The following is a 144,179-nucleotide window of genomic DNA, read 5'->3' on the forward strand; positions in this document are numbered from 1 at the left end:
CATGATTTTTACTACTACAATATAAAATAAGTTCCTCATACACAAGATACAAACTTTTGCCAAACCCATCGAAATCCACAAGCTTTGCAGACAGTCTGATGTGTATGTGGTATGGCCTTCTAAGCAGCCAGATGTTGTTTGGCAGTGCGTCTTTAATAGAGAATCCATGGGTACTCATCAAAGCGAGCACTACTGTGTGGGGGAGGGATTTCTGAGATGACTACCAGCCGAATGATCATTGAAACTATTGTTGTTCCACAATCATCCAACGTATATGGGGGTTTTACTTTTGAGTGACAGAAAGCAGAGTTCTTAAAAACAGAGTAAGGAATTGATACATAAAGCATAATGGAAAGTTGTATAACTTTACTACACAAAGTCATGCTTCTTTTCTTAGGCAGCTATCACACTGCGTTCAGCTCTCCGTTCAGTTGTCCCATCGGGGCTTTCGTCCAAACCCTCTGCAAAATGGGTTTCAGACATATGTGCCAACGGGGCCACTGACTATAATGGTGCAGACGCAGTCACCGTGTGCTCTGTAATGCACCATTTTCGGGAGTGTACGATTTCTGGATGTGGACACCTGGACGTAGAAGACTGCATCTGGATGTCTGCCTCCAGAAAGGGTATACTCCCGAAAATGGTGCAAGACAGAGCACACAGTGACTCAGTCTGCGCCATTATAGTCAGTGGCACCATTGGTGCGTGCGTCCGAATTCTGTTTTGTGGGGGGTTTGGCCAGAAGTCCTGATGGGACCACTGAATGGAGAGAGGAACGCAGTTTGAAAGTGGCCTTACATAACACCATATAAAAAAACAGTGCCTTGGAGAAAAACGAGATGTAACTGACCATACAGAAGACTGTCCACCTGACTCTATTAGTAGCCTGCATTGGGAAAACGTACTATAAGGCACTGGCCACGTCTAGGAGGAAAGGTTCAGTGGGGGAAGGTGAATTTTTAGGTCATGACAATTTCTTGTTGCCATGGTGACAGACGTAGTTGCTCTACAATCTATTGCATACTTGCAAGATTAATAGCTAAATAACTTGATGAACTTAATTTAACCATTTAGATCCTGACTTTTTATAGATTTTGATATCGCCACTCTGAATATAAGCTGTAATTTATTCCTAGTTTGTACATATCCAACTATATGTAGACCTATATTAACCCATAATGTACAATTTACTGGTGATGAAAATAACACTAATGAATCTGGATGACATTTGCTAAATAAGTTTAAGTTGCTTCTATAAAATTCAAGACATGTAATAATTTAATTACCAAATGTCATTTACATTACTAAGGATGAGAGCGAAGCGATAAAATGAATAATGTTTGCAAAAGAGATGTGTATCATAACATTTTCTGCCTTAGATCCAGCAAGAAAATAAACTATCTGATCATAGAACTACACAACATTGCCTTTCTTTTTACCGTAAAAAAAACAATGCCATCTGAGAATTATAGCCTGTCCCATCCTTTTGATATTTAAATATCCATGAGATAACCAGGGGCCAACCTTGCATCTTGAGACCATATTCAAAACTCTAAGGGGGCTTAATTAAAGGAAGCTTTGATTCATCTTATGTCCCCTTGGTTTGGGTGTTTTTAATTAGGGAAGTTCAGAAGAATTAATATTTTTCATGGAAATTCTCTTTTCACATTTACATACATTATAAGCAACAAAAAGAGAACAGAGTACAGATACAAGATAAATGATGGCCTGCTTCATCTTAAAGACAACCTGTCACTTTGCCATGGATATGGATTTTAATTTTCCTGGTGTAAATGCCTTTATTTTTCTGAATTTGTTATTGTCTTTCTTTAATCCTGTGCCTCTTTTTTCCAAAGATATGGCCTGATCTGCCTTGCATGTAAAGCTGGTCTTTTCAGCCAAGTGGGTATGTCCCTCAAATTATCTCTGAGACTACTATTGAGGACCACCTACTTTGGCTAAAAATACTATGAAATATACAGTATAAGGATGAGAAGCCAATATACCAGGAAGGAAGAGTTGCAAGAACATAAAAAATAAACCATGCTAAATTCATTGTACCAAATTTGGTAGTTATCCCCAATTGATGAATTGATGGAGGTCAAACTGCTAGGACCTCTACCAATCAGATAACAGGATTGAAATGGTGGTCAAGCATGTGGATCTCTACTTCATTCTTGGGATAGGTGGGGTCTTAACTTGGTATTTACCCTTTAAGCCCACTTTTCTGTTTATGAGGATCACAAAATCACATAGACAATTTGAGAGCGTTCCTAAGTATAGAAGTTATAGATTCCACTACTTGATCAGTGTCATTTTTGTAACCATAACATTAAATTTCAAAACTTAAAATGTCCAAAATAGTGGTTTAAAATTGTAATGTAAAAGCTGGCAAAAATGAAGGACAGGAATGCTAACTGTACTCAGGTAATGAGGGATAATGTACAGCCTAAGGCAAGAAAGCTTTCTCAGGGCTAAAGAGGCCGAGAAAAGGCAGTATTATGCAGTCCTAATGGTTTAGGCAGAATAATGGTAACCAATAATCTAGGTGTGCCCAAGGAAAAATACATTTTAATGATATACTAGTTACATGTAATTATTTGCCATTTAGAAATATATTACGTTATGCAGAGCTAATAGGGATTACCATGCTAAGAGAGGTATTGGTACCCCAGTTTAAATTGGAAGACTTACAGTATATTTTACCAGTAGACATTTGCATATGTGTGGAAGAAGGACCACTGATGTAAGGAAGTAGTACCAGATGCCATATAAAATGATTCTATAACTTGGTATTTAATAAGAAGAGTGGAAAATGTAAGCGTGACGTACAGTACAGACCAAAAGTTTGGACACACCTTCTCATCTCTAGAACAACTATTAAGAGGAGACTTTGTGCAGCAGGCCTCCATGGTAAAATAGCTGTAAGGAAATCACTGCTAAGGACAGGCAACAAGCAGAAGAGACTTGTTTGGGCTAAAGAACACAAGGAATGGACATTAGACCAGTGGAAATCTGTGCTTTGGTCTGATGAGTTCAAATTTGAGATCTTTGGATTCAACCACCATGTCTTTGTAGAAAAGGTGAACGGATGGACTCTACATGCCTTGTTCCCACCGTGAAGAATGGAGGAGGAGGTGTGATGGTGTGGGGGTGCTTTTCTGGTGACACTGTTGGGGATTTATTCAAAATTGAAGGCATACTAAACCAGTAAACCACCACAGAATCTTGCAGCGGCATGCTATTCCATCTGGTTTGCGTTTAGTTGGACCATCATTTATTTTTCAACAGGACAATGACCCCAAACACACCTCCAGGCTGTGTAAGGGCTATTTGACCAAGAAGGAGAGTGATGGGATGCTATGCAAGATGACCTGGCATCCATAATCACCAGACCTGAACCCAATCAAGATGGTTTGGGGTGAGCTGGACCGCAGAGTGAAGGCAAAAGGGCCAACAAGTGCTAAGCATTTCTGGGAACTGCTTCAAGACTGTTGGAAAACAATTTCCAGTGACTACCTCTTGAAGCTCATCAAGAGAATGCCAAGAGTGTGCAAAGCAGTAATCAAAGCAAAAGGTGGCTACGTTGAAGAACCTAGAATAAAAGGCATATTTTCAGTTGTTTCACACTTTTTTAAGAATTTCATTCCACATGTTTTCATTCATAGTTTTGATGTCTTCAATGTGAATCTACAATTTTTAGAGTCATGAAAATAAAGAAAACTCTTTGAATGAGAAAATGTGTCCAAACTTTTGGTCTGTACTGTATGTAAAAGATTAGATACTCACATACTGTAGATTTTAAACCTGTACTCTTAAAGAGTGCCAAACATTTACATTAGTATAATTATGGATATAATCAACTATTGATATGCATCCTATTACAATAGTAAGAGATTTACAAGAAAACTATGAGTATTATCTAGGTAAATGTTCTGTTGTAATCTGTTAATCTGACAACAAACTTAATAATCCATATCAGATAGTAATGTGGAAACTCACATCCAGGTAGGTAAGAAAGCATTATAAGAGGAAGGTGGGAGAAGACAATGCTAAAACTGGCTGCCCATGTCATGACATAATATCCAGGATTAAAATAATTCCTCCTAATGGTTTACAGGAAATGCGGATTATTACTGATTACTCTCACTTGTATGAACAAGTTTGAAAGTGAGAATAAGCATAGGATGTTGAGCATTTACTGTCATATGTTTGCTTTGAAGTCAAAGGTATTCTCCAATTTTGCATGGCTTCCAGCACTTTAGAGAACCCATCATTCTTTTTTCATTAAAGGAGTCGTTCAACCATATTTTTTATTGTCTAGATCGATATTTTATTGAGAAACAATGTTTCTCTCAAATACCTTATGTTTGCAATAGTGCCTGTGAGAGGTGCTATTGCGGATCGCTGTTCCCCGCTCCGTGACCCCCGGCCTCTGTGACCTCGGGGATCCGGTGACGTCACGTCAAGTTCCTGACACCACGGCCGGCCGCAGTCTCCATCAATGATGGGCTGTGGGCGGTGTTTCACTGCTCATTACAGCCCATCAGCTCCCTCCTCCCTCACAGCAAAGCGCTGAAAGCAGAAGACACATTGAGCTGTGACAAGCGGTGAAACACCGCCCACAGCTCAGTGAGTCAGGAAGACTGGGGCCAGCCGCAGTGATGTGATGTGTCCGGAACTTGACTCACCGGATCCCCGAGGTTACGGAGCCCGGGGGTCACGGAGTGGGAAACAGCGGTCCTCAATAGCGCCTCTCACAGGCACTATTGCCAACATAAGGTATTTGAGAGAAACATTGTTTCTCAATATAATATTGATCTAGAAAATAAAAAATATTGGTGAACCACCCTTTTAATTTACAAGACATTACATACCAATATTTTTTGTGTTTTTTGTTTGATTTTGCCTAATTGCGTTCTCTCAAGCATATTTATATTATTCTTTAAGTCAGCTTAGCTGTTTGAGACCTTTTTTTGCTGGATAAGTTGAACACTTTTTTAGAAATCAATTTTTGGGGGGTCATATAGATTATTGTTGCATTTATATGAGTTTGTAAATGTAGAAAAATATATGAAAAATACAACCCTGGTTTAGGTTTTGACACTTTATACAGTTTACTCTTTTCAACACCAACTACCAAAGGAATAAACTGCCAAACCTTCCAGCCCCCACCCAAAAAAAGTAAATTGGACATTGTGACTGTGCCTGGGAGAAAAGCGACTGTATTTATTGGCATTTTGTTATCAAATATTTATGTTATATTAATACTTGTTAGTATACACTAATTTAAAAAACATAAAAACTAAGCAAATTTAATTTTTTAGAATTAGACACATACCATTATACTTAAAATTATATAAATTATTAATCCGCTGTACTTTGCCAATGCTTCTGCAGAATAATTGTTTAAGTGGTTGATCTTTCTAATGCTATTGTGTTACATAAATGTAGTTGCTAAGAATTCAGTCTTATCAATGTTTCAAGAAGTACGTTTTTCACCTGTAGCCCTGTAAGTAGATAGCACCTACTGTTTGGGTTCTCTCTCGTGCTAGTGATCGGCTTAAGAAAATAGATCTACCCCACTTTATAGCACACAATTGTCCCCAACAAAGCGTTATTGTAACTTCTGAAAACAATGTAACTTTGGTAGCTGGAGTTACATTAAAAGCTACTTGAGTCCTTATCTTACAGTTCAGCTAGGCACGAAGGTAATCAATACCCAACTATACTTAATTTACTTTCAAAGGTATGTACCACATTTTGATTTTATCATGTACAGGATTATGTCTCTCATTCTTTTAGGATCTAATGGAAAAGGACGCCGCATACAATCCAAACGACTGTTGTGCAGTTTATAAGCTACCAATGAAATAAGATGTAGTATTTGGTGGTCAAAAAAGTATTTACTTCTGTATTGCATTAAGTATTTAATGTTTGGTTTAATTAGTGATTGCAATAAATGTAAAAATATGTATCAAGCACAATTATTTATGTCTCTTTTGGTATACTCAATGGTTTTAATTACCTTGGCAGCAGCTTCCTGATACTCATTGATAAGTGTCATTTTACTATCCATGTTATATTGTGTCTCCTTTTAGCCCAAAGTTTACAAGGTGTAATATCGAATTGTTTTGAAAATTCTAAATATACAATACAGAATGCCAAATTAAAATCAAACTTCCAATTCTCCTGATAAAAGCTGATTACAGTGCTTTGAAAAAGTATTCATACCCTTTGAACTTTTCCACATTTTTTTCATGTTATATCCACAAACCTCAATGTATTTTACGGCCATTTTAAGTGATATGTCAACACAAAGTAGCAATTATTTGTGAAGTGTAAAGGAAATTATACATGGTTTTCTAAATATTTTAAAAATATAAATCTGAAAATTGTGCCTTTGATTTGTAGTCAGCTCCTCTGAGTCAATACTTTCTACGATGACCTTTCACTGCAATTACTGCTGCCTGTCTTCTGGGGTATGTCTCTACCAGCTTTGCACATTTAGAGGCTGAAATTTTTGTCTATTCTTCTTTGCAAAATAGCTCTAGCTGAATGAGATTGGATGGAGACATCTGTGAACAGACAGCAATTTTGAAGTCTTGCCACAGATTCTCAATGGGATTTACACTGACGTGCAAAAGGGTAACAATATTTTTAACTTTGGACTTTCAGACTCCATACCTCACCATCCACTATAGCATTAAACGTGAGACAACAACATTATTTTATAGACAATCATCTTTGCCATCTCATACATAAATTTAACTTGCAACTATTTAGAATATGATTAGTTATGCAGATTGTCACGTCACTGCTTTGTTAGTGATTTGCTCCTACAAATCTAAATTTAAATTTTTAGCTTTTTGTAAATCCACATTTGGCTTTCAGTACTACCTGAATCCTTTTTGGTATGTTCTGTACAGTTTCAAGCATGTGTTGACCAAAATCTGATCCCAGGTCTCTTCTGCACATTCCCAATGTTGGCACATACTGGTCGACTCACTTAGGTATATATACAGCTTTTTCTTTAACAATACTCCCAAGTTTTCAATTGGGTTGATGTCTGGGGACTTTGGGGGCCAATCCAGCATCTTTACTTAATTGTCATTGAACCACTTCTTCGCAGATCTCGATGTATGCTTTGAGTTGTTGGTCTGCTGAAACACTACTGTATGTCAGCCATTTCATACCCATAGTACTCGAGAGTACAAAGTAACTCATCTTGTAGGATACTCACATATAGCTCAGCATTGAGACGACCATCAGTCCTGGTCAAGTAACACTCTTGCACCCCTCCAATCTATCCTAAACTCTGCAGCCCGCTTAATCCACCTCTCCCCTCGCTACTCCCCAGCCTCGCCACTCTGCCAATCCCTTCACTGGCTTCCCATCGCCCAACGACTCCAGTTCAAAACATTAACCATGACATACAAAGCCATGCACAACCTGTCTCCTCCCTACATCTGTGACCTAGTCTCCCGGTACCTACCTGCACGCAACCTTAGATCCTCACAAGATCTCCTTCTCTGCTCCTCTCTTATCTCCTCTTCCCACAATCGTGTACAAGATTTCTCCCGTGCATCCCCCATACTCTGGAACGCTCTACCTCAGCACATCAGACTCTCCACGACCGTGGAAAGCTTCAAGAGGAACCTCAAGACCCACCTCTTCCAACAAGCCTACAACCTACAATAGCCTTCAGCCCAGTAGACCACTGCGCAACCAGCTCTGTCCTCACCTATTGTACCATCACCCATTCCCTGTAGACTGTGAGCCCTCGCGGGCAGGGTCCTCTCTCCTCCTATACCAGTCTGTCTTGTACTGTTAATGATTGTTGTACGTATACCCTCTTTCACTTGTAAAGCGCCATGGAATAAATGGCGCTATAATAATAAATAATAATAATAAGTATCCAACTCCTTTGGCTGTGAAACAACTCTATATCATCAGGCTTCCTCATCAAACTTCACAGTTCCTTCAATTTTTCAGTCCATTAACACCTTTTTTCCTTGTTTCTTTTAGACCTATTTGCACCCATCTGAGAATAGTCTATTGACTTTCATCTCATTGCTCAAAAATCATCCATTTACAATGTTCTACTGTCCCCATTTTGTCCTTTTTTTACAAACTCGAGCCTATGTTTCTTGTTACGATATTATAGTTGAGGCTTCATCACCTTTTTTCGCGTCACCATTACAGACTTGTGTGTCACATGTTGCTTGCATGGATGTCTGTGATCTCACTATTACGTAGCATATGAGCCTCCTCCACTGCCGTGTTTATTGTGTTAGAACTTATAGATCTTGTGATGAGCTGACTTGTTTACTCCAATATTTTGCCTGGACATCCACCTCTTGGCTTTTGAATGGACGGATGGACTTCTTTTTGTATACTTCCAACTGTCATGGCACTCACATGATGCAATGAGGCAATTTTCTTGGCCAAGAGACTGCTATCAATGGGCTGGATTATGCTGTTTCTTTTTTCTTGGGAAATCTTCTGCATGTCTGCTTCAATTCAAACCAGTGACTTTTTGCTTGGGAATCAACCTAATAACACACTGAGCTATTATGGAATGTGGAAACAGGTTGTCATTTGTAGTATACAGGAAGAAAAAGATTTTTCCACCACGAGGAGCAAAACAGTAACAATACAGTGACATGACAGGAATCTGCATAACTAATCACATGTAAATAGTGGTAAGTTAAATTTATGTATGAGATAGCCAAGATGATATTCTCTAAAATGATGGTAGTCTCACGATCAAAGCTGTAGTGGATGGAGAGATATGGAGCCTGAAAGTTGAAAGTTCAAAACATTGTTACCCTTTTGCTCATCAGCGTAGGTCTGAACTATTACTGGGTCTTTCTAACATATGAATATGTTTTGATCTAAACCATTCCATTGTAGCTTTGGTAGCATGTTTAGGGCTATTGTCCTGCTGGAAGGTGAACCTACTCCCCAGTCTCAAGTCTGTTGCTGCCCCTAACATGTTTTCCTCCATGATTGCCCTGTTCGTGCTGAGAAAAAGCATCACCACAGCATGATGCTCCCATCATCAAGTTTGAAGGTGGGAATTGTTTCACGCTGATATCTAGTATTCGTTTTCTGCCACACATAGCGTTTTGCATTTAGCCCAATAAGTTCTACTTTTCTCTCATCTGACCACACTACTTTCTTCCAGATACTAGCTGTATTCCCCCCATGGCTTTGTAAACTGCAAATGGGACTTCTTATGGCTTGCTTTCAAAAACGGCTTTCTTCTTGCCACTTTTACTTAAAGGCCAGATTTGGGGAGTATATGACTAATAGTTGTGCTATGGACAGATTCTCCCACCTGGGGAGTGGATCTCTGCAGCTCTTCAACAGTGACCATAGACCTCTTGGTTGTATTTCTAAGTAGTGCTTTCCTTGCTTGGGATGTCAGTTTAGGCAGACAGCCATGTCTTAGTAGGTTTGCAGTTGTGCTATACGACTTCAATTTTTGGTTGATGTATTGAACTGTGTTCCATGAGATGTTAACCGTTAGGGCTATTTATTTATAACCACACCCTCCTTTACTGTTCTCTACAACTTTATCCTTGACCTGTCTGGGGTGTTACTTGGTTTTTATGATGCTGTTTGATCCTTAATGTTCTCAAACAAGCCTCTTAGGCCTTCACAGAACAACTGTAGTTAAAATAAGAATTATTTACACACACGTGGACTAAATTTACCAATTTGGTGACTTCTGTAGCCAATTATTCACTCGGGATTTTATTTAGTGGAATTAGACTACAGGGGGCTGAATACAAAAGTATACCACAATTAGCCACCAATTTTCATATTCTTGAAATATTAACAAAAAGTATCATTTCCTTTACACTTCACAAACACGTGTTTCTTTGTTTTGGTGTATCACACAAAATCCCAATAAAATACATGCATGACTGTAAGTGTAGCATGAAAAAATGTAGAGATGCTCACAGTGTATGAATATGTTTTCAAGGCACGATGTATCTTGACAGTTCTCAGAAACTCATGCTTATACTATCAAAGTGTTTTTACTGAAATACCCCAGTTTAGCACCTCTTAATTAAACATGACTATTGAGAAGAATTTATCATGAGGTGAATCTTTTAAGTAATTTTTGCTTGAGTCTACATTTCATTTATTTGTGACAATTATCAGTGTTGCATGATGTTTGATAAAATGGCACATCTTACAGCTTTTTCTCCACTTTTTATGCTGCTGGAGTGAAACATTTTTGTGGCTTTTAAAGAAGTAATAATTCAGAAATCCTTCTTTGACTTATTTGCGTGGCTAACTATGTCCACTTTCCTAGAGTGGCAAAAGCATAGTAAAACCCCCAATTAGGATTAGAAAAAGTATGTAAAAATTAAAGTTTATTGTAACATTACTATTATTTAGGCCGGTTTCAAACGTCCGTGTTTCAGGTGTGTGTGACATCCGTTTTTAACACAGATGCCACACGTGCCTATGTTATTCTCTGGAGTTACACACACGTCCATGCTTTCACATGGCCCCGCCCACACACACAGAGATATGTCTGTTTTTTCTCAGGTGTCACACGGATCGCACACATGTGATCTGTGTGATATCGGTGTGACACGTACTGGAGAAAAGACGTGTTTTTGAAATAAAAAGATTTACTATATTCCTGTATCCAGCGCTACTTTCTTCAGTTCTGCAGTCTCCTGCTTCTGACCCCAGCTAATTATGCTCATAGAATATTCACTGCACCTCGGACCTGGACCTGGACCTGGAAGCAGAAGCATCGCTGGGGACAGCGCCATAGACATCATGGCCAGGGACAGCGTTGGGGACAGGTGAGTATTCAGCAAGCAGTGTGTGTGCAGGGACGTCCAGGGGGTTATCCGAGTTCCTAATGAACTCTGATGAAGCGTGAAGTCACCGTCGTGACACCCGCTGTAGGGCAGGTGTTGCGGGGGTGTCATCAGGAGGTCATCAGAGATCATTGGACACACACTGCTTGCTGGATACTCACCTATCACCGGCAATGCAGTCTCCAGCGCTGTCCCAGGAAATGCTGTCCCCGGCAATGCTGACCCCAGTGACTCTGTCCCCAATGCTGTCCTCACTGATGCTGACCCCAGTGATGCTGTTCTCGGCGATGCTGTCAGCGATGCTGTCCCCGCCGATGCTCCTGTTTACAGGTCTGAGGTGCAGTGAATATTCAATGAGCATAATTAGTGGGGGTTAGAAGCAGGAGACAGCAGAGTCGAAGAACACAGCAATGGATACAGGTGAATATAGAAAATCTTTTTATTTCAAAGATACATGTTTTCTCCAGTACGTGTCACACTGATGTCACACGTATGCAAACTCAGATGTCACACATATGACCATACTCATGTGTGTGGCTTGTACCTGATTAAACACAGACATCTGAAACCGACCTTATAGGGGACACATTTTAAAATTTGTAACAGCTCTCCATACACATGTCTGATTCACCTCTCATAAACTTACAAGTGAGAGCAGTGGTGCGGGCTGTGGGAGAGCACGATACAGCCTTTGTCATGTAAGTCCCTGCCTATGTAGAGCTCTGTAGTCTAGATGATTTATCATCACCAGCTGCATTCTGCATAGGCAGAGACCAAGATGACAAAGCTCTCTTAATCTCGGTCATTGCCCATGAAGAGTACACATGCCCATGACACACTCATCTTCGCTTCTCAGTTTGTTTTACTCATCTAGTCACGGCAAGTGAGTGAACACTCACTGCTCTTTTGCGGCACTTCATGAATTTGGTGTCCAGTTTCCTTCCCTCCTTGCTCTACATCACTGTCTTGAACTTATTATTTTTGTTTTTATAGCTAAAACAAGACATATAGTTGAGCCTAACATCCTGCAAAGTTGGTCTATATACCGATTATAACTCCTGTCACCACTCTGTGTCTGAGGTGCAAGACTAGAAGAGTCCAAGTCATAATAACACGCTGTCCCAAATTGCACTGTATTAGACCGCAAATAAAGATGTAGTTTTACTAGTTATTAGAGCTGGTTTTTAATTACGTGAAAAACACAAACCCCTATTAAAAATAAATCTTTATTTATTCAAAAATATTGTTTTTTACTATCCCTCTAATAGATTGTACTTTCCTTCACTATTAGTGTGTGTGGGTGATTCACCTGGGTAATGTTTAATAATTGAATAAATAAAGATTTATTTTTAATAGGGATTTGTGTTTTCATGTTAGTTTTCATGGCGGGCTTTCTCTCTGGTTCTTTGGATGCAAACAGTTGGCTGGAGGATGCTGAGGAGGTCTTTTCAACAGACGGTGTGCCCTCGGTAGATCTAGGAGGTTCATCTCTTCAGGCTATTTTTAAGGACTTACAGGATGAATATTATGAAAATGTACGGGCTTGGTGGGAAGTAAACACTATAGAGAGTTATATTAAAAATAATATCGCACCCAGAGGTCTATGCATACTCCCCTGCCCCAAGATTAAGAGACCCTGATTTATTGTCACTCTGGGAAAAATAATCCATTGCGTCTTCTATTAGACTTCTGACTATTGTATTGGATAAAGAAAAGAAAAATTGTCTTATTCTACTTTGAGATTCGATAATCTCAGAAAAAAGGCTCTGGAACATAAATCTGAATCAGATTTTGCCAGGAAAGAAGCCACTCTCCAAAACAACGTAGAAAAAGACCAGATTACCCTCAAAAGGGGGAAACAAAAACAGTTTTCAAGGGATCTTGGTGATTTTAGAGATAAGAGGGCCTATAACTTTAATTCAGCCTATACTGCACCTGCATATGCGGACATAGCCAATTCAGATCAGGAAACCTCTGATTCAGAAAGATCGGAACCTAAAGGAAGGAATAGAGGAAGAGGTAGAGGTAACGAAGCCAGACTAGCTTATAGGGGAAGATGGATGAATTGGTGGGGAAATCGCCAACACCCCCCATATACAGGAGGTATGGGAGGCCAAATGGGGAATTATCCAACACCAGGTCCGGTAATATCCTACACCCCAATATCAACAGTCACTGGTTCATCTAAATTTGCGTCTACCTCATCTTCTTCTTTTTTTAGAGAAGGAGGTCCCCAATCGGTACGATTTGAGAAATCAAAGGTTTCAATGGACGAAAGATATTCATCTTTTCGGCCGTAAATTAAAGTGGCAGAAATTTTTCAAAAACAACGATCATGAGAAGTGTGCAGAATTGGGCATTGAATTGGAGGATCTAGGGGCTGTTAATACGTTGACGGAATTGTTGGAAGAAGGTGAATCTGCCAGAGGTCTTGGTCCGTTTACTACATTAAAGAAAAAAAGTCGAAGGCAACCACCAGTCAGTGAACTTAACAGCATAGACATCTTTGTAAAGGTTGTGAAGGAGGAATTGAGTAAGGTCCATTATAGTGAAGGGCCTGATAATTTGTCAGAGGGGGAAAGGATGGCACTTCAAAATTGAGGGAAGAGCAAAATATCATCATTAAGTCTTCGGATAAAGGTGGGAATTTGGTATTCATGGACCAAGAACCTTACAAGGAAATGTGTTTAACCATGCTTAGGGATAACGACACCTATAATATCCTTAAAAAAGATCCAACAAATGGTTTTCGAGAGGAACTATTGGAAAAACTAAATAGGGCTCTAGATAGACAACTCATTTCGAAAAATGAGTATGAGGTCATGGGGCCAGAGAGTCCCATAATTCCCACCTTTCATGCGATTCTTAAAATACACAAAGGCCTAGACCCCCTCAGAGGATGACCTATAATGTCGGTTGTGGGTTCAGTGACCCAAAATGCAAGTGTGTATTTGGACAACATCCTAAGACCTTTTGTCTCAGCACTCCCTTCCTTTATTAGGGATACATCGGATTTACTTATGAAAATTCAGGATGTCTCATTTGATGGCGAATTCTATCTAGCCTCAATTGATGTGGAGTCTATGTACAGCTCCATTCCACACGAGAAGGGTTTAGAGGCTGCACATCATTTCCTCCGTTCAAAAGCTACCTTCTTACAGGACCACAATAATTTCATTTTGGACCTACTTGATTTTGTATTAACTCATAACTACTTTTTATTTGACGGCAAGTACTTCCACCAACTCAGGGGCACAGCAATGGGGAGCTCATGTGCTCTCTCTTATGCGAATTTGTTCCTGTGTTGGTGGGAGGAAACAATCATCTTTAACATTGATACTCCATGGTGGGTTCCCCGGATTTTATATTGGGGAAGATATATTGATGACATCCTGGTCATCTGGGCAGGTACTCCATAGAAGTTCCACCATTTCATTGATTGTATCAATGTTAATGAGGTTAATCTTAGGTTCACTCATGAGATTCATAGGTTAAATCTTTCATTCTTAGATGTTGAAATTCATGCTAGTAGTGCTGGGATATTATCAACTAAGACCTATACAAAAGCCCACTTCTACTAATAGTTTACTTCGTTGGGATAGCTTTCACCCCATACCTCTAAAAAAGGTATACCTAAGGGTCAATACCTTAGAATTAGAAAGAATTGTTCAAGTGACTATGATTTCCTTGGGCAATCGAGGGACCAAAGGAGACGCTTTAGGGAAAGAGGCTATCCCAATCGTGTACTTCTTGGGGCATTTCAACATGCAGCTGGCTGTAAATGGAGTTCTGTATTACAGACGGGTAGTAGACGAGAGGTAGATGGGGGTTCAATAAGAATTATTGGTACCTTCTATAATCAATCAGAAAAAGTATTCCAAATCCTACGTAGACATTGCGGGATCTTAAGGGCAGACCCTGACCTTCTGGATGTTGTACCTCCCTGCCCTATGGTCACTTTTAGACAGGGAGGTTCAATTAGGGATCAATTAGTAAATAGCCATTACAGTCAACCTGCACCCACCGGTACCTGGTTAGATAGAAGACCTTTAGGAACATTTTGGTGCAGAGGCTGTAAATATTGTGACTGGATTGTACAGTGCAAATCAGTTACTAGTGCAAGCACTGGACACCAATATTATATGAGAGATTCTGAAAATTGCAAGAGCAAAGGCTTGGGCTACCTAGCAACATGTGATTGCACCCGTGACTACGTAGGGAAGACTACGAGGGATCTAAGGAGACGAATAGGGGAACATGTTGGTTACATCAGACACCAAAGAGACACCCCTATAGCAAGACATGTATGGGATTTTCACCATGGCAATACAAAATCAGTTCAGTTCTGTGTCTTAGAAGTGATAAGACCTAGTCCAAGAGGAGGAGATTGGAACAGGATTTTACGGAAAGAATGTCAGTGCATCTTCCAGTTGAAATCCCAATCCCTGAATGGCCTTAATGAAAGACTTCATTTCACACCATTTATTGGATGAGATTTTACCTGTGTGGCTCCATTGAGAGTGTTTTGTATTTGATTTTCAATTTGAATAGCTTTGGATATCGACCCGAAAATAAGGGTTCATTATCTCCATACAAATAGCATGGAGGAAATATCATCACCATCGTATGATTTGTCCAGTTTCTTTGGACCTTAATAAGGTATATTGATTATATATCTTAGAGTCACCGGTGATTCCACCTTATGATCTGACCTCCTGATACCACATATAGTCCATTAAGTTACAGATATTGGTCCATGCATGGTGTGGCTATTGGGATTAAAGGGTGATATTATAATGGTTTCCTTAAGTTATGTCTTATCTTTTCTTCATGTTTAAAATATGATGATAGGGATGGATACTTCAATAGGTATAACACTAAATAGGAAGTTTTGATGGTTGTCATGGCGTCTGATACAGGGGCATGCGCAGTTAAGCGTTCGGGTGCTCTAGTGTCTGATTTCACAGTGACATGCGCAGTAGACTCCTGGAGACAGGAGTCTGAATAGAATTCCGGTGTATGGTATTTTTTAATTAGTAACATCAGGGCCGGCTCCAGGTTTTTGTGGGCCCTGGGCGAAAGAGTCTCAGTGGGCCCCATCCACACATAGACATGCACAGATACATACAGGCATATGTACGCATACTTATTTAAAGAGAAGTTCACAAAAACACATAAATAGACATAAATCTAGACACAGTCATATATACTGACATACATAGATACACATCATACATACACACACACACACACATTATTTTTATATATTTATCCTGTATATATATTTCTAATATTGGGAAGCCGGCAACAGCCTCACTCACCTCCCGGCTTGTCTAACAGACATTGCCGCACATAGGGCACACTAACACTGCTGTATATACATCACAAGAGAGGCTGGGGACAAACACATTACTGGGGAAATATATATTACTGAGGAAAGGGGTATACAGCAATGAGGGGCATACAGCTCTAGAGGAGGGCAGTGACTGAGGTGGGGGGGACAAACAGCTGTGAGGTGGGGGGTGACATGCAGCTCTGGGGGTATACAGCTCTGAGGGGGTATACAGCACCTGGGTGGAGGGAACATACAGCTCTGGGGGGTATACAGCACCTGCGTGGAGGGGACATACAACTCTGGGGGGCATACAGCACCTGGGTGGAGGGGACATACAACTCTGGGGGTATAGTAGTTTGCAGCCCCCATATTGTGTTATGAAGCCCCCATTGTCCTCCATATAGTATTATGTAGCCCCCATATGCACTATGCAGCCCCCATATAACATTAAGCAGCCCCCATATAGCACAATGCAGACCTAGATAGCATGTAGTATATAGCCCACTTATAGCACAATGCAGACCCAGATAGCAATAGGCACCCTCATGTAGTATATAGCCCACATATAGCACAATGCAGACACATATAGCATTAGGCACCCTCATGTAGTATACAGCCCCTAAATACCACAGTGCAGAGCCAGATAGCATTAGGCACCCTCATGTAGTATATAGCCCCTATATACCACAGTGCAGAGCCAGATAGCATTAAGCACCCTCATGTAGTGCAGAGCCCCTATATAGTACATTGCAGAGCCAGATAGCATTAGGTACCCTCATGTAGTATACAGCCCCTATATACCACAGTGCAGAGCCAGATAGCATTAGGCACCCTCATATAGTACACAGCACCTATATAGCACAGTGCAGAGCCATATAGCATTAGGTATCCTCATGTAGTACACAGACCTATATAGTACAGTGCAGACCCAGACAGCACAGTGCAGAGCCAGATAGCATTAGGCACCCTCATGTAGCATACAGCTTGTATATAGCACAGCCTGTATATAGCACAGTGCAGAGCCAGATAGCAATAGGCACCCTCATGTAGCATACAGCTTGTATTTAGGCTATATACAAGCTGTATGCTACATGAGGGTGCCTATTGCTATCTGGCTCTGCACTGTGCTATATACAGGCTGTGCTATATAACATAGCACAGCCTGTATACAGCACAGTGCAGAGCCAGATAGCAGTAGGCACCCTCATGTTGAATACAGTGATTAATACTCAGTGGCGTAACTAGAGTTTGATGGGCCCTGGTGCAAAATTTGGACCGGGGCCCCCCTCCACGTACACCGACACTTAGGGTACGGAATAATGACACTGACACTTGGGGTACAGGATAATGACGCTGACACTTGGCTCTTACCCTCAGCACCCAGGTTTCCCATGATCTGAAATCCCTCTATCAGTACCCTGCTTTCCCATGTTCTGATATCCATCTTGTCCTCAGCACCCAGCTTCCCCATGCTCTGCTATACATCTTTCCCTCAGCACCCAGCTTTCCCATATCAGAGCATGGGAAAGCTGGGTGCTGAGAGAAGATGTATAGCAGACCATGGGAAAGCTGGGTGCTGAGAGAAGATGTACAGCAGAGCATGGGAAAGCTGAGTGCTGAGAGATGTACAGCAGAGCATGGGAAAGCTGGGTGCTGAGAGAAGATGTACAGCAGAGCATGGGAAAGCTGGGTGCTGAGAGATGTACAGCAGAGCATGGGAAAGCTGGTTGCTGGGGGAAAGAGCCTTTTTCCCTCAGGACAAAACATTTCCATCCCATACTTGTATCTTTGTCCCCCCTTGTATATTGATCTCCAAATACTATAATGGCCCCCACAAAGCCTTCCGTATAATATAAAGGGTCCCACATAACCCTTGATATAGTAGAATGCACCCCATAGTTCTCCATGTATTACAATGCATTTCCCCAAAGTTCTCCATGTATTATAATTCACCCCATAGTTCTCCATATATTATACTGCACCACATAGTCCTCCATATATTATACTGCACCACATAGGCCTCCAGTTTTATAACGCACACCCATAGTCCATGTATAAGGTAGCCTCCATATTCCTGCATATATTATAATGTAGCCCCCATAGTCCTATATGTATTATAATGTAACGCCATAAATCATCATATTGTATTATGCAGCCCCATACTCCTCCATGTATAATGCACCTCTATATTCCATGTATAAGGTGTCCTTCATTTTGTATTATGCAGCCCCATACTCCTCCATGTATAATGCACCCCTATATTCCATGTATAACGTGTCCTTCATGTTTATTATGTAGTCCCATAGACCTCCATGTATCATGCAGCCAGCACCCCCAGGCCTCCATGTGTAATGCAGCCAGCAAAATAAAAAAACAAGTACCTCTCTTCTCCTTCCGACCCCTGCGACCGCGGTAGTTACTCCCCTGCCCCCATATCTCACACACCCTGCTCCCCATACAGCCTGCACCCCCATATCACACACACTACACCCCCATATCTCACACACCCTGCTCCCCATACAGCCTGCACCCCCCAGATCACACACACTACACCCCCATATGTCACACACCCTGCTCCCCATACAGCCTGCACCCCCATATCACACATACTACACCCCCATATGTCACACACCCTGCTCCCCATACAGCCTGCACCCCCATATCACACACACTACACCCCCATATCTCACACACCCTGCTCCCCATACAGCCTGCACCCCCCAGATCACACACACTACACCCCCATATGTCACACACCCTGCTCCCCATACAGCCTGCACCCCCATATCACACACTACACCCCCATATCTCACACACCCTGCTCCCCATACAACCTGCACCCCCATATCACACACACTACACCCCCACATCTCACACACCCTGCTCACCATACAGCCTGCACCCCCATATCATACACACTACACCCCCATATGTCACACACCCTGCTCCCCATACAGCCTGCACCCCATATCACACACACTACACCCCCATATGTCACACACCCTGCTCCCCATACAGCCTGCACCCCCCAGATCACACACACTACACCCCCATATCTCACACACCCTGCTCCCCATACAGCCTGCACCCCCATATCACACACACTACACCCCCATATGTCACACACCCTGCTCCCCATACAGCCTGCACCCCATATCACACACACTACACCCCCATATGTCACACACCCTGCTCCCCATACAGCCTGCACCCCCCAGATCACACACACTACACCCCCATATCTCACACACCCTGCTCCCCATACAGCCTGCACCCCCATATCACACACACTACACCCCCATATGTTACACACCCTGCTCCCCATACAGCCTGCACCCCCCAGATCACACACACTACACCCCCATATCTCACACACCCTGCTCCCCATACAGCCTGCACCCCCATATCACACACACTACACCCCCATATGTCACACACCCTGCTCCCCATACAGCCTGCACCCCCATATCACACACTACACCCCCATATCTCACACACCCTGCTCCCCATACAGCCTGCACCCCCCAGATCACACACACTACACCCCCATATCTCACACACCCTGCTCCCCATACAGCCTGCACCCCCCAGATCACACACACTACACCCCCATATCTCACACACCCTGCTCCCCATACAGCCTGCACCCCCCAGATCACACACACTACACCCCCATATCTCACACACCCTGCTCCCATACAGCCTGCACCCCCATATCATACACACTACACCCCCATATCTCACACACCCTGCTCCCCATATCTCACACAGCCTGTACCCCAACTTACCCCTCTCAAACATTCTGCACCCCTTCACATCCTTCTGTCACAGTCTGCAGCCCTCATATGCCCCTCACCCTGCAGCCCCGGCCTTTCCCCTCATGTCCCCTCTTTTCTTATTACCAGTCATGTGTCCAAATCTCCTTCAGGATTCAGTATCTTTGCTTTCTGCCAGCATCCTGTGTCTCCTCCCACACAGTCACATGGGCGTGACATCATCGCAGGTACTGCAGGATGGCTTATTCCGTCTTCTGTGCAGGTCAGGAGCTCTCCTGTGGCTCAGAAACGGCTGGTGGCCTCTCCAGCTCAGGGGCCCCTCTACTGACACTGGGCTCCCCTGACTCACAGGCCGGCCCCCTGACGGTCGCATTGTCGGCCACTACACAGCGGCACTACACATAGGGGCCCGGCAGCCGGCTCTGCAGAGCGGCTGCCGGGCCCCTATGTGTACTAGTGCCGCTGTGTAGTGGCCGGCCTGTGAGTCAGGGAAGCCCAGTGTCAGTAGAGGGGCGGCTCACTCGTTCCCCCACTGATCCGGTCTCCTCGGCGCGTCGTCCATTGCTGTCGCTCGCTCTGACCTCTTAGCAGGCGCGCAGTGATGACGTCACCGCGCTCTGCTGCAGAGCTGTCAGAAGAACGCCGACAGTCACAGCGGGGAGAATGATAAGAGAGAGAGCGCGCCGCTCACTCTCTCATCATTGCTCTCAATTGTATCGGCACCTGCAATGCCGATGCAATTGAAAGCGCGATCCTCGACTGGGGCGGTGACAGCGCGGCCACCGGGCCCCCCTGAGTAGCGGTGCGCCACTCCTGCCACCGCGAGTGGGCCCCCCCGGCAGCTCAGGGCCCCGGCATTTGACCGGGTTTGCCGGGTGCTGGCGCCGGCCCTGAGTAACATGGTCTATTTAAGTCCACACTTTCATGGCGGCAGTCACTACCATAGAAGACATCTAAGCATCTGAATTGGTCGTCATTCCCTTTACTCCCTGGACCTCCTGATGATCCGAAAAAAAGGGCGGGGAAACGCGTCAAGGCTATGCAGATTGCACCTACTCAAGGGAAGTGATTTACTTTTATAATTATGGCATCTATGACTGTTTATTGGGACAAAGATGCTGAACTGGCTTTGTACCAGTGTGTTATGTGTGCCTAATGAATGTTATTGTATTAATTTGGTTGGTCTCGGCTAGCATTTAATGCTTGGATCTCTGGCTCCAAAAAATTTTTTGATTGATTATTATTATATACATTGTGGTCAAGTGCCTTGTATTGCATAATCCGGTGTATTGATTCGGCACTTGTGTGGAACCAGGGATTGAGGCGGAATAGATCGATGTATAGTCTCTTGTTTTTTATATAAATACAGGCCGGATAGGTTTGCAATTAGCTGGAAGACCAAGAGCTATCATTATTGTGTTTCTAAAAAAAAATGCAGTTTCATTTTTTCCAATTTTTCTGACCTCTACTGTCAAATATACACAATAAAAAAATATATTTTTTTGAAAAAAGATATATAAAAAAATACACATCAAAAATATCAGAAAATATTATTTTTTACTATCCCTCTAATATATTGTACTTCTCTTCACTATTAGTGTGGGCGGGTGATTCACCTGGGTAATTTTTAATAATTGAATAAATAAAATTTTATTTTTAATAGGGATTTGTGTTTTTCAAGTAAACTTGGATTTTTCACTATCCCAATACTATTGGTGTTTGTTAGCCGGTGTTTTTTAATTACTTCTAAGCTATGTAGCCTAAATTTGGGAGAATAAAAAACCTAACCAATTGTGATCAATAGGGTTCAGTTAACTATTGGAGACTATCTGGGGCTGTCAATGGAACATCTCTCCCAGTTCTTTGCTTGGCCTAATGGCCTTCATGAGAGAAATCTGGTTTAAAGTGAACCATCCAGGGAAGGAGCCATAAGCCAGGGAAGGAGTCTTGCGAGGATAATTTGCATATTCCCAGTGCCTTCTGGGATAAGTGAAGAGTCACCGCGAGCTCAAGGAGAACCGGGTTTTGGCCGTTACAGCCGGAAGGAAGACTTCTGAAAGCCAGGGAAGGAGTCTTGCGGGGATAATTTGCATATTCCCAGTGCCTTCTGGGATAAGTGAAGAGTCACCGCGAGCTCAAGGAGAACCGGGTTTTGGCCGTTACAGCCGGAAGGAAGAATTTTAGCCTGTCTTCTTCATTGTGAGCGTGAGTGAGCACAGTGTGAGCAAAAGTAAGTGTGAGTAGAATTGTTTGTATTTAGTTGTTTAATTACTTAACATTTGTTTAGTGCTATGCCCATTAGAAAATGTGCTCCACTATTGCTAATGCGATCCAGTGTACATCTTGTCTCATGTATGCAGTCCTTGAAAAGCCGTTCGAGGGTGCATACTGTTGTTCGAGATGTGCGCAAGTTGCACGTTTGGAAGCCAAGATACTGGATCTAAATGAGCAGCTGGCAACTCTGAGATGCATTAGCAATATGGAAAGGAGTCTGCTGCTCACTGAGCAGCAGCTTGCTGGGTCAGATGTGGGGGAGGATCGTAGTAGGGAGCGGCAGGACGGTGAGGTAGGTAGCTGGGTGACAGTTAGAAAGGGGGGTAAAGGGAAAAGTGCTAGGAAGGCTAGTCCTGAACTGACACACCCCAATAGGTTTGCAAACTTGGCAGATGAGTGGGATGTCATTACAGGGGTAGCATTGCTGCAGCAAGGCATGACCTCTGAATGCCAGAGGAGTGTCTGCTCCAGTAAGGGGGGGATAGGAGTGCAGGGCAGGCAAGACAGGTACTGGTAGTGGGGGACTCAATTATTAGGGGGACAGATAGGGCAATCTGTCACAAAGACAGGGATCGCCGAAAAGTGTGTTGTCTTCCTGGCGCTCGAGTTCGGCACATCGCTGATCGGGTTGACAGATTACTGGGAGGGGCTGGGGAGGACCCAGCGGTCATTGTACACATTGGCACAAATGACAAAGTTAGAGGTAGGTGGAAGGTCCTTAAAGATGATTTCAGGGAATTAGGTTGTAAGCTTAAAGCATGGACCTCAAAGGTGGTATTTTCGGAAATACTACCTGTGCCACGAGCCACACCAGAGAGACAAAGAGAGATCAGGGAGGTTAACAGGTGGCTCAGGAATTGGTGTAGGAAAGAGGGTTTTGGGTTCCTGGAGAATTGGGCCGACTTTTCAGTTGACTACAGATTCTATGCTAGGGATGGGCTGCATCTTAATGGGGAGGGTGCAGCTCTGCTGGGGCAGAAAATGGCTAGAAGGTTGGAGGAGTGTTTAAACTAGGAATGGGGGGCGAGGGTATTCACTTTATAGAAGGGGAATGTAGTGCAGATAGTGACCAGGGCACAAGTAATGAAATTGGGGGTGGTACGGGGGGAAGGGTTAGGACAGTCAATACAGTAAGCAGGAATATAGGTACAGAGTCATACGTAACGTGCATGTACACTAATGCCCGAAGCCTCACAAATAAGGTGGAGGAATTAGAATTAATATTGTTGGAAGAAAATTATGATATAGTGGGGATATCAGAGACATGGCTGGATGAGAGCTATGACTGGGCTGTTAATTTACAGGGTTATAGCCTATTCAGGAATGACCGTACAAATAAGCGAGGGGGAGGTGTGTGTCTATATGTAAAATCATCCTTAAAATCCATCCTGCGTGACAACATATGTGAGGGTACTGAGAATGTAGAGTCCTTATGGGTGGAGATAAGGGGGGGGGAGAATGAATAATAAAATACTGATAGGGGTGTGTTATAAGACGCCGAATATTATGGAAGAGGTAGAGAATCTCCTCATAAAGCAAATTGATAAAGCAACGAGTCTCGGAGAGGTAATTATTATGGGGGACTTTAACTATCCTGATATAAATTGGGGAACAGAAACTTGCAGTTCCAGCAAAGGAAATAGATTTTTGATAACAATGAAAGATAATTACCTTTCACAAATGGTACAGGACCCCACAAGAGGGGGAGCACTAATAGACCTTGTACTAACCAATAGGCCAGACCGCATATCAAATATACAAGTTGGGGGTTACTTGGGGAATAGTGATCACAAAATAATAAGTTTTCATGTATTCTTTAGTAAGATGTATAGTAGAGGGGCTACAAGGACACTAAACTTCAGGAAAGCAAATTTTAAACGGTTGAGAGATGATCTTAGTGCAATAAACTGGGATGATGTACTAAGTAATAAAAGTACACAAAGCAAATGGGAGACTTTTATGAGCATCCTGAATAGGGCTTGTGCAGAAAATATACCCTATGGGAACAAACATGCTAGAAATAGGAGGAAACCCCTATGGCTAAATAGAGCTGTAAGGGAAGCAATAAAAGAAAAACAGAAAGCCTTAAAAGAATTAAAGAGGGTAGGTAGTGATGAGGCATTATATAATTATAGAAAATTAAATAAAATATGTAAAAAGCAAATTAAGTTAGCTAAGTTTGAGACAGAGAGACTCATTGCGAGAGAAAGTAAAAATAATCCTAAAATATTCTTTAACTACATAAACAGTAAAAAACTGAAAAGCGATAGTGTTGGCCCCCTTAAAAATAGTCTTGGTGAAATGGTGGAAGGGGATGAGGGTAAAGCCAACCTGCTGAATGACTTTTTTTCTACGGTTTTTATACAAGAAAATGCCATGGCAGATGACATGACCAGTGACACCATAAATTCACCCTTGAATATTACCTGCTTAACCCAGCAGGAAGTACGCCGCCGCCTCGAAATCACTAAGGTTGACAAATCTCCGGGCCCGGATGGCATACACCCCAGAGTACTACAGGAATTGAGTTCTGTGATAGATAGACCATTATTTTTAATCTTCTCAGATTCATTAATAACAGGGTCGGTACCGCAGGACTGGCGCATAGCAAATGTGGTGCCAATATTCAAAAAGGGGACAAAAACTGAGCCGGGAAATTATAGGCCGGTAAGTTTAACCTCTACGGTTGGTAAAATCCTTGAGGGTTTCTTGAGAGATGCTATACTGGAGTATCTCAAGAAAAATAACCTTATGACAGAGTATCAACATGAGTTTATGAGGGATCAATCCTGTCAAACTAATTTGATCAGCTTCTATGAAGAGGTAAGTTCAAGCCTGGACCAGGGAAATGCAGTGGATGTTGTGTATATGGACTTTTCAAAAGCTTTTGATACGGTGCCACACAAAAGGTTGGTACATAAAATGAGAATAATGGGGATAGGGGAAAATATGGGTAACTGGGTTAAAAACTGGCTCAGTGATAGGAAACAAAGGGTGGTTATTAATGGTACGTACTCGAACTGGGTCTCAGTTCATAGTGGGGTACCACAGGGGTCAGTATTGGGCCCGCTTCTTTTCAACATATTTATAAATGACCTTGTTGGGGGCATGCGGAGTAGAATTTCAATATTTGCAGATGATACTAAACTCTGCAGGGTAATCAATACAGAGGAGGATAATTTTATATTACAGGGAGATTTATGTAAATTGGAGGATTGGGCTGAGAAGTGGCAATTGAAGTTTAATGTAGATAAATGTAAGGTCATGCACTTGGGTAGAGGAAATAACATTTATGATTATGTACTTAATTGTAGAACACTGGGTAAAACAGACACAGAAAAAGACTTGGGTGTATGGGTGGATGGTAAACTTCACTTTAGTGGACAGTGTCAGGCAACTGCTGCCAGGGCTAATAAAATAATGGGATGTATTAAAAGACGTATAAGTGTTCATGAAAAAAATATAGTTCTACCTCTGTACAAGTCACTAGTGCGACCGCACTTAGAATACTGTGTACAATTCTGGTCACCGATATATAAGAAGGACATAGCTGAACTGGAGAGGGTGCAGAGAAGAGCCACCAAGATTATTAGAGGAATGGGTGGGCTGCAATACCAAGACAGGTTATTAAACTTGGGGTTATTTAGTTTGGAAAAATGAAGGCTTAGGGGGGATCTAATCACAATGTATAAATATATGAGGGGACAGTACAGAGACCTTTCCAAAGATCTTTTTACACCTAGGCCTGCGACTGGAACACGGGGACATCCGCTACGTCTTGAGGAAAGAAGGTTTAATTATAATCACAGACGAGGATTCTTTACTGTACGAGCAGTGAGACTATGGAACTCTCTGCCGCATGATGTTGTAATGAGTGATTCACTACTAACATTTAAGCAGAGCCTGGATGCCTTTCTTGAAAATTTAATATTACCAGTTATGTATATTAGATTTTATAACAGGGTATTGATCCAGGGAACTAGTCTGATTGCCGGATGTGGAGTCAGGAAGGAAATTTTTTCCCCATTGGAACTTTTTGCCACATTGGGTTTTTTTTGCCTTCCTCTGGATCAACATGTTAGGCTACGGGTTGAACTAGATGGACTTAGAGTCTCCCTTCAACCTTAAAAACTATGATGATACTATGATCCGACAGAGTTTTGCTATGTAAAGTAAAGCCAGTACCACACTGGTGCTTGTAAGCTGAATCCAATCAAACCTTTAGTTGAGAGATTTGATGCATGATTGCTGCAAAATGTCTAATCAAAGTTCCAGAAATGTACTCACTGTTTGATTGACATGTGCATTGGGTCGGGTCTTGCATTCTTATTCGGCCCCTTTAGGTTTGCCTGGCCTTTCTCCACCAGATGCCACAATTTCCTTTATGCCTGGTGTGCACACAGTAGCATTGGGAAGTATTTAATCATCTCTTCACTAACATGGTGTCAGAGTCAGCGCCTGCGCATAGCACTATCTTCGGCACCTTGTTTTTGAAGACGGTCTCCTACTGCTTACCACGTGTCCGATGCTGTTGCTGAGGACGACGCATGCACCATCACATCCTTTTTCCTCTTAAAGAACATGGGAGTGCACGTGGTCAGAATAGAAGATGGGCCTGCCCTTAGCAGCAGAAGCAGCTCACTGCTGTCAAAGCAGGTGGGATGCTTGGAATCAAGCCTGGGACGACCATATTTAAGTGGCGAGGTGTGTAATAGGTGAGTGATGCTCCATGATATAACAGTTCTATGTTTTATGTATTTACCATTTACTGTTCAATAGTATAAATATATGTGTTGATATTTAAGTGTTTTAGAGAATAATATGTTCTGTATGTAGCAGAGTTAGGACTATTAATCAGGTTACTAAATGCTGCCATCTAGCGGTTGGGTTAGCCAGCGGTAGAGCAAGTTTCATAAGAGATGTTAGATAAGATAGGGTTAAAGTAGTAAAAGGCAGGAGTGTCAGATAACAATGTATATGGTTAGGAGAGGGAGCTCCAGAGGAAGTCAGTGTCAGGAAGGGGGTTCGACGTGAGAAGACGTGCTCTTGGTTCTAGGTCCAGTCAGGGAACCTCGAGGTAACCATTTGAGGTCCAGAGCCTACAGCTCACCCCTGCAGGCCTAGAGAGTCAACTGCCTAGAGAAGCCATTAGGGCCTAGAAGCGGATAAAGATGTGTGGTATTAGTAGAACGAGGTACAGAACCCATAGTATTGAGGACGAGGTCCAAAGTAGTGAGGCACAGAATGAGAAGTAGTATCCCACAGAGAGTGAAAAGGAATGCCATGTCTGGTCTGTCATAATGGTGTGAACAATGAAAGTAAACAAAAACTGGTTGACCAAGTGAACTCTGGTGTTGCGTGTCTTACTATTAGACGGCATCTAGAACTGTCAGCATGGGTGATGAACACCAGCCCGATGCCCTAAGTGTCATGCACCTCACCCAGAGCTACGTCCACACACAGTCTACTTGGCAAAGGAGAGCGTGCAGCCCGAGGCCTTCCCATTCCTTCACTATTCAAAAAGTGGCAAACAGCAGTTGAATTTATGATCACTAGTGATGGGTGAATAGTAAAATATTCAGGTTCGGATTATTCATCTTGAATATTTCGTACCATTCCTGTATTTGTCACGAATAATGTATCTAATTCAAGTCAATGGGAAACTCTAATAATTTTCCGATGCAACCTCCTAGGATTTCTGGCACGGCTGTAAAAATGCTTAAATTGAATGGGAACAGCATGGGGAAGATGCTTGGATGCATCTCTGAAACACAAGTCACTTCTGGGAATAATGTTGTCAGAGTATTAGGCCACTTTGACATTTGGTCACATGCCTATTTGTGGTAATCAACGCAGGTAAAGTAAACAGCTGTGGGCTGCAGCCTCCTGCTGTATGCTTTATCTTGGTTGATTAAAAATAGAGGCTTCCCAAAGACTTTTTTTTTTAATTATTCAAATAAATAATAATAAAAAACAATGTTGGCTCCTGCCCATTTTTGATATCCATCCAAGATAAAGCAGATAGCTGGGGACTGGTATTCTCAGGCTAGGAAGGTCCATAGTTATTAGGCCCACCACAGCCTAAAAGTAGCAGCCTTCAGCTGCCACACAATTGGTGCATCCATTTACTGAGCCAATTTTGGTGCTTTATCCAACTCATCCCGATTGCCCTGGCCCGGTGGCAATTGGGGTAATATATGGGGTTTATAACAGCTGTGATTTATCAAAATTTACAGCTGACTTCAAGCCCTGGGTGTGTAATGGGCAGGTGTCTATGAACTACCCCCCCATTACCAACCCAACACAAACACAAAAATCCTTTATTTTAAACCATAAAAAAACACTCCCTAGGTCCAATTTAATCCAGACAAAGTCTCGAGATGATCCTGGCTCTGCTACATACAGAAGCCATTGTGAGCAGCAACATTAGAACATGTAAATGCTCACTGTGACTTCCAGGACGCACTGAAAGCAGCATGGGTGCTGCCAGTAGTGACCTCAGGAGAACTCGGTGTCGGACTGTCTGTGTGTCAGCAGCTGGGAACTCCAGGAACCTTAAAGTCTCGTTTAAGGTTTCTAGGCCTCACAGCTGCTGAGAGACCTGGTGTCTGTGAGTTCTGGTAACCTTTCAGATTACGAGAGCTAACAGCCACTGGGTCTCGCAACAGCTGTCAACCCAGTTACTTTAAAGTAGCCTTTAAGGTTTCTGGACTTCCCAGCTGCTGGGACATCTGAAATCCTACTAGAGTTCACAGTCTCCAGATGTCCCAGCAACTGGGAACTCCCGGAAACTTAAAGGCTCCTTGAAGGTTTCTGGACCTCACATCTACCAGACTGTCGGAATGCTGTGCCGCCGTGTCCCGCAATCTGACAGTCCATCAATCCAGTAGTCAGGTCACCAAAGTTTACACTCAGGGGCTCCTCCATTGCTCTCAGTGAACTCCGTTGAATCTGCTACTGGATTGTTGAATTGCAAGACACGGCCGCACAGCAGTCCGGTAATCTGGCAGCGGGTTTAACTGAGTTCACTGAGGGAAGCGGGATATCCCCTGATTGTGAACTCAGAAGACCTGTCTGCCGGATTGCTGTGCCGCCTTGTCCCACAATCTGTAAGTCTGGCAATCCAGCAGCGGGTTCACCAGTAGTCACACTTGGTGCGAACTCTGGTGATCTGACTGACATCACTGCAATTCAGAGATGCGTCTCCCGCTGCCCTCAGTGTGTCCCAGGGACTGTAGTCACCCATCGCGTTTTCGATCACTGCAACTTCTGGATGTAACAAGGCTGGGATTGTCGTGGTAAGTCATGTGGATTACGTCGGACCTGTGGGGGTGTTTTGGGGGTTAATTGGTGAAAGAGGTGAGGGATTTTTATTATTAAAAAAAACTATTTTTGCGTGTTTGGGGGTCTCATAGATACCTCTTCACTAACAAACAAGGGCTTGATGGCAGCTGTCATTTTTGACAAATCACAGCTAACATCAACCCTATATATTACCCCAATTGCTACCTCACCAGGGCCATCGGGATGAGCTGGGTAAAGCACCACAATTTGCGTATCTAATGGATGCACCAATTGTGGGTGGCTTTGGGCTGCTATTTTTTGGCTGGGTAGGGCCCAATATCCATGGACCTTCCCTGCCTGTCCCCAGCTATCTCCTTTACCTGTGCTGGTTATTACAAATAGTCTGGGGACCGCACGTAATTTTCTTTTTTCTTAGCCTGTGCCTGCCAATCACAGTAATGTCATTAGCAAACATGGCTACAGAATTACTATGATTGACAGGCAATCCCTGCATGTTTAGTGGCTGAAAATCTGGGGCCAAACATATGGGGAGGGGACTCGAAAGTAATGAGGCGAAAACCAAAATACTCGACAAGTAACTAATATCCCGAATACCTTAATATTTGTGAGAGATAAGCGGGCTTTACACGCTACAATATATCTTATGATGTGTCGGCGAGGTCACGTCGTAAGTGACGCACATCTGGCATCGTAAGTTATATTGTAACGTGTGACATCTACGTGCGATTGCGATTGAACGTTAAAACGTTCCCGAGATAGCACACATCGCAGTGTGTGACACCCCGGGAACGATGAACAGATCTTACCTGCGTCCCACGGCTCCCGCCAGCAATGCAGAAGGAAGTAGGTGGGCGGGATGTTTACATCCCGCTCATCTCTGCCCCTTCGCTTCTATTGGCCGGCTGCCGCGTGACGTCGATGTGACGCCGAACATCCCTCCCACTCCAGGAAGTGGACGTTCGCCGCCCACATCGAGGTCGTATGGAAGGGTAAGTACGTGTGACAGCAAATAATCGTTTGTGCAACACGTTCAACAAATTGAACGTGCCGCACATACGATGGGGGCAGTTACGATCGCATACGATATCGTATGCTTAATCATAACGTGTAAAGCAGGCTTAACGAATAGGGCCGAATATTTGCGCTTATCACTAATGATCACACAGTTAACATTTGTAGTTGTTCACGCCGGTCCTGATGCTTCTTCATGAATCAGGAGCAACAGATGAGTGACGTGCACTTCTGTGCACATCTTGCAACAAATCCTTCCCTAGTCGCTGCTGGGGTAAGATTTGTGGAGTAACAAATACCCCTGTCCCACCCCATGTCTCCCCACTTTTTTACAGCTTGCGAAAATGGAGAATGAGAAAAGTCACCAAATTTTAGTGCAGCCTCCAGTATGCCAAAATTATGCAACTTTTTAAAGCTTAATAGGCTAGTTTCACACTTGCGTTGAACGGCATCCGTTGCATTGCGTTGTGTAACGGATACAACGGATGTGTTGCATACAGTGGCACAATGGATGCAACGGATGCTGCAAAACAACGGAATCCGTTTTGATTTTTTTTTTTACAGTTTTACCGGCGGCAGACTATTGTGAACGATCAGCTGATCGCTCCCTGCAGCCGGCCGCCGGGTGATCAGCTGAGCGCTGTCACTTGCCGGCAGCCGGATGATCAGCTGATCGCTCCCTGCAGCTGGCCGCCGGGTGATCAGCTGATCGCTCCCTGCAGCCGGCCGCCGGGTGATCAGCTGAGCGCTGTCACTTGCCGGCCACGGGGTGATCAGCTGATCGCTCCCTGCAGCCGGCCGCCGGGTGATCAGCTGATCGCTCCCTGCAGCCGGCCGCCGGGTGATCAGTTGATCGCTCCCTGCAGCCGGCCGCTGGGTGATCAGCTGATCGCTCCCTGCAGCCGGCCGATCAGCTGATCGCTCCCTGCAGCCGGCCGCCGGGTGATCAGCTGAGCACTGTCACTTGCCGGCCTCCGGGTGATCAGCTGATCGCTCCCTGCAGCCGGCCGCTGGGTGATCAGCTGAGCGCTATCACTTGCCGGCCGCGGGGTGATCAGCTGATCGCTCCCTGCAGCCGGCCGCCGGGTGATCAGCTGATCGCTCCCTGCAGCCGGCCGCCGGGTGATCAGCTGATCGCTCCCTGCAGCCGGCCGCCGGGTGATCAGCTGAGCGCTGTCGCTTGCCGGCTGCCGGGTGATCAGCTGATCGCTCCCTGCAGCCGGCCGCCGGGTGATCAGCTGAGCGCTGTCACTTGCCGGCCACGGGGTGATCAGCTGATCGCTCCCTGCAGCCGGCCGCCGGGTGATCAGCTGATCGCTCCCTGCAGCCGGCCGCCGGGTGATCAGCTGATCGCTCCCTGCAGCCGGCCGCGGGGTGATCAGCTGATCGCTCTCTGCAGTCGGCCGCCGGGTGATCAGCTGATCGCTCCCTGCAGCCGGCCGATCAGCTGATCGCTCCCTGCAGCCGGCCGCCGGGTGATTAGCTGAGCACTGTCACTTGCTGGCCTCCGGGTGATCAGCTGATCGCTCCCTGCAGCCGACCGCTGGGTGATCAGCTGAGCGCTGTCACTTGCCGGTCGCGGGGTGATCAGCTGATCGCTCCCTGCAGCCGGCCGCCGGGTGATCAGCTGATCGCTCCCTGCAGCCGGCCGCCGGATGATAAGCTGATCGCTCCCTGCAGCCGGCCGCCGGGTGATCAGCTGAGCGCTGTCACTTGCCGGCCGCCGGGTGATCAGCTAATCGCTCCCTGCAGCCGACTGCCGGGTGATCAGCTGAGCGCTGTCACTTGCCGGCGCCCGAGCATGCCGGTGGGTGGGCGGGCGCTCAGCTGAGCGCTGTCAGTTGCCGGCGGGAGGGCACTCAGCTGAATGTTCGGCCACCGCGAGCCAAAATAAAGTTTGTGATTTAAAAAAAAAAAAAGAGCATGCGCAGTGAAATCCAGAGGATTCCGCTGCTCAAAACAACGTTACATGCTGCGTTCCTCCCGCTGGGCGGAAGCAACGGAGCGTCGCCCAGCGGAAGCAACGCATCTCCTTTTGGTACAATCCGTCAACCATACAAGTCTATGGGAAACAGCGGAATCCGTTAACGGATTCCGCTGTTTTCCAAAAGGGCGGATTGTAACGGAAGGAAAACAACGCAAGTGTGAAAGTACCCTTACACCTGTAGAAAATATTTAAAGGTGAATATACATTTTGCATCTTTGAAACGCTCTATATTGGCTTTACTGATATTTCATTAACTGTTCAAATGTATTGGAAGAAAATACTCCCAAAATGGGAATCCAGTGATATTTAGAAACAACAAAGCAACAATGCTTATTGAATTAAATGTGTGGATTACATGTACAGGTTAGTGGGTGAGACACAGATGATGGATTAGATATGTTGTTTTACCCTGATTCTTGTAGAAGAGGGAGTATTATAGAACTTGCCATTATGTGTTTTTAGTTCTATCCCCTGCACAGAGAGCCACTTGTTAGAATGGCTTTAACTGTCTGCCAAAATTGGACAATCAACAAAGTGACAGAGTGTTTTCTAATATGGATGATTCACTCTTTTCAATAAGTTCAGCAGCTGCAGATTGTGTTACTAATGGTTGGGTTCAACTTTCATTGCACAAATCTGTGGTATGAGGCCTATTCTGCTGAGCTCTTCATTCAGGTCTTAACCTGTGCATCAACAGAATTTCATGAAGATTTTACATTTCCTGGTTTTTCTTTGCAACTTTTTGATTCTTCTGAGCTTGGCTTGATGCTTAAAATTGTTTAGGTTACTAGGGTATGTCAACATGGGAAGAAAATTCTAAGGCTATGTTTTTCTGCAGCGATTTGAACAGCACACGTGCGCTTCAAATCGCTGCAGAAAGAGTCTGTAATGAAAAAAAAAAGCCGATTTCATGCGCTCTGAGTGCAGCCCCTCCCATAGACAGAGCGGGGACTGCATGCAGAGCGCAGGAAAGAAGTGACATGTCACTTCTTAAAACGCACGCTTCGGGCAGCATCCGAAGCGCTGCGCTCAAATACGCCACGTGTGCACGTCTCCTGCATAAACTTCATAGATTATGCTGGGGACGCAGGACGCATGCAGTTACGCTGCAGTGCAGATCGCAGCGTAACTGCATGCAAATACGCAATGTGCGCACATAGCCTAAAAATGCTGAGATTTGTGCACAGAAAATTTGCAGTCAATAAAATGTGAGCTGAATTTCAGTTCTTAGTAAAGTAGCTACACAGTCAACAGAACTGTGCTGTTCAGTGTCATAAACTGTTTACAACTCGCTGCCAGTAGTGCTGGTACCATAATAAATCAATGCAGGGAGTGCTGGGTGTCAGACCACCATTAATCTGGTATTGATGACCTATCCAATTTACTGTATTGAGTGGAAACTAATGATGGGTGAGCGCTAAAATGCTCAGGTGCTCGTTACTCGAATCAAGCAATTTTAATGCTCGCGTGCTAATTTCGAGTAATGAGCATAATGGAAGTCAATGAAAACACAAGCATTTTTCCGGGCGACCCTCCAAGGAGGTCATGGGGAGTCTCCAAAGAGGCCTGGAGAAAGAGAGAGAGAAATACTCTCTGCTGTGGGTAGAACCTGCACTTTCCAGCTTATGACCCACTGCAATATCTCAACATTAATTTGCTGTAATACTCTGGGCTGCTGGAAGACAATTCTCCTTCTACTGTGTAACTCTCAGTCTGGAACCAGCCACAAGATTACCAAACCCCTGAAATACTCTGTGCTGCTGGTTGAACCTGAAATTTCCAGCTTGTGGCCTGCTACAAAATCACAACCTTTATTCGTGAAATACTCTGTGCTGCTAAAAGACAATTCTTCCACTGTGTAACTCTCAGTTTCAGACCAGCCATAAGATTATCATACCCCTAAATACTTTATGTTGTGGGTAGAACCTGCACTTTCCAGCATGTGGCCTACTACAAAATTTGCGACATTTATTTGCTGAAATACTCTAAGCTGCTGGAAGAAAATTCGCCTTCCAATTTGTAACTTTCAGTCTGTGAACAGCCACAAAATTATCATACCCCTGAAATACTCTGTGTTGCAGGTTGAACCTGCACTTTCCAGCTTGTGACCTACCACAAGATCACAACATTTCAATCCTGTAATTCTTTGTGCTGTCAGGGGGCCCTGCATCATTCACAGCGTACCACAACATCTGTGACCTACCACAACATCAGCTTACTGCTTTCCTGAAATATTCTGTGCCTCTGACCTCCTATAAGACTGTGACGTTCCTCTGTTGAATTACTCTGAGCTGCTGTGAGACCCTTCTTCTTCCACTATGAATCTCTCAATCTGTGACTTACCCTAATGTCAGGACACTCCTTTCCTGAAATACGCTAACTCAGGGTTCCCCAACTCCAGTCCTCGAGGGCCGCCAACAGTGCGTGTTTTCAGGATTTCCTTAGCATTGCATGGGTGTTGGAATCATCAACTGTGCAGGTGATTAAATTATCACATGTGCAATACTAAGGAAATCCTGAAAACATGCACTGTTGGCGGCCCTTGAGGACTGGAATTGGGGACCCATGCTCTAACTGCTGCTGGAAATCCATTCTATAGACCCAGCGTAATATCGGCATATAGTTACGACCATGTTATGTTCTCTTTTGGTGGCCACCAGATCTGTCTGTTTAAATAGTTTCAGAATTAGGAGCACCTCCCACCAGATTCATCAATCATGTGATAGTAGGTCACCGCTCCCATTGGTTTAAGCCCACTACAGCCTCTCTTGGTCTATATGAGCAGATGAACTATAATGTCTTCCTATAAGTACCTAAATGACATCCCTCCCCTTCCCCCATCTCCCTTGCACTGTATGACCCTGTTATTAATTTTTGCTTCTAATATGCATGTGACATATTGGACCAAACTATATTTAATCTGCCTACAGCCTATTACCTGTCATTCACTCGGTATTGAGTGAAACGACTATGATAAGTTCTTGGTTAAATAATACCAAGTTTCTTATATACAGCATACCACATAACATTAGTCCGGAACCACACCAGGTTTTACTCAGATATTAAGGGTGGTGCACAATGTGCAAACATGTTTCTTATGACTATCCTAGGTATAGAAATTGAAGTTAATAATAAGTGCCTCGCGATGGAGTAAAAAAATCCCCTTTCATCCATCCTCTTCCCTCACTTCTTTGTAGGAGGGTGTTCATTTTCCTTGTTTATTCTCTCCTTATTTCTCTCCCTCTTGCCCTACCTGTTTGCATCTGGTCCCGATAATGCGGCTGATTTACTGTGGTACTACTTTTATTTACAGGTGTGATGGTTACCATAGACCTATAATACATCAGTGTACCTCCATAGATATTGTTAGCCCATGTGGATGAGCGGTAAAGCACAGGCTTCCCTAGTGCGCCAGCGCTCCATGACATCCTACCGCCATGTTCCTGCTCCCTCCTCTTTCATGCATGGCCATCCTCGTGCTGCACATTCCTTTACTTACCTGGATGGCCGGCCATGTTTAGTGTGGTTCCCTGCACTCCTGCATTGCCATCCTCATGTTGCATGGTCCTCCCCCCCCGTGGCCACCCACATGTCGAGTGGTCCTCTGTGTCCCTTCATTGCCATCCACATGTGTTGCAGTCCCCGACTCGGCCCCCCTGGGGATGGATATCCACATGTGAGTCAGTCTTTGGCTTCTGCCTAGGCTCCATGCATGCTGAACAGGGTTTCCTGGTCCCCAGCATAGGGGACATGAGTGCATATTTCCTGTCCCTTTAAAAGGAAGCATGCACACCTTATAAAGACGTTCCCAGCCTATTGCTGGCAAACACTAGATATTTAAGGCTCCCTCCCCTGATGGGAAGGGCCAAATCAATGCATTAGGATGTGATCCTAGCTCGTGTCCTGGTCCTGTCTGTCTGCTTTGGTCTCCCAGCCTCCAGAAAAAAGTCCTGCATGCAACCAGTTCTGCTCTGTTGTGTCTGCCCTGTTTGTCTCCTTGGACCGTTCCTATCTGTTCCCTGGTACCAGCCTGTATCTTGCACCTGTGTCCATACCTGCCTGAATGTAGCGTACCACGGGGCCTTAGGGTACTCGTCACCGGGCCAGTGGTTCCTTGGGGTAGCTGTGACGGGCCTGACCCGGTTTCGTGACCCCGTCGGCTACATGAAAAACAAACAAGTGTCCAGTACAGATGGGGATGGAAGGAGGGCGACGGGCCCCTGGGAAGCGTGTCACCGGTTGCAGTGGTGACTGGGGTCTCGACCTTCTCTGCTGCCGGCCCTTCCGGCAACTAGTCCTCTCCCAGGGGCACTAGTCCTCTCCCAGGGGCAGTACTGGATGGGGAATGGGGATGCTTTGCAGCGCTACTCATGGTATGTGGCCAGGAATTAGCCGCTTCTGCACAGTCTCTCTCCGGGGCAGGTGTTAGGTGCAGCCGGTATGGTGGGCTCCCCACGGGTGGAGCGGGGAACCCCGGGAGGTTGGTGAGAACGGGGGAGGCAGTCCATGGGAGCACCGGCGGTAGTTACTCACAGAGTCACCAAGTGCGGGTTCCAGTCACTTTATTTACTGGCTCAGGTGGTATCGCCCCTGGGGTGCTGGTCCTCACCATCAGAGACTCCAGTCAATCACGGGCAGGTCAGAGGCCTGGATCCGGTTTGGTAATCTGTGGCCTTTCTCCTCCATGCACAACTCTGTACTTTCCCCTTGTCCTGGCCCGTACAGGCCGTCAGCCTGGGCCTATCATGGGTTGGACCTCTGTCCCATCTCCCAGGCTCCTTCTCTGCTACCGCTCTGCGGCTGCTCGAAATGGGGCTCTGTACTTGTGCTCAGTCCCATGCTCTGGCGATTACTGTCTTTAAGTCCATGATTACAGGTGTCGGGTCCCGTCTCTCTTGATGTTACTGGCCCCGACTTGGCTGTGCTGTGTCTATGGTGTTACATCTAGATAGCTCTGTTCTGCCTCCCCGAGGGCCTGAGAGCAACCCTCAGGGAACTACGCACTGTGCGTCTGCTCTGTCTTGTGTCCAAGCTGTTCTCTCTGACTAAAAGTGAAACTGCTTTGTTTTCTACTCCTAACTGCCCATGTTTCCACCTTTGCGAGTTGCTATGGCAACCACTCTTGTTCTAATTAGTGGAGGCCACCTGGCATCTGCCAGGAACTGTGTGTGTAGAAACATTGTTAACCCTTTCCTAGTGACTGCTTCTCTCTGCTGTATGGTGGTGTGAGGGGTGTAAACTTACCGGACCAACCTCTCCCTGACTGGGAAGGATATAATGATATACCCTGTAGCAACCAGTCTCAGGGGCGCTACATGTATACTGTACCTGTGTCCGTACCCACCTGCACCTGACGTCCTGTCTGCCTCAGGAGTATGATGTCCCATGCCTAGTCATCCATGCCTGATGACATGGACCCTGATGACTGGAGTTCCATACCTGATTTCCTGGACCCTGATTTCCTGTCTCTGCTGCACCTGTGTTCAGTGTCTTTTACATGATGTCCCTTGCCTAGTGACCTGAGCCTGATGACCCGAGCCGGAAGTTCCTTACCTGCCTCTGCCCATCCAGTCATTGCCCATTCATCCTGAGCATCGTGTCCTGCCCTGTTTGTCCTGCTAGTGATGTTTGTTCTACCAGTACCTGTACTTTTGCTGCCCTGCCAGTCTCGTCCTGTCTCTTATGTCCTATGTCCATATTTTGCTGTCCCCCTGCTCTTTGCTCAGCTGCCTCGTGTACTGTGCTTAATCAAGCCCCTCCCACGAAAGGGTAAGCCTGAGTCCCCCCTGTGATCCAGTGGATCAACTCCCACTCTCCGCCTTCACCAGCAGTGAGCGTTTCAAGTGGGATGTATGGCACAATTCCTATAAATTCTCCTGGGAAAAAAATGCATCAAAACTGTATCGCGTTTTGATGCCTTTTTTTGCAAGGACATGCAGATTTGGTGCAGGAATGTAGTGTATAAGCACCAAATCTGCATCTCATGGCAGAAAACTGCAAAAAAATGCGGTTTAGATGCTGTTTTGGTGCCGTTTTTGACGCGAGATCCAAATTTGGTATCCAGGACAAGCAGATTTGGACATACTTTAATGGTAATCTCCTGCTAATTAAACAGTGATTTTATCAAACCTATACTAAGCAGACCTGTAAGTCACACATCACTGGAATCAGGATCTCTGTCTCTATATTATACTACCCTCAGATTAGGTGTCAAAAACCTGGTGACAGAATCCCTTTAAGCTTGACTGACAAGCAGATGCATGCAAGCCTAATATCATCAAACACAATGTCAAGAATCAGATGGAGAGGTGTAAAGCACATCACTACTGGACTCAAGAACAGTGGAAATGGATTCTGTGGAGTGACAAATAAAAGGCCCGTTACACGCTACAATTTATTGTGCGATCGCATTTGCGACGTGACACGCCCAGATCGTATTTACGATTTGCCGGTATCGCTTATAGGTTATTTATTTACTGTCACACGTAACGATCTCAAAATCGGCGCGTCAGCGATCAACGATATATTGTTGGACCCAGGCGGTCGTTTGAATGTTGTTCGATGTTGGCAGCGTGTCAAACGGAGCAATATGTCAGCTGCTTCCCCAAAACAAACAATTTTTAAAAAATGAACGACGTGTCAACAATCCACGATTTTCATCCTATTTGCGATCGTTCAGAGTCGCTCATAGGTGTCACACGCAACGACGTCACAAATGATGCCGGATGTGCGTCACAGAATCCGTGACCCCGATGACTTATGTCCCGATAAATCGATGCGTGTAACGGGCCCTTAACTCTTCTCTATCTGACAATCTGATTTATGACACTGAGTTTGGCGAATGCCAGAACATTACCAGGTTAACTGTAAAGTTTGTGCGAGAATTGATAATGCTATGAGACAGTTTTTTAGGCAATGGTCTTAGTCCCTTAGTTCTGGTAAAGGAAAATCTTAAAGGTAACCTGTCACCCGCTGTTTAGTGTTTGAATAAAGACTAGCACCTTCAGCAGTACCTGTGCAGCATTACATAAAGGTGCATATTATCCGATGACTACCCCTGTTATACCCCCTAAAAACCTTTTGAAATTCTCCCTATCACTATGCAAATCTGGACCCTCTAGTCTGATGGGCATCCTTGGTGTGGTGTTTATCCCTCCAATATGCTGCATATCGACGTCCTCTTGCTTTGATGACATGGATGACGCCTCTTGCACAATCTACATTGCTGGGCGAGATCTAGTGACTGGACAGAGGCATTGTTGGCTCACACATGCACACTTTACTCTCCCTATAGCAGGCAAGGCCTAATACATAAAAGTGCGTATGCGCAAACCGGCAGTAGCTCTGTGCAGGTGCCAGATTTCACCCAATGATGTAGAAGACACATGTGCACTTATGTTTTAGGCTCTGCCCACAGTAGAAATCACCTCAAACAATATCTGTTGCGGGCGGAGGAGGGGACGCTGCGCTCTCCCACTGCTCGGGTCCGGCTGCTGCTGCTGCTGCGGCCTGCTGCTGCTCGGTGGCTCGAGCGATGGGCCGGATCCCGGGGACTCGAGCGGCGCTCCTCGCCCGTGAGTGAAAGGGGTTTGGTGGTTGGGATAGTTTATTGTCCGTGACGCCACCCACGGTTGTGGTGATTGTGTGGACACCACCGCTGCTCTGTCTGGGGATCCCGGGAGTGGTGGTATGGAGCAGCCAGTTGTTGATTTGCCCCTCCGTGGGTAGGGGGTTTGGTGGTCCCGGGGCCCAGTGATGGGGTTGGGATGGTGGACAGGCGGGTTATGGGGCCTGTGGAGGTGCAGGGACGCAGGGGCAGCGCTGTGCCGCACGGCACGGAGGTACTCACTCAGCCAAAGGATGATGACAAAGTTCTCGGTAAACAAGTGGCTGGTTGGACGGGTCCCTCGGACGGCTACGGTGCAGTTAGCGGTGACGGTCTCTTCCCTGCACCTATGTATAGTCCTTTGGTAGCGATGGATTCCCACCGGTAACCCGCTCCCCGACCTGGATAGGAGCCGGAGGAGCCCCTTTCTTGCCCGCAGGCGCTGGCCCTGGGAAACTGGTGCCTTGGCGGTGGCGGTGTCTCCCCTTAACGGTCGGACTGTTGCCTTCAATCGGGATTTTGCTGCTGGGAGACCCGAAGGTCCCCTTCACTGACGGATTTGGCAAATTCGGCGACTCCTAGCCTTGCCGGGATCCGAAAGGCCCCTGCCACTGGTGCTGACTAATCTTTGTATACCGCTCCGGTACCACCGGGCCACCACCCGTCCACGGTCCTTTCGGCAACCTCCGATCAGCCTCTCCTGCAGACGGTCACCGCCGTCTGTCAACCTTGCTGTCTCAGTCCGGGGCACACACCCGGACCAACTTCAGGCTTCTTGCTGTCACTTTTCTCTTTCTCCTTCTTCCTTTTCTCACTACAACTCCACTGTTTACTCCTCACACTTTCAACTCTAAAACTCATCTACAACTGTTTACTCCTCACTCAAGCTCTGCCTGAGCTAAACTGCCTGGTTTTCCTGCCTCCAGGGCTGTGAACTCCTTGGTGGGCGGAGCCAATCGCCTGGCCCACCCCCTGGTGTGGACATCAGCCCCTGGAGGAAGGCAACAAGGATTTGTGTTCTGACCTTGGTGTTCCTGCAGGGAATGTGGGGTGCATGTGGTGTTTTGACCTGTGACCCCTGGCTTGCCCAGGGCGTCACATATCCACAAAACAAATACACTAAATGGCATATAACTCAAAGAGATATGCAAACAAAAAGACATGGAAGAGTAAATTATGCCAAAAATAAAATATATTTATTTTTTAATTTTAAAAAATTACATACATAACAACACTATTAAAAATCAAAATTGCTGACAAAAAACAAGGATGCCAATAAGTATATTGTTAGGGCCAGGTGGACGGGCAGACCCAGGAGGTGGATCCACTGGGCCGAACTCCTTGATGATGGTAAGGGGTCCGGTAGCTGGAGCACTATAGGCAGCAGAACAGTCCGTGCACAAGAGTATAACGGAGAAGTCCCTGGGACCACGGAGTCACTGATGGTAGTCCGGGTGACGGAGCTCAGGTTCGGAAGCCGAGAAGATGTCAGGCGGGGTCCGGAACCTTTGGAGCGAGATGACGGGTCACCGCAGGGATCCGAGATGGTACGGACTGTCAGGATGGCAGATAGGCAGCGTTCGGGGTTCGGGATTCGGCAGGACCGGATGGCGAGGCAGGCTCGGCTCTAGAAGAGAGAGAGGTGAGTATCTCACAGGAACACAAGGAGACCTGACTCCTAGCTTGAGAAACACGAAGATCAGGCCCCACCCACTTGGACATTAAACCACTTTATACCCTGTACCTGTGTGCATCATTTCCTGTTAATGGACGCTGGCCCTTTAAGAAAGGGTCAATGACCGCGCGCGCGCCCTAATGCGCATGCGCGCGGCCCGAGTGCCAGAAGCCAGAGCAGGAAGCTGAGAGGAGGAAGCAGCAGAGCCGGGCTGGGGCTGAGAAGCCGACGGGCGCCGGGAGCGGAGACCAGGACGCCGGGGACGCGCCGGCAATGGATGCTGGAGAGCGGGGAGCGGCGGTGACCGGACCGAGGAACCGGGAAGCGAGGCAGGGGAGCCGGGGAGCGTGACAGGTGAGCCGGGGAGCAGCGCAGGGGACCCGGGGAGCGTGACAGTACCCCCCCCCCCCCACGCCCCCTCCCCGCAACCGGGACAGGAAGGCACGGATCAGCGGAGTACCCACATTTTCCCGGGGCTCCCAGGACCTATCCTCAGGACCATACCCTGCCCAGTCCACCAGGAAGAACTGTCGACCCCGTACGGTTTTCATGGCCACGATATCTCTTACCGCATAGACGTCGTCATCGGCAATAGGAGGAAGAGCCGAACTGGCAGCAGCGGAGAAGGGACCAAGGACAACCGGCTTGAGCAGGGAGACATGGAATGAGTTGGGTATCCTCATCGTGGCCGGGAGCTGTAGCTTGTAGGAGACCTCATTGATCTTGTTGAGGACTTTAAACGGCCCGATGTAGCGAGGACCCAGCTTGTAGGATGGTATCTTCAATCGGACGTACTTGGAAGCAAGCCAGACTAGATCTCCAGGAGAGAAACACGGAGGGTCCAGACGTCTCTTGTCGGCGTGTCTCTTCATCCGCAGGGAAGCACGCGCAAGGGACGCCTTGACAGAGTCCCAAATGGTTGCAAAGTCACGGGCTACAGTATCAGCAGCAGGGACATCCGAAGAAGGGGATACAGGCAATGGGACGGAGGGCTGAAGTCCGTAAACGACATGGAAGGGAGAGCTGGAGGACGACTCACTGATGTGGTGGTTAAGGGAGAATTCAGCCCAAGGAAGAAGCGTGGACCAGTCGTCGTGATGGGCGTTGACGTAGTGACGTAAGAAGGAGGTCAAGATTTGATTGACCCTTTCCACTTGGCCATTAGACTGAGGATGGTAGGCAGAAGAAAAGTCCAGAGTCACTCCCAGATGTTTGCAGAGAGCCCTCCAGAAGCGGGAGGTGAACTGAGTTCCTCTGTCGGATACGATGTGTGATGGAAAGCCATGCAAGCGGAAGATGTGATGTATATAGGCGTCCGCGAGTTCCTGAGCAGAGGGCAGTCCAGCCATAGGGACGAAATGAGCCATTTTAGAGAACCGATCCACCACGACCCATATGACTGTGTGTCCGGAGGACAATGGCAAGTCCGTAATAAAGTCCATCGCTATGTGTTGCCACGGAACTGAGGGTATCAGCAGAGGCAGAAGACGGCCATATGGCAGGTGTTTGGGCGTCTTGTTCCTGGCACAAGAGGAGCAGGCAGAGACAAAAGCAGCGACGTCCGTGCGAAGGGATGGCCACCAGTAATGACGTACAATCGCACCCCATGTTCTCTTCTGACCAGCATGACCGGCTGTTTTCGAGGCATGTCCCCAGTGTAACACTTTTTGCCTGTCAGTCTCAGAGACATAGGTCTTCCCGGGCGGTATCTGGGCCAGGGTGACAGGGGCCACCGGAATGATTTTGCTAGGACAGATGATGGGTTGGGTAGTCTCCTCCTCCTGCTCCATGGGCATGAAAGACCTGGACAAGGCATCAGCGCGTACGTTCTTGTCCGCGGGTCGGAAATGGAGCTGGAAATCAAACCTGGCCAAGAATAAGGACCACCTGGCTTGCCGTGGGTTCAGTCGCTGAGCGGACCGCAGGTATTCCAGATTCTTGTGGTCCGTGTAAATAATCACGGGGTACACTGCTCCTTCCAGAAGGTAGCGCCATTCCTCCAGAGCCAGTTTGACTGCCAATAACTCTCGGTCACCGATGGTGTAGTTGCGTTCAGGCGCTGAGAAGCTCTTGGAGAAGAATCCGCAAGTCACCATCTTCCCGGAGGAGGACTTCTGCATGAGCACTGCTCCGGCTCCCGAGGAGGAGGCATCCACCTCCAAGGTGAACTGGCGGTTTAACTCCGGACGGTGGAGCACAGGAGAGGAGGCAAATGCCCGCTTCAGAGAGCCAAACGCGGCGTCGGCCGCAGGTGACCAGTCCTTTGGATTAGCCTCCTTCTTGGTCAAGGCGGAGAGAGGAGCAGTCAGAGCAGAGAAGTGAGGGATGAACTGGCGGTAGTAGTTGGCGAACCCCAGGAAGCGTTGGATTGCCTTCAGTCCAGAAGGAGGAGGCCAGTTGAGAATGGAGGAGACCTTCTTTGGATCCATCTGTAGTCCGGTATCGGAGATGATGTAACCCAGAAAGGGGAGAGAAGACTGCTCAAAGACACACTTCTCGTACTTGGCGTACAGACGATTCTCTCTCAGTCTTTGTAGAACCAGCTGCACGTTCTCTCTGTGGGTCTGGAGGTCCGGAGAGAAGACAAGGATATCATCCAGATACACCACCACACAGACGTAGAGAAGGTCCCGGAAAACGTCGTTCACCAATTCTTGAAAGACTGCTGGTGCGTTACACAGGCCGAAGGGCATCACGCAGTATTCATAGTGTCCATCGCGAGTATTGAACGCGGTCTTCCACTCGTCCCCAGAGCGGATGCGGACTAGGTTGTAGGCACCCCATAGATCCAACTTGGTGAACACACGAGCTCCTCTAAGCCGGTCAAACAATTCGGGGATGAGCGGCAGAGGGTACTTGTTTTTCACGGTGATTTGGTTCAATCCCCGGTAGTCTATACATGGGCGTAAGTCGCCTTCTTTCTTCTTCACGAAGAAGAAGCCTGCTCCAGCAGGAGAGGAGGATCTCCGAATGAATCCCCTTGCCAGGCTCTCTGTGATGTAAGTAGACATGGCCCTTGTTTCGGCTGGAGACAATGGATATATCCGTCCTCGAGGTGGTGTTGTTCCCGGGAGCAGGTCGATGGCACAATCGTAAGGACGATGTGGCGGAAGAACCTCAGATTCCTTCTTATCAAAGACATCCGCGAAGGACCAATAGGCCGAGGGCAGTCCCGGTAGGTTCTCTGGAACCGGAGGTCGTCGGATGGGTTGTATGGTCTTCAGACATTTATCATGGCACGAAGAGCCCCATCGGGTGATTTCACCAGTGCTCCAGCTGACTGATGGTTCGTGTGTCCGTAACCAGGGAAGTCCCAGCAAGATTTGATGGGACATGTGTGGGAGGACGTAGAGAGCGATGTTCTCGGTGTGCAGGGCACCGATACGCAGTTCGACCGGCCTGGTGATCCAGGAGATGGTGTCAGAGAGGGGTCTCCCATCCACAGAGGCAATCACCAGGGGCTTGTCGAGTGGAGTAACCGGCACCTGGTACTTGTCCACCGTGGCCTGCTGGATGAAATTGCCTGCGGCCCCAGAATCGAGGTACGCCTCAGCCGTGAACCGCGTCTCTCCCGTTGTCACTTGCACAGTCCACGTAACCGGGTCTGAGAGAGTCCCAGCACCTAGGGTGGCCTCTCCTACCAACCCTAGGCTTTGGAGTTTCCCGGCCTCTCTGGACAGGAGCGTAGCAGGTGTGTGCCCTCTCCGCAGTAAAAGCAGAGGCCCTTGGCGAGCCGCTCGGCTCGACGTTGTTCAGACTGCCGCACTCGGTCGATCTGCATGGGCTCGTGGACGGGGACCCCAGATGCCGATGACTGAAGTACGGAGGGCTTCTGCGGAGGAGAGGAATGCCGTACCGGACGTCTCTCACGGGACACTTCCTTGGATCGCTCCTGAAAGCGAATGTCCACTCGAGTCGCTAGGGCAATCAGGGCATCCAGGGTGGACGGTACGTCACGACCCGCCAGCTCATCTTTAATTCGCCCCGAGAGTCCTTCCCAGAAGGCGGCGGTTAGGGCCTCGTTGTTCCACCCGAGTTCTGAAGCCAAGGTGCGAAACCGGATTGCGTATTGACCCACCGTCAGAGTCCCCTGACGTAACCGGAGAAGAGATGAGGCAGACGCGGAGGCGCGTCCGGGCTCGTCAAAGGTGCCACGGAATGCCTGCAGGAACTCCTGGATGTTCGTGGTCACAGGATCCCCCTTCTCGCACAAGGGGTTCATCCACGCCAGTGCCTCACCCTCTAGATGGGACATGATGAAGGCGACCTTGGCTTGGTCGGAGGCAAACAAATGCAGCAGCTGCGTGAAATGGAGGGAGCATTGGTTTAAGAATCACCTGCAGGTCTTGGGGTCTCCGGCGTACCGGGGTGGTGAGGCCAAACGAAGTCTGGAAGCATCCGAAGAAGTCGCCACGGGAGCTGGAGCCGTGGATTGACTAGTGGAAGCCCGGGATGCTAAAGACGTAACTGCCGCTTGTAGCGTGTTCAGGCGGGCGTCCACAGAAGACATGAATTGCAGCATGCGGGTCTGAGTCTCATGCTGGCGTTGGAGTTCCTCCTGTACGTCTGCTTGTGCTTCAGCGGGATCCATGGCCTGATCTTACTGTTAGGGCCAGGTGGACGGGCAGACCCAGGAGGTGGATCCACTGGGCCGAACTCCTTGATGATGGTAAGGGGTCCGGTAGCTGGAGCACTATAGGCAGCAGAACAGTCTGTGCACAAGAGTATAACGGAGAAGTCCCTGGGACCACGGAGTCACTGATGGTAGTCCGGGTGACGGAGCTCAGGTTCGGAAGCCGAGAAGATGTCAGGCGGGGTCCGGAACCTTTGGAGCGAGATGACGGGTCACCGCAGGGATCCGAGATGGTACGGACTGTCAGGATGGCAGATAGGCAGCGTTCGGGGTTCGGGATTCGGCAGGACCGGATGGCGAGGCAGGCTCGGCTCTAGAAGAGAGAGAGGTGAGTATCTCACAGGAACACAAGGAGACCTGACTCCTAGCTTGAGAAACACGAAGATCAGGCCCCGCCCACTTGGACATTAAACCCCTTTATACCCTGTACCTGTGTGCATCATTTCCTGTTAATGGACACTGGCCCTTTAAGAAAGGGTCAATGACCGCGCGCGCGCCCTAATGCGCATGCGCGCGGCCCGAGTGCCAGAAGCCAGAGCAGGAAGCTGAGAGGAGGAAGCAGCAGAGCCGGGCTGGGGCTGAGAAGCCGACGGGCGCCGGGAGCGGGGACCAGGACGCCGGGGACGCGCCGGCAATGGATGCTGGAGAGCGGGGAGCGGCGGTGACCGGACCGAGGAACCGGGAAGCGAGGCAGGGGAGCCGGGGAGCGTGACAGGTGAGCCGGGGAGCAGCGCAGGGGACCCGGGGAGCGTGACATATCTAGATAAAGATCAACAAATCCAATGTAAATAAAAAAGCTCACTACCAGGCTTGGTGCCTAACAAATAAAGTGAATGAGGTGCTTTTATGATCCACAGAGTGGCTTTCTATGACCAGTTAATCACTTCACATCATTTTCAATGGGCCATAGTAGTATATATAATTAACAGAACATCAGTATAATATGTGTAGGTCCCATACCATAAGGTGTACAGTGCTGCTGGAAATAATAAAGATTTTTGTACTTGTATAATGTATCCCCTTATTTAAGGTGTCCTTGCCACCCCACTTTACCTACTAAGGCAGGTCCTAAAACACAAGTACGCATGTGCAAGCTGGCAATGTCTTTGTGTAGGTGCTACATTTCGCCTGATGATGTGGAAGACGAATACGCACTTATGTCTTAGGCTCTGCCCGCAGTAGGCCAGAGTAAACTGCGCATGCGCAAGCTGGCGATGTGTCTATGCAGACTCAAGATTTCGCCTGGCTTTGTGGATGATGTGTGGCGCCCCTGACCTGGTCAGGTGCCACTGAGTACAGCACCCATGCTGCGTCAGTACAATACAGGTAATCCCAGAGGCTGACTAGGGTGTGGGCACATGGAACACTTAGTAACCAGAACACACGCACAGCTAGAGGGGACCCCTGAGCAGACTCAGGGAGGGGGCGTGGCCCTCGCCTTCCAGCTAGTGGTGGGTGGTGTCACTGGGTACAGGGAGTTGTGCAGAGGCAGCCGAAGGAGAAGGAGGTGTAGAGCCGCGTTTGGAGGGGAGAGCAGAGGAGCAGGGCCCTGTCAGACACTGCACCAGTCAGTGGCTGCTGGCGGGGGAGAACGGCTACCCAGCCGTAGGCAGTAGCATGAGGTGGCAGAGTAAGGGGACCGCCGGTGGACCAAGCCCGCACGGGGTTACAGGTCCCCAGAGCAGGGGCCCATTCAGTTGGCCTGCCAAACCTGCTGGTGAGGGCACTTTATGTGCCTCACCAACCTACACAGAATCCGTAGCAACGAGGGGGCCCATAAGGGACAGAAGGCAAGCAGCCAGAATTACTTGGTCCACGCTGCCCGCAAACGGGCCAGAAAGGGGAGAACGGCAGTTGCGACTTCCCTGGGTGATTCCAGCAATACTACAAGTAGGAGTCACCCCAAACAAGAAGGGCAAGGAAGGCGAGTCAGCAGTCACCCCTACATCAGCCGAATGGATACTTGGTTCATCCTGGTTCATCATAGTATCGCCCGGGTTAACTCACCCCTGCCATCTGAATGTGAGTAAAAACCCTGAAAGACTTTGCTGCTTGTGTGTGAGTTCTCCTGCAACATGTGGTACTACACACTTAAACTGGGCTCTCGGGCCAGCCTCACTCTCGCGAGGCTACAAAATCTGACTGCATCTAACATCAGCCCCAGGCATTCCCTAAACTGCAGTGGCGGTCACCCCTGATCGCAAATACTGAGAGTGGCTTCACGATCCCCATTGAAGTTAATCTGACCTACCTGTGGCCAGAAGATTCCCTGCACTGTGGCGTCCCCGAACAGGACCAGCGCTCCTGGGGCGGCACAGATGCAGGAGGTGTCATCCACATCAATGAAAGAAAAAGGACAATGATCAGCAGCGGAGAGGAGGGATAGACGCCAGACCAAGGATGCCCATCGGACCGAATTGTCCCTATTACATACAGAGTGGGAGAATATCAAAATGTTTTTCGGAGGTATACAGGGTGAGTCAGGGGATAACATACACTTTTATGGAGTGCAGCAGAGGCACTTCTGCAGATGCTCATCTTTGATCAGACATGAAAAAACTGATGATAGGTTTACTTTAAGGGCGGCCTCACACAGTATGATCTATCGTGCTCGCACGAGCGATCGTACCCTCCCCCGTCGTTTGTGCGTCACGGGCAATTAGTTGTCCCTGGCGCACAAAGTCGTTAACCCCCTGTTACACGCACTTACCTCCCGGACGACGTCACTGTGGGTGGCGAACATCCTCTTCCTGAAGGGGGAGGGATGTTCGGCATCACAGCGACATCACACAGCGGCCGGCCAATAGAAGCGGAGGGGCGGAGATGAGCGGGACGTAACATCCCGCCCACCTCCTTCCTTCCACATTGCCGGCGGGATGCAGGTAAGCTGTGTTCGTTGTTCCCGGGGTGTCACACAGAGCGATGTGTGCTGCCTCTGGAACGATGAGCAACCGGAGCACAGAAGGAGGACTGACATTTTGAAAATGAATGACGTGTCAACGAGTAAGGATAAGGTGAGTATTTTTGCTCGTTCACAGTCGTTCGTAGCTTTCACATGCTACGATATGTCTAATGATGCCGGAAGTGCGTCACGGAATCCGTGACCCTGACGACATATCGCCCGATATATCGTAGCGTGTGACGCTGCCCTAACACTTCAGCATACCAAGACATTTTTGGCAATTGCAGTTACAATTGAAGTAGCAATCAGCTTACTGCCCAGTACACTACAATTCTACTCTGTGGGTAATATCATAGCCAAAGTTTAAGCTGGCAATGATTTTTTTCCATAAATTTTCAAACTGGTGTGGCGCCCTGGACAAGCCAGGGGCCACAGAGCACAACACCAACACACCCCACACTCCCGGCAGGCACACCGAAGTCTGACACAAAACCCTTGTTGCCTTCCTCCAGGGGCTGATGATCACACCAGGGGGTGGGCCAGGCGGTTGGTCCCGCCCACCGAGAAGTTCACAGTCCTGGAGGCGGGAGGAACAGACAGATTAGTTTTTGGAGGTGAAAGTGAGAGGAAGGAAAAGTGTAGGAGTGGAGCAACTAACTGACAGCGTCCGGGTGTGTGGCCCGGGCGGTACAGCAAGGTTGGCAGACGGTGGTGACCGTCTGCAGGAGTGGCCTATCAGAGTTACTGTAAGGATCGTGGACGGGCGGTGGCCCGGCGGTACCGGACCGGTACACAAAGAGAAGCCAGCACCATCTGGCAGGGGCTTTCGGACCCCGACAAGGCTAGGAGTCGCCGTGAAATTTGCTGAATCCGTTAGTGAAGGGGACCTCCTGGGTTTCCAAACAGTCAAGTCCCGACAGAAGGCAACAGTCCAACCAACAGAGGGAGACACCGCCACCGCCAAGGCAACCGTTTCTCAGGGCCAGAGCCTGCGGGCAAAAAGGGGCTCCTGCAGCCCACATCCAAGCTGGGGAGCGGGTTACCGGTGGGAACCCATCGGAACCATCAACCGTACATAGGTGCAGGGAAAGGCAGTCACCATCAACCTGCCGGGAGAAACAACACCGCAGCCGTCTGTGGGACCCGTCCATCCAGCCGAGTGTTTTACCGAGAACTGTGTCTTCATCATTGGGCTGAGTGAGTACCACCGTGCCGTGCGGCACAGCGCTGCCCCTGCGACCCTGCACCTCACCAGGCCCCGTAACCCGCCTGCCATCCATCCCTACCCCATCACCGGGCCCCGGGACAACCAACCCCCTACCCACGGAGGGGAGAACTAACAACAAAGCTGCTCCCTGTCACCGCTCCCGAGATCCCCGTCCAGAGCAGCGGTGGTGTCACCATTATCACCACAACCGTGGGTGGCGTCACGGACAATAAATCCCCACAACCAACCCCCTTTTCACTCACGGGCGAGGAACGCCGCTTGAGTCCCCGGGATCCGGCCCACCGCTCGAGCCACCACCGAGCAGCAGCAGCCGCAGCACCGGCGTCCGGACCCGAGCAGTGGGAGAGCGCAGCGTCCCCTCCTCCGCCCGCGACAACTTGGCGTCACGAACAGGATCCTACCATTCTATCAACTGGTGGAAGTGCGCCTTGTGTGACCGCCGGAGGTGTCCGGCCGGAAAATTTGAAAAGCCGCCATCTTGGGCGCGAAGAATTCCCGCTCGAGCGTCTCCTCGAGTAGTGGAGGCGCGAAGGCCAAAACCCCACCCCGATAGAGGAGGAGCCGGAAAGAGACTAAGGGGGACGAAATGGCGGCTGGTCGCATGTGAGCACGGCTATAAGAGCAGGGACGCCAGGACCCTGCGGCCATCTTGTTCCTGGGAGAGGCCGCCAGCAAGATGTACATGCCGTCCCGAAGCACCGTAGCCCCCGCGCCTGGAACAGCGGCGTGGGTGGAGATCCGGACCGCGCAGCTCTATCAGAGGCTGCAGGTCAAGATGCAGCTCCTCTTGGAAGAGTGGGAGACCGACATGACGGAGGTCATAGCGACCGTGCGGAGACGCGAGGAGGAAGTTGTGGAAGGGAGGGTGAGTGACCCACGCCCCGATACCCCTAGTGGGTCGGTCATCGTGGCTGCGGGACCCGGTCTAAACCCCCTCGCCCTGCTGCCTCCCTCGCCACCCGTCCCGGCTGCCGTGACCCCGCCACGAGGCCCGCTACCCCCGCAACCGGTAGCGATACCCAGCATGTCCGCCCAGGTGGACCGACCTGTAGCCGGAGCCCGTAGCCGACCGGAGGTGCTACCGTGGAAAGCCCCGAAGCCTGAACCGGAGGCACCCTCTGAGAGATTCCCCGAGCCGGAGCCGATAGACCGCTCCGTGAAAAAGGCCCAGCAGAGGAAAGCCCCTGTGCCCATCCCCCACACCTCGGCTGAGGTTGCGCCGGGTTGTCGCTGCAAGGCGGCGTCCAAGGCCAAGTCACCGCGGGACCTTCTGCCCAGATCACCATCAGTGGGCAGTATCCAAAAGGTCTCGCGGGGCCCGACCCGTGTGCCGGAGCTCGCAGCAGCACCGTACTGGGATAGGGAGCCGGTACCATTGGGCCCAGAAATCGAAGAAAGGGAAAGGAAGAAGGCGGAGTTGGTGGCCCGTACGACCCAGGAGAAAGAGAGCCTCCGTCAGGCAACCTTCCGTGTCCGGGGCCCGCTGTATGAAGGGCAGGTGAGGCGGTTTGATGTCCGCCGGGGCTATGGTTTCATCTATGAACCGGGCCTGGAGGCCAAAGTCTTTATAGCCCGGCGGGATGTTAATGCCCACCTGCCAGAAGAGCACCCAGGCCGCAACTTGATGCCAGGGGACCTGGTGCAATGCACCCGGCACTGCGGGGAGAGGGGGTGGTTTGCGTTAGACGCCAAGCTGAGGGGCAGCATTGAGGCCCGAGTGTGTACCGTGCCCCCTCCCCCAGCCGATGCAGAGGACTCAGAGTAAGGGCAGCGGAATGCCGTTGTCACCGTCCCTGTTGGGACCACCACAGTTTGAAAGTTTGAAAATGATAAGTAAATGACACCGTGAAGATTCACCTGATTCAACCTTGATTAGAAACCGGTCGTTGCCGGCATCGTTGTCCCCGTGGGGACCGTTTGAAAAGTTTTTGCATAAGGAACTCCTTATGGACAAGCCCGAGAACTTGCAGGGCAACCACAAACTTAGTGGCATGTAAATAATGTTGTTTCATGGCTTCTACCGTTACCGCCTACGGAGAGGCAGATTGGAGGAAGGGCCCGCAGTGGAGCAGGCTGGGGCCCAGCCACCACCGGAACCGGTGGCGATCCTCTGGGGGTTTCAGGGGTTCCCCATGGACGTGGGTCCCCTGAAAAGGAAAGAGCCCGCTCGGGCAACTTGTCCTGGACTGGGGTCAAGGGGTGCTGCCTGTTTGCTTAGGGGCAGCATCAGGGCCAGGTTGCTTGGGTGGGAGAGAGCGGAAGCCGTAACTGTTTGCAACCGTTTAAGTAAGAGTACCTCCCGATGTGGGAAGATATTATTTTAATTGTAACCTGTTTGACCGTTTTTCATATTTTCCAGTTCGTGAAAAATAAAACCGGTGATGGACGGTCTGTATTTAACTAAGGGGGAATGTGGCGCCCTGGACAAGCCAGGGGCCACAGAGCACAACACCCACACACCCCACACTCCCGGCAGGCACACTGAAGTCAGACACAAAACCCTTGTTGCCTTCCTCCAGGGGCTGATGATCACACCAGGGGGTGGGCCAGGTGGTTGGTCCCGCCCACCGAGGAGTTCACAGTCCTGGAGGCGGGAGGAACAGACAGATTAGTTTTTGGAGGTGAAAGTGAGAGGAAGGAAAAGTGTAGGAGTGGAGCAACTAACTGACAGCGTCCGGGTGTGTGGCCCGGGCGGTACAGCAAGGTTGGCAGACGGTGGTGACCGTCTGCAGGAGTGGCCTATCAGAGTTACCGTAAGGACCGTGGACGGGCGGTGGCCCAGCGGTACCGGACCAGTACACAAAGAGAAGCCAGCACCATCTGGCAGGGGCTTTCGGACCCCGGCAAGGCTAGGAGTCGCCGTGAAATTTGCCGAATCCGTTAGTGAAGGGGACCTCCTGGGTTTCCAAACAGTCAAGTCCCGACAGAAGGCAACAGTCCAACCAACAGAGGGAGACACCGCCACCGCCAAGGCAACCGTTTCTCAGGGCCAGAGCCTGCGGGCAAAAAGGGGCTCCTCCAGCCCACATCCAAGCTGGGGAGCGGGTTACCGGTGGGAACCCATCGGAACCATCAACCGTACACAGGTGCAGGGAAAGGCAGTCACTATCAACCTGCCGGGAGAAACAACACCGCAGCCGTCTGTGGGACCCGTCCATCCAGCCGAGTGTTTTACCGAGAACTGTGTCTTCATCATTGGGCTGAGTGAGTACCACCGTGCCGTGCGGCACAGCGCTGCCCCTGCGACCCTGCACCTCACCAGGCCTCGTAACCCGCCTGCCATCCATCCCTACCCCATCACCGGGCCCCGGGACAACCAACCCCCTACCCACGGAGGGGAGAACTAACAACAAAGCTGCTCCCTGTCACCGCTCCTGGGATCCCCGTCCAGAGCAGCGGTGGTGTCACCATTATCACCACAACCGTGGGTGGCGTCACGGACAATAAATCCCCACAACCAACCCCCTTTTCACTCACGGGCGAGGAACGCCGCTCGAGTCCCCGGGATCCGGCCCACCGCTCGAGCCACCATTGAGCAGTGGCAGCCGCAGCACCGGCGGCCGGACCCGAGCAGTGCGAGAGCGCAGCGTCCCCTCCTCCGCCCGCGACACTGGAATTTATCAGAAACGCGTTGACTGAATAAGTAAGTGTGTTCTGTTGCTACCATTTATACATTCCTTATGTACTGTTCTTGTGTGAGAGGACTGGTGAGTCAGCTGCAGTGTTATGTGAGAAGGCTGATGATCCTGATGAGCCAGGAGTAATCTTCGCAGCCAGCCACCAGGGGGAGGTCTGTGCGGCCAGGAAGAGGAAGGAGAGGAGGGACTCAGAGAGAAGAGACTCGAGAGAGGTGGCTGCCTGTGCTTGCAGACCTGGAGTGAGAGAGAGGGGTCGTTGACTGCTGTACGAGCAGAGTCCACTCAGCTGCTTGTGAGTGGATATAAACGGCTGTTAGAGAGAGACAACGGCTGCAGAAGAGAACCTGGAGGAGATTTTCATCTGAGGCCTTGCTATCAGACTGTAACTTCAGCCCTGAGAAGACCTGACCCTGGTGATTGTCGGTGCCATACAGCACTGTTGCAGAGCTGGACACGAAACAGATATCCCTTTGCTCGAAGACTCAATGGAGATAAATACGCTTAACAGTGAGACCTGAGCTCAGGCCTGGCCTATACCTTTTTTGTTTTTGTGGACAAGTGTCCACACTGACTCAATAGTGGTCCTGGCGCCAGACCAGGTCTAATATATACTGTACTACTCAGCAGCCATTGCTGCAGTACTGTTTGTGTACCTCTGCTAGCAAGTGGTTAACCCCAGGGTACTTTCAGGTGTTGCTTATATGTGTGGGGGAAGGGTGGGGAAATAGAGTTTCTGCTAAGATTGTTAATTGGTGTGCTGGTCCAGAAACAGATCTGTCATACACACAGTGATTTTGTTATGGAGGGGACGATTGAAATAAAAAATAAAAAACAATATATCAATCGTTGCCCCACCGTCCGCCGAGCAGGTGTTAAAGGCACTAAGGACAGAAGAACGGATTACAGCAACTCAGGAGACCAAAAACAGAAACGAAGTAGATGTTGTAAAGCAGGGGTGGGGAACCTTTTTGCTGCCGGGGGCCATTTGGAAATTTCTGCCAACCTTCGGGGGCCGCACAAAATTATCAATGTGAAAATGAACCAACTATATTTGGTCAAACAGTTAATTAACTCACCCCTATTGTGGTGGCCGGAGCTGCTTGTCTTTTGTGTGGCTGTGATGTTCGGCGATACTTACGTTGCTTCTCTCTTTTCCAGGTTTGTCACGGTCTGGAGCGCAGGCAACTCTTTGTGATAATAAGATTGGTAGACTATATACATCACATAACAGACACAGGGACTGGTGTATATAAATCAAAGGAGACACATACATCACTGAAGGGGCTGTTGGCATATACATCACATAGGAGACGCTGGGACTGCTGTATATACATCACAAGAGACACCTACATTACAGAAGACACTGGGGGCACATACATCACACGAGGGGCTGGGACATGTATATGCTCCCAGCCCCCTCCTGTGATGTATATGCTTTCAGCCTCTCCTTTGATGTATATGTGCCCAGCCCCTCCTGTGAGGTGTATGCGCACAGCCTCTCCTGTGAGGTATATGCCCCCAGCCCCTCCTGTGAGGTATATGCCCCCAGCCCCTCCTGTCATATGTACAGCCCCAGCATCTCCAATGTGATGTATATACCCCAGTGTGTGACGTATATATCACAGGAGGGGTTGGGGCATACACATCACAGGAGACGCTGGGGCATATCCATGACAGGAGGGGCTGGGAGCATATACATAACACGAGATGCTGGGGAACACACATTATTAGGTCACAGGGAGGCATATGCATTGCTGTGGGGCACAGACAGCACTGGGGGGGCACACACATCACTAGGGCGACACAGAGAGCACTATGGGAGGCACGGACATCACTAAGGGGGGCACACAGACAGAACTAAGGGGGGGCACACAGACATCACTAAGGGGGGGGCACACAGACATCACTAAGGAGGGGGAACACAGACATCACTAGGAGGAGACTGGGGGGCACAGACAGCACTTGCAAAGCACAGACTTTACTAGGGGGTACACTGCACTTGGGGTGGTAAGGAGCACTGGAGAGAACTGAACAGTGGGGGTGATCCACATCGCTGGGGAGTCTGCACACAGCACTGCAGGGGGCACGCTGCACCGGAGAAGGGGCAGAGAGTGGGCGGCACACAGCACATGGAGCTGCACTCTGCACCGGAGAAGAGGCAGAGAGCGGGCGGCACACAGCGCCGGGGAGCGGTAGCACATAGCACATGGAGCTGCACGCTGCACCAGAGAAGGGGCAGAGAGCGGGCGGCACACAGCACCGGGGAGCGGCAGCACACAGCACGTGGAGCTGCACGCTGCACTGGAGAAGGGGCAGAGAGCGGGTGGCACACAGCGCCGGGGAGCGGCAGCACACAGCACGTGGAAGCACTCTGCACCGGAGAAGGGGCAGAGAGTGGGCGGCACACAGCGCTGGGGAGCGGCAGCACACAGCACTGATTGAGGCATGCTGCACGGGAGATGGGGTGGAGAGCGGGCGGCACAATGCAGGAAACGGTGAAGCTGCTGTGGGACGGAAGCGCAGAGCGCTAAACCCGCCCACAAAGTCAGTCCTGAGCACGCTGGCACCTGCCAGGGAAAGAGCTCATTGGTGCGGGCAAGCAGCGCATGTGAAGCCTTAAAGGGCCGGCGCCCGGTAAGACCACGGCATTGGCAGAGCACTGCCACCCCCGGGAATCTGCCCGGGGGCCGCATAAAAGGCCATGGCGGGCCGCATGCGGCCCGCGGGCTGGAGGTTCCCCACCCCTGTTGTAAAGGCACACTGCTACGTGTAGCGTGTCCCTGTTAAACTCACAGGTGCACAAGTAATGGTCACATGTGTAAGGACACGTCTAAACCAAAGGAAAACGCAACAGAGAACGGTCACGTGTGTAGGAACACGTCGAAACCGAAAGGTAACCCAGTTAGCGTCACTGGGAAACCTGGAACGTAACCACTGAGCTGGTCATGTGCATACAGGGGCATGTCAGACCGTGAAGGCTACCCAGTTAGCGTCACTGGCAACCTGGAACATAAACAGTGAGCCGGTCACGTGCGTTCAGGGGCACGTCAGACCTTGAAGGTCACCCAGTTAGCGTCACTGGGTACCCAGAGCTGGCACACACATACACACAAGTCTGCCTCTGCAGACAGGGCGTGTGCGTAGGGGGCACATCTTGTCCGGAAGGATCCTAATCCCTCACCGTGCCGAGACACAGTTTGTACCCAGTTACGAGTACCTGGTACCGGCGCCTGCCCTAAATTCAGAATCACACTGCACATATACACGGGTCTGTGACAAGCACTGCAGACTTACAATGGTGCTGGAACCCACTCACTCTGACAGCCGGGAATACAGCCTTTGCTGTCAGCATGCATAATGACACTCGCGCGCCGATGGGCGGGCATACAGACCTTTTATAGCCACCACCCTAGCCCAGACCACATGGCATGTGGTGATGGCGTTGGCTGCAGCCATACAGGGGCTGCCACATCATTTCTGAAGTCATGATGACCAATCAGCGGTTGCCACTTCATCACTGATGTCACTGATGACCAATCAGTAGCCGCCTTGTCATCAATGACAGCACACACATGCTCAGTGTGGCTGCATGAGCACTTAGGCTCAGGATGGTACAAAACTCTAGCCACCTGATACCTCAAGCGACAGCCAGGTGGTGCTGCAGAGTTAACCGACCCCAATGTGGGAGTCAATGACGGGACTAGGCCTGTTCGAGGCACAACCGTAACAGATTTACACCTTGTAGTGTTTCCAGAAGTTCCTGGTTAGATAAACTGTTCCTGTTGGTTCCTGTTCTATTGGAGTCAGTCCTTAGCCCAACACGCTGATCCCGGTTCAGTAACAGGGTGCCTGTACATTTCTTTGTGTTTATATTTGCTTTACATCCCCGTTACTTTTTATCGGGGTGTAAAAAGTTTGAGTTTAAAACTAGCCTGGTCTCGTTCCTCGCTCGTGACCCGCTGTATCCTGGGTGTAACCTCTCGGTTTCCACACTTGTATGGAGTTACTGAAGCTTCGATGATTTTATAAGCATTGTATAAATGGATTTATGGACTTTTATGGAAGAAAAACAAGTGCTAAATTTTGGATAATTGTATGCTTCCAATTTTGTGGAAAAAGTTTGGGGAATCCAATTTCTGTTCCCCTATGTACAAAGCAATGCATGTTTGGGTGAGTTTGGCGTACAAATACCTGAAATGGCAGCACAAAGTCCTGAACTCAACCCAATTCAACACTTTTGGAATGGAACAGTATGGAGAATGCGAACCAAATCTTCTAATCCAACATCAGTGTCTGATCTCACAAATGTTCTTACGGATCACGAGAGAAAAATATCCACAGGAACCCTCCAAAGTTTTGTAGAAAACCTTCCTAGAGGAGTAAAAGCTCTTATAGCTGCAAAGTGGGGGTCATCTCTATGTTAGTGTGTGACGCCCTGGCCTATCAGGTCGTCACAGGGTATTGTGCAATCTGCCCTTCCGCACAGTATCCACCCTCCTTGGTCACGGATCCTGGTCCTTTGGTGTTGCTAACAGATTAGCCAATCAAAATCCTAGGAACACTTCCCATTTTAACCTACTAGACACACCATTGGGGGGCCTGAAGGGAATAGGGCCGCCCACTTGGGGGGTTGGTGAGGGGAAAGTAAGGAAAGTGACAGTCGAGTTGAGCAGTGGAGAGTGAAAGGAGAGGAGGTGAAGTGACTCTCTGAGAGGGAGAGGTCACGGAGCAGAGCTCCTGTGTACTAGGTGGCAGACGTTGGTCTGGGCCTGGTAGGAGCTGGAACCCCGGTCGCAGGGGACAGTGTCAAGGGGCACAGACTGCCGAGGAGGGCGGCCGGAGGCCTTGAGCTATCACCGGGCAGGGGCCAGGGCACGATGGGGTACGTGGACCCCAAGCCGGAAAGTAGTTTCACGCATTCCGGTAATTTACCCGATGGCGGAGAAGACTTCAAGTGTCATCCCCAACCCGCTCCAAAATCGGGGTACTAGCGCACCGATGGGATTGGAGTTTCCCACTACAGTTCAAAGAAATCCTACGCGTGAACCCTGAGAGCAAGCTCACTCCGCTAGCCATATGGGTGAGCGGGACCCGAAGAGTTTAATACCCACGGGTCCAACAGAGACCAAAGGTGCCAAAGACAGGGCCACAGGCTAACAGCAACACCAAGGGCACGGACCCAAGCGTGCTCCTTACAAGCTGCAGTGGTGCTCAGAATTCTGGTTTACAAGCTGTCGGTGTTGTTATTCCGGGACTGAGTGAGTACATTGAAAACCCCTGTTCCTATCCCCAACGGCACCAAAACCCAATCCAGCATCAACGGGCCCCGGGACACAAACCCCCTGCCCACGGAGGGGTTAAACATTAGGCTGCCACACGATCGTCACCGTGCTCCCCAATGGCAGCGGTGGTCCCTCACATTACCACGCACCGTGGGTGGCGTCACAAACTTTAAAAAAAAAAACCCTGTACATATTCCCCCCTTTTAAATCGAGTGGCCGAGCGACCCCCGCGTCCGGAGACCCCTCGAACCACCGCGGATCCGGATCCGAGCAGCAGATCCTGCTGGCACGGGGGCGGCACAAGTGCCTATGGATTTATATTGGAATGTCATAAAAGCTCCTGTAGGTATAATGTACGCCCAATACTTTTGTCTATACAACATATGTGCACTGTAGTTTGTACAATTCTGCATTTGGTTCTACTGTCGGATACACATTAATCTACAGTTAGACCCAGAAATATTTGGACAGTGACACAATTTTCGCGAGTTGGGCTCTGCATGCCACCACATTGGATTTGAAATGAAATCTCTACAACAGAATTCAAGTGCAGATTGTAACGTTTAATTTGAAGGTTTGAACAAAAATATCTGATAGAAATTGTAGGAATTGTACACATTTCTTTACAAACACTCCACATTTTAGGAGGTCAAAAGTAATTGGACAAATAAACCAAACCCAAACAAAATATTTTTATTTTCAATATTTTGTTGCGAATCCTTTGGGGGCAATCACTGCCTTAAGTCTGGAACCCATGGACATCACCAAACGCTGGGTTTCCTCCTTCTTAATGCTTTGCCAGGCCTTTACAGCCGCAGCCTTCAGGTCTTGCTTGTTTGTGGGTCTTTCCGTCTTAAGTCTGGATTTGAGCAAGTGAAATGCATGCTCAATTGGGTTAAGATCTGGTGATTGACTTGGCCATTGCAGAATGTTCCACTTTTTTGCACTCATGAACTCCTGGGTAGCTTTGGCTGTATGCTTGGAGTCATTGTCCATCTGTACTATGAAGCGCCGTCCGATCAACTTTGCGGCATTTGGCTGAATCTGGGCTGAAAGTATATCCCGGTACACTTCAGAATTCATCCGGCTACTCTTGTCTGCTGTTATGTCATCAATAAACACAAGTGACCCAGTGCCATCGAAAGCCATGCATGCCCATGCCATCACGTTGCCTCCACCATGTTTTACAGAGGATGTGGTGTGCCTTGGATCATGTGCCGTTCCCTTTCTTCTCCAAACTTTTTTCTTCCCATCATTCTGGTACAGGTTGATCTTTGTCTCATCTGTCCATAGAATACTTTTCCAGAACTGAGCTGGCTTCATGAGGTGTTTTTCAGCAAATTTTACTCTGGCCTGTCTATTTTTGGAATTGATGAATGGTTTGCATCTAGATGTGAACCCTTTGTATTTACTTTCATGGAGTCTTCTCTTTACTGTTGACTTAGAGACAGATACACCTACTTCACTGAGAGTGTTCTGGACTTCAGTTGATGTTGTGAATGGGTTCTTCTTCACCAAAGAAAGTATGCGGCGATCATCCACCACTGTTGTCATCCGTGGACGCCCAGGCCTTTTTGAGTTCCCAAGCTCACCAGTCAATTCCTTTTTTCTCAGAATGTACCCGACTGTTAATTTTGCTACTCCAAGCATGTCTGCTATCTCTCTGATGGATTTTTTCTTTTTTTTCAGCCTCGGGATGTTCTGCTTCACCTCAATTGAGAGTTCCTTAGACCACATGTTGTCTGGTCACAGCAACAGCTTCCAAATGCAAAACCACACACCTGTAATCAACGCCAGACCTTTTAACTACTTCATTGATTACAGGTTAACGAGGGAGACGCCTTCAGAGTTAATTGCAGCCCTTAGAGTCCCTTGTCCAATTACTTTTGGTCCCTTGAAAAAGAGGAGGCTATGCATTACAGAGCTATGATTCCTAAACCCTTTCTCCGATTTGGATGTGAAAACTTTCATATTGCAGCTGGGAGTGTGCACTTTCAGCCCATATTATATATATAATTGTATTTCTGAACATGTTTTTGTAAACAGCTAAAATAACAAAACTTGTGTCACTGTCCAAATATTTCTGGACCTAACTGTATATGCATAGATCATGTATAGTAACACTAATCTTTAGTTATATAGTGCCACCATATTCTGTAGAGCAGGCACCCCCAACCTGTGGCTCAGGAGCCACATATGGCTTGCGAAACAATGATGTAATGCTGCCACCAGGGGGAGCCAGAGCTCTGCAGCAGACAACACTACACAGAGCAATGAGAACCAGGAAGGAAATGCACAGCGTTCTCATGCACTGCCTAATCAGCACAGCTGAGAAGCAGAGCTGCAGAGCATGCAAGGAATAGTCAGACAGGCTGGGTCAAACACCGTACGGGCAGAGGCAGGACCGGAGGGACGAGCAAAAGCGGAGTCAAAGTCAAGCCAAGGTCAGTACCGGAGGAAGCAACAGAGTGGGGAATAGGAAGGGGGACACAGGACAGGAGGGATGACCAGGGGACAGAACACAGACAAGGGCACGGGGCACAGGAACAGACAGATCAGGATATCACTCACAGGACCAGCAATCACAGGCAAAGCAGAGCTAAGCTTATAGCCGGCGCTGGTTCACTGGAAGGGTCAGCTTTTAAGGCATCCAGGGGCCGGAAGTGAGGCCTGAGAGAAGGCTCCACCCCCTAGCCATGTGGATAGGGAGGCGAATCATGACTAATGATGTGTAGTTTGCGGCTATCTGCCATCTTGGTGTATTAGCACCAGGTTCACCAAACAACTATGAAGAGCAGGTCTCCAGATGGTAACTTTTGTAAGTAGCACCACACAGGAGATCTGAATGCACCTATTCTGGCCTTGCGGTTGGAAAGAGAGATAAATTAAAGGGAACTTGTCACCAGGTTTTTCCCCTATAAGCTGCAGCCAGCACCAGTCAGCCCTTATATACAGTATTTATATAAGTACCCAGGCCACTCTGTATAACATAAAAAAGACCTTTATTATACTGACCTGAGGGTGTTCCAGCCAGATGGGCATAAATGGTCTCGGGTCCGGTGCCTCTTCTATCCTTTGCAGTTACCATCCTCCTTCCCAGCTCCATGTGGGTGACGCATCCTATATTATCCACACAGAGGCCACCATTGCGCTCCCACGCAAGCGCACTTTGATCTGCCCTGCTTAGGGCCTAGCAAAGTATTGTAGTGACGGGCATGAGCAGGCAGTCTTTGACTTTTCCCCGCGCCTGCGCATTATAGTACTTTGCTCTGTCCTCAGCAGAGCAGAAAAAAGTGCAGGAGAGCAATGGAGGCCTTTGCGAGAATGACATAGGACATATCATCCACAAGAAGCTATGAACGAGGACGGCGATGGAAGGAAGAGAGGAGGCACAGGACCAAGACCAGGGACGCCCATCAGACCCAACTCTCCTGCAGGTGGGTTTACAAAATATGTTTTTTACGTTATACAGAACGGCCTGGGCACTTATAGCATTTTAGAATCCTATATATACTATAAGAGCTTACTGGTGGTGTGCGCAGCTTATAGGGGAAAATACTGGTGACAGGTTCCCTCTAAGTAAGCGCTTGAGCTGGACATATGATAATACTGCCAGATATAGGAATTGCTTGAAGCTGGAAACAATAGCGTAGTGAGAGTGCAAAAATACTGAATAGGGGTAGATGGGGACCCTCAGTTGTAAGTATACTACCTCTGTGAGATGTCTATGGTAAGGCTTTGACTGTCATTACACTGATAATGGGGTTCTTGGTGTCACTGCTGTGAGGGCGGCAAGAGCTGAATGTTACTACTCAGGTAGTCATGTGAAAACAACAATGGCACTATTATATGGGCTCTATGAAGAACATTAATTATAATACTAATAGATATATTCAACATGTAATAAGATTACAGATTTTGGTTGTACAAACAATAGAAGAAGAATAATGGGAGGGCTTCTTTAATGTTCCAGCACATACGCCATACAGTATCATACTGTGTAACTTGTTCATATATTTCCTGCAATTACTTCCCAAACCTTTATAGCCCATTGTCACATTGCCAGTGCTATGAAGCATGTATCTGCCAGCAGGAGGAGCACTTATGTATGGTCTCCAGGAATTGCTGTGACTCCGGTAATATTCTGCACGACCGTTATTGGCACATTAACTGACATTGCTTTCCGTAGAGACTATGGTGGCTAAGCAGAGGATCCGAGTGGCTAATGAGAAACACAGCAAAAACATCACACAAAGAGGAAACGTGGCCAAGACCCTGGTGAGGAAAGACATGGGGGCTGACGTCATGAGGCATGATGTGGGGGCACGGTGTGTGTGTGTGGAGGCGACCGCCTTTGTGTGCATTGTTTAAATATACAATAAATCTCGGCACTGACTTTGCTTTCTTTTCTTCTTCATCGAAGTAACTTGATATATAAGTTTAGGACGCGTTGCCGACTGTCCACATACCTTTATCCAGAAAATAAAGTATGCCCCTTCAATATGGCACATGAAGTGATGTAGTTACATAATTATAGTAATCTGTAGTTATCTTACTTGTGAAGAAGGACATGAAAGTCCAAGTCCAAAATCATTCAAAACCAGGATTAGGAGATTAAGCCGTGTGGTCATCACACAAACTGAATAATGATAAAGATATAAAGTGATGACTGAGAAACATGTCTGTGGCCATTGTTGGGCGAATATCTCATGAGAGTGTATGCCCGACAGTTCTATGTTTGACTTTTTTGTTTTAATGGGTCCCTATGGTGGAGAAACTTTTATTTATATAAAATATATACTCCTGTGGGGTGCATGAACTCATAAGATATGCGCCCAACAGTGGCCACTAGACTAGACTAGACATCCGTCCACCATCTGGGATTCATGGCAGAAAAAAAATGTCTGCTGCACTTTCCTATACAGCTGAATAAACAGTATGCAGACGCATAATGGCCAGTGGTGCAAAAAATACACTTCTGGCCTCTGTCTGGTGAATGGAAGCCTACGGGAATATTAAAGTATAAGCTGGGAGCTTTTCCCAGAGTATATTTTCAGCTAAGTGCAGAAATGCAATGTGCTAAAGGCTTTATACACTGGGGTTTACCACAAATATTGTTACGTATTATTACTAAGCTCATCTACGTGGAGCGCTGTGAAATCCCCCCTTAGAGTTATGTGCATTGTGTCTGCAGCTCACAGTATAGGGGCAGTGGGAGCGACGTCACCAGATCCACTGCTCATGGATGGATGCTGCTTTGTGATGCTGTCTGCAGAGCCGTCATCAGATGGCAGCCAGCTGTTCACTGAACCTGTTTTCATGCAATTTATTGTCTTGGGACTACTAGATCCACATTAGCCAGAGTCTCAGTTCCCCAAATTCCCCAAATTAGCCTATATTGGTTTTTACAGATGTAATAGGTAGATGTATCCTACACCTCATGGGTGCCTTGTCATTGGCAACTGTGAAAAAACACAGTATCTATTAGAATCTGTAGCTACGGCTTTTCTGCATGTTGTGCGCAGTATCATTAATATTAGTGTATAACATATGGGTTATGCATGGCCTACCTTATGACTTATTACAAAAAAAAAAATGTCCTTGTTACCATAGCAACCGATCAGCTTTAGGCTTCTTTTACATGTGTCTATTTTAGCATCCATATTACAGTCTCCATACACATATCCTTAAGTCCAGTTCTGTCTAACTGTGGGAGGTCCAGGCACTGCAATTGTCCTAAAGGGGTTGTCCACCTAAGGCCTCGGTTCCACTTGCACATAGCTTCCATTAAAAGAGTATCGGAAACGATAGGTTAATGACCCTCTGCTGCAAGCATCAGCCGAGGGTCATGCGAATGTGATCCGATCTTGCGATCGGGTCACAGCTGTGGAGAAGAGGGAGGGAGCACTTTCTCCCCATCTCTTCCCTGGCCTGTCCCTGCGTACAACGCACTGCAGTCAGATGACATGCGAGTGCAGTGCAATGTTTCACACACACCCATAGACTTGTATGGGTGCATGTGAGATGAGAATCGCTTCCAAATGCAGCTTGCTGCGATTCATATTGGCCTAAGAAATCAATTGCAGATGGACACTGCCCCATTGTTTTGTACTAGAGTGAGAGCAATCCGATGTTTTATCAAATTGCACTCGTCCGTGCAAAACGCAAGTGGAACTGAGACCTAACAAAGAGGTTCTTTGGTGGCTTTAAAGGGAAGGTGTTGTCCAAAAAATAATTTCAATAAATGAAAAAATGTTAAGTATTAATGTTTTAATGTTTTATTTAAATATTATTATTTGTTTTTAATTGAGCAAAATATAAAAATGTTTTAAAAGTTTGATATTTTCCACTATTAAACACTAGGGGAAATAGGTGCTGTAATTCTACTGAAATCCCACTGTAGAATTAGCTCACATTACAGCTGCAGTAAAAGTGGGCAGAATCTGCTCTCCTGTGTGTGATGCCACAGCTTCCCCTCCCAATCTGGGTGTTTCCATAAGTATAAGGGAAAATGAAATGTAGGGACACAGTGCGGAGCCATTTTGTTGGTGACCACAAATGTCTAAAGAGTCACGAAGGACAGCAGGCAGTATCACACAGGATAGGATTAGATACACGGCTCAGCAGACAGTATCACACAGGATAGGATTAATACACAGCTCAGCAGACAGTATCACATAGGACAGGATAGATACACAGCTCTGCAGACAGTATCACACAGGATAGGATTAGATACACAGCTCAGCAGTCAGTAGCACACAGGAGAGGATTAGATACACAACTCAGCATGCAGTATCACACAGTTTTGGAGCACAGTGCGGAGCCATTTTGCTGGTGACCACAAATGTCTGAAGTGTCACGAAGGACAGCTGCATAGTGCTCCCCACATAGCGCTCTGCATGCCCCGGTCAAGCAATGCTCTGCCACATGCACGGCCACCTGCAATCTTCTGTCACATGCACGCCCGCAATACTCTGCCACACGCACACACATAATGCTCTGCCACACGCACGCACACACAATGCTCTGCCACATGCCCGCCCACAATGCTCTGCATGCACGCACGCAATGCTCTGCATGCACACCCCCCCGCAATGTTCTGCATGCATGCACGCCTGCATGCAATGCTCTGCATGCATGCACGCCTGCATACAATGCTCTGCATGCACGTCCGCCCGCACACAATGCTCTGTATGCATGCATGCCCGCATTCAATGATCTGCAATGCATGCACACTCGCACGCAATGCTCTGCATGCATGCATGCCCTCAGTGGCTGCAGCAAGGAGAGTGAGGAGAGAGTAGCAGCTGCGGCGCCGGGGTTGTCATTGGAGACGGTAGCAGCGGCGACAGGGGGGAAAGTACAGCAAACAGTATTCGCTGTGAGCTGCACAAATATGGCGATGATCTCGTCCCTCTGCTGTGATCTGGACAGCCCAGGGGGCACGTCCATGCCACAGCATGGAGCTGTCCTGTATTAAGCATAGAGTCGGAGCCCGACCATCAGAGTGAATGCACAGGGAGCTGCCATAAAGGAGATGAGTAACTCATGTTACACACAGCAAATCCATGATGGCAGCCCTCAGTGCTTCAGTAAAACTAGAATTAAATAAAAACTAAATAAACAGTGAGTTTAATTTTGTATTAAAAATGCTTGATTTCATAATCACTATTTTTAATACAAAAGTTAAAAACGCGGCACCTTCCCTTTAAAAACAGTGAACTGCATTTCTCTGCAAAGCAGTACTAAGCCTACTTCACACCTCCATGATTTTGGACCGTGTGGTGTCTGTTTGACACCTACCGGGCTGGGGGGACTTGTTTACACACATACTTATTAAAGTCAATAACGATCTTTATGTGGCGCTCCTGAGTAGAGATGAGCGAACCGGTCGCGGTTCGGCTCGAGGTCGGTTCGCCGAACGGACGTCCCGTTCGAGTTCGGCTCGTCGAACGTTTGACGAACCGAACTCGAACTGCATAGGAAACAATGGCAGGCAATCACAAACACATAAAAACGCCTAGAAAACACCCTCAAAGGTGTCCAAAAGGTGACAAACAACTCACAACACAACACAAACACATGGGAAAGTGACAAGGACATATACTCATGCGAAAACAAAAGAGCTGGACAAGGAAAGAGAGGAGGACACACAGATATATGAGTATATGCAAGGAAACATCGATGCCATTACTGTGCAACTTGAGCCCTGCTCATTTTAGGCTTCCAATCTGGATAAATTGCCTGAGCTTGCCACGTACGCCTTGGGGATCTTGTCGTGTCCTGCAGCCAGCGTTCTCTCAGAACCTGTCTTCAGTTCTGCTGGGGGTCTGCTGGCAGATAAGCACACGTGTCTGTCCACTGACGACAATGTGGACATGGCTCTCAGAGGACTTTTCTTCCCCTGGGTCAGCCAGGGGAGGCGAAAGGCACGCGTATTTTTGAGAGTGCTTCATGCAAAGCATCATTTTCATCTTGAAAATTGGGTCAACTGATGCCAGTCAAGTGGGGTGTGTGTGGCCCAATTAGTGGAAACGAGGGAGACTGTGGTTGGAGTCCCCTCGCTGTGTTTCTAAAAGAACCAAGATGAACAAGTCATGGCTCTCAGAGGACTTTTCTTCCCCTGGGTCAGCCAGGGGACGGGAAAGGCACGTGTATTTTTGAGAGTGCTTCATGCAAAGCATCTTTTTCTTTTTCAAAAGGGGGGTCAACTGATGCCAGTCAAGTGGGGTGTGTGTGGCCCAATTAGTGGCAACGAGGAAGACTGTGCTTGGAGTCCCCTCGCTGTGTTTCTAAAAGAACCAAGATGAACAAGTCATGGCTCTCAGAGGACTTTTCTTCCCCTGGGTCAGCCAGGGGACGGGAAAGGCACGCATATTTTTGAGAGTGCTTCATGCAAAGCATCTTTTTCTTTTTCAAAAGGGGGTCAACTGATGCCAGTCAAGTGGGGTGTGTGTGGCCCAATTAGTGGCAACGAGGGAGACTGTGGTTGGAGTCCCCTCGCTGTGTTTTACATGATTTTCGAAGGGCATGACATGCCTAAGAGGTTGAGTTTCATCATCTGCAACTTGTTGGCAACAGAAAGGCTGCCTTTACACCCTTTTGAGACCGAGGATTTTTGAGACCTTATGCCCATTGCAGTGCCCCAAGAGCCGATGGCCAGTCGTCACTCCTTCTCCAAGAAAGGCGTGCCCGCGCTACCACAGTAGGTCGCACACAACCTCACCGATTCCTTGAGAAACTGTGTGTGACAGGGTGCATTTCAACACAGATACTTGGACCAGTAAGCATGGACAGGGGAGTTACATGTTGCTGACTGGGCACTGGGTAACTATGGTGAGAGATGGAGAAGGGTTTGCTGTACAAGTCATGCCGTCCCCACGACTTGTGTGTCAATCCTTCCTCTGTATGTACAAGTTCCTCCACTGCTTCTGCCTCCTCAACCTCGTGTGGGTCCTCCACCTCGGCCCAAACCCTGTGTGGTCAGGCCACCCTTCCTTGTAACTGCGCCCAAGGAATCCCACACACCTCCTTACTATGCTGGCAGCAGAGCTCAAGGCCATCAGGCGGTCAAATGTTTACTTTGAAATGTAGGGGAAATGTGAGACACCCTATCCCGATGCCCTATCCCTGCCTACCTCTGGCCTAAAGCCGCAATGGGTTCAACACATGGAGGTGTGCTCTTTCGGAGCATAATAGAAGACTGCGCACCTCCTTGTTGTCTCCAGCCCCTTTTATAACCTGGGTCCGCCCCAAACCAGGGTGGACCACAATGCACCTCCTGGAGACAAAAGCAGAGTGATACGTCATGAGTGGCATAACTAGCGTCCTATTTGGAACCGCAACTTCAATGATGACCTCATGGCTGTCATGACCCAAACACCTCACCAGTCATCGTCTGACCATCAATAATGAGGTGACAAGTCATAGGAGTGGGCCTCTGCAAGCCATTTGGGAGTGGCCTGGCCACATCGTCAGGACACCTGATGCCCTGTGGTCTAAATGGGCCCCCACATCAGGGGCAGGGCCAAAGAGTTCATTACCGGACCTAGTTTCTGATGCAGTAAGTGCCTGACCATGGTCAGTTGCATGAAATACAGTCTCTGAAAAAAGACTATCAGCTTTAGCATGGTGTCTAGGCACAACACAGGACTTAGACCCGGCACGGAGTGCAAGTACCTGTGCAAAGAGGCTTTTCGCACTAAGTGTGGGAGCATGCGCTGTAGCCCGAAATGAAGACTTAGCCTCAGGAATGGCACAGTCAGGCTGAGCATACTCACTAGGCGAAACACTGGAGTTAGGCTGCGGCTGGGGTAAATCGGCACACGCATGCGCACTAGCTGCCTCTCCACACTTAGACGTGGAGGAGAAAGCAGCCAGCTGGACAACCTGAGGCACAGGCCTAAATGGCAGCTGATGCCTGGGCGCAACTGAAACCGCAGCAGGCTGCTTGCGTTTAAGGCGTCACCGTTTTGTAACAACAAATACCATCCAAAAGAACAGGAGTACTTCTTCCCATGGATAATCTGATATGATCCCTTTTTTCATGGACACGACCATCGCTAACAAATGTAGATAAGGCCAAAACAGCAGCTGCTTCAATGGATCTGACGTGCTCCATAAAGTGGCCTCTCCTCCACCCCAATTTCAAGATCCCAAATACTCCATTCCTCTGTGGTGTCAATCCAATCGCACTTGCTTCCTAACAGCTCTCAAGTTTCCACCAGCCCTGCTGAGTATGGGGTGACAGAGATGGTTGAGTTTGCATAGCTGTTCAGTCGCACTATAGCCTGGGAATCAGAGGTCTGCTCCAAAGCTGCAATGAGTACAGACAAGGAAGTTATTATTATTTTTATTATTATTGATTTATAGAGCACCATTGATTCCATGGTGCTGTACATGAGAAGGGGGTTACATACAGAATACATATACAAGTAACTATAAACAGACTGGTACAGAGGGAAGAGGGCCCTGCCCTTGCGGGATTACATTCTAAAGGATTTTTGGGAGGAGACAGTAGGAGTGGTTTAGGTTGAGCGTCAAGTACGTATGGTGGTGGTGTCATTGAAGGTTATAGTCATTTCTGAACAGATGAGTTTTCAGATTCAGTTTGAAGCTTGCGGGTGTAGCAGATAATCTGACGTGTTGAGGTAGCGAGTTCCATGAGACAGGGGAAATGATCTGCGCAGATGGCCAGAAGCTTTGTGAGTGGGATCCAGGCCCCGATGAAGAAGGTGCTGAGCCTAATCTACACCCTCATTTCCAAAAAGTAAATCCTCCTGGTGGAGCCAATGGGGAACATGATGAGGAGCACAGATACCTGATTGGAAGGACAACTTTACTATTCGGTCAGGGCAGGAAGAGGTTGTCTCGCAGGACTCAGGACGAGGGGAATGAAAACACACAGGGTTATTGATGAGGTTGGAGACCACACTTACTGTCAAACCAAAGTCAGCCAGTCGATGAGGTCAGCAGAGGAGGTGGAGGAGGATGCTACTGACGACGAGGTTACGTTGCGTCTTCCTGGCCAGAGACAAAGCACTGGAAGCACGTCAACAACTGAATCCTGGACCACAACTTTGACTCTGAGCAGAAGTCGTGTTGGCTATGCAGGTCGCATGGGCTGTAAGCCTTTCCTAGCCTGTGAATTTTTGGAGATCGCAAAGGATCACCCAAGTCATGGAATCTGTAAGATTTGTCAACAATCTGTAAGTAGAAGGCAAAAACTCACACTTTTGAGTACTTCCTCCATGAAGTATCACATGGATATGAATTGACAGCGTGAAGGTGTATTGCTCAGCTTTAGCAACTGTCAACGCAATATGCTTATTTGCCGTTCATTGCATGCATTGTTGCAGACTACACACAAGGGGCTGCTGTTTTTTTGGATCTGCCTTTGGTCACTATAGCAATATAAAATTGCTCTTCGGGTGTGGACTTGGAGATGCTGTCTATGAACAGAAGGAAAAGCTAAAGGTGTGTGTTACAGCAAGGAGCCACCGCGGAAACAGTTCGTTCAATTGTGACGGGAGTTGTGTTGTACTTTGATGATGAGCACTGTAACGTCAGTAAGCAGCATCCTGTGCCACAGACCAACATTCTTACGGTGCTGTCTATACTGTTTACCGTGAGAGGAGCGTAAAGTCTGTATTTCTGGCAACTGGACATCACAGTACCCGGGTACGGTAGGCTGTGCCCAGACAATAATGCGGGCACGCAACACTTTGTTTTATTAGCAAAACACATATCTGTTCTGGGTAGGCCGACTATATAGACAATAAGACTTACTGCCTCTGCACTGTCAAATTGTCACGTACAGTTTAAATCATAGAGGGACAGCAACACATGTTTGCATTGACTGTTGCTTTTCAAGATTTCCATGACTGTGTTGCAGAGCTGTGTGGTTTGCATTCACACTATTATCATCTGCATTATCTGTGAGGCTTCAGCTAACAAGGGTATTCAGGGGGGGTAATGTGTTTTGTCTATGTTTAGGTAGATAACTTGGAAGCTCTTGTGATGCGCCACTGGTAAGTCGTGTTCGCACACACACACACACACACACACACACACACACGCACAAACACACAATTACTGCTACACAGAGGGATTAGCAGGTAGTAGGCAACAGAATAGATTGTTCAATTATTTAAATTGTATGCATGGTTCTTATTGTTTGTTTTGGTAAAGTTAAACAATCATTTATCAACTCAAAAGACTACTACTAACTCCAGCAGGATACAGCTAAACCCCCACTAGGTGGAGGCAACACAGGTGCAGGTGGAGCCTTTCACACTCACTTCCAAATATGGAGGAGGTGATGGCTGGATGGTAAAACTGCACACTGGTAACTTGCATAGAGCACTGTTCACACTAGCAGACGCACAGTCACAAACCCGCAGCCTATTAGGTGACGCCCATACTATTAGATCAGGCGGGCTGCCAAGCCGTACCCCCACTGCGCGCTACATAGGGACAGAAACTCTGATAGCAAGGCCTAACAGAAAGGGGCCTGGCTGTATCCTGTACAAAAAAGTTTTTGAGTTTTTTTGTTAGCGTTATGGCCATAAGACGTAAGCCTACAACCCTCGTCACGGGAACCTCATGCTTGTAGGTCCCTACACTATATATAATATAAAAAAGCAAAAAAGAAAATATCATTACTTACAGCAAGATGGAATTGCAGCTGTATATTGCTCAGGCCAAAAGACTACTACTAACTCCAGCAGGATACAGCTAAACCCCCACTAGGTGGAGGCAACACAGGTGCAGGTGGAGCCTTTCACACTCACTTCCAAATATGGAGGAGGTGATGGCTGGATGGTAAAACTGCACACTGGTAACTTGCATAGAGCACTGTTCACACTAGCAGACGCACAGTCACAAACCCGCAGCCTATTAGGTGACGCCCATACTATTAGATCAGGCGGGCTGCCAAGCCGTACCCCCACTGCGCGCTACATAGGGACAGAAACTCTGATAGCAAGGCCTAACAGAAAGGGGCCTGGCTGTATCCTGTACAAAAAAGTTTTTGAGGTTTTTTGTTAGCGTTATGGCCATAAGACGTAAGCCTACAACCCTCGTCACGGGAACCTCATGCTTGTAGGTCCCTACACTATATATAATATAAAAAAGCAAAAAAGAAAATATCATTACTTACAGCAAGATGGAATTGCAGCTGTATATTGCTCAGGCCAAAAGACTACTACTAACTCCAGCAGGATACAGCTAAACCCCCACTAGGTGGAGGCAACACAGGTGCAGGTGGAGCCTTTCACACTCACTTCCAAATATGGAGGAGGTGATGGCTGGATGGTAAAACTGCACACTGGTAACTTGCATAGAGCACTGTTCACACTAGCAGACGCACAGTCACAAACCCGCAGCCTATTAGGTGACGCCCATACTATTAGATCAGGCGGGCTGCCAAGCCGTACCCCCACTGCGCGCTACATAGGGACAGAAACTCTGATAGCAAGGCCTAACAGAAAGGGGCCTGGCTGTATCCTGTACAAAAAAGTTTTTGAGGTTTTTTTGTTAGCGTTATGGCCATAAGACGTAAGCCTACAACCCTCGTCACGGGAACCTCATGCTTGTAGGTCCCTACACTATATATAATATAAAAAAGCAAAAAAGAAAATATCATTACTTACAGCAAGATGGAATTGCAGCTGTATATTGCTCAGGCCAAAAGACTACTACTAACTCCAGCAGGATACAGCTAAACTAAACCCCCACTAGGTGGAGGCAACACAGGTGCAGGTGGAGCCTTTCACACTCACTTCCAAATATGGAGGAGGGGATGGCTGGATGGTAAAACTGCACACTGGTAACTTGCATAGAGCACTGTTCACACTAGCAGACGCACAGTCACAAACCCGCAGCCTATTAGGTGACGCCCATACTATTAGATCAGGCGGGCTGCCAAGCCGTACCCCCACTGCGCGCTACATAGGGACAGAAACTCTGATAGCAAGGCCTAACAGAAAGGGGCCTGTCTGTATCCTGTACAAAAAAGTTTTTGAGGTTTTTTGTTAGCGTTATGGCCATAAGACGTAAGCCTACAACCCTCGTCACGGGAACCTCATGCTTGTAGGTCCCTACACTATATATAATATAAAAAAGCAAAAAAGAAAATATCATTACTTACAGCAAGATGGAATTGCAGCTGTATATTGCTCAGGCCAAAAGACTACTACTAACTCCAGCAGGATACAGCTAAACCCCCACTAGGTGGAGGCAACACAGGTGCAGGTGGAGCCTTTCACACTCACTTCCAAATATGGAGGAGGTGATGGCTGGATGGTAAAACTGCACACTGGTAACTTGCATAGAGCACTGTTCACACTAGCAGACGCACAGTCACAAACCCGCAGCCTATTAGGTGACGCCCATACTATTAGATCAGGCGGGCTGCCAAGCCGTACCCCCACTGCGCGCTACATAGGGACAGAAACTCTGATAGCAAGGCCTAACAGAAAGGGGCCTGGCTGTATCCTGTACAAAAAAGTTTTTGAGGTTTTTTGTTAGCGTTATGGCCATAAGACGTAAGCCTACAACCCTCGTCACGGGAACCTCATGCTTGTAGGTCCCTACACTATATATAATATAAAAAAGCAAAAAAGAAAATATCATTACTTACAGCAAGATGGAATTGCAGCTGTATATTGCTCAGGCCAAAAGACTACTACTAACTCCAGCAGGATACAGCTAAACCCCCACTAGGTGGAGGCAACACAGGTGCAGGTGGAGCCTTTCACACTCACTTCCAAATATGGAGGAGGTGATGGCTGGATGGTAAAACTGCACACTGGTAACTTGCATAGAGCACTGTTCACACTAGCAGACGCACAGTCACAAAAAAGTTTTTGAGGTTTTTTGTTAGCGTTATGGCCATAAGACGTAAGCCTACAACCCTCGTCACGGGAACCTCATGCTTGTAGGTCCCTACACTATATATAATATAAAAAAGCAAAAAAGAAAATATCATTACTTACAGCAAGATGGAATTGCAGCTGTATATTGCTCAGGCCAAAAGACTACTACTAACTCCAGCAGGATACAGCTAAACCCCCACTAGGTGGAGGCAACACAGGTGCAGGTGGAGCCTTTCACACTCACTTCCAAATATGGAGGAGGTGATGGCTGGATGGTAAAACTGCACACTGGTAACTTGCATAGAGCACTGTTCACACTAGCAGACGCACAGTCACAAACCCGCAGCCTATTAGGTGACGCCCATACTATTAGATCAGGCGGGCTGCCAAGCCGTACCCCCACTGCGCGCTACATAGGGACAGAAACTCTGATAGCAAGGCCTAACAGAAAGGGGCCTGGCTGTATCCTGTACAAAAAAGTTTTTGAGGTTTTTTGTTAGCGTTATGGCCATAAGACGTAAGCCTACAACCCTCGTCACGGGAACCTCATGCTTGTAGGTCCCTACACTATATATAATATAAAAAAGCAAAAAAGAAAATATCATTACTTACAGCAAGATGGAATTGCAGCTGTATATTGCTCAGGCCAAAAGACTACTACTAACTCCAGCAGGATACAGCTAAACCCCCACTAGGTGGAGGCAACACAGGTGCAGGTGGAGCCTTTCACACTCACTTCCAAATATGGAGGAGGTGATGGCTGGATGGTAAAACTGCACACTGGTAACTTGCATAGAGCACTGTTCACACTAGCAGACGCACAGTCACAAACCCGCAGCCTATTAGGTGATGCCCATACTATTAGATCAGGCGGGCTGCCAAGCCGTACCCCCACTGCGCGCTACATAGGGACAGAAACTCTGATAGCAAGGCCTAACAGAAAGGGGCCTGGCTGTATCCTGTACAAAAATGTTTTTGAGGTTTTTTGTTAGCGTTATGGCCATAAGACGTAAGCCTACAACCCTCGTCACGGGAACCTCATGCTTGTAGGTCCCTACACTATATATAATATAAAAAAGCAAAAAAGAAAATATCATTACTTACAGCAAGATGGAATTGCAGCTGTATATTGCTCAGGCCAAAAGACTACTACTAACTCCAGCAGGATACAGCTAAACCCCCACTAGGTGGAGGCAACACAGGTGCAGGTGGAGCCTTTCACACTCACTTCCAAATATGGAGGAGGTGATGGCTGGATGGTAAAACTGCACACTGGTAACTTGCATAGAGCACTGTTCACACTAGCAGACGCACAGTCACAAACCCGCAGCCTATTAGGTGACGCCCATACTATTAGATCAGGCGGGCTGCCAAGCCGTACCCCCACTGCGCGCTACATAGGGACAGAAACTCTGATAGCAAGGCCTAACAGAAAGGGGCCTGGCTGTATCCTGTACAAAAAAGTTTTTGAGGTTTTTTGTTAGCGTTATGGCCATAAGACGTAAGCCTACAACCCTCGTCACGGGAACCTCATGCTTGTAGGTTTTTGAGGTTTTTTTGTACAGGATACAGCCAGGCCCCTTTCTGTTAGGCCTTGCTATCAGAGTTTCTGTCCCTATGTAGCGCGCAGTGGGGGTACGGCTTGGCAGCCCGCCTGATCTAATAGTATGGGCGTCACCTAATAGGCTGCGGGTTTGTGACTGTGCGTCTGCTAGTGTGAACAGTGCTCTATGCAAGTTACCAGTGTGCAGTTTTACCATCCAGCCATCACCTCCTCCATATTTGGAAGTGAGTGTGAAAGGCTCCACCTGCACCTGTGTTGCCTCCACCTAGTGGGGGTTTAGCTGTATCCTGCTGGAGTTAGTAGTAGTCTTTTGGCCTGAGCAATATACAGCTGCAATTCCATCTTGCTGTAAGTAATGATATTTTCTTTTTTGCTTTTTTATATTATATATAGTGTAGGGACCTACAAGCATGAGGTTCCCGTGACGAGGGTTGTAGGCTTACGTCTTATGGCCATAACGCTAACAAAAAACCTCAAAAACTTTTTTGTACAGGATACAGCCAGGCCCCTTTCTGTTAGGCCTTGCTATCAGAGTTTCTGTCCCTATGTAGCGCGCAGTGGGGGTACGGCTTGGCAGCCCGCCTGATCTAATAGTATGGGCGTCACCTAATAGGCTGCGGGTTTGTGACTGTGCGTCTGCTAGTGTGAACAGTGCTCTATGCAAGTTACCAGTGTGCAGTTTTACCATCCAGCCATCACCTCCTCCATATTTGGAAGTGAGTGTGAAAGGCTCCACCTGCACCTGTGTTGCCTCCACCTAGTGGGGGTTTAGCTGTATCCTGCTGGAGTTAGTAGTAGTCTTTTGGCCTGAGCAATATACAGCTGCAATTCCATCTTGCTGTAAGTAATGATATTTTCTTTTTTGCTTTTTTATATTATATATAGTGTAGGGACCTACAAGCATGAGGTTCCCGTGACGAGGGTTGTAGGCTTACGTCTTATGGCCATAACGCTAACAAAAAACCTCAAAAACTTTTTTGTACAGGATACAGCCAGGCCCCTTTCTGTTAGGCCTTGCTATCAGAGTTTCTGTCCCTATGTAGCGCGCAGTGGGGGTACGGCTTGGCAGCCCGCCTGATCTAATAGTATGGGCGTCACCTAATAGGCTGCGGGTTTGTGACTGTGCGTCTGCTAGTGTGAACAGTGCTCTATGCAAGTTACCAGTGTGCAGTTTTACCATCCAGCCATCACCTCCTCCATATTTGGAAGTGAGTGTGAAAGGCTCCACCTGCACCTGTGTTGCCTCCACCTAGTGGGGGTTTAGCTGTATCCTGCTGGAGTTAGTAGTAGTCTTTTGGCCTGAGCAATATACAGCTGCAATTCCATCTTGCTGTAAGTAATGATATTTTCTTTTTTGCTTTTTTAAATAATTTATCAACCCAACTGCCTAGAGTCCTTTTCCTGTTGCCTGATTTTGCTGCATACTGGGGAGCCCACCCTGTACACGACTTAAAATGAAGCATAAGTCGCAATGTGAATTTCACTGTGCTACAATACGGACTAGCGTGCCTGTGCAACCACCGCCTGCCACATCAAGTGCATCTGCGTGCTCTTCATCCTCTGTGACTGTGGGGACAGCAGTCACACATGGTTTTTAACACTGAACTTCCACTCCTTTACCCGCAACAAGGAGTGTGATTGGCAGGTCATCACTTGTTTTGGAAGTGGAAACAGAAGGTATTGTTGAGCTGTCAGACATCGAGAGAACCATCATTGGATGCAGGCTACATTATATCCACGCCTGCACCTTCGTCACAGATTGGCTGGACTACCTGCAGTTAATAATTGCATTCCAGAAATGGAAAGGAGTGTAGAATGCACATGTGTTGTACCTTGCTTGGCAGCAAAGGAACACTAACTTAGTATTCCAGACAATTTTAGGATGGCAGAAAAAGAGTCAGCTCTTTGGGCAAATTAAATAGCGTGGCAAAAGTGGACAGATGGGTACAGTGGCCGTGTTCTGTGGGTACCAGGACAGTAAAAGAAGCCTCACTTTCTATCCCTCCTAATGATGAAATGCAGCAAGGAATTCCCTGAGTTTGCTATAAAATTAGCATAGCAAAATGTGCATGAGGGTAGAATGCAGAGGTGCTTGAGATTGCTTGGCACAAGTGGCACAATAAAGGAGTCCTACAGCCATTTTTTGTATGCCACTAAGTTGCAGTATTTTTTGCTATCATTATAGCTTATTAAAAACAGAGCAGGAGGGTGTCATGCAGAGGTGCTAGAAATAGCTTGGCACCAGTGGGACAATAATGAAATACAACAGCCAGTTCTTGTATGCCACTAAATGGCAGCATTTTTTTTGCTATTATTATAGCTTATTAAAAACAGAGCAGGAGGGTGTCATGCAGAGGTGCTGCACATAGCTTGGCACCAGTGGGGCACTAATGGAGTACAACAGCCACTTCTTGTATGCCACTAAGTTTACTCAATTTTTGGTATTATAATGTATTAGTAACAATGAGTTTGAGTGTGCAATGCAGGCAGACGTGCTGCAAATATCTGTGCACTACTGGGACTATACAGAAGTCCAACAGCCACGTTTAGGATGCCACTAGGTTCACTGAGTGTTTGCTAGTATAATGGCTTAGTAACAATGAGTTTGAGTGTGCAATGCAGGCAGACGTGCTGCAAATATCTTTGCACTAGTGGGACGATACAGAAGTCCAACAGCCACGTTTAGGATGCCACTAGGTTCACTGAGTGTTTGCTAGTATAATGGCTTAGTAACAATGAGCTTGAGTGTGCAATGCAGGCAGACGTGCTGCAAATATCTGTGCACTACTGGGACGATACAGAAGTCCAACAGCCACGTTTAGGATGCCACTAGGTTCACTGAGTGTTTGCTAGTATAATGGCTTAGTAACAATGAGTTTGAGTGTGCAATGCAGGCAGACGTGCTGCAAATATCTTTGCACTAGTGGGACGATACAGAAGTCCAACAGCCACGTTTAAGATGCCACTAGGTTAACTGAGTGTTTGCTAGTATAATGGCTTAGTAACAATGAGTTTGAGTGTGCAATGCAGGCAGACGTGCTGCAAATATCTTTGCACTAGTGGGACGATACAGAAGTCCAACAGCCACGTTTAGGATGCCACTAGGTTCACTGAGTGTTTGCTAGTATAATGGCTTAGTAACAATGAGTTTGAGTGTGCAATGCAGGCAGACGTGCTGCAAATATCTGTGCACTACTGGGACGATACAGAAGTCCAATAGCCACGTTTAGGATGACACTAGGTACACTCAGTGTTTGCTAGTATAATGGCTTAGTTATAATGAGTTGGAGTGTGCAGAGAACAGGAGGGTACAGTGCCAGGATTGTGGGGCTCTGGGTAGAGGAATGGAAGCCTGCCTTTCTATTCCCTCCTAATGGGGAAATGCAGCGAGGAAATCCCTGACCTTAGCTACACAGACGCTGTCTCTGTTTTCAGGACCTGTCACCTATGGCTCTGACCCTGCCGGTACGAGCCCTTAAAATGACTGATAGAAAGTCCTCTCCCTAAGCTGTCCAGCGCTGTGTATGGAGCGCATACAGCTGTATCGGCGATAGGACTCAGGACGGAGCTGCGCCAGTGATGTCTGACACCAAGGACGCAGAAGGCAGATAATGGCGTGCTGGAGGAAAATGTCCGTTTTTATAATGCAGGGACATGTGACATGGACATCCTATCACACATGCCCTTGCTTCTCTGGCTAAAAGTCCACTTAGCTGTGTGTGTGTCTGGGATTGGCTGACATGCTGGCCCTCCCCACTACACGCGCGCGCTTAGGGAAGGAAGACAAGGAAAAAAAAAAAAAAGGCGATCGCCAGTATACAAACAGCAGTGATCTGAAGGCGCTGTTCCCGCACACTATACACTGAAATTTCATAATAGTGTGAGTCACAGAGTGACTTACACTATTACAGCGGAAAGCCAGCTAGGAATTAGCTGTTTTGTTGCTGCTAGAACCGTTCTCGAACGTTTCTAGAACTATCGAGCTTTTGCAAAAAGCTCGAGTTCAAGTTCGATCTAGAACAGGCCCCAAAATCACTCGAGCCTAGAACTGGAGAACCTTGAACCGCGAACCGCGCTCAACTCTACTCCTGAGGCCTCAGTCGCCACAGGGTACTGCACCTCACTTAAGGTGCGGTACTTAACCTGGATCCAGAGGAGGTCAGTACCGGTTTCACACACACAAAACTCATACATACAACCAGGTTGCCTTTCCCATTGGGGACCGGGCTAGGGTCGGGTGTTGTGAATACATTTGAATTAGATTCCAGTTTGGGGCTCTCTCTTGTGGTCAGTGCTGGTAGTGCAGTTGACTTGCTGAATGGGAACCAGCCAGCTGAGGAGGATTTGCAATCAAGTCATTCGGATTGGGCCTATATAACTGAGAGTTTCCTCCTGTTCTGTGCTGGTGCTCAATGTATCTCCTGTGTGCTAAGGACATTCTGAAACCAGCCTTTTTCTCTGTGTCTACCAGAACTCCTCTCAGATGAGGTGGTCTTTGTACCTCTGCTTATGGTTTCCACTTTCTTGTTATTTTGCCTGTGTGGAGTTCTTGGCGGAGTTGAATCATTCCCTGCTGGGAATGTCTGTGTACCTTGCTCCATGTTCTGCTATGTATTGTGTTTTGTCATGCTTGTTACAAAATTCAGTCCCTCCTCTATATCAGTGTTTTTCTTGGATCCCAGTAACACCAGAGTACTGATATAGTGGGGGAGAGCCTGTGTAGGCTCAGTATTTTTCACTATCAGGCGTGCTGGTATTTACTTTGGTCTTTATGGCTGCAGTCAGTGCTCTTTCCTATCCTTTCCTATGCAGATAGTTTAGGCCTCATCTTTGCTCAATCTGTTCTCTAGCTACATTTTGTGTTTTCTTATATGACTGTAGTCTTTACTGTGGGGGGCTATCTACATCTTTGGGGACTACTCAGAGGCAAATTAGCTTTTCTAATATTTCTCTCATAATAGTCGGGTTTTAAGGAAGTCACCAAACATGGGGGCAGCCACCCACTAGTGACAGGAACCTGGGGGAGTAGTAGCCACCAGGGGGCGATAGGAGCAACATAACAGTTAGGTGTTTTCCAGCAGGAGAGGAAGAGAGCAGACGGGTTTCCCAGTGGCTCTGGTGGGACACAGGAGTGAATAAGGTCACCGAGGGGAGAGCCTAATTGCTCCCTAAGGGCCGGAGTAGCTCAGGGTGCAGAACCCTAGCGTGAAACAGACTTCAAGTTGGATCACCAGAATCTGCAGGACGGAGGGATTGTATATCTCTCTGGCCACCACAGTTCCTGGAGCACAGTGCTAGACAGGGTCCGGATCCGAGATCTAGGTCAGGCCTCACCGCAGACTCACGGCACCTGCATAAAGGGCGAAAGTAAACACTTTTTAAGAACCAGGGTCCCCAAGTAGCTTCAGGCCATGGGGATCCATATCTAAAGGCACAAAGAGGAAGGGCCCACCGTACCGGGTCCAACCTCCAATGCATCCGGGATCGACCGGGGCCCAGCACGGCAGAGATCGGTACTCCGGGAGTTGGCAACCAGGTTATCTAAAGAACTGTAAGTAAAATACCTGGAACCGCAGAGACTGTGTCTGCCTCTCCTTGCCGTCGCTCCGCGCTTTGGCGCCAATGACCACTACTCCCCTCATCATCCTCCCCGGGGCCCGCTTCACCTGTGGGGAGCAAAACCATCTTGGCTGCTATAACCATCCACCCCGGAGGATAGCGACACAGCAGTGGCTAATTCCCTGGCCGCGTACCACAGGTGGTGTCACAAGACAATCCTCCTCACCCTCAACCACTACTACCCCCATCCTCCAACATCCTCCCTTTTATTGTACGCCTCTCGGACCTGGAGCCAGGGAATGGGACTCAGACCGGAGAGCTGGAAGGCGCCCTCCCGGAGATAACCTGGGGGGGTGTCAGGCAGTCCTTGAGTTCCCCTCCACCGTGCCAAGCATAGGGAGGGACAACCTGTGGACTGTATGTCAGGCCACCATTGCCCAGCTGGCTGCCCAGGACCAGCAGCGCCAGACCTGGATAGCGGAAGCAGAGGCCCATAACCTGGCGGCTAGACAGCGGCTCCGGAAGGCCAACCCATCAGCCTGGGGACCGCTACAGATGGCCATCGTCACCTGATTTGACTTGGAGCGGGGGTGGAGCTTCATCTTGGAGGAGGGACTGGCCAAGGAGGTCTTCGTGTCCCGCCAAGATGTGGAGTCCCGCCTCCGTAAGGGTCATCCTGGATGGAATTTGTACTCGGGAGACAGAGTGACATACACCCGGCATAAGGTAGAGCGGGGTTGGTATGCCTTGGACGTGGGACTGTGTCGCCTGGAGGCGGCAGCTGCAGCACCAGAACCCACTCCAGAGGTACGTCCTGATCCAGTTCCTGCTTCCCGCCAAGCATTTTGTCCACCGGGAAAGCAGGACAAATGCACCCAAAATCTTTGAGTCTCTTCAGCTCTCCCCCCCCAAAAAAAATACTTCTTGCAGACGGGATTTTTTTTTTTTACAATTTTTACTGACTTTCCAAGACTTTCTGGATGGTTGGCAAATGTGTCACCCATCATTCAGAAAAGAAGAACATATTATAGTGATGTCAACATTTTAGTAGATTGGAAAACCTCTGTAAGCCTTAGCTACATAGAAGCTTTGCAAACAGGGGTTCCAATTATATCTATAAACCCTTAAAACATCATTTTATTATTAAATTTAAAAACATCCAAAATACACACTATAGAACCTAAAGTGCACAGGTGGAGAAGGGAGGAGGGTAAAGGATAAAGAAACCCCTAAATATAAACCTCCCTCCTGTCCACTACCTCACGCAGGGGTTGGCACCCTAAAAGCACGATATGGCGCCCCCACTCAACGCCTAACCTCTTCCTGGGCTGGTGGGAAGAAACCGTTGTATTTACTGATGAGGACCATTGGTGGCAGACACATATTATTTTATGGACTAGATTTATTGACGACGTTTTTGTTTTGTGGTCAGGTACGAGTGCTCTGTTTGAAAAATTTGTAGAACAGCTTAACATCAATGATTTGGGGCTCCATTTCACATTTGAGATTAATGCTAATGAATTGCCATTTCTGGACGTTAATATACTGAAGGAGCGGGATGGTGGTCTTTCCACTCGAACTTATCGCAAACCTACTGCAACAAATAATCTACTTCGATGGGATAGCCACCATCCGACTCCCTTAAAGATGGGTATCCCGAAGGGCCAATATTTGCGCCTGAGGAGGAATTGCTCCACCATGACAAACTTTAGGACACAGGCTAGGGACATGACCCGACGCTTCCTGGATAGAGGCTACCCTGGCAAGATTCTACATACAGCCCGTGATTTTGCAGAGAAACAGGACAGAGCAGCACTCCTGCATAGATGTGGCAATAGGGATAAATGCAATGAGGATATCACAAGATTAATTGGCACCTTTGATTGCCAGAATGAGCGGGTGCTAGGAGTCCTGAGAAAACACTGGGATGTACTCACGCTGGATCCAGATTTGAGGGGGATGATATCCCAGAAACCGAGTGTTACATTGTAGAAATCTGCTGAATTTTGGGGTGCCAGTTAATCGTAATTAACAAGAACTACTGGATCTTTAAAAGGGCATTTATTACAAATAGGGAATTTACAATGACATACATATGGGAAACCTAACTAAGGGAAAAGGGTACAATGAAAGGGGAAAGGTAATGGGAGTGGGTGGTGGAAGATGGGAAGTGGATAGACTGACTAGCTTGGTAGGATACCTTTATATCAGACACACAATCACACATGGCCCATACAGTGCCCATCCCTGTAACACCTCCACATATTAGTAACATCCAATCAGGTCACAGTCTTTTGAGTTGTCCAGGAACGTGCATATGGCTGTTGATGTCAATGCTCTCCTGAAGGTGGCTCTCCGAGGTCAATTTGTTAAAGGATTAAGAGGAGTCTTGACAAACCTGTGGATCCTGTGGATAGTGTCCTGGTATGTAGCAAAGGTCTTTCATATCACAAAGCCTGAGGACAGATTTACACTCCATTCAGGTTGGAGACCTGATGTCCATCTCCAGTACAATGGCTTGTATTCCACTTGAACAAGGGATTGTTTACCAATATCCATTTTAATAGGCTCTAAACAGGACATTCAATTCATGAACACCACAGGTGTTGTGTATCTTCCAAGAGGCTAAAGGCACCATGTTCAATTCACGTGAAGATGCAACCTTTATCATGTTGATAGGACAAAGGTCAATTCATCACAGAACACACAATGGCCTTCTTGCCTCTTCAATGGCCATGAAACTCTTCACTGTACATGGCCGATTCTTTTGATGTACAGTCCTGGTAATATTGGTAGCTGATAGATACAATATGGAGTCCAGTAATTCGTTATGATACATACATTGTCCATGTTGGCTTCCAACATACGCCCCTTTGTGTCTGAATGACACACACACTTACTGCCAGGGCATGACAAAATAGCGTTCCACTATAGAATTATCGTCCACTTATTCCATATAGGTAACTGCATCAAGACATCATCACTGCAAGGTATCTAACAAGGACAAGGCATAGCAATTGCTGGAGTCACAACATTCATTCTCATTCACACATATCGAGATGCATTTATATCTCATTAATTATGTAAATTACACCTGAATTATGTGAATAGCATATACAAGACATAGCATATACATGACTGCAAGTATACAACAGGTATCTATATAAAACAATAATACAAGATTATATTATATTATTATATGTATATAGCAATATATGTCAACATTTCTACCAGTACAATGTGCATCCATTTAACATACAAATTTAAAAATCTATATATTTTAAACTAAATTGGCACTGAGAGGTAGTCTTAAGCCCTCCAAGTTAATGATATAGAAGGAATGACAATCATGATGTTTACTTGTCATACTTTAAAACAATTCCCTTAGCTTTTGAGTAGATTTATCACCTTGCATATTGTTGGTGATTTTCTCACATTTACATTGTACCACCGTACAAGGTATTAGTTGGTAAAAGCGTGTCTAGTGTCCCATTAAAAGCACCTTTTTGTTGCTTATTAGAATGTGCTGTACATAGATCACACTGGCTGATGGAATTAGTAGATTATTATGATAACTTAGGCACTCTGTGTTATCAATGCTTCCATCTTGCATATATATATGATTGGTTTACATTCGAACACATTGTCTTTTATTAGCTTTCAGATATAAATTAATTCATGTCACAAGATCGCAAGAAATCTTCCTTAAAGATTATTAATCCAACTGCCTTCAAATCATAGCTCATCCAGGATGCAAATTTGATAAATTAACTTTTGCGCCATCACAGATCCTGGAAATAAAGAACAAGAGCAGTATCAGATTCTTAGCAGTTGTCAACTACATATCGAGTTTATTTTACAAGAGAAAAAAAAAATTAACCTGAGCACTTTTTACTTGCAAGTATGTGCAGTTAGCAAAAATCTAACTTGAAAGAATTTTTTTTAAAAAATAATTAACCTCCATAGACATATACTAAACGCCCCTTTGGTACTAACGATTGTACCAAATAAAGATAAAGGCGGAAAACAAAAAAAAAAAATGAGGTAAGAAAAATATTAAATAATAAAAAAAAAAATATGTATGTATATAAAAAAAAATTACTATTCTCGAGTAGCAAAAATATTAAGAACAAAATAAAACCGTGACACAATGCACTGCACAGGACAACATAAAACAGACAAACATAGAACAATTAGAGTTAACTCAACTTTATCTGTCTCATGATGAATATATGTGAATAAAGGGGTTCAGGTGGTTCTGCAGATTTACACAGAAACCATAGCTTTGCATTGGTTGGCACTATCATATAATTTATATATCCAACTTCAGGTCCTGATTTAAAATGGTTACCTGTGAAACAAGATAAAGAACATACATACAATACAAACTACCGACTATTAGCTTAATACAGTACCCCATCATCACAATGGGATGATTACTTGTTTAATTGTTTGCAAACAATTAATTAAATGTTTAATTTTGAGCTCATTGTCTAAACCACGTGGACTTTAAAAACATATTGGTCATATGAATTTACATCTATATATATAATTGCCTTATTCTGTCTGTCTGTCTGTCTGTCTGTCTGTCTATCTGTCTGTCTATCTGTCTGTCTGTCATGCTCCGAAATTGTGTCCTTACGGTGACACAAAGCTGATTGGCCGCTGGGCTCGCCATGGCCCCGCCCCCCCACACAGATTGGCCTCTCGCCCCGGCTCTCTGCAGGCCCCGCCCCCCTCACGCAATGCACGCTCGCTCTGGCCTAACTGACACGGGGCTCCGATTCCCAGGTGAGTACACACACACATCAGATCACACTCACCTCACACATCACATCCACACATCACATCCACACATCACATCCACACATCACATCCACACATCACATCCACACATCACATCCACACATCACAACATGCTGGGATATCGCTTGCTTCTACACCGGCTCCGTCAGGATCCCGGCAGCGCCACACATAACCTTGCGATGCTGGGATCTTAACGGAGGCCGTGAAAGCTGGTAACCATTATACACATCGGGTAACTAAGGTCCCTTAGTTACCCGATGTGTATCATAGTTACCAGTGTACACCGGCTCATACTCACTCTCACACACACACATCACATCGCATCCACACATCAAGGTCCTGCAGCTGCGGAACATACATAACATAACAGCACACACACATAACAGCACACACACACACAAATCAGATCACACTCACACATACCTCACACATCACATCGCATCCAAATACTCACAACATCCTGGGATATCGCTTGCTTCTCGGCGGCGATATTGTGCTGTGAGCTTCCAGGACCTGACGGAGGATCACATGGCCAGAAGCATGTGATATCCCCGGATGTTGTGAGTATCAGCGCGTATGTGCAATATCGTCAGTGTCTGTGTGTGTGAGTGTATGCGATCGGGTGTGTGTGAGTGTATGCGATCGGTTGTGTGTGTGTGAGTGTATGCGATCGGTTGTGTGTGTGAGTGTATGCGATCGGTTGTGTGTGTGAGTGGATGCGATCGGTTGTGTGTGTGAGTGGATGCGATCGGTTGTGTGGGTGAGTGGATGCGATCGGTTGTGTGGGTGAGTGGATGCGATCGGGTGTGGGTGAGTGTCGGCAGAGGAGCACGGCGTGCTGGAGGAGGCTGGGAGCAGAGAGGCTGATCTTGGGGAAGGCTGGGAGGGGGAGGCTGATGCTGAGGGAGGCTGGAAGGAGAGAGGCTGAGCAAACGTGCTCCATCCGCCATACTGCGCACTCCCCATCGTGCTGCATCCCCCATGCTGCGCACTCCCAAACGTGCTCCATCCGCCATGCTGCGCACTCCCCATCGTGCTCTATCCGCCATGCTGCACACTCCCAAACGTGCTCCATCCGCCATGCTGCGCACTCCCAAACGTGCTCCATCCGCCATACTGCGCACTCCCCATCGTGCTCTATCCGCCATGCTGCACACTCCCAAACGTGCTCCATCCCCCATGCTGCGCACTCCCAAACGTGCTCCATCCGCCATGCTGCGCACTCCCCATCGTGCTCTATCCGCCATGCTGCACACTCCCAAAAGTGCTCCATCCGCCATGCTGCGCACTCCCAAACGTGCTCCATCCGCCATGCTGCGCACCCCCCATCATGCTCCATCCGCCATGCTGCGCACTCCCAAACGTGCTCCATCCGCCATGCTGCGCACTCCCAAACGTGCTCCCTCCGCCATGCTGCGCACTCCCAAACGTGGTCCATCCGCCATGCTGCGCACTCCAAAACGTGGTCCATCCGCCATGCTGCGCACTCCCAAACGTGGTCCATCCGCCATGCTGCGCACTCCCAAACGTGGTCCATCCGCCATGCTGCGCACTCCCAAACGTGCTCCATCCGCCAAACTGCGCACTCCCAAACGTGCTCCATCCGCCATACTGCGCACTCCCCATCGTGCACCATCCGGCATGCTGCGCACTCCCAAGCGGATGGAGCATGATGGGGGGTGCGCAGCATGGCGGATGGAGCACGTTTGGGAGTGCGCAGCATGGCGGATGGAGCACGTTTGGGAGTGCACAGCATGACGGATGGAGCACGTTTGGGAGTGCGCAGCATGACGGATGGAGCACGTTTGGGAGTGCGCAGCATGCCGGATGGTGCACGATGGGGAGTGCGCAGTATGGCGGATGGAGCACGTTTGGGAGTGCGCAGTATGGCGGATGGAGCACGTTTGGGAGTGCGCAGCATGGCGGATGGAGCACGTTTGGGAGTGCGCAGCATGGCGGATGGAGCACGTTTGGGAGTGCGCAGCATGGCGGATGGAGCACGTTTGGGAGTGCGCAGCATGGCGGATGGAGCACGTTTGGGAGTGCGCAGCATGGCGGATGGAGCACGTTTGGGAGTGCGCAGCATGGGGGATGGAGCACGTTTGGGAGTGCGCAGCATGCCGGATGGAGCACGTTTGGGAGTGCGCAGCATGGCGGATGGACCACGTTTGGGAGTGCGCAGCATGGCGGATGGAGCACGTTTGGGAGTGCGCAGCATGGGGGATGCAGCACGATGGAGGGTGCGCAGCATGGGGGATGGAGCACGATGGGAGGTGCACACCTCCCCCCAACACACACACACACGCGCACTGCACAACACACACACACTAGGAATCACAAACAACGCCCTACACAGACACCCACACACACAGACAACGCTGCACACACAAATATACGCACATACTGCACAACACACACATTGCTCAAAACATACCTCCCCCCAAAACACACCACACACACACAAACCGCACAACACACACACACACAACGCTACAGACACACAGCGCTCCACAAACAACGCAACACACGCAACACACATACAACACCGCTCTCACCCCCCGCGACACTCAGAACATGTACAGCGCCCTACACAAACACTTGCTAACTACACACAACAACATCTATATATATATATATAACAAAAATCATACATGAACTACACAATACGTAAATTCTAGAATACCCGATGCGTAGAATCGGGCCACCTTCTAGTAAAGTAATAATTGTAGAAAGAAATAATCAGATTCATCCATGGATACTGTGTTGTAAAAGACCTGTTGAACAAAACACATTGGTTATTCTCCTTGCTCTGATATTAGGTGACAATTGGTCTCCAGTCTAAAAATAAACACAAAACATAATTAGATCAAGTCCAAATCAAATAGAAGACATACCTTTTATCCTATCCATATGTTAATAGGGTCACAACTAACTTGACAGCCTAAAAAAACCTCACTGTTTACCCAACCGTATTGGTACATTCTGCTGTGTTAGTTAACAAGAGCGGTAGAGCAATTTGTGACCAGCTCCAGAATAGACAGAATAATTGACTTTCCAATAGATTGAACACAGGGACATTGGCATCTTCCTTTTGTGGTCTACAATATGGTGTCTCCTGCTGTTTTCCAGTCTCTCCTTTCTCAGGCTTTGGGCTCTGCATTGTCTGCGGCTTTGGTGCAGTGGTATCAGTGTGGGCTTTTATCTCACATATCTTTTCATATATCTCTGTAAATTGCATATTGTTGGTGGCTAGTTCCTCCTCAGCCTCAACACTATCAATCTCCTGGAGCAATGAATGGCTCTTTGGCTCTGGGTATATGTCAGGTGTATTACAATAATGTTTAATGTGTCCTGGACTGGCACATTTATAACAATATCTAACATATCCTCTTCTCTTAGGTCTATACATAGCAGATACATTTTCTGATGTTTCATACTGCTCGTTTGACTCATTACACCAGTCCCTGAGTATATTTACAAAGTTTTCAAAGGAGTTGGTATTCCTTAGAGTTACTCTTGTGGTGTAATCTACATTACAACGATTTGCCATTGAATACAGAAAACTAGCATCATCCTGAGACATATCTAGACAATTGTAAACAGTTCTGTATAGAGCCAGATAATTATTACAGAAGAGTGTAGGATCATCATATCGCCTGAATCTGGAAATTGCTAAGGTCTTTTCACCCCTAGTATCTCTTCCATCTATGATACGTTGCAATTCCTTCCTTCTTAGCTCTGCACCTGTACAGTTATCACCCATTTGTTCAGATCTTAGCTGTGCTGCCAGTGGTCCTGGGAGCCAAGCTTGGAGCAGAGACCAAGCATTTTTATTGTTCAAACTATATTGCTGGACCACAGCCTCAAATCTATTAGATAGAATGACTGGAGAAATATCTGAGTCAAACTTACCAAGAAGTTGACACAGGTGAAGCTTTTCAGAAATAGTGAGCAATGGATTGCAATCAACCAATGGAGATCTATATCTGACATCTCTTGTATCTTCATTAGAAAGAGTACACACATTGACTGTCTCAAGACTGCATATCTTTGATTTAAGAGACTGAATATATTGCTCTTTGTTATGCAATTGACATTTAGCTTCATCCAGTTGCCTTTCCAAAGTTGCAATTAACTTCTCCATTTGATTAATTTTCAGTTCTAAAGAGCACACCTGAGTTGCTTGTGAAGTGGAGCTCAGTCTACACTCCTTCAATTGTTCCTCCAACTTCCTATTTCTCACAGCTAATTTACTTACATCTGATTGTAAACCATGTATTTCACTGGTAGTATTATCAGAAATTTCTACAACAGAATCACTAATTTTGTCTATATCCTCTTTCATTTGTAGCCTTTGCTTCCACCAATTTGCTTCTTTCAAATCAGCCAATTCCTTTATCTTAATCAACACAGAAATTTCATTGCTTAACTTTTCCTTTTTCAATTTCCTACTGAGCACTTTATTATTTAAATTATTATTATAGCTCTTACATTGTGCTATCAAGTCCTTATATTGGACTTCTAAAGATTTATCTGCACTGACATGGTACACGGCAGAGGCATACTTCTTCACATATTTTTCCACAAACTCCATTTTCAGCAACAAACTGTAAACACTCACAAAACAAAAATTTCTAACTGAAAGAGTTTAACACCAGACCTTACTATGCAAACTTTCAAAAGGTATTAACTGTTTGAAACAATACTTTCTCACTTTCAGTCTGATTTTAACATAAACCACTTTTCCAACTACAAATGATATTTAACTTTACTAAATGCATTCAGAATCATTCTGCTAACACAACATTATACATAGCCTGATCTGCAACAACACCAGAATCATTAGGAGCAACATACAACATAGATTACAAGGAAAGTCTTTACTCACCAGTATTTCCGTTTCTACCAAGATCCAGACTCCTCGGTTCTTTGATCTCCACACTTTTCCAATGTGGATTAAAGCAGATTAATTTCTTGTGGATTCTCTGTGGAATTTAATCACGGTCCCATCTGGGGTGCCAAATGTAGAAATCTGCTGAGTTTTGGGGTGCCAGTTAATCGTAATTAACAAGAACTACTGGATCTTTAAAAGGGCATTTATTACAAATAGGGAATTTACAATGACATACATATGGGAAACCTAACTAAGGGAAAAGGGTACAATGAAAGGGGAAAGGTAATGGGAGTGGGTGGTGGAAGATGGGAAGTGGATAGACTGACTAGCTTGGTAGGATACCTTTATATCAGACACACAATCACACATGGCCCATACAGTGCCCATCCCTGTAACACCTCCACATATTAGTAACATCCAATCAGGTCACAGTCTTTTGAGTTGTCCAGGAACGTGCATATGGCTGTTGATGTCAATGCTCTCCTGAAGGTGGCTCTCCGAGGTCAATTTGTTAAAGGATTAAGAGGAGTCTTGACAAACCTGTGGATCCTGTGGATAGTGTCCTGGTATGTAGCAAAGGTCTTTCATATCACAAAGCCTGAGGACAGATTTACACTCCATTCAGGTTGGAGACCTGATGTCCATCTCCAGTACAATGGCTTGTATTCCACTTGAACAAGGGATTGTTTACCAATATCCATTTTAATAGGCTCTAAACAGGACATTCAATTCATGAACACCACAGGTGTTGTGTATCTTCCAAGAGGCTAAAGGCACCATGTTCAATTCACGTGAAGATGCAACCTTTATCATGTTGATAGGACAAAGGTCAGTTCATCACAGAACACACAATGGCCTTCTTGCCTCTTCAATGGCCATGAAACTCTTCACTGTACATGGCCGATTCTTTTGATGTACAGTCCTGGTAATATTGGTAGCTGATAGATACAATATGGAGTCCAGTAATTCGTTATGATACATACATTGTCCATGTTGGCTTCCAACATACATATAGGAGAGGTAGATCGATCAGGGATAGATTGGTTCACAGTTGGTATACAAGACCACAACCTGTGGGCACTTGGCTCAATAGAGGTCTCTGTGGTTTTTTCAGATGCGGTGACTGTATATACTGTGGCTCCATGAAACCCTCAAAGTCTGTGATCAGTGCCAAAAATGGCAAAGAATTTTTTCTGAGGAGTTTCTGTAACTGTAAGACCACAGGGGTGATATATGTGGCCACCTGTTCATGCCCCCTAGACTACGTAGGAAAGACTAAGAGGGAACTACGTAGGAGAGTTGGGGAACACCTGGGTGATGTCCGCAACCAGCGTGATACGCCGCTAGGGAGACACATGAATGGACATCATGGAGGGATATCCATCAGTTATCCTTCCGTGTACTAGAGGTGGTAAAAAAGAACCCTAGGGGGGGTGATCATGACAGGATCCTCCTGAGAAAGGAGTGTGAGTGGATCTTCAGGATGGAGTCGGTACACCCTGGGGGGCTTAATGAGCAATTATCGTATGTTTCTTTTCTTTAAGCCCAGGAATGCTACTTTGTTGGTTTGTGATGGTCATACTGGTCTGTATCCCGCAACTGGGAGGTAAATACTTTGTATTAAATTACATTTTTGTGCATTTTTGACATTCATATGTGATGTCTGGCACGGCGGGCCCTCCCCTTCCCTTCCCCCCCCCCCTTGTTTTTCCCACTCCCGACCAATAATTTTCCCTTGTGTTTCATTAAGGGTATTTTTTGTTTTATTTGTCCGCATGATTAAATGGCATTTTTTTCAACATAAGAACATTAGTGCCTCATGTTTGAGACTTTAATCAGTAAATAATTAAACTATAATGAAATATTGGAATAATTGATGAAGGGACAGACACTATCTATGTATACATCTGTATACTTTGTTTATCTATTGTCCTTGTATGGTCGTCTATATGGATGAGGGATGACTGATGCCCATGGTTTATATTCAGCAGTGGTTTGGAGGAGAGAAGGGGGGTTCCCAGCCCCTATTGCACCGGTTATTAACATGGTGGTGCGTTCCAGACTGGAAGGCAAACACCGGTCACATGATCGCGGATGTTACCGCATCACTTCCGGTTTGATGCTGGGTATCGTAGCGTCACTTCTGGTCACGTGATGCGGTCCCGGTCATGTGATGCGGTTCACCCTGGAACGCAAACGGCCTCCACATGTCTGAATTGGCCGGAGGGAGGATTACATTAGTCACCACGAGGCGTGTGAGTAACGCCTATGTGGCACCAAATATTGATAAACATGCCGATGGATGTATCATGGACATTTAGGTATATTATCCATATCTATGGGGCGTAGATGGGGGGGTGGGGCTGGGAGGGGGTGGGCCCAGAGGTGCCTGGTTCAGTTTAAAATGGAGCTGCTGGCATCAGGCCCCTTTTCTCATCTACTCATCTTTACATCTGTCTGTCACATTGAATATCAGGCCTCCTGATGACCCTGGAGGGAGAAACGCGTTGAGGCAACCAAAGGCGACAATTGGATCATGTATCAGTGATGAGTATACCCCTTTCTTAGTCCCCTGCATCTTTGATTAAGCCCATGCACTTTCTGGTTTAAAATGCTGCTGTAAATTTATTATTGCATCTTAGTATAAGTGCCTTCTTATCGTTATTTATCACTATGCACTTTAGGTCCACAGCACAGGCACTTTATATTTGTATGCATATTGTCTGATAGGGTGCAATAGGGACTCTTTAGGGGCAGCCTTCGTGGTGTGGGGGCGCCATATGTTATCGTGTTTTCAGGGTGCCGACCCCCGCTTGAGGTAGGGAGTGGTTAGGAGACAGTTATTAAGGTCCCCTCCACATTTTCTGGCGCATCCTCGCCTAACCTCTAAGGCAAATTGATTTACATGATCCTCTTTTTATACCTCATTGGCTATCCGCACTTATGCACTTTATGAGTTTCTGAGCACCTTTCATACCTGCCGCTAGGGTGAATTAGGGCAGGCTAAGGATAGCCGGCGGTGAGTGGGGGCACCATATCGTGCTTTTAGGGTGCCAACCCCCGCGTGAGGTAGTGGACAGGAGGGAGGTTTATATTTAGGGGTTTCTTTATCCTTTACCCTCCTCCCTTCTCCACCTGTGCACTTTAGGTTCTATAGTGTGTATTTTGGATGTTTTTAAATTTAATAATAAAATGATGTTTTAAGGGTTTATAGATATAATTGTTACTTCAATTTCCCCAAACAGGGGTTCCAGCATCATACAGATTCCGGGATTACTGGACTTCCAGCTGTACTAGCTGCATCTCTCATCATCACATGTACATTTCTGGTAGCCATGATAATCATGGAGTTACAAGTTAATAATTTAACCTTCTAGAATCATTTTGTAAATGAAAGGTGAACTCTGGTTATTACAGGAAACAGGAAGCCACTTTGGGCTTGAGGCAGGTTTGGTTTCTAGACCTCGGCATCCTTGGTCTAGTGTTTGGTTAGTTTCTACATGATGTTGCTTTGTGTATTTTTACGTTTTATGTAATAGGAAACTGATGTATAGCATAAAATGTATGGTGTTTATAAATGTATTATTAAAAAGAACTTGTCATGTGAAAAACTGCTACTAACCTGCAAATATGGCCTATCTGCAGGTTAATTGCGTTCTGAAGCCGTGAGGCCGATGCACTGGAAGCCAGCCTTGTTTTTGTTTTGTTTTTTCCAGGATGACATGTTTGTTAATGCAATTATTTGGGGGTACATACTGCATAATTTATTAACAAACTTTGAGAACCTCTCTATATATAAGTTTTACCCTATTTAAGTGTTCGTTTTATTCTGTAAGTCAGTACAAGTCTGATGACACAAATTGTTTTTAGTTTTTTTTGCTTTATTAGTTTTGTACAATTAATACAAGATGAAAAAAATCATTTTGTTGTGTCACCATATTCTGAAAGCCGTACGTTTCACAATTTTCAATCAGTGCAGCTGTATGAGGACGTATTTTATGTGCAACAAACCAGCTTTCATTTATATCGCTTTGTGGCTTTGTGGTACATGTGAATTTGTGATCGCGATTACACTTTTTGGGAGGCAAAATGAACAAAAAAAAAACTGCAATTCTTGTATTTTAATATGTGAGTTAATATGATCGTGACAGCACCAACATATATATATGTAAAGTTTTTTTTATGCTATCAAATTTTTGCACAAAAATTTACTTTTCGGCTATGTGCACACAATGCGTTTTTTGATGCTTTCTTTTTTCTTCAAAAGTCGGCACCAAAATCTGTCAAGGTCTATGAGATTTCTGAAGTGTTGTGCCCAAGTTGCTTTTTTTTCCTTGCAGATATGGTGCAGATTTTGTTGCAGAAATAATGTGTAGCATGTCAACTATTGGGGTGTTTTTCCTGCATTTTGTTTTAGCTCTTCCGCCCATTGATTTAATTAAAAAAACACATGGCAAAAAAATGCTCTAAAAAATGCTCTTACAACACGTGTTTTTTGGTGTGTTTTTCTGCCAAAATCTGCAGATTAATTAATGCAGAAATTTCTGCACCAAATCTGCAACATGTGCACATACCCTTAAAAACAAATAATTAATTATCTATTGTCACTATATTCTGATACCTATATTTTCTTTTCTGTAGATGGAGAAGTATACTGGCTTATTTTTTGTTGCACAATTTTACAATTCTCACTGATACGATTTTTGTGAATATACCATTTTTTTATCACTTTTTAATTGATCGTAGTATAAAATGATGAGCTGATGTCATGTAGTTCTCAATAGTTTAAGCTATTTCTGCCTTCACTATTATTGGCAGCTTTCCTTTTATACACAGTGTAAGCGATATGTTCTCAATCAGTGGTGCAGGCAGAGTTTCACAGAGCTCAACATTGAGAGTACTAGCAGAGCTGCAGCAGATAAAACAGTGATAATATCAAAACTGCAGCAGTAAGCGACACACCACAAAAATCAGTTCCTCTCTATTTCATTCTTTTTTCACTTTTCTAAGTTTGGGAAGCTTAAACTTGATGGTAGATTCCCTTTAACCATATAGTTTATTTCCTGCCTTCCCCTGCAAAAGGGGAGCTGGCCTTAGGCTTATTGGATGAAACAGGAGCTGTAGATTTGGGGACATTACTCAGCTACTTTAGTGGAAGAGGACCCTGTAGAGTGTTGGATGTTAAGTTCCTCATGGGAGTGAATGCCATGAAGAATAGAGGTGTTTGAGATTTCTTGCTCCAAATTATGCTAACAATTTACTGTTGCAGTTAATGGATGTCTATTACAATGTGCATACATTGGGATCCAGCTGTAACTCAGAGATAAGGAAATGTCTGATATGAGAAATAATGATTGGTACAAGCCCCAGTCTTATGATTGGTAGAGTCTCAGTCTTTAAAGGGGATGTCCGGTGTAAAAGTCAAAGTCTACAGCGACCCAACGTGACTGCAGAATAATGCACACAGTCATGATTTCATGCGTTGGGGTGGTCATGTGACCACATGATTGTGATTTGCATACTTGCAGATTTGTGCCAATTAGTTTCACTTGGCTTCATTCAATAGAAGAGAATTGAGTGGAGCGCAGGAATCCAGTCGGCAAAAGTATGCAAATAAAATACATATGGTCGCATGACCAACCACCTGCAAAGGGAATACAGGGGAATTATGACAGTGTGCGCATCACATGCTATCACTATTAGAAAGCCTGTGGTCATATAAAATGATTGCAGACTTTGATTTTTAGTCTGGACAACCCTTTTAAAAGAAATATGTCACCAGGTTTTGGCTACCCTATTTGAGAGTAGCACACTGTAGCGGCAGACACCCTCATTCCAGCTATGTGTTACTTACTGAGCTGCTTGATATCATTTTGATACAATCACTGTTTTTTTGACAGATATCTAGTAGTTCTCAGAATGTTCAATTCTGTATAACCCCACGCACACAACTGATTTGCAGCTATCTGCCCACGTCCAGTGTACACCAAAATCTCTCAATTAGTGATAAGAACGGGGTTATACAGCGCTCATGAATATGCTGGACTACCTGGCAGCAGGTTTACTGGTCCCCTCTTTGTAATCGCCTGCTGATAAAACTGTGATTTTATGAAAACCACACTACACAGCCCAGTTAGTGAAACAACGCTGGAATCAGGATCTCTGCCCCTACGTAATGCTGCTCTCAGATTAGGTACCAAAATCCTAGTGACAGATTCCCTTTAAGCTCCTACCAATGCTATCTTCTCATACCATAAAATTAATGTGAACCATTAGCTAATCTGTGACATGGTTTTGAGACACAGTATGCAACAGCTGCTTTGTAAGGCAATGAGTATAAATGATTAATCAAGTTGTAATAAAACTGAATTAAGGTTGTCCTCAAAAGTTTACATACCCCAGCAGATTTTTTTGCTTTATTGGCCTTTTTTTCAGAGAATATGAATGATAACACAAAATCTTTTTTCTTCTCATGGTTAATGGTTCGGCATTTATTGTCAAACTACTTTGTTTTCTTTTTTAAATCATAATGACATAAAAACATCTAAATGACCCTGATCAAAAGTTCACATACCCCAGTTCTTAATACAGATGATTATGATTTGATTTTTACATATCCCCTGAGTTTTCATTTGTTAATCACAGTTTGAACACTGCTGACTGGCATTATCAATTCCTTGGATATCTTTTTGTATCCCTTTCATGTTTTATACATGTAAACTATCTTTTTCCGTAGATCTGTTGACAATTCTTTAGCTTTACCCATGACTCACAATCTAGAAACATCAGTGGCTGGATGAAAGATGCAAGAGTCTATCTTGATCCCAGAAACTCACATAGCTTTTATGGACACACACTGATTACAAGCATACAGGTCACAGGTGAGGATGATACCTATATTAGCCATTCAAACCCATTTGTGTCAATTTCTGTACATGTTATCAGGCTTCACCCCACCACTATTCATGACTGGAAAAAAAAGATTTTGTGTTATATTATTCATATTCTCTGAAAAAAGGCCAAGAAAGCAAAAAAATTGCTAGGGTATGTAAACTTTTGAGCACAACTGTATATCATTTCAAGTAGCTAAAACTTTGCTGATGCAGTAACTGCACATGGAGCACAGAGGAGCCAATAGTGCTGTAGACAATGCAGCTATGATGTTCTCCTAAATGCAAATGGATATTAGTTTATCACAAAAAAAAATATTTAAAACTGAGAGTCCTCAGTGGTTGATTTTGTGTTATATCATGCTGGTGAAGAGACCTGCATAGTCGCTAAAACTTGCTATTAATTATCATCTTTTCACGTAGCCACTAAAAGGTATCAACCACTGAGGACTCTCGATTTTGATTATTTTTCTATCTACTGGCTAACACGGTACAAAAATATAAATTATTCCTATTGGTTTATTGTCATTTACACTACTTGATTTCTTACCTGCTTCTTAGGGTTACTTTTTTATTGCTACATCTGTGAACAGTGGTTGCTAATATTTTACGTTCTTCAATTATTGGGTTACTTACTTTTAGAAAGGATGTGCACTTTGGATTCAAGGGAAATATACTGTATATTTCTTATCCTTCATATCTTTGTGGACATGATAGATGCATAAAATTAATATTGCACGGATGAAAAGCACACAAAAAATAAGCACAAAAAGGAACTTCTTTGAATGTTTTTTTCATTTTTCTTCTGAGAAGTGAAGTTTAGCAAAGTTTAAGGTGATGCACCCTTTATCTATTAGGAATAGAATATGTATAAGATATCCCTCTTAAATGGAAAAAAGAAATATCCACTTGCACCAGTATATGAAAGGATCACTAGGCTGTTTAGAGATCCAGAGAGATGAGGAAATCAGGAATTGATATCTAGTGATCAAAAGAGCAGTGGATGTAGAGGGAAGTGGTGTGACATTCATAGTCTACCTCCCACAGACCAAATGGCTGGCGAAATCTTATCTTCAATATTAAAAAGGAAAAAAAAGAAAAGTATTAGCTATATTTAACATATGTCAGCATGCATGCGTCGCTATTCTAATATCCTCACTATATCGAACAAGGGCAATGCTCAGTAAATGAGTTCTATTGTATGGTCAGAAAAAGTGCAAAGTACTCCAGGACACATCCAATACAATCTATTACTGCTTTACTATGGAGAACATAAGCAAAAACAATTATGCAGTTAATTGTGCCAAAATGTGAAAGTTTTCTTATGCCTTTGTAAAGTAATAATTGAAAATACTTGCTCCGCCTTCTTTGAAGAAAGTAAAAATCAAACTTAAAGGGAATCTGTCACCATTTTGCCCTTTTTAAACTGTTAATATGGGTATATAGGTTCTAGAATGCTGAAAAAAAAAACATACCTTTATGTCTCTTATCAAATGCCTTGAAATATCATCTTTATTCACTTTATGTAAATGAGCTCTTCCAGGCTATGGGGCGTATGCTGCCTTTTATATAACTCCGTCTCCAGAGATTATTTTAAATAAAAGGGGCGTTACCAGTGTGAGACAAGTAACTGACACAGAACAGGAGAAATTAAATTTGTCTTCTTTCAAACACATTTTAGCAGCTCCCTGAGCTCTGCTTCATTGCAACAATTTTGCAACACTGTCTGCTTGTGAGATGGAGGCTGAAGCTGAGAGGAAACTGCAGAAGTGTTAGTTATAATCACATACAACTCTGTAATGAGAGTAGAGAGCGGCCATCACACATCGCACTGTTAACGCCCCTTTTATTCAAAGTAAACACTGGAGTTATTTTCCAGACAGCATCCGCCCCATAGCCTGGAAGAGCTAATTTACATAAAGTGATAAAAGATAATTTATGCACAACAAGGCATCCGATATGAGACATACAGGTATGATTTTTTTTTCAGCATTGTATATCCTGTATGCCCATGTTAACAGTTTAAAAAGGTTAAAGTGGTGACATATTCCCTTTACAATCTAGTACATAAGACAACCAAATAGATACACTATTGTTTGGCCAGCTTATCTCTGAATGTGCGAAAGTTAAAAACAACAAGCTCTTGGGAATTTCTTTTATTTTTTAGTAAAGCAAAGGCATGAAGTTGTGCCTTTGGGATCAACCATGTAACACGTGTGAATGAAAGACGCAAGCACAGTGTGTTGGGATCTCCCATAACTAGTTATTACTTTAAGCTCAGCTGTATCTCACTCATGAAGTCTGTCTCTGGAACCTCATTATTATTGCATGAAACCTCTGAACCTCTTCAGAATTAACTCCCTTGTGGACTTTGTAAGACAGCATGCACGCAGATACTTGCATAGAAGCACATAGAGGCTGTATGGCTCCCTAATATAACGCGTGCAAGGAAGCTGAGCTTCAAATTATAAGTAGTTAAAGGTAAGGTGTCGTCAAAAAAAAAATTCAATAACTGAAAAAATGTAAAGTAATAATGTTTTAATGTTTTGTTTAAATATTATTATTTGCTTTTAATTGAGCAAAATATAAAAAAAAAAATTAAAAAGTTTGATATTTTCCACTGTTAAACACTAGGGGGAGCAGCCTCTGAAATCCTACAGAAATCCCACTGTAGAAAAAGCTCACATTACAGCTGCAGTAAAGTGGGTGGAGTCTGCTCTCCTGTGTGTGATGTCACAGACCCCCTTCTATTCTGAGTGTTTCCAACAGATAACAGAGAATGACATGTAGGGACATAGTGCAGAGCCATTTTGTTGGTGACCAGAAATGTCTAAAGCGTCACCAAGGACAGCAGGAGTATCACACAAGATAGGATTAGATACACAGCTCAGCAGACAGTATCACACAGGATAAAATTAGATACACAGCCCTGCAGACAGTATCATACAGGAGAGGATTAGATACACGGCCCTGCAGACAGTATCACACAGGATATGATTAGATACATGGCTCAGCAGACAATATCACACAGGCTAGGATTAGATACACGGCTCAGCAGACAGTATCATACAGGATAGTATTAGATACACAGCCGTGCAGACAGTATCACACAGGATAGGATTAGATACACAGCTGTGCAGACAGTATCACACAGGATAGGATTAGATACACGGCTCAGCAGACAGTATCACACAGGAGGATTAGATACACAGCCCTGCAGACAGTATCACACAGGATAGGATTAGATACACGGCTCAGCAGACAGTATCTCACAGGAGGATTAGATACACAGCCCTGCAGACAGTACCACACAGGATAGGATTAGATACATGGCTCAGCAGACAGTATCACACAGGATATGATTAGATACACGGCTCAGCAGACAATATCACACAGGATAGGATTAGATACACGGCTCAGCAGACAGTATCATACAGGATAGGATTAGATACACAGCTGTGCAGACAGTATCACACAGGATAGGATTAGATACACGGCTCAGCAGACAGTATCACACAGGAGGATTAGATACACAGCCCTGCAGACAGTATCACATAGGATAGGATTAGATACACGGCTCAGGAGACAGTATCACACAGGATAGGATTAGATACACGGCTCAGCAGACAGTATCACACAAGAGGATTAGATACACAGCCCTGCAGACAGTACCACACAGGATAGGATTAGATACATAGCTCAGCAGACAGTATCACACAGGATAGGATTAGATACACGGCTCAGCAGACAGTATCACACAGAAGAGGATTAGATGCACAGCCGTGCAGACAGTATCACACAGGATAGGATTAGATACACAGCCCTGCAGACAGTATCACACAGGATAGGATTAGATACACGGCTCAGCAGTTTCACACAGAAGGATTAGATACACAGCCCTGCAGACAGTATCACACAGGATAGGATTTTGGAGACGGTAGTAGCGGTGGTATTCACATGCAGTGGTACTCACATGCAGTGGCGCACACACACACACACCCACACACACACAGCAGCGGCGGCGGGCAGAGCGGGGGCTGGGTAGAGCGGAGGGAGGGGGTGTCATTAGAGACGGTAACGGCAGGGGGGAGGGGCGGTGGCGGTAGCAGTAGCGGGGGCTGAGTAGAGCGGAGGGAGGGGGTGTCATTGGAGACGGTAACAGTGGGGGAGGGGCGGTTTTAGCAGTAGCGAGGGCAGAACGGGGGCTTGGGAGAGCGGAGGGAGTGGGTGTCATCGGAGACGGTAACGGGGGGAGGGGAGGTGGTCCGGTTGTGAGCTCCACAATGATGGCGCTGATCTCCTCCCTCTGCTGTGATCTGGCCAGCCCAGGGGGCGCGTCCAGGTCACAGCAGACGCCCACTGTAACGCTACTGATGGGGTCGGATCCCGACCACTGTTCTCTATGCACAGGGGCTGCCATAAAGGAGTAACTGTCGGTACACACACAGCAAATCTATGGCAGCTCCCAGTGCCTCCAGTAAAATTAGAATTAAATAAAAACTAAATAAGCAGCGATTTTCATTTTGTATTAAAAATACTTGATTTCATAATCACTATTTTTAATACAAAAATAAAAAACCCCGATACCTTACCTTTAAGGGATACCCTTTGACACTGTTTGTTTCGGTATTAGTATTTGCATGTCTACATGATTGTCCCTGAAGAATAGCTTTATGCTTGTGCTTTAGTTAAAAGAAAATGCAGGATTATTTTTCTGATTCAGATTTGTATGGAATCCAACAGAATAATCTGTCAGTATGTTTCCACGTGAAAATGGGAGCATGCAGAAGTAAAGAAAATGCTCCATGAAAATTGGAGCTCCTGCTTGATTAGTGCTTGATTAGAGTCATGTGCATACAGGTTGTATGATAGATTTGGCAGCATTTGGGACTTATACAACTTCATTATTGGGCTACATGTGGCAGTGTAAATAAGCTGTATTCCTGACTATATTTTAGCAGGCAAGTCAGGTAGGCCCCATTCAGACAGCAGAGCAGTACAGCCACCAAGTGTTGCCTTATAGGCCCTGTCATGTGCTATGTGTACAGAGCAATATTTGGTACATATGGTGTCCGCCTAAGAAAACTTGACAGAAAACACATTTTCTATCCAGCTTACTAACTGTCATGAATTGGCCTATGGCCTAGATATACTTTAATGAAGTCTGCAACCAATAACAGCAAGAATAATGTAGTAAAATGCTGCCTTGTCCAATAACACAGGTCTGCAAAAAAAATTTTTTCGAGACCTGTTTTGGTTATTCCACATAATTTTTATGTTTTTGAGTGCGCTGAATCCAAAAATGACATCACGTTTTCTGACAATTTAAGTAGCTATGTTAAATAAGACGATACCTCAAAATAAATGAAAATAGACTCATAAAATTAATTTTTTATTACAAATGTTTCATGAAAATCATTTTTTTAACTGCAATGAGCTCACTAACACACACTAAAATCGATTCTTCTTCCCTGTGAGGCTTCTCGTGGTACATTTACGCTTGTGAGTAGCTTCTGTAATGTCTCTGTGAAGCGTCCAACAGTAGTCTGGCATCATTTTAATGCTCCATGTTCCCTGGTATCTTCTTTCCATCTTTTTAATGTCCTGGTGGAATCGTTCACCTTGCTCTTCACTCACAGCTCCCAAATTTTCAGAAAAGTTGTCGAGGTGGGAATGGAGGAAATGCACTTTCAAACTCATCAGGCAACCTAAAGCTTGAAATGCTTTCAGCATTTGTCCGACGATTTGTTTGTAGTCAGGGTCTTTGTTATTGCCTAAAAATTTTTCTACAACCTCTTTAAATGCAATCCACCCTTCTTTTTGAGGATGTGTCGTGGTATTGATAAACTCTTGATCAGCTATAAGCCTAATGATTAATCAAAATATTCCATATTAAATCACCTTTTTCAAAGGTATTTTTTTGATTAATAAGCCTTCTAATGTCTGGTCCGACGAACACACCTTCCTTCAATTTTGCCTCCGAGAGGCCTGGAAACTTGGCGACCAAGTATTTGAAGCATCCTCCATCTTTTGGAAGTGATTTTACAAATTGCTTCATCAATCCCAATTTGATATGGAGAGGTGGTAGAAGAACTTTATGGGGAGGAACCAAAGTTTCTCGGAGGACATTTTTTTCACCAACTGTGAGCACCCTCGGCTGCCAATTCTTCTTGGTCCAGTGATTTTTGTCAGTCTCGACTGTCCCATAGACACAGGAAACAAGGGTATTTGGCATACCCAGTTTGTTGCCCGAGCAGCATGCACAAAACTTTCAAATCCCCGCACACTTGCCAACCGTGGTCTTCATATTTAAGTTTACGAAGAACCAATTCCAAGTTCTTGTAGGTTTCCTTGAGGTGTACGGAATGACATACAGGGATGGAAGCATAAAAACCGCTGTTGTGGAGTAAAACTTCTTTGAGACTTCTTTTTGAAGAATCTATAAAAAGACGCCATTGTGCTGAATCATATTGGATTTTTAATTGACCCATCAAACCTTCGACATCGATACAATAAACCAACTTATCTTCCTGGGCAAAGTAAGGAACGAACTCGTCTTCATAATGTCTGAACCATGAAAAAGACACTTCTGGCAATAATAAATTCTTGCTTTTGAGCCCTGAGCCGAGTAACTCAGTGGCATCTTTGGGAAGATTTAAGTCTCTTACCAAATCATTCATCTCCTCCTGGGAAAACAATTTTGGTCTTGTGTCATCTTCAAAGTCAGAACTTGATTCATCTGGTTCAGGTATGACTCCACCTTCATCGGACATAGTTATCTCTTCCAAGGTAGCAGGGGCCTTGGGTACTGGTATATCTGTGCCATGGGGGATGGGACAAATTGCTGAGTGAATTTTGGGGTATGAAATGGAATGCTTCCATTTTGAATTATACCCTTTCACATCGCATGAACAAAAGTACCAATCGTCACTATGGTTCTTTTACTCTCGCCATACTATAGGAATCCCATAACGGAAAGCTTTTTTCTTACCCTTGAACCAATTTCGGAGGTCCTCAACACACCATTTGCACACTTTATGAGGCGCCCAAGCTTTATCTTGATCTCCAAGCTTTAGTCCGAAATATGTGAAGTATACTTTTTTCACAAAGTCTGTAATATTCAGCTATTGCTTCAACACTGTATATTCACCACAAATGTAACAGAAACTGTCAAGCGAATTAATACACTTTCACTGAGCCATAATGCTAATTTTGGGAAACACGGTTGAATATGAAGAGGTAACATGAACTGATATTAAAAAGTGTGAACAGGCGAGAACAAAGTTAAAACAATTGAAACAACCCCCAGGCATGTCAGAGCCCGCTCATTCAGCTTGCAAAATGTTGATGCTGGTTTCATTAGCTCACTCTGAAAGTTCTTTTCTTTGAAAGTTATATTTTTTTGGCATTATATATCTTCAATGCATTGATGTGAATTAATTAATAGTAATTTTGACTTTCAAAACCCTAAAAAAAATTATGAAAAATTTACTAAATTTGAAGAGAATTTTACATTTTGTAGCAAATCCTGACGTCCAGGATTGTTTTCAATATTTTTTTCATTTTCAGCACACATGGAAATTAGATGAAAATAATCAAACAGCTTTTTAGTCGCATACCTGTGTAATCAATATCACCAGAATAGATCACCAGAACTATGATCAGTAAATAAAATCATCACTGATCTACCATCAGTACATGAATACAACACTGGAACCATCATCAGTACATGAAAGCACAACCCGAACAACCATAAATAAAGAATCAGTTTCATGGTTCGGTTTAGGAATTCGATCTGGTGACCTGTTGTTGCATGGTTTGTTCCTCTGTCTGCTGGGCTATTGCCTTGTCTTCCCTGTCCAAATGCGAATAGTTCCTAATGTCTTTGTTCTCCCTTCGTTGTTTATTCCTGTCCATGTGTTTCTCATTTTCCAATTTTAGTCTGCCCTATTACATTCTGGGTTGGTTATATATGTTCACCTTTCCCAGCACTTCATTGTTGTCTATAGCTGTAGACGGACTTGGTTTTAGGGGCTCCAGTCCTTCAGCTTAGGCATTTACCTTTGGGTAAACACCAGTTCAGTTTCTGCTGTGAGTCCGTTTGTTTTCTTTTCCAGAACCTATTCCTTTCACTTTATAGGAATATGTTTTAGTTTTTTTCACTCTGGATTTTTGTACCTTTCTGCACATCACCCACTCCCCTTGTAAGTAGTGTGTGGCAAGAGGTACAAAAAAACCCTTTATGGTCTTTTAGGGAGTCAGGTCTGGGGTGGTGTTTTTAGTTGTGTGGCTAGGGTCTTTCTAGTCTGTACAGGGATCAGTTGGGTGTGGGTGCGTTGTCTCCCTGTAATTGGTCCTCTACCTTTCTTTTACCCTTGTGTGAGAGTGTTTATGTTCATAATAATCAGAATTATCATCATCATTATATGAATACAGCACCAGAACCACCATCAGTACATGAATACAGCACCAGGACTGTCATCAGTATAGGAACACAGCACGAGAACCACCATCAATACATGAATACAGCTCAAAGCTCAGCAGAGTAATTAATTGCAATGTCAGGTCAGTCCCCATCATTAGATGCAGTCAGTATCATAACTAAATATTTACATACATAAACCTTATATGAGATGTATTATTTAAATGGAGCTTTATTATAGTGTCCCCTGAATAAAAATATATAGTTTATTTTAATAAAAACTGCCCCACACTATCCCTTGTTCACCAATTTATTGCCAAAAATGTTCTCATGAAGCTCCTCCATCATAGTCCATGATTACCAAATGCAGCTCCAGCGACAGTGACTATCAGTTAAGTACAGCTATTAACAAGCACTGGGTACTGATGACAACTCTCATCAGTGTCGTTGAGTGTCACTGAGTAGCTGGTATTTTTAGGATGGAAAGGGCCAAATAACAATGACCAGATTTGGAACAATTAGACATCAACCTGATGGTATTACATGATGGAGTAGGATTAACCCAAGCTACATTCCGAGAAGACCTAAGGATTAATCTCAAAGATGTTTGGAACAACCTCCCTAATAATTTTTTTTAAACTGCGTGCCAGTATAACTCGAAGAGTTGATGCCTTGATGTTGTTTTGAAGACAAGCTGTGGGCACACAATGTAATGTGGATTTATAGTTCTCTTTTATTCATTCATGTGCATTAAGTTAATTGATCATAAACTATTAACTATGCTATTTTTGAAATCATTCCTATTTTGAAACATTTTTACCTGCCTAAAATTGTATAACTACCACACATCCACACTTATGAACTACAACTGCCATACCATCCACACTTATGAACTATAACCTGCCACATTGTCTGCCCTTACAAATTATAATTGAAACAAACATCTATCCTTATGAATTTTAATATTTACATTGTTCATGCTTATGATCCATAACTGCTACAGCAACTCCTTTATGAACTTGAACTGCCACATAGTCCACCTTTATTAACAATATTTGCTACCCCATCTGCCATTACAAACAATATCTGCAACACTTACCACCCTTATAAACTGTAACCACCATACTGTCTGCTTTATGAAGCATGATGCCATGTCTCCCCTTATAAGCTATAACTGCCACACCATCTGTCCTATATGAACTATGCTACAATGTTTTCCTTTAAGAACTATAAGTGCTTCACTGTCCAGCCTTATAAACATAAACCACCACAATGTCCCCTTCAAGAATTATAACCATTATTACACTGTCCACACAAGATATGACTTATAGCTGCCACACAATTTCCCTTATGGACTATAACCACCACACTAGCTGCCCCCTCTGAATGTCACATTTCTTCTTATAAGTATAACCACCACACTACTCCACCTCATGGACAATAACCACCATGCCATGCACTCCTATCAACCATACATGACACAACGTCTTCTCCTTATGATTAGTAACCATCACACTCTCCACCATTATGATCTAAATATAACAATTACTGCAACATACCCCCTTATGAACTATAAATGTCACAAAATTCCCCCTTATGAACTATAACCATTGCACTGTCCCTTTTAAATTAAGATGCCACTTCATCTTCCTTCATAAGCTAAGGCCAATACACTGTCCCCCTCCACGCTATTCCTGCCTTATGAACTATGATGACCTCCAGTGTCTCCACTTCATGTTATGTCTATTTTTCCTCTCCTCCCTCAGCCCCTGCAGTTATGAAACGCTGATATCTTCAATTATCTTAATGAGACAAACAATTGATATAACAAAAAAAAATACAGCTGCATTCTGGAATAATGTAATATGTAAACATTGAATATAGGAAATTAGAATTGCATTACTGCTAGTGATGAGCGGACTCACATATAACTGAGATCGGCTGATCTCGGTGATCTGGTTTCTTAAATCCAGTTCTGGATTCTGGTCCCCAAATAAGTCTATGGGGACCATAACCTGGAAATTAAAAATGATGATAGAAGGGATAGGGGGATGGGAGCAAGCGCGCTGTACACTGATCCCATCCCAGGCTATGCATTCACTTCTGGTGCCACTCATTAGGCTCATTGAATATGCACTGCTTTCCCCGCCCACCGATGCCTGTGATTGGTTGCAGTCAGACATGCCCCTACCCTGAGTGACAGCATGTCTGAAGCTTACAATCACAGATGCTATGTGCATCTATCATGGTATAAAAATAAATAAAACACTTGCCATAGGCTCCCCCTATATTATGATACCAGCACAGATAAAGCCCACGGCTACAGGCTGCAGCCCTCAGGCAGACGCTTATCTTGGCTGTGTATCAAAATCGGAGGAACCGCATTTTTAAATGATTTAAATAAATAATTTTAAGAAAATGTCATGCAGTCCCTCCCAATTTGATACCCAGCCAAGATAAAGCCAGACAGCTGGGGGTTGGTATTCTCAGGTTGGGGAGACCCAGCCTAAAAACAGCAGCCTGCAGCCGCCCTGGATTGTTGCATCCATTAGATGCGACAAGATCGGCACTTTACCTGGCTCTTCTTGACTGTCCTGGTGCGGTGGCAATCGTGGTAATATAAGAGGTTAATGTCAACCCACAGCTGCCACTAAGTTAGTAAGCATCTATGAGACCCTCCCATCACTAATCTGTAAGTGAAAGTAAATAAACACACCAAAAAAAATACTTTATTTAGAATAAAAAACAAAAAAACACCCTCTTTCACCACTTTAAAAACACCCCTTCAGGTGCGACGTAATCCTCACGAAGTCTCACAAAATTTAGGTCTGCTACAGCTAAAATTACAGCGCGCAGCCAAAGAACAATGACCGCGCGCCGTGACTGCAGAGGAAGAGACTGATCCATGATCAGCGGTGATGTCACCCAGCTATTTGCGGTCACAGGTGGAGGATGTGATGTGACTGCAAATCACCTGAGTGAAGTTACCATTAATCACACGGCTCATTCTCTGCCTGACGCTCACAGAGGGAGGTCAGTTTTCTATGGCCGCACGATATGAGTTCAGCTGTATAGAGCCAGGATTGTTGTGGAACCTCTTGTGGATTATGAAGGACCTGCAGGGGTGTTTTGGAGATTAATAAATTGATGAAAGAGGGTGTTTTTTTGTCTTTTATTCCAAATAAAGGATTTTTTTCTGTTTGTGTTTATTTACTTTCACTAACAGATTAGTGATGGGGGTATCTCATAGACATCTGCCATTACTAATCTAGGACTTAGTGACAGCTGTGGGCTGCTACTAATCCCTTATATTACCCTGATTTCCACTACATCAGGGCAATCGGGAAGAGCTGGGTAAAGCACTGGGCTTGTCGTATCTAATGGCTACTATTATTAGGCTGGGTTTCCCCATCCTGAGAATACCGGCCCCCAGCCCACACACCGTTTTTTACAATTATTTATTTAAATTTAAAAAAAACACACGTGGTTCCTCTTATTTTGATACACAGCCAAGATAAGTGCACGGCTGTGGGTTGTGATTGGTTGCAGTCAGACGCTGTCACACAGGCTGTGGGCGTGTATGACAGCAACCAGTCACAGAAGCCAGGATGGCTGGTGGGTTGGTAAAGCAGGGAAAGAAGTGCATATGGAAGAACAATAATGAGCATCCGAGGAAGTGAAGCAGAGGCAGCGGGAGCAGTGTATAGCCATGCCGGAGCCTCGGTAAGTATGAAGCACTTGCTTAATTCTTTTCTTTATTTTTCCTTTTTTTTTGTTTCATTTCCTCAGTGCTGGATCCGGATCAATACCCGAAATCCCAGGCCTGGGTCCAGCACCCGGGTACCTTTGAAACCGCGCGGAGCCAGACTTTTACAGTCCGGGTCTGCCCATCACTAATTACTACTGTAGAAGCTATGTAAAAAAATGAATTACTTAGCACACAAATTGCACAATTCATGAGAGCACAGGAGCCATTGACAAGGAATACCGCTTTTCTGGGACCCTAACCTTATATGCCTCGATTCGGGCTAAAAGCCTATAATTTGAAGGGCAGACAGGATCAAGCTCTAATTAAAAATGTCCTAAACTGTTGGGCTGGATCCTGCCTTTAAAATTGTAGGCTTTCAGGCTGGATAGAGGCATATAAGCTTAGGGTCCCAACAATGATATTGGTCAATGGATTGGCCAATTTGTGCTCTAAGTACGACAGTTTTTATAGAAGTAATGCATTTCCAAGTGCAGCTGCATTTTTTTTGGTTATTTTGACTAGTTGTCTCGGCTTGTACCTGTTCACACTTGTCTTATTCTTGGAGGTGTTGGTCTGTTTTTTGATATTTATAGTATACTTCCTTCTGAACGAACACTTCACTTATCAGTCTAGGACATTTTTAATTAGAGCTGGATTCTGCCTGCCCTCAAAAATGTAGGCTTTCAGCCCCGGTAGAGGCATGTAAGGTTCAGGTCCCAACAAAGGGATACACCTCGTCTCTGGCTGTTGGGCTCTCATTAATTGGCCAATTTGTATGCTACAGTTAGGTCCAGAAATATTTGGACAGTGACACAATTTTCGCGAGTTGGGCTCTGCATGCCACCACATTGGATTTGAAATGAAACCTCTACAACAGAATTCAAGTGCAGATTGTAATGTTTAATTTGAATGTTTGAACAAAAATATCTGATAGAAATTGTAGGAATTGTACACATTTCTTTACAAACACTCCACATTTTAAGAGGTCAAAAGTAATTGGACAAATAAACCAAACCCAAACAAAATATTTTTATTTTCAATATTTTGTTGCGAATCCTTTGGAGGCAATCACTGCCTTAAGTCTGGAACCCATGGACATCACCAAACGCTGGGTTTCCTCCTTCTTAATGCTTTGCCAGGCTTTTACAGCCGCAGCCTTCAGGTCTTGCTTGTTTGTGGGTCTTTCCGTCTTAAGTCTGGATTTGAGCAAGTGAAATGCATGCTCAATTGGGTTAAGATCTGGTGATTGACTTGGCCATTGCAGAATGTTCCACTTTTTTGCACTCATGAACTCCTGGGTAGCTTTGGCTGTATGCTTGGGGTCATTGTCCATCTGTACTATGAAGCGCCGTCCGATCAACTTTGCGGCATTTGGCTGAATCTGGGGTGAAAGTATATCCCGGTACACTTCAGAATTAATCCAGCTACCCTTGTCTGCTGTTATGTCATCAATAAACACAAGTGACCCAGTGCCATTGAAAGCCATGCATGCCCATGCCATCACGTTGCCTCCACCATGTTTTACAGAGGATGTGGTGTGCCTTGGATCATGTGCCGTTCCCTTTCTTCTCGAAACTTTTTTCTTCCCATCATTCTGGTACAGGTTGATCTTTGTCTCATCTGTCCATAGAATACTTTTCCAGAACTGAGCTGGCTTCATGAGGTGTTTTTCAGCAAATTTAACTCTGGCCTGTCTATTTTTGGAATTGATGAATGGTTTGCATCTAGATGTGAACCCTTTATATTTACTTTCATGGAGTCTTCTCTTTACTGTTGACTTAGAGACAGATACACCTACTTCACTGAGAGTGTTCTGGACTTCAGTTGATGTTGTGAACGGGTTCTTCTTCACCAAAGAAAGTATGCGGCGATCATCCACCACTGTTGTCATCCGTGGACGCCCAGGCCTTTTTGAGTTCCCAAGCTCACCAGTCAATTCCTTTTTTCTCAGAATGTACCCGACTGTTGATTTTGCTACTCCAAGCATGTCTGCTATCTCTCTGATGGATTTTTTCTTTTTTTTCAGCCTCAGGATGTTCTGCTTCACCTCAATTGAGAGTTCCTTAGACCGCATGTTGTCTGGTCACAGCAACAGCTTCCAAATGCAAAACCACACACCTGTAATCAACCCCAGACCTTTTAACTACTTCATTGATTACAGGTTAATGAGGGAGACGCCTTCAGAGTTAATTGCAGCCCTTAGAGTCCCTTGTCCAATTACTTTTGGTCCCTTGAAAAAGAGGAGGCTATGCATTACAGAGCTATGATTCCTAAACCCTTTCTCCGATTTGGATGTGAAAACTCTCATATTGCAGCTGGGAGTGTGCACTTTCAGCCCATATTATATATATAATTGTATTTCTGAACATGTTTTTGTAAACAGCTAAAATAACAAAACTTGTGTCACTGTCCAAATATTTCTGGACCTAACTGTATGTACCTCATTTTTTATCATACTTTCTTTAGCAGTAATACAATTCCAATTTATATTCAATGTTTTCGTATTATAGCATTTGAGAGTGCAGCTGCATTTTTTTGTTATATTGACTAGTTGTCTCAGCTTGCATATATTCACAGCTTTAATATTCTTGGAGATGCTGATCAGTTTTATTTTATATTTGTACAAACATAATTGAATCCAGGAAGCATTGGAGCAGGTTAAAATCCTGCATTCTTCCAGTTGCAGAACCAGCTGTCAATTTAACAAACGGCTTGAGTGAACCAGTTGAATCCCATTCCTGAGTATAAGTCCTTAACCATTTTCAAAATACATTTGTGTACAAGAACTATTAGCCTGTGTTTCATTTAACTAACTATACAAACAAGTCATGAGATGAGCAAATTCCACAGAGAGAACACCTGTGGCAATCCACGTACAACACTGAGATCCTGAAACATGAAACATTAAACCTGGCTAGGTTATTTAAGGACTGCAGTTAAGAAACATAGATTAAAAGGTGCCCAAATTCATTAGTCTTCGGTTGGTTGATCCCGCTCAGTCCTTTTGTTCTCTGGAAAGATCAGCTTACTCATCTTTTCCCATTGACAACATATATACATGTTGAGCAAAACCAAGTAGGAAAGTGTATGGGGAGGTTGGGAAGAATAGCTGCTGACAAATAGATGTTGAAATTTTATTGTCAACTAAAGGGAGCTGTAATGGCATACTGTTTATTATTACCCATCTTTCTCAAAGATGACCATACATGTTTGTCTAAAGTAGATCTAAATGGAATATTTAATTCAAAACGATCATTGATTGAGTGAAATTCAACAATGATCAACCATTTTGGGGAACTAATGCCAGACTGCCATAGACTGCAAAAATGTCAGCTGTTTATAAAATTGTCATTCTACAGTCAATAGTCAATAAAAGATTTTTCTGGAAACATTTCTGGAAAGTTCCTTTATCTGGTGTTGAACACATTTAAGCTAATTTTAAACATTTTGTAATGACTAACTTAAGGCCGCTTTACACGCTATGATTTATTTGACGATATGTTGTCAGGGTCACGGTTTTCGTGATGCACTTCCGTCATCATTAGCGACGTCGTTGCGTGTGACACCTACTACGTGCGACTCCGAACGATCGCAAATAGGGTGAAAATCGTTGATCATTCACACGTCGTTCAGTTTCAAAATATTGTTCGTCATTTGGAACGCAGCAGACATATTGCTACGTTTGACACCCTGCCAACGACGAACAACATCCACACGACCACCTTGTTCAAACAATATATTGCTGAACGATGTAGCGTCGTTTGTGAGATGTGTACGTGTGACCGCTACGAAACGACCTATGAGTGATCTTGGCAAATCGTAACAACGATATGGGCGTGTCACATCGCTAACAAGATTGCTAGCGATATCGTTGTGTGTAAAGCAGCCTTTAGACTAAAATATCTATGGCTGTATCAACATTATCAAGCAATTGTCCTTCCAATGGTTGCTTAAAGATCAACCATCTTTTTTGTCTATCTATTTATGTGTATGGCAACTTTAATCATCAAAATTCTGTATTGTTTAAATCAGTTTTTTGTGCTACCCTTAATGACAAATGACGTGCAATGCACGTCATAAATTATATCTCTGCCTTTGATGTGATCTTGCAATCTGAACCCACATCTTTCCATGCAGATGAAGATTGAATCATTCAGCCTTCATCTACCTCTAACAGCTGCGGGTGGAGTCCAATCTATCAAAATCCAATCTAAAAGTCCAATCTATCAAAATATAAAACAAAGTATGCAATTTATAAACAGTGTGACGAGAAAAAAAATCAAAATGACAGAATTAAAGTTTTTCAGCAGCTGCAACAACAGAAAAGAATGTAATAATAGGTGAATAAATAACACGTATACTGTAAAATAATATAACAAAAACATTAAATCGGGGAGCAAAAATCAAGACCTCACACAACTCCATATCCCCAAAATTGAAAATGTTATGGACCTTGGAAAGTCATAAAACAAGCAAGATTTTTTTATTTTTTTTTTCAAAATTTCCAAATATTTTTTCACTACTTAAATAAAAAAAACTGTATATGTGAGGGTGAGGAATATGTAATATCCATACATGCCAGTCCACCTGCCAATCATACATATTTCCACACATCCTGACCTGCATCTAGAGGTCACCCTTTTCAGGTTGAAATCCAATACCTCCATTCTGGACAAAATGATAAGGAGTGAAAGTTACTTATAGTGAGGAAGAAGCCCAGAAGCCCCTGGTGACAAAAGTAATTCAGTTAGGGAAGTGGGTAGGTGATTGTCAGTTCCAGAGAAGCTTCAAAGGGGACCTGCAGACAGACAGGCGCCCAGGTAAAAAATATAAAATTGGGGTGTGCATAACTTCCACAAATATGGCAGGCATATTTCTGGTCTCAGGACAGAAGGACGCACGTCACACATATTTTACCTTAATTGAGGGATGTGCATAACACATCATAATTAATAACTAGCTTCTGGAACACAATAAATACATCATGTTTCCTAGCTATGGATAACTAAAGTCATAATAGAAAAAACATGATGGTAATATCTTAGACGTGGGACGCTCAGAGGTGGAGATGTGAGGAAAGCTGCCATTTCATAATTCTCTGGAACCTGAAGGCACATCCCATGTCCAGCTCTATCATAGGTCACCAGGTGGGCTGTATGTGGGAGGTACATGTATTATTAAAAACCAAAACGGACATTTTGGAGGCATTGTTCTCAGGGACGTCATGTCCAGCAAAATTGTGGGGAGTACCAAGGATACTATTGGCTCCACAGCACATCCCATGTACAGAGCCAGCACAAGGCCTCGTCACAAGGAAAGGGTAACTAATTTATATGTACATCTGCTTACACACCTATATTTTACTTTTATCTGCATTTCTGATCATTAATTATCTCTGGAAATTTCTCATGTATATATTGTTTTATTTAGAGTGCCTTGAAATATATAATTTAATCCTGGGTTGCTCTTTTATCTCGAGCCATGAATCCCATGACCATGTGCTCGGTTTAATATTACATGCTACCTGGGCTGGTTTCTGGCCCGATATAATCCTCCTAACGGACCTGGCTTATATCTAACATATCTAACGAGGAACTGGTGGCAAACTACTGGGTTGGTAGAGCCCTGTTTCACTGGGGCTAGTGGAAAGAGTGTGTCAGCCTGTCAGGGTTGTGAGTAAGTGGGGTGGCGCGCCGGAGGTTGAGTGGCCACTCTGTCTCCCACCCCATGCCTCCATGTACCCACGTGGACAGGGGGTGTCAGTGTAACATTGCGCCAAGATGACTTTACGTACCCCTTGGGGTGCGGAACGTCACTTTTTGGTGGAAGTGATGAGGCCGTATTGCGTGGCTCTTACATATTAGAGACGTCAGGGCAGGGCTGCAAGGTGCAGTTTTGTCACAGATTGGTGGCAGCGGTTGGATGTCTGCATGACACCCCTGGCTGTCACAGTATGGTATCTACATAATTGTACTGACACGGGAAATCATACTGTTAGGTCAGTTTTATGGTACAATGAGTATTCTAAATAAAAAACCCAAAAAACAATTGCAGAATTTCACTTTTTTTTGCTATTTCACCACACTTGGAATTTTTTACCTGCTTCACATTACATCATGTGATAAAATAGATTGTTTTATTCAAACATCCAATTCATCCCAAAAAACAAGCCCTCACACCACTATATGGACAGAAAAATAAAAACGTTATGGCTCTTGGAATAAGGGGAAGGAAAAGCAAAAATAATCGTCCGATCCTTAAGGAGATCTTATTGTGTAAAAATCTCTGGCAATGTATTTTTTTTTTTACATGTCACAATCTATACTAAAAATAATAGAAACAAATTTTGCAATTTTCACACTAGCCATTGGGGAAATTTTAGACTTAAGCGGGCTTTACACGCTACAATTTATCTAACGATGTCTCGGCGGGGTCACGTCGTAAGTGACGCACATCCGGCATCGTTAGTGACGTAGCTGCATGTGACACCTATGTGCGATTCGGATTGAACGAAAAACCGTTGATTGCATACACGTCGTTCAAAAGCTAAAAATTGAACGCCCGATTGTTCAATGTTCCCGAGGCAGCACACATCGCAGTGTGTGACACCTCGGGAACGATGAACACATCTTACCTGCGTCCCGCCGGCAATGCGGAAGGAAGGAGGTGGGCGGGATGTTTATGTCCCGCTCCTCTCCGCCCCTCCGCTTCTATTGGCCTGCCGCTGTTTGACGTCGCTGTGACGCCGAACGTCCCTCCCCCTTCAGGAAGTGGATGTTCACCGCCCACAGCGAGGTCGTATGGAAGGTAAGTACGTGTGACGGCTTTTAATTGTTTGTGCGACACGGGCAACAAATTGAACGTGCCGCACATACGATGGGGGCGTGTCACATCGCATACGAGATCGCATGTCTAATTGTAAGGTGTAAAGCAGCCTTTAATCATTCTATTGTGTCAGGAAACAACACATGTACATAGTCACAATCCTGACCGAATCTTTTGTATTGAAGTGTAAAGGGAGCTTTACACGCAGTGACATTGCTAGCGATGACGCTCGTGAAAGCATCCGCCCCCGTCGTTTGTGAGTCACGGGCTAATCACTGTCTGTGGTGCACAATATCGCTGGGAGCCGTCACACGTACTTACCTGCCTAGCGATGTCACCGTGACGCCGCACAAACCGCCCCCTTAGAAAAGAGGCTGTTTGCTGGCCGGCAAACAGCCTCTTTTCTAAGGGTGAAATATAAAAACTGCTTTTAAGAGAAAAGGGTTAAATGCTGCGCTAAAAACCACAGATCCAGGATGTATGGTGAATTCCTTTTTCTTTATTTTCACAGGTCAACGTGTTTCAAAGACATCTCCGTCTTCTTCATCAGGACAAACATAAAAGGAACGGCATCCTTTTATGTTTGTCCTGATGAAGAAGACTGAGATGTCTTTGAAACACGTTGACCTGTGAAAATAAAGAAAAAGGAATTCACCATACATCCTGGATCTGTGGTTTTTAGCGCAGCATTTAACCCGTTTTCTCTTAAAACCAGTTTTTATATTTCACCGCTTGCATCGGGGCTGCTGCTTACCACCTTTCTATTCCTAATTTACCTTTAAGGAGTTGTGCCTGTCACAACTACAACAGGTGAGCACCTGTCCCATTCCCTGCGTTAACCCTATATCGGGTAAAACCCTATGTGCGCTTCTTTTCCACATTTTCTCAGCTATCTATTTTAAGGGGGCGATTTGTGCGGTGTCACATCGACATCACACGGCAGGCGTCCAATTGAAGTGGAGGGGCGGAGAGCAGCCGCAGAAAGTCATGCCCACCTCGTTGCCGGAGGATGCATGTACGGTGTTGATCGTCGTTCCTGGGGTGTCACACGTAGCGATGTGTGCTGCCTCAGGAACGATGAACAACCTGCGTCCTGCACGAGCAATGACATTTGGGAAATGGACGACGTGTCAACAATCAACGATTTGGTGAGTATTTTACATCGTTAGTGGTCGTTTGTACGTGTCACACACAATGATGTCGCTGGGGTACGGTTGCGTGTAACGGGGCCTTTAAACCTTGTGCTCTCCTATTGTGATTGATGGGTCCTATGTTATCAGCTGTTTATAGAAGTGCTATCTGTCATTGTAATCCTGCGTCTGATAATAAGTAGCCATGGCCCAGTGGAGAGTGTGAAAATTACAAAATTATTAATTTACTATTTTGATAAAGTAAAGATCATAATATGAAAACCATTGCCCAATTAAAGTAATAATACATTTTTAGGACCACTTTTTAGAAGTGGAAAACGCCTTAAAAAAAGGTCAATAATTTCACACAAAAGACCAATTACCATTAATGGTCTACTTACTCTTGTATATTACTGTTAGAGAAGCTATTCATTACACACATAATAGTAGTTTTTTTATTCACAACTTGTAGAATTTGAGTGTAAAAATTGTATTTCTCCGAAAAATAAAAAGCATACATTCTTTTTTTCCAAATTATAGAGACCACAAGAAGAGAAATATCCTGTAGGACCTTGGCTACTGGCATTGTTTGTGTTTGTTGTCTGTGGATCAGGTATGAACTTAAAGGAAATACAGACTTAAGAACATTAAATTAGTATGAGCTGTCAGTGACTTTTCCCTTTCCTAAAATTATTGTATTTTTGAGTGCATATGTCTAATGAGAATAAGATGTAGATTTGCCATATGGAACATTGGATGTTTCCTACCTGTAGGCTGCATTTGTTACCATATACTAGTGACGACTGAATCTTCTGAAATTTGAATTCACTAGGTTTGTCGAGTTTGCTTGGAAAATTTGCCAAGTAGAAAATCTATGTGCCTTGAATTGAAAGTACTCCAAAGCCTCCAGTTGCTCAGAAAAAAACAAGACGTTCTAAGGTCCCCTAAGGCTGTATCCAGCCTTTATTTATTTAACACAGACAGACTTAAGGGCACTTTACACTATCGCTATCGATATCACTAGCGAGCGTACCCGCCCCCGTCGGTTGTGCGTCACGGGCAAATCGCTGCCCGTGGTGCACAACATCGCTTACACCCATCACCCGGACTTACTTTCCCTGTGACATCGCTGTGGCTGGCGAACCACCTCCTTTCTAAGGGGGTGGTTCGTGCGGCGTCACAGCGACATTACACGGCAGCCGTCCAATAGAAGCGGAGGGGCAGAGATGAGCGGGCGGAATATCCCGCCCACCTCCATTCCTTCCTCATTGCCGATGGACGCAGGTAAGGTGAGGTTCCTCATTCCTGTGGTGTCACACATAGCGATGTGTGATGCCGCAGGAATGACGAACAACCAGCGGCATGCACCACCAACGATATTATGAAAAGGAGCGACGTGTCAACGATCAACGATTTTTGACGTTTTTGCGATCGTTGATCGTCACTCCTAGGTGTCACACGCTGTGATGTTGCTAACGACGCCGGATGTGCGTCACTAACGACGTGACCCCGACGATATATCGTTAGCGATGTCGCAGCGTGTAAAGCACCCTTTAGGCTTTATTCACATACCTGTGTGACACATCCTAGTGCTGTCAGCTATTTCTTTGACAGCACACTGACCCATAGAGCTTCACTGTGCAATTCAGACATCAGTTTTAAAAATCGATTTATGTCTCCAGTCCACGAGATTCAGAGCTTGTGCTATTCTCGTCTGTTTTGCAGATCTGACTTGATCATTAAATTCTATACTGATCCATGCAAAATGGATGACATACTAAAGACATGGTTTGTACTTCAGAGTTCCATCTGAGATTCATCCATTTTTAACGGATACATTTTTAAGAGTCAGTAGATAAGAAAAAACTACAGACATTGTTCTTGCATCAGTGAAAAAAAATGAGAAAAAACCTGGAAGAAACCAGGATGGATTTAGGATGACACAATAGAAAAAAAAAATTGGTACTTTGTCCAACTCTGACGGTTACATGCACACATGTGTAAATGTAGCCTGTGATGTCAGTGAGTGATATTATATATATATATATATATATATATATATGTATATAAAATTTATATTTATATAGAAAAGCACAATTGATACTTCCCCTCCCCCCACCTGCAAAGAAAAGAAAACAAAAAAGCTAGGTAAACTAAAAGGAAGAGAAAACAAAGGCAACAGGTTGCAACCACTATTATCGGTGTGGTGTTTGTGGATGTGAAATTACACTATTAAAACAACTGCTCAGTTATTTATTTTCTTTCAGCAATATTGGTGGCCTGCTTCTGCATACGTATAAAAAAAGTGTAATGGAATTGCAGCAGCACTGATCAAGCAAGCAGCAGCAGACAGCTTATGTGTGCTTTTCTTCCCCTACCACACAGACTTCATCTGCTCCATGGGGTTCCAATGGTAGAAATGTTAAATGACCCCTCTCTGGGACTTCTAGTGTTAAACTGATAGGACTTGATTTGGAAAGGCACACACCTGTCTATACAAGACCTCACAATGCATATCAGGCCAAATGAGAATCATGAAGTCAAAGGAACTTCCCAAGGAGCTGAGAGAGAGAATTGTGGCAAAACACTGATCTGGCCACGGTTACAAAAGAATTTCTGCAGTACTCAAGCTTGTAAGAGCACAATGGCCTCCATAATCCTTAAATGGAAGACGTTTGGAACCACCAGAACTCTTCCTGGACCTGCCCATCCAGCCAAACTTAGCAATCATGGGAGAAGAGCCTTGGTAAGAGAGGTAAAGAAGAACCCCAATATCACTGTGGCTGAGCTCTAGAGATGCAGTAGGGAGATGGGAAGAAGTTCCATAATGTCAACTATCACTGCAGCCCTCCACCAGTCAGGCCTGTACAACAGAATGGCCCAATGGAAGCCTCTCCTTAGTGCAAGACATATGAAAGCCCGCAAAGAGTTTGCAAAAAAACACATGAAGGACTCCCAGACTATGATAAATAGGATTCTCTGGTCTGATGAGACGAAGATAGAACTTTTTGGTGATAATTCTAAGTGGTATGTGGGGAGAAAACCAGGCACTGCTCATCACCACCAAATACAATCCCAATAGTGAAACATGGTGGTGGCAGCATCATGCTATGGGTTTGTTTTTTTCCAGCTGCAGGGACAGGATGACTGGTTGCAATTGAAGAAAAGATGAATGTGGTCAAGTACAGAGATATCCTGGAAGAAAACCTCTTCCAGAGTGCCTTGGACTTCAGACTTGGCTGAAGGTTCACCTTCCAACAACACAATGACCATAAGCACACAGCTAAAATAACAAAGAAGTGGCTTCAGCACAACTCTGTGACCATTCTTGACTGGCCCAGTCAGAGCCCTGATCTAAACCCAATTGAGCATCTCTGGAGAGATCTGAAAATGGCTGTCCACCAACGTTCACCATCCAACCTGACGGAACTGGAGAGGATCTGCAAGGAAGAATGGCAGAGGATTCCCAAATCTAGGTGTGAAAAACTTATTGCATCATTCCCAAGAAGACTCATGGCTGTACTAGCTCAAAAAGGTGCTTCTACTCAATACTGAGCAAAGGGTCTGAATAATGACCATGTGATATTTCAGTTTTTCTTGTTTAATACATTTGCAAAAATTTCTACATTTCTGTTTTTTTTTCTGTCAAGATGGGGTGCAGAGTGTACATTAATGAGAGAAAAAAAATGAACTTTTTTGAATTTTAGCAAATGGCTGCAATGAAACAAAGAGTCAAAAGTTTAAAGGGGTCTGAATACTTTCCATACCCACTGCATATCCAATGTGGTAATTCCAGAGATTGACTAAGAGCTAGACGTTCGAAACGCGTCCTCTGTTTTGGACTTGTTTGTGACCTATATGGACTTTTTTAATTATAATTATTAAATAAAATCGTATTTTTATACTAATATTTTCTGGACCTTGTTGCTGGAATTACCTCCTTGGATATGTAGTCTCAAGTTTTTGCCAACTTTACCTTCCCTGCATGGTCCTTATTTAGTGGTCTTCCTGGATCAGGTGAGCTGGATTACACTCTTTTTTTCCGTACCCAATGTATGTGATAGCTGCAAGTCCGTGCAGCTGTGTTCTAAGATGTGATCCTTCTCTGGCTGATGCAATTGTCTACAATGTGTAAAATTGATTGGGCTATTTTAGGTGATGCACACAATGCAAATTGTTCGAATGTGCAGATTTCATCAAATTCTTCAAAATTGAACACAAATTTAATTTAACTATAATTAACTTGCCAATTTTTACTGTATATATTTGACTACAGAATTATGATTATGGCGGACTTACTACTTCTGTAGGAATGTCTATGTATAGCACTGCTAAATCTGGTGATGATAATACCATTATCCTATAATATATCCTATTTGGTTTTTGAAATTGATCTGCTGAACATCACAGGTCATTATAACAACATTAATTGTGTTATGTATAACAAGAAGAAGATTTGACATTTTTATTTACTCTTCATATTCAGTGAAAATGAGCAATGAAATCATATGGATAAAGCCACCAACACTATAGATAGTAAGCAAGATCCAACAACTGTAGAAAAAAAAAGACGTTGACCATCCAAAACTCATACAATTATCTATTTTGACAAAGCAAAAATTTACAAAACTGAACACAATGTTTTTAAATAACATTCTTATCAGACTGTATGAAGCCACCTACCATCTCACCGCAAATCTCTTAATGGGACCCTAGACTTTAATCCCTTCACAACCTAGGACGTATACATGTACGTCCTAGGTCGTCTACCCCGACTGATCTGATAAGCAAACATGTGCGGCTAACAGAGAACCACCCGCGTCTTTTAACCCTTACATTGCGCTGTCAAACTCTGATGCACTGCGGTGGGGATCGCGCTGTTACCCGCCACCATCAGCAGCAATGTGATGCAATCTCAGGCACCAAAGGATTGACATGGCAGCGCAGGGCCAGCTAATGACCCCTGTCACTGCCATGACTCACTTCCTGTGAATGCCGGCACTCACAGAAGAACAGCATTTCTGCTGCTCAGAGCAATGCTGAAGTATTGCTCTGATCAGCACAAGTGACACACTGTGCAGTGATAAAGTTACTAAATATATATATATATATATATATATAAATGCTCCATCAATGCTCCATCAATCAAAAAAAATTAATCTAATCGGTACACAGTGCATCAAGAAAAAAAATTCCAACGCCAAAACTACAGTTTTTCGGTCTCCGCAACATTGTATTAAAATGCAATAACAGGCGATCAAAACATTGCATCTACCCAAAAATGGTATAATTAAAAATGCCAGCTCAAGACACAAAAAGTAAGCCATCACCGTGTCCCAGATGCCAAAAAATGAGAATGTTACAGGTCTCAGAAAATGTTGACAAAAGCGCAAGATAGATAAAAGTAAAACTATAGATGTTTTGGCATCTATGAACTCATACTGACCTGGGGAATCATAATGCCAGGTCAGGTTTTCAAAATAGTGATCATCATAAATAAGAAAAAAACAAAAACAAAACAATCGCGCAATTGCCCTTTTTTTTTTTTGCAATTTCACTGCACTTGGAATGTTTTTCCCATTTTTCAGTACAATATGGGGCAGAATGAATGGTGTCGTTCAAAAGTATAACTCATACTGCAAAAAATCAAGCCCTCATATGGCTATATGGACTAAAAAATTTAAAAAATATGGCTCTTGGAAGAAGGGGAGGGAAAAAGGAAAAAACAAAAAAAAAGGAAAGTCTCCAGGGAGTGAAGGGATTAAATATAGGGCTACCACCGCATAAGTGAAACTACATCAGCAGGGAGTGCGACACAGACACCCAACTGCACCCATGCTGCCAGCAAAGCCTCCATTGCTCCACATCACACCACCCAACAGGCACAACACCACAGCAATAATGGCCACCACACAGAGCCCATATCAAGTCATAGTTTTTACATTGATAGGAGAATGCAAGAGGGGTCCTGACTGTTTTGGTCTCTGCTTTCTATCGGAGACCATTTGGAAGTTGAGATTTTAGCTCCTTTAACTGGTGCTGGTAATGTGTCACAGCCATAGTTCCTGTGCCTGTGAGGTATTGTAACCTGGAGATGTGGAGTCTTTGCCTTGAAGCATAGGTGCCATGGGGCATTGGGTCGCTCCCCCTTTTGATATGGTACCACTTTGACACTGTATCTTTATGGTTAGGGACCCACTAATAGATTCACCATGACATGGTAGTAGTGCTCATACAGTCTAATCATAATATTAACTAAGATTCCCATGTTCAGTTTTGTACACATTCCATTGTACACAATGTATGGGTTTTGGATATGCAGTCCACATCTTTTTTTTTTTCTAGTTAGAACGCAATAGATAGAAAGACATAAATGAGGAAAAAAAGGAATGTGTGAAATTTATCCCGTGTGTAACTGGTTTAAAGAATTTAACCAATAACAGACAAAAAGGTCAATAAACTAAACAATGGAAATCTAAATATCCTCATTGGATAGTGTACACCTTTAATTGAGTATTTGGTCTTAAGGTGGCTTTACACACTGCAACATCGCAAACGACATCGCTGTAACGTCACCGGTTTTGTGACGTTACAGCGACCTCCCCAGCGACATTGCAGTGTGTGAAACACATCAGCGACCTGGCCCCTGCTGTGAAGTTGTGATCGCTACAAATCGTTCAGGACCACTCTTAGGTCCTTTGTTTCCCGCTGTGCAGCATGCATCGCTAGAAAGTTTCAGTGTGTAAAGGGGACTTTACAGCGACTTCCCTTTCAAAAAGCTGCTTTACAACGTCCCCAACAACCAGCTAGGTCACTCTGCAGGTCCGGATCGCTGTTGCGTTGTTGGCCAGGTCTGCCTGTTTGACAGCTCACCAGAGACTTTGTAGCGATCCCGGCCAGGTTGGGATCGCTGGTGGGATCGCTAGAAAGTTTCAGTGTGTAAACCCAGCTTTAGAGTAAGGGTAGCAGATCATAGTGATCTATGGTAGGTCCAAATATTTTGCTAACAGTCAGCACTAGACATGAATGAATCAGGCAAAATTAAAAGTCGCCCGTTCGCTTGTTTTTTCCCCAGGAAATTGGATTAATGGAGAAGTTATTCTCTGCAAATATAATGTCACTCATTATGCTCTGGAGTTTTTTAATAAACGTAATGTGTAAAAAATAATGATAATGCTTATACCGGCGTCACCTCTCCTCCCGCTCCTCACTGTCACCTGTCTAGTCCTCAATGTATCTTCAAATTATCACTACTCTCCCTGAAATTCTTAAGTCGCTTACACTGAACCAGGATTTCTGGCTTTGATTGAGCCTAGGAAGATTCTGCGGATGTGCACACTAACACAGAGGCATGCCAGGCTTCATCAAAGCCTTCAGTCTTGACCAAAAATGAAAGGCCTAGGCATTTCAGTGTAAGCGGAAAGCGATCTGAAGATGTAGTAAGGATCTGACATAATGCGGAGGAGACAGAGAGTTGAATCCTTTCGATGGTCTTTACCAATTTGAATATTGGTGGCAAGTGGTCACTAGTTTGCTGAATCTGCTTGGAATCAAATTACAAAAATCTACACTTTGGGGAATGCACATTTTTGTAAAATTTGTGTAGAATTAAATTCCACTCAAATTATTTGTTCATCTCTAGTCAACCACCCTCACAAAGAGCAATAGTCTACCGGACTAGACGAATGGTGGCCTATCAATTCTATGTAGACTAAGGGGATAGAATGTAGATAGACAAATCAGTTTGGTGTTTCCTTTCTTGAGAGTAGCAATAGGTTCATTCCATTTACATTGATGAGAAAAAGGGTAAAAATGTTTTGAACTTTAGATTTTCAGACTCCAAATCTCACCATCCACTACAGCTTTGAGTTTGGAGCTTTGAGAATAGAAAACCGATACGCGTTTCGGAGTGACAACTCCTTACTCTGGTTCAGAGTAAGGAGTTGTCACTCCGAAACGCGTACCAGTTTTTTACCCTGCCATGTAAATTGGATTTTATTATCATGGAAGAAACTTTTTAATCTTTGACAAATAAAGAAAAATATTTTAATTCAGTTGGAACTTGGATGCTGGATCTATTCTTTTTCTATGTCCAGTGATTGCCTGCAGCCCGGTCTGGCTGTTTCCTGATCCCTGCACCATTCCTTTTGGTAGTTCTCCAGGTGGGTGAGCTGGTAATTTTTCTTCTCATTGAGTTTACATGTGGTATAAGCTAAATAAAATGACAGGTCCATGTTACATTACAGTAGACCACTTCCCTGGATAATCTCTAAAACGTTCACAACCTATAACTGCACCAAGGGCTGATTTACCTAATATGTTGTTGCTAAGTTCTTCTACTCTTACTACACGGATGACATCAGTTATGACATGATCATTGCACTATAAAGAGACGTGCTAAATTATAGATTTCCTTGGTATGCTTGATTTCCCCCTAAAAAGAGTTTTGCTTTATTTCATTTTGTAATCTTGTAAGCAATTTGTTTTGTCATCATTAACTATCTATCTATTGACACATCACGTAAGAGTATTCTGTTCGTTTGTAGGTATGTGAGTGCATCATAAATGTGTGGACAATGCCTCCATCCAGGTTATGTTCTCATCAGCATGGAGGAGACGAAGGGAGGGAAGCGTCGGAGATAAGAGGGGGCATCAGGGAATTGTAGCTTGGCAGGCTGCCAAGTCAGCCTAGTTGTTGGGTTTCTGAAAATGAAGTAAACAGGAGAGGCAGGATCATATGATGAAAGAAACAACCTTCATTTATATTTATCCATATATTATAGATAGTAAGAACACTGTTAATATAGTAAAAGAGAGAACAACCCAATAATCATTTATTGTCTTTCTGCACAATCACTAATATATTCTATAAATCAATATACACTGGGTGCAGAATTATTAGGCAAGGTGTATTTTAGAGGATTTTTTATTATTGATCAACAACTATATTCTCAATCAACCCAAAAGACTCATAAATATCAAAGCTTAATATTTTTGGAAGTTGGAGTGGTTTTTTTTTTTAGATTTGGCTATCTTAGGAGGATATCTGTTTGTGTAGGTAACTATTACTGTGCAGAATTATTAGGCAACTTAATAAAAACCAAATATATTCCCATCTCACTTGTTTTTCACCAGGTAAACCAATATAACTGCACACAATTTAGGAATAAACATTTCTGACATTCAAACACAAAAACCCAAAAAATTAAAGACCAATATAGCCACCTTCCTTTATGATAACACTCAACAGCCTACCATCCATAGATTCTGTCAGTTGCTTGATCTGTTTACGATCAACATTGTGTGCAGCAGCCACCACAGCCTCCCAGACACTGTTCCGAGAGGTGTACTGTTTTCCCTCCCTGTAGATCTTACATTTTATGAGGGAACACAGGTTCTCTATGGGGTTCAGATCAGGCGAACAAAGGGTCCATGTCATTATTTTTTCATCTTTTAGACCTTTACTGGCCAGCCACACTGTGGAGTAGTTGGATGCATGTGATGGAGCATTGTCCTGCATGAAAATCATGTTTTTCTTGAATGTTACCGACTTCTTCCTGTAACACTGCTTGAAGAAGTTGTCTTCCAGAAACTGGCAGTAGATCTGGGAGTTGAGATTCACTCCATCCTCAACCCTAAAAAGTCCCACAAGTTCATCTTTGATTATACCATCCCATACCAGTACCCCACCTCCACCTTGCTGGCGTCTGAGTCGGAGTGGAACTCTCTGCCTTTTACTGATCAGCCTCTGGCCCATCCATCTGGCCCATCAAGAGTCACCCATTTCATCAGTCCATAAAACCTTTGAAATATCATTCTTAAGATATTTCTTGGCCCAGTCTTGACATTTTATCTTGTGTTTCTTATTCAAAGGTGGTCGTTTTACAGACTTCATTACCTTGGCCATGTCCCTGAGTATGGCACACCTTGTGCTTTTTGATACTCCAGTAACGTTGCAGCTCTGAAATATGGCCAAACTGGTGGCAAATGGCATCTTGGCAGCTTCACATTTGATTTTCCTCAATTCATAGGCAGTTATTTTGTGCCTTTTTTGCCCAACACGCTTCTTGCGACCCTGTTGGCTATTTGCCATGAAACGCTTGATTGTTCGATGATCACGCTTCAAAAGTTTGGCAATTTCAAGACTGCTGCATCCCTCTGCAAGACATCTCACAGTTTTGGACTTTTCAGAGCTTGTTAAATCTCTCTTCTGACCCATGTTGCCAAAGGAGAGGAAGTTGCCTAATAAGTATGCACACCTTATATAGGGTCTTGATGTCATTACACCACACCCCTCCTCATTACAGAGATGCACATCACCTGATTGACTTAATTGGTAGTTGGCTCTCAAGCCTATACAGCTTGGAGTAGGACAACATGTATAAAAAGTATCATGTGATCAAAATACTCATTTGCCTAATAATTCTGCACACGGTGTGCACTGTGTGAATATGGGAAAAGTAAGGATTTTGACCATATAATCATTTTTATGCAGAATTTCCAAATCCAAGCGGGATAATCTGGAATGCTTATTGAATGAAGCAGATCAGGTGATGTGTGTTTGTGTAATGATGGAGGCTGAGGCCCAAGGATATCAGCACCGTTTATCAAGATATGCACAATTTTTAGGCACCTTTTTTTCCTCATGCCAAATGCTCCTTAAAAAAAAAAAGAGACTGTTCTAGAGATTCTCTTTATGTGCTACAAATGTCTACAGTGAGAAAACCCTTTTAATAGTGCAATTATGCTAATTAACCCTTTTGTGTAGTTTTTTTGTTTGGATATTTTTGTTTTTATATAAATGCATTCTTGGTTTGAGATGTGAATTTCCTCCACAACGGTGGACACCGCAGGACTCCGCTCAGTATTGTTTTTTGATTCTTTAACCATCTACACACCAGCATCTGCACTATAGCAGTATTGAGCCTTGCACATTGATAAAGGTCTTGACAGACCGAAATGTCAGCATTTTGCTGGTTTGAAAAATTTGCCCATTCAAAATTTTCAATCACCATATGAGTGCCAAGTTTTCGTTAACTGTGGTTTAAACACATTGTAGTGCTCAGAACTGGGAGCTATTGGATTTGGGAGTACATATTTTGCTGAATTTCCTTTTTGAGGGGAGCCATAGCACTTTTCCAGAGCCTTTGTGCTACCAGTAATGTGGAAGGCCCCTGTATTTCTGTTAACAGATGAATGACCTGAGTGGGTTCTTGTTCTTTTGTGGGTTGAGTTGAATACTATTTGGTACAGAACATTTTGGATTAGTTCCCAGTTATCCTATGCTCTTTGCTGAGCACTTGGATTAGTTTTCATCTACAGCTCCAAAATACGTGATTGAGGTGATACTGATCCTGATGGATCTATTCACTATAATGAGGCAGTAGAGTTAGGGGTACTTCTCACATAGCGAGATCGCTAGCGAGATCGCTGCTGAGTCACAGGTTTTGTGATGTACCAGTGACCTCATTAGCGATCTCTCTGTGTGTGACACTGAGCAGCGACATGGCCCCTGCTGTGCGATCGCTGATAGCTACACACAGTGCTGGTTCATTTTTTACTCGTTGTGCTCCTGCTGTGAAGCACACATCGCTGTGTTTGACAGCGAGAGAGCAATGATCTAAATGCGCAGGGAGCAGGGAGCCGGCGCCTGGAAGCTGCGGACGCTGGTAACAAAGGTAAACATCGGGTAACTAAGTGAAGCACTTTGCTTGGTTACCCGATATTTACCTTGGTTACTAGCGTCCGCCGCTCTCAGGCTGCCAGTGCTGGCTCCCTGCACGCGTAGCCAGAGTACACATCGGGTAAATAAGCAAAGCGGTTTGCTTATTAACCCAATGTGTACCCTGGCTACGAGTGCAGGGAGACAGTTCTAAGCGGAGTGCGCTGGTAACCACGGTAAATATCGGGTAACCAAGCAAAGCATTTTGCTTAGTTACCCGATATTTATGTTAGTTACCAAGCGCAGCATCACTTCCACACGTCGCTGCTGGCTGGGGGCTGGTCACTGGTGAGATCTGCCTGACTGACAGCTCACCAGCGACCATGTAGCGATGCACCAGCGATCCTGACCAGGTCATATCGTGGTCGGAATTGCTGGTATGTCGTTTAGTGAGACGATACCCTAAAGCTGGGTTCACACATAGCGACAGCGACAACGACGTCGCTGTTACGTCACCATTTTCTGTGACATAACAGCGACCTTGTAAGTCGCTGTTATGATCGCTGTTTAGCTGTCAAACACAGCAACGCAGCAGCGATCATAATGTCGCTACATGTGCAGGGAGCAGGAGCCGCGCACACTGCTTAGCGCTGGCTCCCTGCTCTCCTAGCTACAGTACACATCGGGTTAATTAACTCGATGTGTACTGCAGCTGCATATGCAGAGAGCAGGGAGCCGCGCACACTGCTTAGCGCTGGCTCCCTGCTCTCCTAGCTACAGTACACATCGGGTTAATTAACCCAATGTGTACTGCAGCTACATGTGCAGAGAGCAGGAGCCAGCAGCACAGGCAGTGTGAGAGCGGCGGAGGCTGGTAAGGAAGGTAAATATCAGGTAACCACCTTGGTTACCCGATGTTTACCCTGGTTACAGCTTACAGCAGCTGCCAGACGCAGACTCCTGCTCTCTGCTCGCTTCATTTCGTCGCTCTCTCGCTGTCACACACAGCGATCTGTGCGTCACAGCGGGAAAGCAACAATAAAAAACGAACCAGGGCTGTGTGTAACGAGCAGCGATCTCACAGCAGGGGCCAGATCGCTGCTCAGTGTCACACACAGCGAGATCGCTAATGAGGTCACTGCTGCGTCACAAAAACCGTGACTCAGCAGCGATCTAAGCAGCGATCTCGCTGTGTGTGAAGCACCCCTTACTTTGGATTCTGTTTGGCCTGTATTCAGTGGTGTCCGTCTTATCAAAAGGTACACAAAACTTGTTGATTAAAAGATGGACACTACCGGATGACAGGCCAAAAGAAGGTCAAAGTGACTCCCTCTGCTTCACTACAGTGAATTTTTCTTTGGAAACATTGTCTGAATCAGGTTCTTCAAAGAGTTCCATGTAATCCCTGGTGTAAGCGCTCAGTGTAGAGATCAGGATAAATGTGAGCTGAGCCTTACTGTGAGCTTTGGGAGGCAGAATAACCAAATACAACAGCAGCTGAAGAATTGGCTTTATTACTATTTTTTACCTTGCAATATAAGTGATAAGGAGCCTTTATTGCTCAGGTCAGTATGATCAATAAAAGATTTACATAGTAGCCAAACATAAAAAAACTATCACACTAGAAAACGATTCTTTACAAAATAAAGTTGTTTTGCATTTCCGAATTTGGAAGGCTATAATGTTTTTATTTTTCTGCCAAAAGAGTCATGTGAGGGCTTGTTTTTAGCGGGATGAGTTGCAGTTTTTATTTAACACGTGTGCCATGTCATAAAAGTGATAAGACAGCTTTATTCTTCGGGTCAGTACAATTACAGCGATACCATATATGTTTTGCCGCTTTTACACCATAAAAACAGTTTTATAGAAAAAATAGGTTTTGCATTGCTGTATTCTGAGATCTATAGCTTATTTTTTTTTTTTTTGTGGAACAAGATGACATTTTCAACTACACCAATTTTAATTACATATGACTTTTTGATTGCGCTTTATTCCACTTTTTTGTCAGCTGTATGCTGAAAAGTTTTTGCTTAGTTTTTTTTTCATGGTGTTTACTGAAGGCATCAACTAGTGTTATAGTTTTATACATCAGGTTGTTTTGGACACAGCGATATTAAATGAGTATTTTTTTTGTAGATTTTGTTTTTTACATAAATATACATATTTATTGGTAAAATATTAGGTTCATTTTTTTGTTCTTTATTTCCTGATGTTTTTACTTTTTTTAAAAAAAAAAATAAAATAAATGATTTTTTTCTCTATATACAGTGCCTTGCAAAATATTTGACCCCAATGAATTTTTCAACTTTTTCCCACATTTCAGGCTTCAAACATAAAAATAAAAATTTTCATGTTATGGTGAAGAGTCAACAAGTGGGACACAATTGTGAAGTTGAACGAAATTTATTGATTATTTTAAACTTTTATAAAAAAAATAATAAACTGAAAATTGGGGCGTGCAATATTATTCGGCCCCTTTAAGTTAACACTTTGTAGCGCCACCTTTTGCTGCGATTACAGCTGCAATTTGCTTGGGGTATGTGTCTATCAGTTTTGCACATCGAGAGACTGAAATTCTTGCCCATTCTTCTTCTGTAAATAGCTGGAGCTGAGTGAGGTTGGATGGAGAGCGTTTGTAAACAGCAGTTTTCATCTCTTTCCATAGATTCTTGATTGGATTCAGTTCTGGACTTTGACTTGGCCATTCTAACACCTGGATACGTTTATTTGTGAACCATTCCATTGTAGATTTTGCTTGTTGAAAGACAAATTTGCTTTGTTGTTGAAAGACAAATCTTCGTCCCAGTCTCAGGTCTTTTGCAGACTCCAACAGGTTTTCTTCAAGAATGGTCCTGTATTTGGCTCCATCCATCTTCCCATCAATTTTAACCATCTTCCCTGTCCCTGCTGAAGAAAAACAGACCCAAACCATGATGCTGCCACCACTATGTTTGACAGTGGGGAAGGTGTGTTTAGGGTGATGAGCTGTGTTGCTTTTACGCTAATTATATCGTTTGACATTGTGCCCAAATACTTCGATTTTGGTTTCATCTGACCAGAGTACTTTCTTCCACATATTTGGTGTGTCTCCCAGGTGGCTTGTGGCAAACTTTAAACAACACTTTTATGGATATCTTTGAGAAATCGCTTTCTTCTTGCCACTCTTCCATAAAGGCCAGATTTGTGCAGTGTACGACTAATTGTTGTCCTATGGACAGACTCTCCCACCTCAGATGTAGATTTCTGCAGTTCATCCAGAGTGATCATGGGCCTCTTGGCTGCATCTCAAACTTTAAAATAAGCAATACATTTCGTTCAACTTCACAATTGTGTCCCACTTGTTCTTGATTTTTTACCATAACATTAAAATTTTTATCTTTATGTTTGAAGCCTGAAATGTGGGAAACGGTTGAAAAATTCAAGGGGGACGAATACTTTCGCAATGCACTGTATGACATTAACTCATTTGTTTGATCGCTGGTATAATGTACTGCAATGCGGGGGTGTTGGTCAGATGCGAGACTGAGCTCCCTCCCTCTCCCAACCTCCTAAATGTTTTGATTGATATCAATTGTGGTATTCAGGTGGTTAAACAGCCCAGGGTGGTGCAGACTGTCACAAAAGCTGAACTCTTACAGGAGGACCCCTAGCGATCGCAATGATGAACCTATACGTCATCCGTCAGGAGCCCCTATCCAACCATGACGTATAGCTACATCAAATGTTGTGAAGGGGGGTGATAATGAGGAGAAGCTGCGACTAAAGGTGGCTTTACACACTGCAACATCGCAAACGACATCGCTGTAACGTCACCGGTTTTGTGACGTAATAGCGACCTCCAGCGACATTGCAGTGTGTGAAACACATCAGCGACCTGGTTCCTGCTGTGAAGTTGCTGATCGCTACAAATCGTTCAGGACCATTCTTTAGTCCTTTGTTTCCCGCTGTGCAGCATGATCGCTAGAAAGTCTGTGTGTAAAGGGGACTTTACAGCGACTTTATTAGCGACTTCCCTTTCAAAAAGCTGCTTTACAACGTCCCCAATGACTAGCTAGGTCGTTCTGCAGGTCCTGATCGCTGTTGCGTCGTTGGCCAGGTTTGCCTGTTTGACAGCTCACCAGCGACTCACCAGAGACTTTGTAGCGATCCCGGCCAGGTTGGGATCGCTGGTGGGATCGCTGAAAGTCTCAGTGTGTAAAGGGGCCTTTAGGCAGTTCCACTTTTATCTCTTGTAGCAATAAAGATTGGAAGTAGTGAAATCCAACATGTATAGTTGAAACCAGACGTTTACAAACATTATCTAAAAAGACACAGTTTTTCTCACTATTAGACATGAAATCAGAATAAACCTTTCCCGTTTTAGGTCAATTGGAACCAAAATGATATGTTTGCCAAATGCCAGAATAATGAGAGAGTGAATGTTTTAAGGCATTTTTATTATTTTCTGCAAAGTCAAAAGTTTACATACATTTCATTAATATTTGATACCATTGCCCTTAAACTGTATGACTTGAGTCAAATGTTTTCGATATTGTTCCACAAGCTTCTCACAATAGTTGGTAGGAATTTGGGCCCATTCCTCCTGACAGAACTGGTGTAGTTGAGCCATGTTTGTAGGTCACCTTTCTCGCACCTGCCTTTTCATCATTGCCCATAACGTTTCAATAGGATTGAGATCAGGGTTTTGTGATGGCCACTCCAAAACATTGACTTTGTTATCTTTAAACCGCTTTGTAACCAGTTTGGCAGTATACTTGGGTCATTGTCCATTTAGAAGACCCATTCCCACCCAATTTTTAAGTTCTTGGCTGATGTCTTGAGATGCTGCTTCAGTATTGCCACAAAACCTTTTTTCCTCATGATGCCATCTATTTCTTAAAGTGCACCAGTCCCTCCTGCAGCAAAATCTCCCCACATCATGATGCTGCCACAGTTGGGATGGTGTTCTTAGGCTTCAAAGCTTCTCCCTTTTTCTTCCAAACATAACAATAGTCATTATGACCAAATAGTTCCATTTTTTTTATCTCTGGTACACAGAACCCATCTCCGTCCTGAGCGGTATGATGGCTGGACATTCCCATCTTGTTTGTACTTGCGTATAATTGTTTGTATAGATAAACAAGGCATCTTCAGATATCTGGAAATTGTACAGAATGATGAACCAGACTTGTGCAAGTCCACAATTCTCTTCCTGATATCTTGGCTGATTTATTTTGACTTTCCCATGATAAAACACAAAGGAGCAGTGAGTTTCAGATGTGCATTAAAATACAACCACAAGTGTGTCTCTAAATGAGATGTTGCCAATAAACCTATCAGAAGCTGCCAAAGTAATGACATCATTATATGGGCTGTCCCATATTATTTAAAGGCATAGTACTCTTACTTTTTACTTTGCAGAAGGTAATAAAAATGTCTTAAAACATTCTCTCATTATTCTGGCATTTGGCAAATATAAATCATTTTGGTAATCCTAATTGACCTAAAACAGGAAAAGTAAATTCTGATTTCATGTCAGATAGTGAGAAAAACATGCATATGTGTCTTTTTAGATAGTGTATGTAAACTTCTCATTTCAACTGTATGTATACTCACTTTTGTTGTCAGTGATTCTGACATTAATGGCTGTATGTTGAGTTATTTAGAGGGCACCAAATTTACACTGTTGTACAAACTATACATCGACTACTTTACGTTGTATGAAAGTGTCAGATCTTTAGTTTTGTCCCATGAAAAGTTCTAATAAAATATTTATAGAAATGTGGGGGGTGTACTCACTTTTGTGATATACTGTGTAAAGCAAAGCAGAATAGTGAGTATTGTACTTTCTTCAGTCTATGTGAAAAATCAACAATATTGTTTGTGTATATAGTCTACAATTGGTCCATGTCTGGTCTGTCATACGCTCAGACGAAAAATATGCTCATCTGAATGAGCGCTTAGAGGGAAATCTGTTATATAAATTTTTATATTTTCATACATGATTTTGGATCTGAGAGCAATTCTTGAAAGATAGTACATTTTGACTATAGATAAGCCTCAGTTATCGAGATATTAAGTCTCAGATAAGATGATTGGAAGTCAATAGAGGCGCTAAATAAGTGAATGTTGTTAGAAATGTGATCCTTTTTTCAATTGGTTATGAAAACGTCTGCTTTGCTATGGTTGAACACTGTTTAGTCTTTAAAGATGTGCATGTTAGATATTTGTCAAAAATGCACCAGCTCCAGAAGCAGTCAATAAGGCTGCAATATTTTATTTGTAATTATACTTAGGCTAATGTTTCTTAACATTAACAAGAAAAGCCATGAAAAATGAAGGACTTAAAATTAGTGATGAGCGGGCACTACCATTCTCAGATGCTCGGTACTCTAAATGAGCAGTCGGATGCTCGGACATTTGAGTACCAAGTATCATGAAAGTCAATGGGAAAATCGAGCATTTTTACTAAAGATCTTCGGGAAAAATAGTTGAGTTTCCCCTTGACTTCCACTATGATCGGCAAACAAGTCGAGTCAGTCTGAGCATTCACCCCGCTCATTTCAAGTACCGAGCATGGTATACTCACATGGTATACTCACTCATCACTACTTAAAATGTAACCACCGTTTTCATTTTTATTTCATAAATCAATAGTACACATGAAAATGAGCAGCTTTGTAAAATATCAAAGAAATCTGCTTTCGCCTCATGGATTGATTTTTCACTGTCACATTATAGGTAAAATCTGTTTTTTAGTAAAGGTAGATTTTCCTATTACTGAGATAGGTGATGACAGTTGGTGCTTTTAACCCCTTCAGAACCAATGACGTATTTTTACGTCATTGGTCGTGTTCCCCCGGTTACCGCGAGTCTGCTGTAATTCCAACACTCCTCTAATCAGCAGACATGTGTGACTAACAGGCACAGGTGGATCAGAGATCCACCTGGGCATGTTAACCCCTTAGATCGCGCTGTCAAACTCTGACCGTGTGATTTAAAAAGCTGCGGTGGGGAGTACGCAGTTCCATGCCGCCATTGGTGGCCCCAGGAAGCAATCATGGGGCGCCAATTTGTTACCATGACTGCACAGGTTCAGATGATAACCTCTGAGGCTTTCATGAGTAACTTACTGTGAGAGCCAACAGAGCACCAGCGTTCACAGAAACACTGGATTTCTGCAGCATCGCTGTGATCAGAAGAAGCGATGATTGCAGTGTACAGTCATAAAGTCCCCTAGGGGGACTAGTAAAATCAATAAAAAAAGTAAAAAAAAAAAAGTTTTAAAAAATTGAAATTTGAAATCACTCCTCTTTTGCCCCATTGAAAATAAAACAATTAAAAAATACACATTTGGTATGGCCATGTTCATAAATGCCCGACATATCAAAATATAAAATTAATTAATCTGATCAGTACACGGTGCAGTTTAAAAAAAATTCCCAATGCCAAATTTACGTTTTTTTTGGTCGCCACAACATTGCATTAAAATACAATAATAGGTGATGAAAACATCACATCTACACAAAAATTGTAGAATTAAAAATGTCAAGCTCAAGATGCAAATAATAAGCCAACACTGAGTCCCAGATCCCAAAAAATGAGAATGGAAAATGGCGACAAAAGTGCAATTCTGTTTTTGGGCAAACTTCTTTTTTTTTTTTTTACCAATTAGATAAAAGTAAGAGTATACGTTTGGTATCAACGAACTTGTACTGACCTGAGGCATCATACTGATACATCAGTTTTACTATATAGGGAACATGGTAAATAAAAAAAACACCAAAAACTATTCTGCAATTGCACTGTTATTTTGCAATTTCATCACACTTGGAATTTGTTTCCTGTTTTCCAGTACACTATATGGTAAAATGAATGGTGTTATTCAAAAGTACAACTCATCCCACAAAAAAGTAAGCCCTCATATGGCAATATTGACGTAAAAATAAAAAAAGTTATCCCTCTTGGAATAAGGAAGGGGGGGGGGAATAATGAAAATTAAAAACGTAAAATCGCCTGGGGTGAAGGGGTTAAAACTCCATAGGGAATTAATGAGGAGCTAGATCCAGACATTCTGCTGCAAATTCTCATGCATCTCCTAGATCAGTAATGTGGAAGTCTGTATTCACCGAAAACACACATTTTACCTGTGAATTTATACTTTTGAGAATGAATGATCAGTCTACGAGGAGAAAGAATTGGATTTCTCTAAAAAAATATATTACGAAGTTTCTTGTCTTCATGTTTACTAGTAAAGAAAAAAATGAAATTGATGGTTACACTTTAAATGATCAAAACTAAAGTGTTTAAGGAATTTAATGGGTTAATAGAATGACAACTTCAATATCCAATATTACGTCAGAAATGTTTGCCTCTGACTAGTTTATTTTTAGAGTTCTGATTATATCTTGGATGTAAATTTAGCATATTTATTTGTGCTCTGTATCATTAGTGCAGGTTATTGTTGCTAAAACATTGCAGCACATAAAAAAATAATAAGTACAGGTAACCTTGAGGTTAGAAAGGATTTTGAGAAATACTTAATGTTCCTTTTTATTTGTAAAACGTGTTTGTGTGGGTTTCCGACGGTTCTCTGGTTTCCTCCCACGCTTAAGAGTCATATTGATAGGGAATATAGATTGTGTCCCCCAATGGGGACAGTTATAAGTGTCTGTAAAGCTCTGTGGAATTAATAGAGCTATAGAAGTAAGCTCAATAAACTAATAGATTTTAACTTGTACAATGCTGAAAACCTGTGATAAGGGGTTATTCTCAAATTGTTTCTTGAGCAGCTCACAACCTTGCAGTCTCCTTACTTCAGGGTGTCAAGTAGGGCGGGCTGGCACGTTTCTTGAGTGATGATTCTAGTAAGCAGCACAATGACTATTAGTAGAACTATTAAGCTCAGCATAAGTTCTGCTGTAATACACATTCAGCTATAAATGTTTTGTTCTGAGCAATCATCACTATATTCACATGCAGAGCTAACTGGGCATTAGAACAAACACACGGCTTAAGAAACTTAGAGCCATGATTAGGAGAAGTAGCCGATGGTGGAGGTTGGTAATTTTGCAAGATGTACAACAGCAATCTGTAAGTAGCTGAGATAAGAAGGGAGCTGAGCAGCTAGCTGCTGTATATAAAATAGAAATCAATGGGCTGCAGCTAGCTGACTGGGATATTAGGAGTTAACTTCTCTCCTGAAATATAAGTTGGCCGGAGTCACACTTGCGAGAGACTCTTGCGAGTCTCGCATCGCATCACTCGACATGGCCGCACACACTCCTGACAGGAGAGCGGGTTGGCTGCATGTATTTCTATGCAGCTGAGATACTCCTGTCAGGAAAGTGTGTGGCTGTACCAGGTGATGCGATGTGAGACTCACACGTGTCACGCATGAGTCACTCGCAAGTGTGACTCTGGCCTAATGTCCACTCTCAGCCAGGCTCTGGTAGCTGACCTCCACGGAAACCAGCTATAACTATGTAAGATAAAAGCTCTCATAGCAGAATTACAGCATCAAGAAGAATTAAGTCAATTGAAAACTATACGTTTAAAGTTCTTGACGCCACCCACGGTGTGTGGTAAGGTGGAATACCACCGCTGCCATTGGGAGCACCCGGTGGCGATGGGATGGCAGCCAGATGTTTAACCCCTTTGTGGGTAGGGGGCATGCCCCGGGGCTCGGTGATGCTGGCGAAGGGATACCGTTGGGGAGGTAAGGGTCACTGCGTACTCACTCAGTCCAATAACACTGACACCGACAACTTGTAAACCAAAGTTCTGAGCACCGCTGCAGCAGGGAGGGAGCATGCCTGCATCCCGTGCCCTTTGGTGTTGCTTGTTAGCCTGTGACCTTTTCCTTGGCACCTTTCTACCGATTGGTCCCTGTAGTATAAAACTAGTCGGGTCCCGCTCACCAGTGTGGCTTAACTGGGTGAGCTTACTCTCAGGGTTCACGCTTGGGATTTTCTGGACTGCGGATTGGGAAAGTCCTATCCCCCTCGTTGCGCTAGTACCCAGATTTTGGAGTGGGTGGAGAATGAATCATGAAGGCTCCGTCCTCCTCGGGTGAATTACCAGGACGCTTGAAGCTACTTCCCGGGTCTAGGGTCCACGTACCTCGTCGTGCCGCGGCGCCTGCCCAGAGATGGCACAAGGCCGCCGGCTGCCCTCCTTGGCAGTTCCATGCCTCTTGTCACGATCCCCTGAGACCGGGGTTCTAGCTCCTACCAGGCCCAGACCAACGTCTGCCACCTAGAAAGAAGGAGCCCAGCTCCTGACCTCTCACTTTCACCTTCAACACTACACTGCCTGTCTCCTGACACTCATGACCCTCCCTAACCAACCCCCCAAGTGGCGGCCCTATTCCCTTCAGGCTACCCATTGGTGTGTCTGGCGGGTGTGGTGCAGAGTGTTCCTAGGATTTTGATTAGCTTGATCTTAGCAACACCAAAGGCTAGGGACCCGTAACCAAGAAGGATGCGGGTACCGTGCAGAAGGGCAGATTGCACAATACTCTGTAACGACTCTGTAACGACTGGATAGGCTAGGGCGTCACAGGTGCATATTGCTAATCCCTGTCTAACTGTCCCTGTATACACTAGCATAGATAAAGAGATCTTTAGAAAAAGTATTTCTAAACATGCTTTATGATATGCTAATGAGCGCAGGTACTAGTCGCAAGGGCTATTCAATGCAGTATCATCAGTGGTGACGCGTGTACCTGTGGCTGCTGTCACCGCTGATCAAAGGTCATGCGCAGAAGACCTCTCTGAAGCTGGGACGCATACACCCGGCTTTATACTGCGCATGACCAGAAGTGGCGGGACTTCTGATCAACGGTGACAGCGGACACAATTACGTGCGTCACCTCACATGTTGCTGCATTGAATAACATGTGAACGCTCTTGTGGGTGTGTTACCATGCTAACAGGGCGGAATGAGCGCAGGAACTAACGTGCTTGTGACTAGTCCTTGGCATCATTAGCAAATCATATGGATCTTTAGAAATACTTTTTCTAAAGATCCCTTTATCTATGCTACTAGATACAGGAACAATTAGGCAGGGATTAGCAATATGCACCCAGAACTGCCCATGGTTCTGGGAGCATATTGCACCTGACAGGTTCATTTTAATAATGTCAGAATACCTCTTTAAGTAGGAATTCTAGAACCCATATGTATTGTATAACAATCCCCACAGTATTGCCTACCTTAGTTCTTCTGATCCTGTTGAGATATCCTGGCACTCTTCTTTGGCTCCTTTGTGCTTGCCGTGGCAGTATCAGTACCTGCACCATTTGTTTTAGTGACTTAAATAGTTATACTTATGAAGAAATACTCCCCACGCTATTGATTTAAAGAGAATTTTCCATTTACTCTAATGTTCATATAAAAAAAAAAAAAATGATTTTTTTTTTATCTCTTCCAGCAATTTTTCAAATTATCCAAAGCATCAGGATGGGTATGTGAGAGAAGAAGAAAAACTAGGACATCTGCCTCACATTAGCAGTTACAGTGGACGAAGCCATAGCTACGAGTTGATGAAATCTTTCAAACTCATATTTTGTGCCTACAGAGATTACCTTAAAGGAGCTGGAGGAAGTTGGAGGAAGCCATCCTCAGTCGTGATGGGCTTAATCATTGCCTACTGTCACAGGGAAAGAAATTTCTTTTGTAAACATTAGTCATTAATGCATGTCAGTTGACTGTTACTATACCATTTTTATTTATTTAGACTTTTTATATATTCACTATGAATGAGAAGTTTTGTTGCCAATATGTTTAAAAATATATTCGGGATGTCCAAGCAATTTGGCCTAAAAACATGAAGTTCTTTGGAAATATAGCATTTAAAAGATATTACAGCATATAGTCTTGGATAAAAACTAGCTATAGGAACAGATCAATGTCCACCTCTAGAAAAAAAGTGCTGAAAAGCCTCCTATTTATTACATGTAAACATATTGTATGTGTTTCAGGTACTGAACTTTTAATAAAAAATGTTTTTTGATGTTTTACTCCAGTTACTGTGCTATTCAAAGATTATAATCCATATATAAATATCCACCATGAATCCTCATACCGCACTAAAAATTAATTACAATATGGCACGTCAGGGAAAAACTGGTGTATTTATATCTAGCAGTAAACACAGAGCTGGGACTCTCTTGGGTGGTTTACTGGAAAGTTTCCTACCGCACTTGTTGTTCTGTGTTTCATATAAATAACAGGGCTATTGGTGGTTTATTATTCATTTTGCCTCCCGCATTATTGGATTATGGACTTATTTAGGATCTGTGCATGGCATATTGTGGTCATGTTCGTAGCATCACTCTGGCTCTCGTTCACGCCAGCAGCCGGAGCGGAGATCAAGAAACTGCTGGAAGTGATCAGGCTCCAGCCTGGCTTTAGGAACATTCTCGGAGTATTGCCTCTCTTACCAAGGCAACCTTTTATATAAAGTGTATGAAGTACTCACCTAAAGTTACATTGGTGCACAATATGCCTAAGTCCTTCTTTTTAAGTGGATACATGTTACTTGGTTACTAGTGCCTTGAAAAAGTATTTATACCCCATGAACATTTCCACATTTTTTCCCGTTACACCCACAAATGTGTTTTATTGGGATTTTATGTGATACAGCAACAAAAAGTAGCCAGTATTTGTGAAGTATAAAGGAAATAATACATAGTTTTCTAAATATTTTAAAAAATGTAAATCTTAAAATTGTGATTTACATTTGTCTTCACTCCCCTGAAGTCTTGCAGCCTCTTATTTCAAGTCCATAATGTAAACTAAGAAAAATACTTATCAGCCACTCCACCACCAACTGCAATTCCTGGTATGGGGAAGGGGATGCATGGATCAGAGTCCAGCTGGTCACCGGAAGAAGCAATCCAAAAAAAATCCAAGAAAAAACAATAGCAATCCCAAACAACCCAGAATCCGGAAAGAAGGAAAACATATAAAAATATTCCGTCTCTTCAAGTAAAAAACATTACTTTATTTCGAACTTTCTTTAAAAAAATTTTTTTAGCATTCCACAGCATGGGGCAAAAAAACCCAAAAACCGGTGGGGACCATGATGAAGGCGTAAGCTGAAACGTGTAGTCCGGTACATTGCCACCTCTTTCTATATGTGTTTGTGCAAGACAAAGAATATTTTTATATATTTTCCGCTGGATCTTGTTTTCCTTCTTTCTTGATTCTGGATTGTGTGGCTGACTCCCACCCTGTCTCCCTGCAGATAACTTCCAATATTGGAAAGGCCTCCACGAACACCGGTAAGCTGGTTAATAAACATTTTTTATAATCCCAAACAACAATTTTGGATCTGAAACACGTCATCTGTTTCCCTTTTAATGGTGTGTAAACCATGGAATTTTAAAATGTGAAATAAAATCTTGGAGTTTATTGTTTGGGATTGCTGGATTTTTCTTGCATTTTTCCATAATGTAAACTACCAATGGACAGTAAGATGCCAAGAGATGATGGCACTCTTTGTTGGAGTTTATGGAGAGTAAGGGGAGAGGGCTGCAAGAGGTGATGGCTGTCTCTCATGGAATAGCCATTGAAAGGTCTTTCAGATATTTGGGTGGTTCTTGACTTTTGACCCACCTTGTACATTTTACGTGACGATTTACCTCTTCACTAGTAAACAATGTATTAAAACATCCTTTATTTAGTGCAACAAGTGGTCTTTTACACCAGCCATAAACAGGAATAGCTAGAGCTATTCCTGGGTTAGCTTCATGTAACAGATTGCATCTACCAAGTCTTGTCCAGACACATTCATACTTGACTCTAGATGGG

At 44.9% G+C, this 144,179-nt stretch overlaps 2 protein-coding genes across 2 annotated transcripts; one reads left to right on the plus strand and one right to left on the minus strand.

Annotated features, from left to right (window-relative positions):
• Nucleotides 1-63,699: 63,699 nt before the first annotated feature.
• Nucleotides 63,700-119,362, plus strand: SERP2 (stress associated endoplasmic reticulum protein family member 2). The gene is made up of 2 exons (XM_075333872.1): nucleotides 63,700-63,783; nucleotides 119,261-119,362. The coding sequence occupies exons 1-2, from the start codon at nucleotides 63,700-63,702 to the stop codon at nucleotides 119,360-119,362; spliced, it is 186 nt and encodes a 61-aa protein (XP_075189987.1).
• On the minus strand, nucleotides 89,771-91,405 carry LOC142292419 (posterior protein-like). Its single transcript, XM_075337765.1, has one exon. The coding sequence runs from the start codon at nucleotides 91,403-91,405 to the stop codon at nucleotides 89,771-89,773; it is 1,635 nt and encodes a 544-aa protein (XP_075193880.1).
• Nucleotides 119,363-144,179: the final 24,817 nt, after the last annotated feature.

Source organism: Anomaloglossus baeobatrachus, chromosome 2, assembly GCF_048569485.1.
Source record: "Anomaloglossus baeobatrachus isolate aAnoBae1 chromosome 2, aAnoBae1.hap1, whole genome shotgun sequence".
Lineage (NCBI taxonomy): Eukaryota > Metazoa > Chordata > Amphibia > Anura > Aromobatidae > Anomaloglossus > Anomaloglossus baeobatrachus.

Bases quoted from the DNA above. Each gene is read 5' to 3' on its own strand.
- SERP2 (XM_075333872.1), top strand. From the start codon at position 63,700: ATGGTGGCTAAGCAGAGGATCCGAGTGGCTAATGAGAAACACAGCAAA. The intron at 63,784-119,260 runs GTGAGGAAAGAC...TCCAAATTATAG, and splicing joins GAAACGTGGCCAAGACCCTG to AGACCACAAGAAGAGAAATA.
- LOC142292419 (XM_075337765.1), bottom strand. From the start codon at position 91,405: ATGGAGTTTGTGGAAAAATATGTGAAGAAGTATGCCTCTGCCGTGTAC.